The 134,789-nt window shown below is 40.9% G+C and overlaps 9 protein-coding genes across 14 annotated transcripts; all 9 read right to left on the bottom strand.

Annotated features, from left to right (window-relative positions):
* Positions 1-28,543: 28,543 nt before the first annotated feature.
* On the bottom strand, positions 28,544-31,699 carry LOC143099197 (uncharacterized). The gene is made up of 8 exons (XM_076262269.1): positions 31,447-31,699; positions 31,179-31,304; positions 30,703-30,996; positions 30,413-30,457; positions 30,175-30,288; positions 29,692-29,796; positions 29,289-29,338; positions 28,544-28,892 (listed from the first exon to the last, which is right to left on the bottom strand). The coding sequence occupies exons 2-8, from the start codon at positions 31,213-31,215 to the stop codon at positions 28,611-28,613; spliced, it is 927 nt and encodes a 308-aa protein (XP_076118384.1). The 5' UTR covers positions 31,216-31,304; positions 31,447-31,699; the 3' UTR covers positions 28,544-28,610.
* A 3,177-nt stretch (positions 31,700-34,876) lies between these two features.
* LOC143099195 (uncharacterized) lies at positions 34,877-91,792 on the bottom strand. The gene is made up of 7 exons (XM_076262265.1): positions 91,743-91,792; positions 42,743-43,063; positions 42,313-42,636; positions 41,037-41,132; positions 37,455-37,559; positions 37,145-37,185; positions 34,877-37,015 (listed from the first exon to the last, which is right to left on the bottom strand). The coding sequence occupies exons 1-7, from the start codon at positions 91,786-91,788 to the stop codon at positions 36,698-36,700; spliced, it is 1,251 nt and encodes a 416-aa protein (XP_076118380.1). The 5' UTR covers positions 91,789-91,792; the 3' UTR covers positions 34,877-36,697.
* Positions 65,405-74,863, bottom strand: LOC143099196 (CMRF35-like molecule 5). 2 transcript variants are annotated; one of them, XM_076262266.1, is made up of 9 exons: positions 74,690-74,861; positions 70,271-70,429; positions 69,969-70,088; positions 69,339-69,653; positions 68,984-69,064; positions 68,447-68,566; positions 66,682-66,786; positions 66,334-66,383; positions 65,405-66,050 (listed from the first exon to the last, which is right to left on the bottom strand). In XM_076262266.1, the coding sequence occupies exons 3-9, from the start codon at positions 70,006-70,008 to the stop codon at positions 65,775-65,777; spliced, it is 987 nt and encodes a 328-aa protein (XP_076118381.1). In that variant the 5' UTR covers positions 70,009-70,088; positions 70,271-70,429; positions 74,690-74,861; the 3' UTR covers positions 65,405-65,774. The 2 variants fall into 2 exon arrangements, with proteins under 2 accessions (XP_076118381.1, XP_076118383.1); XM_076262268.1 differs by having other exon boundaries at positions 65,794-66,050; positions 69,343-69,653; positions 74,690-74,863.
* Positions 79,198-84,227, bottom strand: LOC143099194 (uncharacterized). 3 transcript variants are annotated; one of them, XM_076262261.1, is made up of 7 exons: positions 84,096-84,227; positions 83,138-83,467; positions 82,159-82,491; positions 81,897-81,977; positions 80,773-80,886; positions 80,119-80,171; positions 79,198-80,026 (listed from the first exon to the last, which is right to left on the bottom strand). In XM_076262261.1, exons 1-7 carry the CDS (start codon positions 84,133-84,135, stop codon positions 79,586-79,588), a joined length of 1,392 nt encoding a protein of 463 aa, XP_076118376.1. In that variant the 5' UTR covers positions 84,136-84,227; the 3' UTR covers positions 79,198-79,585. The 3 variants fall into 3 exon arrangements, with proteins under 3 accessions (XP_076118376.1, XP_076118378.1, XP_076118379.1); XM_076262263.1 differs by having other exon boundaries at positions 80,119-80,168; XM_076262264.1 differs by having other exon boundaries at positions 82,159-82,488.
* LOC143099181 (uncharacterized) lies at positions 85,413-88,035 on the bottom strand. The gene is made up of 6 exons (XM_076262250.1): positions 87,921-88,035; positions 87,389-87,475; positions 87,109-87,222; positions 86,579-86,685; positions 85,845-85,946; positions 85,413-85,709 (listed from the first exon to the last, which is right to left on the bottom strand). Exons 1-6 carry the CDS (start codon positions 87,958-87,960, stop codon positions 85,413-85,415), a joined length of 747 nt encoding a protein of 248 aa, XP_076118365.1. The 5' UTR covers positions 87,961-88,035.
* A 4,985-nt stretch (positions 91,793-96,777) lies between the features above and the next one.
* Positions 96,778-103,656, bottom strand: LOC143099164 (uncharacterized). 2 transcript variants are annotated; one of them, XM_076262236.1, is made up of 6 exons: positions 103,581-103,656; positions 102,770-103,102; positions 102,370-102,525; positions 99,350-99,436; positions 98,862-98,911; positions 96,778-97,913 (listed from the first exon to the last, which is right to left on the bottom strand). In XM_076262236.1, exons 1-6 carry the CDS (start codon positions 103,645-103,647, stop codon positions 97,707-97,709), a joined length of 900 nt encoding a protein of 299 aa, XP_076118351.1. In that variant the 5' UTR covers positions 103,648-103,656; the 3' UTR covers positions 96,778-97,706. The 2 variants fall into 2 exon arrangements, with proteins under 2 accessions (XP_076118351.1, XP_076118352.1); XM_076262237.1 differs by having other exon boundaries at positions 102,370-102,486.
* Positions 103,657-104,950: 1,294 nt separating this feature from the next.
* LOC143099193 (uncharacterized) lies at positions 104,951-110,690 on the bottom strand. 2 transcript variants are annotated; one of them, XR_012981431.1, is made up of 6 exons: positions 110,486-110,689; positions 109,482-109,814; positions 109,206-109,265; positions 107,553-107,659; positions 106,860-106,908; positions 104,951-106,530 (listed from the first exon to the last, which is right to left on the bottom strand). XR_012981431.1 is itself a non-coding variant. In XM_076262260.1 (6 exons), the coding sequence occupies exons 1-6, from the start codon at positions 110,532-110,534 to the stop codon at positions 106,479-106,481; spliced, it is 531 nt and encodes a 176-aa protein (XP_076118375.1). In that variant the 5' UTR covers positions 110,535-110,690; the 3' UTR covers positions 104,951-106,478. The 2 variants fall into 2 exon arrangements, 1 of the variants encoding a protein (XP_076118375.1); XM_076262260.1 differs by having other exon boundaries at positions 109,601-109,814; positions 110,486-110,690.
* Positions 110,691-110,984: 294 nt separating this feature from the next.
* Positions 110,985-121,726, bottom strand: LOC143099191 (uncharacterized). Its single transcript, XM_076262258.1, has 8 exons — positions 121,448-121,726; positions 120,644-120,955; positions 117,682-117,732; positions 115,660-115,731; positions 114,319-114,384; positions 113,345-113,449; positions 112,665-112,714; positions 110,985-111,960 (listed from the first exon to the last, which is right to left on the bottom strand). The coding sequence occupies exons 1-8, from the start codon at positions 121,485-121,487 to the stop codon at positions 111,691-111,693; spliced, it is 966 nt and encodes a 321-aa protein (XP_076118373.1). The 5' UTR covers positions 121,488-121,726; the 3' UTR covers positions 110,985-111,690.
* Positions 121,727-124,955: 3,229 nt separating this feature from the next.
* LOC143099192 (uncharacterized) lies at positions 124,956-132,301 on the bottom strand. The gene is made up of 7 exons (XM_076262259.1): positions 132,031-132,301; positions 131,503-131,814; positions 130,015-130,083; positions 127,518-127,613; positions 126,516-126,620; positions 125,634-125,683; positions 124,956-125,426 (listed from the first exon to the last, which is right to left on the bottom strand). The coding sequence occupies exons 1-7, from the start codon at positions 132,068-132,070 to the stop codon at positions 125,181-125,183; spliced, it is 918 nt and encodes a 305-aa protein (XP_076118374.1). The 5' UTR covers positions 132,071-132,301; the 3' UTR covers positions 124,956-125,180.
* Positions 132,302-134,789: the final 2,488 nt, after the last annotated feature.

The following is a 134,789-nucleotide window of genomic DNA, read 5'->3' as shown; positions in this document are numbered from 1 at the left end:
CCTAAGTAAGTAAGTAAGAGTCAGAGAGGGAGAGAGAAATAAAGAGATAGGGAGAAGGAGAGAGAGAAATTAAGTTGTGTGTGTGTCAGAGAGATTGTGTATGTCTCTGTATTTGGTGTGTGTGTGTGAAGCTTCTGTTAAATCAGGGGAAGTTGACCCCTCCCCCCCCCCCCCATCGATCATTATCGGAAAATAAGTCCCGGCAGGGCGAACAGCGTTCTATACATTATCCTGCTTTTTATACGCCTACTTGCCAAACGAAAAAATAAACTCCACGATATGCCTCTTTACATTTATTTGTTACCGTTTCATTGTGGCTTTTGCCGAGAAACAAATTGTTTGCAACACACACTGAACTTGAATCAAACATTCTTTAGAAAACAGCTGATCAACCATCTGCTTCAAAATCCATTGCCATTGACAGCGGTTATTATTTCAGAGGTCCTTAGACGAAAATAATGACCCGTAGAACTTTGCGTAATCCCATTCAAGTCAATGGATAGCTATATAATAATGAAAATTAATTAATTGAGCAAGTAAGCCAAAACTCACAAACTAAAGATCTTAAAATCATGTTTGATAATGAGAGAAAAAATACTTTGATATAGAAAATTAAGCAGACACACAGAAACATAAATACATAAACCACATTTACTGTCGCCACCACTAACTCTACCCATTTCAGCATTATGCTTACAATCATATTAAATAAAAGTACCCAAGAACCTGGATATCCTGTTAATTAGTCATACCGTTGATTTATTATATGATAGATTATAAACCACCAGATGAAATGAGAATGTATTTTGGTCTGAAATCAAAGTGAAGCTATAGACTAGATTTTAACAGAATACAGATAAGTAATTAACATAGAGGGCAGAATTCCTCTAAGGTGTGTTGGCATGAAATAAGCTGCTTACAGTAATACTACTGCCCCCTGTTGATGTTATGAAGAAACTGCAAGTGGAATCGAGAAGGCCAGATGTTACAGTAAACATTGAAAATGTGTGAAAACAAACAGAGACACATATCCTCAACATAGTAAAAACACAGCCTACAGACCCACATATCCTCACCATAGTGAAAAAAACAGCCTAGAGACACACATATCCTCACCATAGTGAAAACACAGCCTACAGACACACAAATCTTCACCATAGTGAAAACACAGCACAAATCTTCACCATAGTGAATACACAGCCTACAGACACATATGGGGCAGCCGTGGCCTACTGGTTAGCACTTCGGACCTGTAGACGGTTCGAACCCCGACCAGTAGGCACGGCTGAAGTGCCCTTGAGCAAGGCACCTAACCCCTCACTGCTCCCCGAGCGCCGCTGTTGATGCAGGCAGCTCACTGCGCCGGGATTAATGTGTGCTTCACCTCACTGTGTGCTGTGTGTGTTTCACTAATTCACGGATTGAGACCAAATTTCCCTCACGGGATCAAAAGAGTATATATACTTGTACTTGGCCACGATGTTGAGAATTGCCACAGATCAGGCTGAGGTAACTAGATGAGATGACTAGAATGTGACATCTGCCAGTCAAATCATTACAGCCAATCACAAAGTGGAGAGGGTGGGGCTATACAGTTTATTTTCACACAACATTTGAGTAAAAAATTTCCCAGAACCCCAACACACACACACACATACATAACATTATTTATGCATACTGAGATGATATTAAAGATGAGCATTTTTGAAAGTCAAAGTCAAAGTCAAAGAAAAATGCTCATCTTTAATATCATCTCAGTATGCATAAATAATGTTATGTATGTGTGTGTGTGTGTGTGTGTGTGTGTGTGTGTGTGTGTGTGTGTGAACTCAACAAGAGCTGATTTGTTTATGAGACAAAGAAGGCTTTTCTCAGATAAGAGATTTTCTCAGATAAAAGACTTTTTGGTACAGTGTATCAATATTCAAATGCAATTGTAGTTCATCAGGCTCTGCCGCCCAGTCTGGTAAACTGCATCAGATTGGGTGGTGTTGGGGTTCAGGCTCTGGTAAACTGCATCAGGTTGGGTGGTGTTGGGGTTCAGGCTCTGGTAAACTGCATCAGGTTGGGTGGTGTTGGGGTTCAGGCTCTGGTAAACTGCATCAGGTTGGGTGGTGTTGGGGTTCAGGCTCTGGTAAACTGCATCAGGTTGGGTGGTGTTGGGGTTCAGGCTCTGGTAAACTGCATCAGGTTGGGTGGTGTTGGGGTTCAGGCTCTTGTAGACTGCATCAGGTTGGGTGGTGTTGGGGTTCAGGCTCTGGTAGACTGCAGGTTGGATGGTTTGGATGGTTTTGGTGTCTTGTGGGTCATTTCCAGCCCCCTAACATCCACAAATGCAGCTTGTAGTTGTTATGTTTTCATTCATTTCAATAATTTGCTTATATCTAATATTGCATAATAAGACTGACAAACATTTAGGCTACATATTCCCTATCATTAACCGTTACGACAATTGATTTCCAAGGCATTGACTCACCTCTCTGGTCTGTGCATGGTGCCTTAATGAACTGCATTCTGCTGATCAAAGACACAAAAACAACAGATAAACCATTGCACTCTCAAAAACAGATAAACCATTGCACTCTCAAATTTATAGTGTGATGTGAAAAGTAGGACAGGAGGAAAAACATACTCAAACACACATTAAGTACACACACATGAGTATTTATATACATGCCCGTTCCTTAAAACTACACACTCAGGGCCAGATGTACGTAGTACATTTTGCGACCACAGCGCTATCAGTGCCATGGCCAACCCACGTATTCATCAAACCCGGACTTTTCAGCACCTTTCTCCGCCCCCAGCCGCAATTTACGAAGGTTAACAACTGAACGACATACTGTACTTCAATCACAAGTGCAGTTGAATGAAGTTAAATGATGACAAAATTAGAAGGAATCAAACATTTAGCAATCATGAAATAATACAATGCATGATGTCAACAAGCAGGAAGATAAGGAAGAGCAGTAAATTCTACTCAAACTAGGCCTACTTGTGCACGTAGGCTATGGAAGATGGCAGGCCCGGGGTGGGTAATCGGGAGAATCAAAAAAGAGGATGACATTTGTAGACTTAGAACTTTAGACACTGCATATCTTCAGTTCATTAGTTTGTATTTAAAATCATTGAAATGAGAAATGGTATCTCTCTCTCTCTCTCTCTCTCGTTTTTTATAACCCACGCATAGAAGTAGTTGAATGGAGTTAACTGATGACAACATTAAAAAGAATCAAACGTTTAGCGATCATGAAATAATACCATACATGATAAGATGTCAACAAGCAGGGAGATAATGAAGATCAGTAGTTCTACTCAAACTACTTGTGCACGTAGGCTATGGAAGATTGGTCAAATCTAGCAAGTAGGAAAGTTTAAGTTGATGACGTGAAAGTGAAAATAAAACATTTGGAAGGCCTACGAAAGTTAAGGTTTCTTTTGATATAGTAAAATGACACAAAACTGGTACTCTAAATAGTGATTCTGTTGTCTTTGAAAGGTTATCTTATAGACACATTTAACCACAAACCACATTTAACACCTGTTTTTACAAGGTGGAACTATTTAGGTGCCAAATAGACCTGCGCTTTCATGGGCAGTTTTCGTACATACATGGGAATACCTAATTAGGCACATTTTACTCTTCTCCCATCTTTTTACCAGAAACTCCCACTTTCCCCTGACCCTCCTATGAATGCATGCATGACAAGGAAAAGCGTAATTTGGCATTCTCAGCTCCCACGTCAGGCAGTCTGCGCCTTTACCTCAGTGCGGCCTGTTTGTACATACCTCGCCATTTTTTTGCATACACGTTGCGAAACAAATCCACCTGAAGTGGGTGCAAACGCATTAGTACATCTGGCCCTCAGACACATATTAAGTACACACACACACATGATTATTTATATACAACACCCTCCAGAATTATTGACACCTTTGGTAAAGTTCACGAAAAACAGGTATTAAAAAATAATACTGGAGGGTGATGTGCATGCCTGTTCCTTAAAACAACACAATGCAATTCATTGACCTTAAAATAATAGCTTCAAGCTCATGTTGATGCTACACTGACTTGCAAAAGTAGAACTTCTGGCATTTCAGATTGTGTGCCTGGACAAGCATGTTTATATCACGCAAAAACAGGGTTTTCATCCATGCTTGAAAATATATGAAAAACATGAAAATATTATATCAACCAAATAGCTTATGTGAAATAAAAATAGGCCTATCTCTGAATACATTTTAACAACCAGGTGATTCAAATAGATCCAAATAAAATTTGCCCTACCTTGGATCCTCTTAGCTCTCTTCAATTTGATGGCCAGTGTCATCAGACTGAACAAAAGCACAGCAATGGTCAAACCAACAAACAGAAGTACAAGGTGACCTGTAGGACCCACAGAAAATACAGATTATTGATAGGTGTACACACAACTGTGAGATATTGTAAGTACAAACTAGTAGTAGATCATTTCAAAATACATATTACGTTTCAAGACAGTTTTTTTTAAATATACATACATATTTTTCAATGTGTGTGTGTGTGCATTTGTGGCACATCACCTGGGATAGCTGATGTGTGATCAGGCTCAGGTGTTGGGTTCTGGATAGCCTACATTAAAGATAAATGTGATAATGACAATGTTTACTGTGACTATACTACTTAAACGGCACCGAAAATCAAAAAATCCAGTGGAAACTAGATGGCAGAAGTGTGTAGGCCAATCTGCCCAGCAGCTTTTTCTACTTTGTCACCTACAGAGTTTGACAGGTACGATCTTTCAAAACGCCATGTTATTTCCCATAGACAATCCACGCCCGGAAGTTGGATGGATACGGAAGTTAGGAGGCGGGATATATTCTGGAGAGGTCTATAGCGTGGAATTTACTAAGCTGTCACTTCATAGGCCACGTAAACATCGCTCATCACCGCCCATCCCTGCCACTATTTGCGTGCCCACAGCTGAACCACAAGTGCAGCTGAACGGAGATAACCGATTGCGACATTAAAAAGAATCAAAGTTTAGCAATCATTGGCTACATGATAATAAGATGTCAACATGCAGCGACATACAGTACATTACATTACATTACATTTGGCTGACGCTTTTTAACCAAAGCGACTAACAACATGGTAAACAGTTTAAGTTTTTAGAGCGATTCTCAACAATATTAGGACAATTTAAAAAAAACATAAGAATAAGTACAGTTAGAATAAGTGCATCAGTGAGTGCTGTTTTTAACCGTTACGTGTCCGTTTAAGACGGCTGGTGAGTGCTAGGATCAGCAAGACTTGTTGTAGTGTTGCTATGAGAGGAGATGTTCTCTAAAGAGCTGGGTCTTCAGGAGTTTTTTGAAAATGGAGAGGGATGTCCCTGCCCTTGTAGGAACTGGCAGTGTGTTCCACCAACGAGGAACAACAGATGAGAAAAGTTTGGATTGGCCTGAGCGTACCGGAGGTAGAGCTAGACGTCGTTCGTCTGAGGAGCGCAGCGGTCTGGAGGTAGCGTATGTCTGTATGAAGGCATTCAAGTAGGTGGGAGCAGAACCGGAGACTACTCCGGTTAGTAGTTCTACTCCACTTAAAAAAAAATACTATAACTATACTGCACGTAGACTAGGGCTATCCCTAGCAGATTGAGAAGTGGATGTCGTGAAAGTGAACAAACGATAGCCTATTAGAGGCAAATAAAAGTTAAAGTTGCCTACAATGTAGCCTACATTGAAGAAAACTGATGCTCTGTCAGCTGTCTCTGAAAGTTTCTATAGCTTAATTGATGCATTTAACCGGAATTTGGATTTAAAGAGGCCCTATGCAACAATTTTAGCAAAAATGACCTTAATTATGCAGGTTGAGAGTCCTTGTGATGGTTCTACAACACTTTTTGGGTCGTTTGGTGGGTGCTTCGTCTCCCCCTAGTGCTTCTCCGCGGAAAAATCGAATATGCAACTTTCTGGTCGCGGTCCGAAGACATCCTGTAACTCGGCAGAAATACTCGAAAATGTAGTCAGATTGTAGTTTCTAAGAAGACTCCGACTTGGCTTTGTTGCTGTTGAAATTGTAAGTAGCCTACCCTTGGGTGAAATTCCGTTTTTGTAATGTGATTTGATAGTCTCTTGAACAATGTTTATTCAACCGTTTTATTGTGAGCACTATATGTTTACCTTGGTTTATTGATGACTAGCTCGTTAGCTAGTGGGGTTTTAGCCCAGCAGTCACTTGCTAGCGAAGCTGCAGGGGGAGCTATGTCTGAAAAATGCGAGCCCAAATCAGGCGAAAACCCAGAAACAGCAAAGGAATAACCAGACCTGCATAGGGCTTCTTTAAGTTTTTCACCGCAAAACAGACGTGTGCTGTTTTCATATATGGTGGAGCAGAGCACCTAATCGCTATTAGCACTTCTCCTCCCCCTGTGTTTGCGTGATAGCCTACTCCCACTTTTCCCTCGCCCTCCCATAAATTCATGAATGCATATAAAATATGTTCCATGGTAGCTTGTTCAAATGTATCATGAAAATTGTTCTTTATATCTTTAGCTGGATATTGGATGTGAGAAGAAAAAAATGGATGTTCCATAACCAGACATCCCAAGTCTCCCGGAAGTTCCGGGAGTCTCCCGCATATTGATAGCGGCTCCCTGATGCCTGCAAATTAGATAAAATCTCCCGGAATCTAGAGCGACCGAGCAAAAGCGTGCATGCAAGACCGAGACTTCAAATCACGTATGCATCTGAGTTTAGCGCGCATACGACAGAAAGAGAGAGAGGTATGAAGGTATATTGGGTGCAAAAGTGGCGAGCACATTTAACTGCAGATTTTGCATGTGCACACTAAAGTCGTAAATGTGTAACAGTAAAGTTGAAGTTGTACATATTTTTTTATATCTTGTTAACACAAAATAGGGGCTACGGGTTCACAAATCCTTTTTACAGGTACACAAATCCTTTTTACAGGAACACAAATCCTATCCTGTGAGTCACAACTTTCAAGAGTCACGCACTCGACACTTTTGCTCCAATCGTTGCAGCGCAGTAGGTGCGAAACACATTTGCACATCCGTGTTTCATAATCTGAGAACATGCACAACATTCGTGCATTTGTAAACCCAAATGTGAACTAATGCATCCGAAGTTGTGCATCTGTGAAATCATTTCTCATTAATAAAATTCTACAGATCGCTTTGATTTTCTTGCATGACTACAAGTCAATTGATACAAGTGCTCGAATCTGCTTCTACGAGTGACGATACTTTTGCTCCTGGCTAGGTGATATAATAGGAGCAAAACGATTTGTATGTGTGCACGTCGAGCGAATCGATCGAGAAAACAAGGCGGCCGGATCTGGATCGCGCTCAGACTACCATTGCCTGCTCATAAGGTAAGTAACATGATAATAATATGAAGAAAGTTATCTTGTTTGTTGGTTTACATTATCATGACAGCTATGTTTAGCTTAGTTTACCTGCTTGCTAAATCCTCCAGTGCCAGATCAAGCTAGCTATCGCTAGATAAATAACTAGTTTAGAAGTACAGAAATATAACACTGCCCGTCCAAAATCGTTAGGACACACAATCTGACACAATCGTTCTGCAATTTTCGAACAGCTGACTTGTATCTTGCACGAAGACTATTGGATAGTGCAAGGCAAGTTAGCAATTGTTTGCTGTGCAGACATTATGAATAATAAGGTCGTAGAACTTAACACCGCACACCGCAAACATTTTTTCCTCGCTTTGTGCAAAGAAAAACTATAAATCGTGTGTCCTTCATTGATAAGGAAACATGCTGAGGTTACTTACTTTATGAGCAGGCAATGGTAGTCTGAGCGTGATCCAGGATCCAGATCCGGCCGCCTTGTTTTCTCGATCGATTGCTCGACGTGCACACATACAAATCTTTTTGCACCTATTATATCACCTAGCTAGGAGCAAAAGTCACTCGTCACTCGTAGAAGCAGATTCGAGCACTTGTATCAATTGACTTGTAGTCGTGCAAGAAAATCAAAGCGATCTGTAGAATTTTATTAATGAGAAATGATTTCACAGATGCACAACTTCGGATGCATTAGTTCACATTTGGGTTTACAAATGCACGAATGTTGTGCATGTTCTCAGATTATGAAACACGGATGTGCAAATGTGTTTCGCACCTACTGCGCTGCAACGATTGGAGCAAAAGTGTCGAGTGCGTGACTCTTGAAAGTTGTGACTCACAGGATAGGATTTGTGTTCCTGTAAAAAGGATTTGTGTACCTGTAAAAAGGATTTGTGAACCCGTAGCCCCTATTTTGTGTTAACAAGATATAAAAAAATATGTACAACTTCAACTTTACTGTTACACATTTACGACTTTAGTGTGCACATGCAAAATCTGCAGTTAAATGTGCTCGCCACTTTTGCACCCAATATACCTTCATAGAGAGGGAGGGGTGGTGCGCGTGTGCCTGAAGCAAGACGCATCCTGATTGGCATGTTTTGCTAAATCAACCAATCAGTTTTCAATGTTGTCGGGCTTTTATGTCTTTTATCCCGAACTAAATTAATCAGTTCAGTGTATCTAGGAACAGGAGCGTCTGGCAGAGTCAGAGTGCCCCCAAAAAATGAACATTTAAGACCCATTTCGCATCAGACTACACGAAAGTGTACAGTAGACCTACCCTTGTCTCATAAGAGTAAAAAATAATGATACTGTAGTTGCATGCTGCACTGTTTGTAACAGTGACTTGCCCATGGCAGGTTAAATGATTGCAAAAGACATGTTGAGGTGAGTTGAACAAGTGTCATTTCATGTGCATATTATACCAAAATCTATATTTTATCATCACAATTTCTATCTATAGGCTTTCCTTATTTGGTGTACTGACTAGACATTATTGAACAAACATTCATCTGTATTTCACTATCTAAGTATACCTATAGGCGAAAATAATTAATTTATATATATATATTTTTTTTTTTTGGGGGGGGGGGGTCTTATGTAATGTGAGACTTATGACATAATAAGTGACATTCTGATCATGTCTGGTGGAATGGCTCCTTCATAGGTCATGTCTGGGGGGTCGGTGCTTTCCCTTCTGGGCCATATGTGGTCTACTTCCCTTTTCCTTGGTCATATATGGCTATGGTCCTTTATCTTTCCTGTTGATTCACACCTTTAACTCCTCTGCTTTAGTCTGTTTATGACTCCCCTACGTTAACATTTAGTCTGTCTCATTCTTCGCCCCCTGTCTGACAGTACAGCTTACAATAAATGTCACACCTTTCCATACCTATTAATAAATGCAGTAGTCCTGAGACTTATAAAACGTATAGAAATAAATGTGTTATTGAAACAAGGAAAAAACACCACAAATGTAGTATATTCATAGCGATTCGTAGTGTATTGTAGCATTCATTTGACAGAATTTAGTAAACGGGCCCACAATTTTGTAAAATATTGCACAATTTAGTAAAACAATACATCATACATTATTTTTTGATATACGTCTTGCAATACACACACACACACCCAGTGACGGACTGGACGGTCTGGCATTTGGGCAGATGCCAGAAGGGCCGCGGGCCCTCGTGGGCCGGCCAATCACGGAGCGGCATGTTTGTCGGGTGTGCGCGGCCCATTTTAGAGGGAGAGCAGATAGCTAACAAACATTCAGAAAAAGTCCTGTTGGCAAATTTGAGGAAAAGTCGGTAAAGGGGCTATTTCACACAATTTGAGGGTGCTGAATTCAAATATTTTGTTTACCAAGCTCAATTTTGAGTTTTAAGCTTGCTAATTAGCATAATTAGCATAATTCACATACTTTTTGGTTTTGCCATCAGATATCATAGGAATTACAAAAAATAAGGCATTAATATACTCTTTATGTATCAGATATGTTGTAGGACAGGACAGGAATTACCCCAATGACTCAAGTAGCAAATGAAAATAAGCTAAAAATAAAATATAAATTGAAATAATAGCTAAAATTCAGTATGACGTTTAGAAGCAAAATAGATTCCTTGATAATAAATTGATAGAATAGTAGGTGACTGCTCATTTTTCTGTAGAAAGTACTTTGTCACTAACTATTATGAAGAGTTGTCAGTCTTTACAGAGGATTTACACTGTATTTTATTTTACTGTAAAGGCGACTGTGCTTGCCTAGTTAAAACATCTCACTGGTGCTCTTTCCTATCATTCAAATTCCATCTCCGTGCTATGGAGATTGCATTATTTGCAAAAAAATTAGACAAGATATCCTTTATAGTGCAACAAAAAGAAACATTCTCCAGTGCATCATTACTGCATATGATTCTGAAAGGGAAGTGGACCTAGGACAAATCCTCAGCTATGAACTGATTAATGTCCCTGTACTGTAGCTATTGCAGATAGCGATGGTTATTTGTGAAGTGGAAATAAGTCTATCCTCACTCAAGTGCTGTCTAGCAATGTGGAATGTCCAGTAGTGATCACTGCAAAAACTGCTCATTCAACACTGGTAATAGATGCTCAAGATCTAGTTATGTCTTTAGCAGGGCCGTAGTCACCATAGACATTGAGGGGGACGTGTCCCCCCCAATATTCAAATATGACCAAAATGTCCCCCCCAATATACAGACATAGAAAAATAAATAAAGAAAAAAAACTCTACAGGAAACCAACAACCACCACCATCTGAAATGTAATCAAACATAAATAACACACAAATTAGTGACCTAGTGATGGTTCCAGAGTAGCCTACACCCCTGAGTGGTTTAACCTGGTGGTTTTCTGTTTTTCTAGGGTGACCTGATTGTGTCCTCTTTTTAGTTTGTGAAAAAGAGGACATACGAGAAAACACTGCCTCAAAAGGCTATTTTGAACTTCAGTAGACAAAGGAGGGTTCTCCGCGCTTCTGTCAAACAATCCGGTGCAACCAGGCCAGGACAGATATTTCAAAGAGAAGGAGAGACGCCGGTGCAGCTCAGATGTCTTCTTAATTTTAATTTATTTGATACAAGGTGCAGAACAAGACTAACGTTTCGATGTAGTCACATCTTCATCAGAGTCCATCAGTGTTAGCTATTTTGAACTTATTTGTGAACGACAGAGAAAAACGCAATGCAATACACGTTTGAGGCTCTAGAATAACAAAATTATGGACGATTTGTAAGGTCTCAAAGAGGACATGTCCTGGAAAAAGAGCACATCTGGTCACCCTAGTATTTCGTTAGTGGCGTGCGCTATCAAAAGCTTCCATTTGCTGCACCCTACCAAAGATCCTTGATTACTGTACTAGCTCCGCTTTGACCCTCTCTGGCAGGCAACAATATCGCAAAAACTCACAATTCTCACAAAACTTGTTGGAAAGGTGTAGCACAGGCTAAGGAAATACCATACATTTTTGGAGCCGATCAGACTCAAAGGGAACTTTGAAACATTTTCCATATTGTAACCTATTCTCGCAATGATAGCGAAAGTGAAAAGTTTTATTTTAAATGATGAATTTGTGCAAGCCTGTGTCATTCATTTCTTTCACATGTTCTACAACATAAATAATGCATTCCTATGCTAGTGCTAATGCCAGGAATTACCCTGTTTATAGGCCTCTTAGAAATGGTTGTTGCATCTTGCATATTATTTAGATGCGCACTCGATCGCGCATCCATGCAGGCAAAACGTAGGAATCAAATGTGGCGACGGCACACAAGTTGGAAAAAACGTCGTAACTTGTTTGTGATTTTTAATAATATTTTTTGCATGGCCCTCAGACCCCACCACAGATTTGGTCCCCCCCAATGTTGACATCATGACTATGGCCTTGGTCTTTAGGATACCCATCTGACTACAGCACATTTAAGAAGTATGCAGGAAAGTTTGTAAGAAACATTTGCATTGTTAATTGGTATTTGTTATGTGGTAGCAAATGATGTTGACTATCAAAGAAATAGACCTAATGTAGGAATGCACACAGATATTGCAACAGATACACTCAGGCCAATCCAAACTTTTCTCATCTGTTGTTCCTCGTTGGTGGAACACACTGCCAGTTCCTACTCCTCAAGACCCAGCTCTTTAGAGAACATCTCCTTTCATAGTACCACTTACAACAAGTCTTGCTGATGCTAGCACATACCAGCCGTCTTGAACTGACACTCAACTGTTTAAAAACAGCACTCACTGATGCACTTATTGTTACTGTACTCTACCGTTTTTAAATTGTCCTAAAATTGTTGAGAGAATTGCTTTAAAACTTAACTGTTACCATGTTGTTAGTCACTTTGCTTTGGTTAAAAATGCGTCAGCCAAATGTAATGTAATGTAATGTTATAATGGTGTAGGCCTATCTGATTAAGACCCAAAGAGTGGTTGAAACATACTTATTAAATAACACTGGGAGCACAGAACTACAGAACGGACTATCTTCACTTTTTTCCCTTTGCAACTGTCAAAGAAATCCCATAAACACAGGAAGGCCTAGGGTATCCTACATCAGATGACCTAAAGATTAGGCTCTTCTGCATAGCATTAAGTGATCGGTATGCAGTAATTTGAACACTGACCTTGATCTAGCCTACTTTGGCTATTTAAAGGTAATTTATTGCCAAAATATCACACAATATAAATGAGCTATAACAAACAATAAAGGACTTAATCACACACAAACTACTATTTTACTGACTACAAAAATAATAATTATGTAGGAAGTTTAGAACTCCTCTCCTTTGGTCAACTCAGAATTGACCAAAAGTGCACCAAATTCAACACAAATGACTCAATACACTTGGAGGAGGCCTGCTTCCTTTCTTTTTCCAGATATTTTAGGATTTGGATATCGTTTCAGTATCGAGTATCAAGATATTTATGGCAGGTATTGTATCGAAGTCATAATTTTGGTATCGTGACAACACTATGACAGAGCCACTCTGTTTTCTAGATGGGTTCTGATGGGTTTCCCGTTTACCAACAAAACTACATTCGCGCAGCCGTGGGGCAGAAGACGCTTGGTGCCACAACGTTATAAACTTGACCTAAATAGTCGGCTGCTGTAAGCTACAATCGGAATTTTTATATACCCCTGGTCCCCTGTTGTCTCAATGATAATAACATCTCATTTCAGGCTATATTTCAGAGTTTGCCGTTCATTTGCATTAACATCGTATTTTGTCATTTTTGGTGAAGACATGCATTCCTTTAGGGATATTGAACATATAGAAAATTCTCTAACCATCGTGATTTCGAATTGGTGCAGTTTTCAGCACAAAAACTAATTTTGTTCTTTTCATGGAGAGCACTGCTCTATGCTGTTCTATGGTGCTTTCTGCCTCTTGCTCACGCATGTTTTCGTGACGTTGCATAGAAATCCATGTATTCTAGGCTATTCTTTTTTCATTTTCATATTTCATTCATTTTTTTGGAGTTGATATATCCATGTTCTTGGTTCAGTCTTTATGCATATTAAACCAATGGGGCTACAAACGTGTTATGTCCGTGCATGTGAAGTTATATCTGTGTGTTGCGGGCACACGCGTCCACGTGTGAGCCGCTGTTTGGTGAAAATGCCAGGGCCGTTTTTTAATCCCAGTCCGTCACTGCACACACCACATAGCTTATATCAATACCCCCCGCCCCCAGTAACTGAACTGGATGCCAGTGTACTGAAGTCTGAACCCCCCCCCCCCCCTTCTTTATTTTCATATCAGAAAGTTAGCAACCCAAACTGCAGCTGAAGTTAGACTTGAAGAAGAATCTGTCTAATCACCATTTCATTATTGATAAGTTGATTACATGTCTATATTAACATGCTCTATCAAAGAAAAGATAGAAAATAACTATTTGTGTGTGTGCTGTAAAATGGTTAGAAGAAATGAAATCGGAATCGGCTAAAATCGGTATCGGCAGGTCAAACTCTATGAGAAATCAGAAATCGGAACCGGCCCAAAAATTGCAATCGGTGCATCTCTACTTAGCCATACAACTGTTATTATTATATTCAACTATATCTCTGGACAGATAATGGATATTGAAACACTAACAAAAACACCCAAACAGAAAAATGAAAGAAAAGGAGCACATTTACTCTGAAGCAGTGTATGCTATTCACATTCATGGGGTTGATCAAGGCTATCCTGCAAAATGAATACCTTTATGTATTCCACACAGACGTCTGCATTTCCAGGCCTGCGGTGATCATTTATACAGTATAGTTTATATGTACATTACCTAATGTAGGAGTTGTCACTCCAGGAGATACAGTTTTTACTTTCTTTGGGTATTGAGCTGGAATGACAAAGAGAGAAAGAGAGAGAGGGAGAGAGACACAGAGAGAGAGCATCATTTAAGTACTTAGGAGTTACCTAATTATCGGACTGATGAAACTGTAGGATACTGCTAGTACCAATGGGTGCTGAGTTCACTCAATACATCAAACACACCCAAAAGTATTAATCATACTTAGTCTACATACACACCAACAGCGAATAGAGTGCAAAAAATCAGAATGTGGAATTCATCAATTTTCATTGAGAGCCGCCATTTTGGCCATTTTGAGCATCAAGAGCTTCAATTGAAAAGTTGTAGCTTGGTCAACTTTATGGTAATGAGCTATCACGCGGATCAGCTGCAACAACTTGCAACCAATTCAAAAGTAAGTGTACACAGTGGAAAGAGTAACGCCTATGTAAATTTCAGTTCTTACAAAACATTTGCTCTGTTTAGTGTTTGCAATAACGTGGATGAGAGGTCAAGTTAGTGTTTGTAGTAATTTAAATAGTGTGTGTAAGTAGTGTAGATACCTTCAAGTTACCGAATATTTTTAACAGTGTGAAGTGCATGTGACACCAATTTCTCAATATTAAAACTGTTGTTGCAATAGTAGCGTGTGTGGTCATAACCCAGAGTAGTAGTGTGTGTGGTCATAACCCAGAGTAGTAGTGTGTGGTCATAACCCAGAGAAGTAGTGTGCAGGGTCATAACCCAGAGTACTGTAGTAGTGTGCAGGGTCATAACCCAGAGTAGTAGCGTAGATACCTTCAAGTTACCGAATATTTTTAACAGTGATAAAGTGCACGTGACACCAATTTCTCAATATTACAACTGTTGTTGCAATAGAAAGCTACATTGCTCAAGCCTTCTATTGCAACATGTTAATATACAGTATGTTGGTCAGCAGAGAGATTGTGCAATACCTGAAGAGACTGTATAAACTGGGGTGACTTTGGGAATGGCTGTTGCTGGAGAAAAACAACAGAGAAAGTGTATTCATTATTAGTACCAAGTATAAAAGGGCAAATTGTTTTGCTCCAAAATGCATTCATTTATTACTTCATATGCAGTATTAATGCATATATTTATTCATTAACTCCATGTAACTGTAATGTCTTTTGTCCACCATATATACAAACACATAATACATATGCACATATCTGCAAAAAAAGAAAGGTCACTTAGTGCCATTAATTCATAACTTCACTAAGACTGTCCAGTCCCAAACCGCCAGACAGTGACGTTTATTATGGTCATTTACAGTTTATCTCCTGTATAATACAACTCTTCTTACTTTTACATTCCTGTGTTATTTATATATTCATGAAGCATATCTATGATGAGGTGCACTATGGTATAAAATCCCTTATCTATTCTTGTAGCATACCTACAATGAGGTGCACTACGGTATAAAAGTCTAACACATACCTAAAAATGTGGTTCACTACGATATGAAAATCTTAATTTAAGTATAAGTTTACTCTTTTGATCCCGTGAGGGAAATTTGGTCTCTGCGTTTATCCCAATACGTGAACTAGTGAAACACACTCAGCACACAGTGAGGTGAAGCACACACTAATCCCAGCGCAGTGAGGGGTTAAGTGCCTTGCTCAAGGGCACTTCAGCCATGCCTACTACTCGGGGTTCGAACCGGCAACCCTCCGGTGCTAACCAGTAGGCCACGTCTGCCCCTTTGTTCATGTAACATACCTACGATGAGGTTCACTATGGTATAAAAATCTTTTTTACCTACGATGAAGTTCACTACGATATGAAAATCTTTATTTATTCATGCAACATACCTACGATGTGGTTCACTACAGCAGGGGTCCCCAACCTTTTATGTACCATGGACCGGTTTGTTTCCTATTTTTTTTGTCACGGACCGGGGGGTGGGGGGGGGCGGGGGTTCCATGTTCCATGTTCCATATGAGTTGTGCATGCGCGTTATGTATGAACAGTGAAGGTAACAATCTCTTAAACATGTGAAAAACGTGAACTTGAAGAAGTGAAAATTTAACAATATGAACTATGAATATTGAACAACTTGAAGCTACATCTATAAGTGTGAACATGCTTAACAAAATATGGGAACAAAACATGGGAACTAAACGTGCATTACGAATATAATCAGTGGGAGCCCTGTGCTTGTTTCCCTGCAACAAGAAAGTTCCATCTGGGGGTGATGGAAGACAGTGACAGTGACACCCTCAGTGTGTTTGAAATGTCCAGTCAATTTGGTCTTTAAATTCAGCGACTTTATCTGCCAGTTTAAAGACAGTCGTCATTCTCCCCTGGAGTGACAGGTTGAGGTCATTAAGCAACCCGAATATGTCACACAGGTAAGCGAGTTTTGACACCCAGTCCTCATCACTAAAATGTGCAGCTAACGGTGACTTTTTTCTGTAAGAAATCTCTGCATCGGCTCTCGCAACTCAAACACTCTGGCCAGTGACCTGCTAAAGATGCTTGTTTTTTGTTGCTCATTCTAGCAGTTTAGCAAACTTCGTGTGAGACTACCGTTCGCTAAGAACTGATCAAGTGAAGTGAGCTGACCTGAGGCTGCGCAGCGCTGAAGGCAATATGTAAAAGTGTTGAAGGCGGGACAGACAGACGTAAGAAAATAGACCTTGCAAAATGCAAACATGCGTGCAGTCAAACAACTGCGTATAGGCCTATGTCATGTAAAAACGTGACATTATTGCGAATTAAATTTAATTTAGTTTGCATGCATTTTTTTTAAACTCATGTCGTAGGCTACGGCCCGGTTAGGAATGGCCCGGTGGTTGGGGACCGCTGCACTACGGTATAAAAATCTGTAACATACCTACGGTGAGGTTCACTACGGTATAAAAATCCCTGCGTGCCTGTATATGAGCACAGCAAGTATATATCCCCGAATCTTCTACTGTCAGGTTACGGATGGTCACAGTGAAGACATCTCTGTCCTTATAGTCCTGCAGAGACACTCTCCCTCTGTGGGTCCATTCTGCCAGGCCATCAGACCGGATCATTTCTACACCATCATCGTACTCTCCTCCAACCTCCAGAAGAACAGATGATGACGGCATTTTCTCCCTCATATCCTCTCACTGTGATCTCCTCACACCTCACACAGCTCAACACTGAGAGAGAGAGAGAGAGAGAGAGAGAGAGAGAGAGAGAGAGAGAGAGAGCAATAGATCAGTCAATGACACAGGCTCCATAATGCCTAATGTCTTCAGTCAGTCGCCTGAGAGACAAATTTTTAGTGTTATAGTTGAATCAATTCTACCTAAGACTTATTGCTCTAATGAAGATAACATACACATACACAAATAGACACGCACACACACACACACACACACACACACACAGTTGTGTCATTGTTAGTGTAGCCAAAAGATTAACCAAGACAAACTCTCCACAGCTCAAAGAGGACGGAGGGAATTCAGAGGACTCTCTGAAGGAAACGTCATTTCACCCAGATGAAACACTGGATGTAGGCTATGGTATAATGAAAGTTCATAAGGTGTAGAGAAATACAACAGTATGACTGACAGCTGTGGATACGACTAGTGAGCACTAGTCTTTATTTTTTTTTTTTATTATTTATTGTGTGTGTGTGTGTGAGAGAGAGAGAGAGAGAGTGTGTGTGAGAGAGAGAGAGAGAGAGAGAGAGAGAGAGAGTGTGAGTGTGTGTGTGTGTGTGTGTGTGTCTGGTCAGAATGATATGTAGCATGAAACTCAAAACAACCCATTTCTGGTTTTGTTGCACCAGTAAGTTAGGAAGTGGTCTAGAAATGGACTTGATGGTGGGGTGAGAGCTGTGACATTTTGGTATGAACTTGAAGGAGAGAGAAGGAAGAGGGAAAACATGGACAACACAATGTACCTGAGACCAGTTGATAGCTGGGCAGCTATTACAGACACATACTCAGTCATATAAGTCATTTCTATACAACCTCAAGGCCAACCCCAAGGCCCACCACCAGAAAGACACACACACACACACACGCACACACATACACACACACACACACGCACACACATACACACACACACACACGCACACACATACACCCACACACACAAAAAAAGAAGGTAAATGAAACGATACAATAGTCTTTCACTTTCAGCAGTATTGCCAAATTCATTACAATAGAGATCGATCCTGAAAAAAACTGATGTGTGACAGCTACAACAACCCCACACTTTAAAGTGCTTACCCATGAAGTAAATAGCGCTAAACAGGAAATAGGTCTCCATGACTGACAGCTCGTCATTGCATTGCCCTTGTTCTTGCGTCCATTTGTGTGAGGCCCACACTTGCTCTGTACTCTGGTCTAATCAGCCCCTTAGATTAAGACTAATACTCCAACTATGTGATATCACTCCTGCCACCCTCCACCGTTGAGCTCTCTCTCTCTCTCTTTCTCTCTCTCTATGTCTCTCTCTCTCTATTTCTCTTCACATTGGTCTTTCTGCAGTTTCTATTTGTCTGGTTGTTTGTCTTCCTCATTTCTGAGTTTCACACTTGGTCAGAGAGGCCTGAGGGGCTGGGTGTGAGTAGCTGAGGGTGGGGTCTGAGTAGCTGAGGGCGTATGTAGCCCCTTTCAGTAAAAGGGGTGTGAGTAGCTGAGGGGTTGGGTATGAGTAGCTGAGGGTGGGGTGGTGTTGTTGTACCTACCTGTGTAAACTCTAATGTCTAACTAAAGCTAATTATGCAAAATCTGTGTGCTAATTTACAGTAATGCCACATGGTGGCTTTAAGTTCACTTAGCTTTTTGGCTGACCTTGCACTTTGCCTGTCATTTAGATCTGTCGCCCCCTATAGGTCATGTTTTTTCAGTAAAACATTTAATAGCATTTCAATATATATATATATATATATATATATTTAAATATATATATTTAAAAAATACACCAGACTTACATATAAAACACAAAACACACCAGACTTACATATATTGGATCATCAATTGTTATCAAACAGCTTTATTTGAATGTAATATTGGTTAATATGACACAGCTAGATCAGTTAATTTTCAACTAATGTAGGTTAAAACGTAACCCAATTCAGGTTGATTGAATATGTCTGTTAGACACATACTAAGTGATCACATTGGTTAAATTGAACTCATATAATGGTTACTTTTACTAAACTGGTTTAGAGTGGTATAGCAAACATTGTTTATTTTTTTATGCCTTTGGGTTGGTTTTTGGTTTGATGTCTTTAGAAGGACGGTGGGTCTGTGGCTGGTGGAGAGGTTCTGGTTAACCGGGCCTTGCTGGATGGCTTTGGGGTTCAGGCTCTGGTGGAGAGGTCCTGGTTAGCCGGGCCTTGCTGGATGGTGTTGGGGTTCAGGCTCTGGTGGAGTGGACTTAGCTGGGTGGCATTATGGTGTCGTGGCTCATTGTCATATAAGCTTCCTATAGGTCAAATGCACACATCAATACATCAACACATCAATAACACACAACTGAAGTCCTACTACTAGGTTACTAAGTAGCATGATTTTGTATTACGATAATAACAGTATGACACGTTTTGGTGTGTGTGTGTGTGTGTGTGTGTGTGTGTGTGTGTGAAAGAGAGAGAGAGAGAGAGAATGCATAGCAAGGGAAGTGGATATTGTAGTTAAGTATAAGTATACTCTTTTGATCCCGTGAGGGAAATTTGGTCTCTGCATTTATCCCAAACCGTGAATTAGTGAAACACACTCAGCACACAGTGTACACACAGTGAGGTGAAGCACACACTAATCTCGGCGCAGTGAGCTGCCTGCATCAACTGCGGCGCTCGGGGAGCAGTGAGGGGTTAGGTGCCTTGCTCAAGGGCACTTTAGCTGTGCCTTACTGGTCGGGGTTCAAACCAGCAACCCTCCGGTTACAGGTCCGAAGTGCTAACCAGTAGGCCACGGCTGCCACAAGTTGATGACATATATTCCAATTATACAGTATGGATTGAAAAACACAAATGGCAAACATTAAATAACACAGTGCAACAGAAGCAAAACGCGCACGCACACACACACACACACATCCATAATTCTCACCTAGAGCAATTCTTCTGTGGTTTAACACCAGGATAATGAGTCCAATTGATGATGTTACCACAAACACTGATATGGTGAAAATTAGCACATTGACACATTAAACACAAAAAGAACACAATGCTTTACAAATAGTTCACTAGCTCTAATCATTATGGGGACTTTTAGCATGTACTACATAAAATTGTCAGATTACAAAATATTACAGTGAAAAAATGACTTGCTGTGGATCCCACCAGGTAGATGCTGAGAGGCTGTTGGCGGTGTAGGTGATCCACCAGGTAAGGAAAGAGAGATAGAAGGAGAGAAAGATAGAGAGAAGGAGAGAAATGGTAATTGATCCATTGTTCCTGAGCAAAACCCTCAGTTTGTGAGCAATTCCCCACAATCACAATACTACACTGAAACAATGACTTGCTATGCATACTGACATGTTGTTGGCAGTGTAGGTGACTCAGCCTCAGTCTCGTGAGGACTTGTCCTGTCGACTGTAGAGGGAGAAGGAGAGGGGAGGACCGTGGAGCCAATGGGGGAGATATCAGTGGAGACTGGAGGTTTGGGAAGTGGAATATCTCCTGGGGCTGAGAGAGAAAATAAGAGAGAGAGAGTGAGTAAGAGAGAGAAGAGAGTGAGACCAGAGAGAGAGAGAACAGAGAGATAGAGAAAAAAGAGAGTGAAAAGAGAGAGAGAACAGAGAGAGGGAGAGAGAGAGATGGTAATTGAACCATGGCTCTTCTTACACCAGTGGAATATGTGTGAAACCATCAGTTAGTGAACAATTCCCCACAATCAATCACAAATCACCATGTAGAAAATCAGTCTAGGTCCCTAGGTGTGTTTTAGACAGATGTGGTTACCAACCTACAGTGAGTTCCACTTGTCTAACATACTCAGACGCACGCCCCTCGGCTATACACTGATATTTCCCAGCATCCTCTAGGGTCAGGTCACGGATGGTCACGGTGAAGATGCCTCTGTCCTTCTTGTCCTGCAGAGATACTCTCCCTCTGTGGGTCCATTCTGCATGTCCATCGGAACGGATGACCTCCTGTGCACCTCCAAAAAGTCTTCTCACAAGTAGCTTTGAGGCAAACTGGTACTCTCTCAGAAATGGACAGTTGATGATGGTGTCACCTCCTTCATAGCCCGAGACTGTGATTAGGTCAACTTGAACACAGTTTACAACTGAGAAAAAAAAGAGAATGAGCAAGAGAGAGAGATAGAAAGAGGGAGAGAAAGAAACAGAGATATACAGAGAGAGGCAGAGGGAGACTTTTCTATTGTGCAGAAATGCTTGAAGTAGGAGCTGCAGCACCCCCTACTTGAGAGGGTTGGTACTGCAAAACAAGGTAGCTAAATGCATTTGTTTAAGATACTTTAATTACAGTGAATGAAAATGCACTGTTCTGTTATCTTCTTCTTCTTCTTCTTCCCAGCAAATGTCTGCGTCTAATTCAGCTTCAACCGTTTAACATAAAAACTTTTTTCAAACTTTGTAACATACAGTAGGTCTTGAAAAGGACACTTGAGGAATGTACTTTTCATTTCAACTTTATACTTTTTGACATATTCACCAAAAACAAGCCTATTTTTCCCCATAGACTTTGCATTGGCACTATGACATCATAAAGGGCTAATTAAACTGATTTGCACCTGTATCAACTGCCAGCTGCTCAACTAGGCTGCCTAAAAGTGTCAATTAAACTGATTGCACCTGTATCAATTGCTTTCTGCTCAACTAGGCCAACTCTCTCAATTCTACAACAATCTAAGGCACATTCCATCCAACTTTCTATCCATCCATCTTCTTCAAACCATTCACTCATCCATCCATTAAACTATCTATCAACATCCAACAATATGCCTATCAACATTCATTAAACTTTTTGTCTATCAACATCCATTACACTATCTACATTTAACTTTTAAACTATATACTCTGTCTCAGGCTTTAAGCATACGATCTGGCTCTCTAAACACTACAGATCCTGTTCAAATGTTTCCTCTGCCCAAAAATGTTTCAAAATAAAAGTCCTCACTACAATAAATCACTATTAAATATTTAACTACTCAATTATTTAACTGTTCAGCCATCCCAAATGTTGTCAATAAATATGACTACTGCCAACTGTTTCCTCTGCTTACAACTGTTTCAGTCCTCACTACAATAATTTCTATTTAATAATTGACCTATTTAAACTATCCAACTATGTAACTGTTCAGCCATTCCAACTGTCAGTTGTCATCACCTATGACTCCTGCCAACTATTTCCTCATCACAACTGTTTCAAAATAAAAATCCTCAATACAATAATTCACTATTACATAATGTAACAATTTAAACTACTCGACCATTCCAACTGTCAGTTATCATCAACTATGTCTCCAGACCACTATATTAACCACCACCTACCTAGCAACCACTGAAATAAAGCATCTATGTCAGTTCCCATAGCAACCAACATGATTACCCTAGCAACCATCATAGAAACACCTTTATTTAGCATTGCAACAACCATGTTTACCTAAGCAAAACCTTTTACACTATCTGTACATTATCTGTTTTAACACTGTATATTATCCATCATCTGTTTTGCATTTTCATGCACTGGTAATTCCTCAGAATTACATTTTCCAGTTTTCCACTGTTTTCATAGAAGCAAACAAGAAAACATAACATGCAGCAATAAACATTATATTTCTTTAGAACATTCAGTGCAATCTTATGAGTGGCTGTCACAATTATGTGTAAATTGTGATTTATTTTAAAAAGAAAACGTGTTCACTATCTCACCTGATTGGCTGAGGTGATGCTGTAGAAAATTCAGACCTATACCTATGATGGAGACTGGTATCAAATGAAACTAAACAACCAGACACATCCATTGTTGTCACTCCTAACACACATGCAAGAGAGCAAGGGGATTAAGTTATGCCCCAAATCTCACCAGAATTTAGGCCAAGGAAAATCTAGTATGACAATCTATCTATTATCACCTAGGGAATTAGACCGATTTTCTACATGGTGATTTCTGATTGATTTGTGGGGAATTAATCACTAACTGATGGTTGCACACTTATTGGAGCCATGGATCAATTACCATCTATTTCTCCCTCTCTCTCGAAGAGCGGTTGTTTGAATCGGCGTTGGCGTCAACTTTGGAGGAGTTGGACTTGTTCTTTTCTTTGAAAGTTGAGCAACACAATGCACTTAAGTCATTCCTTTCGAAGAAGGATGTATTTGCCGTTTTGCCGACCGGATATGGATATGGTCGTAGCGCTGGCCTATTGCATGCCTAGGCAGTTTGAAAGACAATTCTCTGCCCGCCCCATGGATTAAGAGAGGTGAATGGCTCGATTCCAGACTATACATTTCAATGATATAGGATATAGGCCCGCCAGGCTAATATTTGCATGGAATATTGTGAAAAAAATGATAAATGAAACTCTTTGAACTTTTGAATATTGATTTTTATGTTGATGTGACAAAACTCTGTGGAGGGTCCCCTTCGCCTCTCCTTTTTGGCTGACTATGACAAATGCCACGTATGCTTCTGCTTTTGGCCTGTCGCTGTTTCCATCCACAACCCACAATCAGGAACATAAAGGTCAACAAGAGGTCTTGTTTCCATGTCAAGATCATTCTCAGAAACTGTTCACATGTCATCTCTCATCTCAGATAGTAAAAGTAGATTTGTATATCAGACCACCAGTGGCTTGCCTGTATTCACAACAAAAGCAGTTTAATAAGGAAATATGTAATATCTGTCATCAGATACATTTGAACAACAAAGGACTGCCACCAAAATGTCTTAAACAAAGAGTGTGTAAACCTAACTAGTTTGTGTACAAGAGCGCTCACTATACACTGTAAAGTAGAAGAAAATGCACAGTGAGGATGTGGAATCCCAAGTTGAAGTGCTGGTCAGGAGGTTGTCAGAAATCAAAAATATTTACCGCACTCTCTGATCACTCTTATTATTATACAGGTTTTTCAATTCTGTACAGACTCATAATGTGTCTGTTTGTATGTGTGTGTGCAGTGTTTATTGCCGTAATAATGATGAGCTTTTTGTACTAATAGCTTCTGCATCAGGCATTTTTTGGCGGTAGGGTGACATTTGAAACCTGATTTTCTCAGTCCCCTCAACTCTTGTTGACTTTCAGCGTCCTTGCAGATGTGACCCTTACACTAAAGGATAACGTTGCCGCTTAAAAAGTGTCTTTGCCTCACAGAGATAAAGCAGCTCTTACGTACATCTATTTCTCCTAACCCCTCTTTAGAAGCAAACAAATACAAGAGAGTATTTTATGATTTTAAGTTTAACTTTAAGTAAAAAATGGACACCGAGACAAGGAGAAGTCTATTCATCAGCAGTTGAAAGTAGCAAAATACAAGAAAATGGTCCAATACCATCCCAAGAAATGTTGAACGTTCCTTTCCTCTCGGACATAACAATATTTCTGCCACACTATTGGTAGCATATCTGAATGACAAATGGACAGATGTGTTCATTTGCATAGGAACACACTGGTGTGATGTGTCAGCAATACATACATAATACATTACATAATACATAAATAACAACTTACCTGTCAACAAAATGACATGATGAAGGTTTAGAAAGCTCATGTTAATCTGCATATCTCTTACTGTTACTGTCACTTGTACTGTCACTCTGCTTGGCTTGTTTGTCTGTCTCCAGGGTCTGTGAACACGTTTTACTCATGTCGTTGATAAGACCCCTTATGGGAGTTTCGGTTTGATCATGTGATGGTTGAGGGTTGTGGGGACAAATTAAGGATATTTAGTTTTAGTTTTTGTTCCTGATCTCCATACGTTTACTTAAAATTAGGGCTGTCAAAATAACTGATTAATTTCGATTAATTAATTTGAGAAAAAATAACTGATTAAAAAAATTAGTGCAGATTAATCAATTCCGTATGACATTTGACCCCGAGCCATTCTAGTCAGTAAAAATTAGACTGCAATGAAGGAGAGAGAAGAAAACGTGCTGCCTGGATCATTGATTGGAACATTTACTTTTAAAAAACGGCCAGATGGTGTTGATAAAAAATAAAGTGTTGAAAAAAAAAGTCCTCTGCAATGAAATGCCTTGTATGTGAAAAAAAAACTTCTTCCTGAAGCACTTTTGAATTTATTTCCTCAGCATATTAGGTCATATCATAGAATATTATGGCAATTATTTGAACAGTGAAAATAATAATAAAAGAGTTTTTGAACTTTAATGTCACTAATGCTGATTATTCAATGATTCATTTGAATTTAAATATTTAAAATACTTTCACAGCAAAACTTATATATGCGATTAATTTAGATTAATTAATCACAGAGTATGTAATTAATTAGATACATTTTTTTAATCGATTGACAGCCCTACTTAAAATACATCTGTGGATTATATACTGTATATACTGTATAACAGGCAGTTAATTCATATTTACAGGCAAACATTGTTTCTGGGCAAGTAAAGGTATGCCACCGATGCCATTGTGTTGCCTGAAATCATTAACATTGAAAGAAGAAGTGTAGCTTAAATTTACAATTGTACGATTTTTTACACAAGTGTACACATTGGACATCATTTTCAGGCTCTACTAGGTGATTCAGTGTCAGTCATCCAGGGTCTGAGTGGGATGCCATGGAAAAGAGCAGAAAAAGAGGAAGACAAGGGACAACATTTGACATAATATGTAGAGCCAAAGTACCCTAGAAATCCAGAGTTCTCGCGAGAGCACAATGGAATTGTCTCTGCGAGACACTCTGGCAATGAGCAATGATGCACGTTACTTTTACCCCTTGCATCCCGGGGAACCAGCTAAACTGATGAAGACAGCGCTGCAACGTTGGAGGACAGTAAATATTGTTCGTAGTGTTATCCGATTGTGTCGAAGTCCGAAATCATTCAGAGTAAACAATGTTATCCAATTTTTAAATGCATGCTTGTTGTCTCCCCTCGAGTTGGGCCATTACATTGTTCATGGTCAGACCCTTAATCTCTCTAGATTACCAGGGTCTGGATTTTCCAGGCTAGAGCCAAAGATGATCCAAGGAAAAATACAATACTCCACCCAAACCCAAATAGAATAGCTTTATTTTGAGGAAATAACACAATATATAATGATTGTATGAGAAAAAAATATTGTAAGGCATAACTATGGCAGATTAAAGAACACAGGTAGCCAGGTGGCACTCTGCTATTGACTTGTATAACATAGAATAAAGAGATATTACGAGATAGTCACACTAAAGCTTGTTGGTTTGACTTGTATAACATAGAATACAGAGATATTACGAGACAGCCACACTGATGCTTGTTGGTTTGACTTGCATTACATAGAATAAAGACATATTACGAGATAGCTTCAGTAAAGCTTGTTGGTTTGACTTACACACTTTCGTGGATATGTGGGCAACACAGAGCTTAGACCTTGACATTATGTCAAAATGGTTGCTTCTCCACATTCTGTTATCTCTAGGTCAATTTTTACGGAGCCCTCCGGGTGACATGGGGAAAAAAAACCTGGGTTAAAAAAAAAAAAAAAAAGTAATGGGGGAAAAAAAACATGAAGAAGAAAAAAAAAACGATGAAGTTTTGCGAGATCTCGCAAAACTTTTTTTCTACTTTTGGAACTTGCTGGGCTTCCTACTTGACCCCAATAGGCCCACAAACCACTATCGCCAGATGGCAATCGTATCATGATACTATGATTGCTCTATCACTGTTGCGTGTTGTGGGTTTTCTGGACACATTACATAGGCCTATGACACGGGAGGGAGAGGGAGACACCTGCGTGCAGACACGCACACACAGCAGGCTACAATAAATTACCTAACAGACAGCAGCCTAATTTCGAGGTATCACTAATACCTATTAAATAAATGTAAAGGACACAGGACTGTAAGCTCAAATTCAAAAACGTTTGAAGTCTACCCAAACATATGCAAAGGGAATATATATAAATTGTGTTGCATATAGCCAGCTTAATTAATGTCAATTTAAAGATTATGATTAGCAGTTTCTATGCATTTTTCCATTGATAGTTACAGGAAGCCACGTTGTTGTTTAAACTATTGTTGCTTCTAGCCCACGTTACCTCCAGTTTCACTTGCTGCAGGGACGCACACATTGCATGAGCGATCATAAGCGTTCTATCTCCGATGTAGAACTCAAATGTGTCTTGACGCCGCCGTTTGTAAGATCAGATCAAATAAGACGTTCTAAATGGAACGCGATGTAATTAAGCTGTTCCTTTCCAAGCGTCTTGGAGACGTAGCCTACTGTATGTGTGCTGACTGGGCTATGTCTACATAGTTGATGACACCAAATGAATAAGTATGCTGCAAATGAGCAGACGTGTGAAGCACCGGGCATAACTTAATTTCGCGGCTACGTGGAGCAGTAGTAGCCTAGGTTAATTGTTGAGGAGGCCCATAGTTTGAGAAAAGCTGCAGATCATAGGCAGAGAAAGCATAATGCTCTGAGAACAGTAGCCAAAGGTTTTTATGCAGAAACAGGTGCCTTGGTGCACGCACCCCGCTTTCACTTTGACTCCCTGCATTGTGACAAAAACTGTCAGTCAGACAGTGAATTTTGGTTTACTAAATTAGCATAATGCGGTAACAATTATCATTTCAATTCTATCTGAAATCTGCTCACTGCAGACGTTACAATGCAGACCCAAGCAGCAGCATAGCCTTGAAAGACGTACACTTTGAATTTGATCAGAGTGGCTCTGGTTCTTCACCTAACTTGATGTGATTGGCTGAATGACCGTTCAATCAAATCAACAGACCTATTTGTTTCTCTGTGTGTGCGTTATAGATACGGTTCCAACTCTTTACGGGAGCGTTTATTTCCATATTTTACTTTCAATTTAATCTGACAAAAAGTGTGGGGGATAGAATCGTGTTCCAGCAAAACTGTGTACGTTATAACACCCACATCCCCCACGCTTGCTACGCGCCTGTGTGCGTGTCTGCACGCAGGTGTCTCCCTCTCCCTCCCGTGTCATAGGCCTATGTAATGTGTCCAGAAAACACAACACGCAACAGTGATAGAGCAATCATAGTATCATGATACGATTGCCATCTGGTGGTAGTGGTTTGTGAGCCTATTGGGGTCAAGTAGGAAGCCCAGCAAGTAGAAAAAAAGTTTTGTGGGATCTCTTCTTCATGTTTTTTTCCCCCCATTACTTTTTTTTTTTTTTTTTTTAACCCATGTTTTTTTCCCCCATGTCACCCGGAGGGCTCCGTAAATTTTAAATGTTTTACATGAATAAAAACTTCACATAACACTTTTAAAGTTATAGTTTAGAGACTTTGCACTTTAACTATCTTGGTTAATTGTTGAGTATATCACAGCTTCATCTCTTGAGGTACTTCCCTTTTTGTCTCCCCCTGCTGGTTGGTCAGTGAATCTCACAGTGGCGTACTGGAGAGACGCCTCGTCTCGGTCAAAGCAGACTGTGGAGTAGTCTACAGAGTCTGGATTCTGATTGGACGGTGGCGGGACATTGGAATAGATGGCTGAAGGGTCTGTGCCAGGTAGGGTGTGGCTGGAGGTGTGGTTACCGGGGCTGATTGTGACATCAGCATAGTCACACTGGACCTGGTCAGAGACACGAGGAGCATGATGTTATATGAGTCTGACATCAAGAGTGTCAGAAGTCATGACAAGACTCTGACAAGTACCTTGCTATTCCTCTCTCACACACACACACACACACACACTCAATGACTCAAATTCATTCAAATTCAATATTTTAATTTTCATTCTTTGCCATTGTAAAGCCCTAAGCAATTTCTGACACACAACTAGACAATATTTCTCACTTCAATACTTGTTCAGCACAGACCCTAATCTCTAAAATCCTAATCTCTAAATTCTTAATTCTGTATGCTCAGAAACCTCAACACATTTTCCACCTCAAATTATTTTTACTGTTTCCAAATACCTTCCTATCACACACACACACACACACACACAGACATACATCTGGTTCACCTGGTGGGTATTTCTGGAGCTGGGGTTAGCTTTTTGTCCAACAGGGGGAGCTGTGTGACACAAAAATTAAAGACACAAACAATTAGAGATGAGTAATGCTAAGGAGAATGATGGTGGCATGAATATGAGCAAGTGAATGAGTGAGAAAGTGAGATAGTTAATGAGTAAGTGAGTGAGATAGTGAATCAGTGAGTGAGTGAGTATGTTTATGGGTGAGTGATTCGGTGAGTGAGTGAGTGATTCAATGAGTGAGTGAGTGAATGAGTGAGTGAGTGAGAATGTTTATGGATTGGTGTTTCGGTGAGTGGGAGTGAGCAGCATTACTAAAGCAACAAGCTGTTGATGAGAATGAGTTCATGGGTATGTGGGTTATGAAGGACATTACAAAGTATTAATCTCTCACCTGATGCCTTCCTACTTCTGGTCTTTTGTATGTAGAGCATAAAGAGGCTGAGGACCAACACAAACACCACCACAGCCAGACCAGCACCAATGTACACAAGACCAGCTGCACAACACAACAACACATCATTACTACACAAACACCACCACAGCCAGACCAGCACCAATGTACACAAGACCAGCTGCACAACACAACAACACATCATTACTACACAAACACCACCACAGCCAGACCAGCACCGATGTACACAAGACCAGCTGCACAACACAACACATCATTACTATACAAACACCACCACAGACCAGCACCGATGTACTCAAGACCACCTGGACAATATCAACAACACATCATTACAACTGGTGTGCCATTTAATATGTATAAATAGTATAGTTATAGTATAGTTATATATATATATAGATGTGTGAATGACACTGCTGAATTTGTGGCGAGATTGGACTCAGATGCTGGTTCTGGTTTCTTCACCTGAAGAAACTGATGTGGGATCAGTCTGAATGTGTGTGGTGAAATCAGACTCAGATGTCAGTTCTGGTTTTCTTGATGTGTTCTCAGACGGCTGTGTTGCAACACGTGCAGACACTTAAACAAGAAGACGCATTTGATAGGAAAGATTAAAATTAAACCACACAGGTCTGAGATATGGGAAGTGAGATAAATCATTTAACTTGCCAGATGTGAAGAGAAAAACAGTTGAGCTGGGTACCTGGCATGCCGTTAGCGGTGGTTGTGCTGCCTCCGGTGTTGACTTCTGGAATGACAGATACATGTTTAGGGTTGTGACAACAGAGAGAGAGAGAGAGAGAGAGAGAGAGAGATTGAGATTTAATTTACCCACATCATGACGTTTCACATACTGCCCTTGGTACTTAATATTGTTTTTTTTATCTCCATATGAATGACATGATGAGTTACAACTACGGCCCGAAATTACATGCTGCAAATTCACCAAACCAACCAATCTTGTGACAAGTATTGCTTTTTTATGTCACATACCTACTTTGAGATACACCTTAATGTAGAAATCCCATCCCCATCTGTCAACTCCACAGAAGTAGATCCCAGCATCCTCTTGGGTCAGATTCTGGATGATCACAGTGAAGGTTTCTTTGTCCTTGACCTGCAGAGAAAGTCTGCGAGTCCATTCAGCACGTCTGTTGGACTGGATGATTTTAACACCATCTTTCAGTAGATATTTTGGGTGTGATAAGTTTTGAGACGGACAGTTGATAACAGCATTTCCTCCCTCATAACCTGTCACTGTGATGTCACACCTCACACAGCTCAACACTGACAGAGAGAGAGAGAGAGAGAGAGAGAGAGAGAGAGAGAGAACAGGAACAATATAATAAGCCGTAGAGCAGCCCCCCCCCCCCCAGTCACACACACATATATAAACCCAAGCAACACAACACAACCCTCTCTCTTAACAAAAAAGAACACAAGTTGCATAGTAGCATAAAGACTCTTACTTGTCAGCGACAGGAAGGTGAATGTTATGTCTGCCATCAGTTAATTTCAAAAAGGGCAGTCTTCTTCAGTGATTGTGTCCATAGCAGTATGAACATTTGCAATTTCTTTACTACACTTTACAAATCCTCAAAACAAGAAACAAATATAATTTCAATTAATTGAAGAAAAAACTAACATAAAATGATGTATTGACATAATAGTGTCATATTAAAGTAATCAGATAAATAAAGTAAATAAGTTTGCCAGTATTCAACAAAAGCAGCTCACCCTTAGTTTGACACACACCACAGTCTTCTTTAATCCTGATGTTTGAAGTTGAACTCAGTCGCCAGATTTCAAGATGACAAAGTTGTTGTGTGTGTCCCACAGTCTCGTCTGAACAGGGAAGGGTAAATATTGATGAAACATACTACAAATCAAACAAATGTCTCTGGTTTATTTCCTCTCTTTCTCAGTTTATCTCTGCTCGTCACCACCACTACAGCTGACAGCTGTATGTGACTTCCCACACGCACCACCACTCTCTCTCTCCCTCTCCGCCGTGTGCGCGCTAAACTCAGATGCACACGCGGTTTGAAGTGTCGGTCTCGCGTGCTCGCTCGCTCTAGATTCAGTGAGATTTTATCTAATTTGCGGGCATCAGGTAGCTGTTATCAATATGCGGAGACTTGGGATGTCTCTTTCTCCCTCTGTCTCTGGTCTCTCTCTCTCTCTCTCTCTCTATCACAACAGGTGTTATCTACCATGCCTTTCTCTGAATCTGTTAATTTGACCTCATCCCTTCATTCGGGCAGCCGTGGCCCACTAGTTAGCACTCTGGACTTGTAACCGGAGGGTTGCCGGTTCGAGCCCCCGACCAGTGGGCCACAGCTGAAGTGCCCTTGAGCACGGCACCTAACCCCTCACTGCTCCCCGAGCGTCGCTGTTGCAGGCAGCTCACTGCGCTGGGATTAGTGTGTGCTTCACTTCACTGTGTGTTCACTTTGTGCTGAGTGTGTTTCACTAATTCACGGATTGGGTTAAATGCAGAGACCAAATTTCCCTCACGGGATCAAAAGAGTATATATACTTATACTTGAACCTACTGCCCAATACTCACTCTTGGGATGTCTCTTTGTCCCTCTGTCTCTGTTCTCTCTCTCTCTCTCTCTCTCTCCCTCTCTCTCTCTTGCTCTCTCTCTCTCTCTCTCTCTCTCTATCACAACAGGTGTTATCTACTATGCCTTTCTCTGAATCTGTTCATTAGACCTCTTAACCTACTGCCCAATACTCACTCTCTCTCTCTCATGTCTTACTGGTCTCACACTAGCTACAACATATCTGTTGTCACAGAGAGGTGTCAGGTTTCAGAAGGGGATGTGGGGATGGATTTTTTCACTGGCACATGATGTCCTTTATGAAGGAAAAGGTCACTCTAGCTTGAATCTGATGTCCAAGGGCAAAGCCATAGGTGAATCACAATCTCTGAAGATATTATGTGTAAAAGGCCAATCAAATTCACCTTTAATGGGCGTAAGAGCAACAATTCACAAACCAAGCAATACAAATTGTTATGAACATTGCTGTGACATGTTGATCTTAAAGCATTTATTCAAGCTCCTCAACTGATTTATTGTATTGACCCACAGCCTACACACACAGATATGAGAGGGGTGGTAGCAGAGGACTACATATGACTGACCGTGGCTGCAGCCTGCAAGACGCTTCAGTTGAACTCAAAACCACAGGGTATTTCTGACCACGCTGCAGTATGTGTGTGTGTGTGTGTGTGTGTGTGTGTGTGCGCGTGTGCGTGTGTGTGATTGTGGCTCAGGTTTGTCAGGCTACATTTTGAGTCTGAGGGTCCTCCGAGGTGTCAGGTTTCACTCTGTGTCAGAAGGGGATGTGGGTATGGGGAGAGGGCGGCTATTTTCACTGGCCCATGATGAGGGAAACGGTCTCTCTAGCTCTCATCTGATGCTCATGTGCAAAAGCCACTGCCAAATGAAGATACTATGTGTAAAAGGCTTATCAAATTCACATTTAATGGGCGTCAACAGACAATAGCAACACTTACAAACCAAGCAATGCAACTCAATACAAATGTGATATGTTGATCTTAATGCATTTATTCAAGCTTCTCAGCTGATTCATTTTGTTGACCCACGACCTACACACACAGATAATAAGGTGAGGGGGGGGGGGGTTGGGGGGGTAGCTGAGAGGACTACATATGTCACAAATTGATGGAGTGTGTGTGTGTGTGTGTGTGTGTGTGTGTGTGTGTGTGTGTGTGTGTGTGTGTTTGTGTGTGTGTGTGTGTTTGTGTGTGTGTGTGTGTGTGTGTGGTATGAGAGGGGTGGTAGCTGAGAGGACTACATAGGACTGGCCGTGCCTGCAGCCTGCAGGAAGCTTCACTCAAAACCACAGGGTATTTCTGACCACGCTGCTGTTGCAGTAGCTCTGCTCAGTGCACAATCACACACACACACACACACACAGATGCCACAATATACGCACAAGAAGACCTGCTTGTTTTATCTTATTAACTTTGGTTATTGAGCAGGCACATTTTATCGGTCTGGGAAAGTGGTAGAGAAAACTAGAACATGATTGTAGGTCAAGTAGCATTGAGAGCTCTCTGTCCACACTGAATGTATTGAATATATTGTGTTCTAGTGCGTCATGTTTCTTTTTCAAAATAGCAGAACTATGGAAGTCACAGAATGAAAATAGAAATGTAGCGTACAACAAAAGTGCTGCTCAAAGCACTGGTGTGTTGCATCAAGTTAGGCCATTCCAATAGGAAACAATCTGCCAATCAAATCGTCACCACCAATCACAAAGGGGAGAGGGTGGACTTACTGGGTTTACAGTGTGTTCTTACTCCGTGGATTATTTTTTCGCTTTGACATTGTTGAGGACGTGCATATGTGTTACTGTATGTGTGTGGAGGGGGTGGGTGGATTGCATGTGTGTGTATATACAGTATGTGCTTACATCAAAGAGGCGTCTGCATTTGTTTTCAGCATTTTTAAGGTTGTTACAGTAAAGTTGACTGATATTTAGCAAACTATTTTATCCAAAGCGTCACAGACTTCCAACAGCGGGAAGTTAGTGCCATTACTGTTGCACTATATATTTCAACTCTGGAATAAAGACAGTAATCCTTCATGTGATTTCGTGTTTTTATCAATTTTGTGTTTGGGTAAGCATCTTAAGAGTGGCGCCCCCTGTGGCATTCTAAGGTTACAACAGGTGAAACTGAGAATTATTGGACTTTAATTCAGGAAAAAAATAGCTCATCAAATAACTTTAAAGTAAAGTTGAAACATGGGGCAAAATACATTTTTATATATTTTTTCTTGAATTAAGAAAAAGACTGACGGCTCCTACACACAGTTGCATGCGTTGCAGTGCTGGAGAAGCATCCCATTCACTTTGCATGGGCTCACGTGTCATAAACAAATCATAAATGTTTATGACATAATGCTTCTGTTATTAAGTGTCAGTCGTTTTTGTCATGACAAATTAGGGTTAGGATTATGGCTAGGGTTAGGATTAGAAATTAGGATTAGGGTTAGGGTTAATGTGTCATGACAGTGTCATGTGTTAATGACAGTCACTCACACACACACACGTTTCAAAAGACCTTTCTATCATGTTTGATAATTAGACATTAGTATATAGTGATTTAGTGATTAACATTTGTATATATAATGCACATGATCCTATTACTAAGAGAAACTTGAGAATCTTGATATTGCATTTTATTAATTAAACTGCATGCGGTGTACAGATGATATATTATAGACCACCAAATAAATAGATATGTGTTTTGGTATAAGTGAAGATGGAGAATACATTTGAACAGAATACAGGAAAGTAATACATTTGGAGGATAGACTGTGCCATTGTAATAAACATTTAACAATACCGCCCCCTGTTGATGATATGAGGTAACAGCAGGTAAAATTGGAAAGGCCATATGGACATCTTCAAAACATTGTTCCGGGGCGTCATTCAATTCTACATGTCATGATTTCCAATGACTGAGGCCCCAGAATATTTGTAACGCATGAAATGTAATGAAAGTAAAATGTATTATTTTTGTGTTGCAGTAAACTCATAATGCTGCACTAAAAAAAATAACCCTTTGGATGTATAAACATGGTTGATATTGGTTGCAAGTAAATTAAATAAGTTGAAATGAAACTCAATATCAATTAAATCATTTATCTTTCACTTTACCAAAACAGATTAATTCATGTTTTAATGACACAATTTGACCTAATTTCACTGAAATAGTTTTAAGCTTGCATGGCAATTGGCTTATCACTAACCATAGCATATTCACAACAATCTGGATTCTCATTGGCTTCATCGAGGTTGGAGTAGATGGCAGGGTCAGACTCAAGCTAATTGGCTGCTGTGGACAGATGCACCTGTGTGCAGAGATGGTGTCGGATAGGGAGTAGATGTCATCACTGCCAGTTGCATTGGCACAGCCAGATGCTGATTGCAGAGTTTCCGCTAGCCTAAAATGGTGCCGGTCAAAGTGACATATACAACAAAATAAAGTCTGTTATTTACAAATACAGTGTTATTTTATTCCATACAACAAAGTAATTGCGGAGGAGGTCAAACCTAAATGTGGCTTTATACAACATTACAGCGAACGTTAACGTTACCCAGAACACTGAACAGTATTTTTTCCTGCGCCTCCCTTTAATAACATGCAAGTTCACCATACTTCCTCCCCTTTCTCGTTCCGTGAACCTCTGGAGTCGTGAGTTAAAGCAACACCAAAGAACTTTCTCTCTGTTGCACGCACGCTATTTGTTTATCCAGCACCGGCTTTGCAAATAACGATGTGCACAGACAAGGTAGAATATTTTGCATGACTTGCCACATCAAATGCAAGTCAAATTTGTAGTTTCTTATGTCTCATTCCATCGAACTACAGATCCGCTACCCAATCTGGCAACCTTACATAGTGCGGTTATAGCCGATTGAGGGCCGCGAGGCGAATGCAGAATTGCCGTTCACCCTGTTACGAGTTGATAAACCACTGAAACGATTTTGGAAACATTATTTTAAGGTATAAAAAACTCTTGCTTTAAGACATTTTTTTAACTGTTCCTGTGGTGTTGAGCAACTACAATTCCTGTTAATCCTACAATTTTACATTATAATTTATTTAAAGTTAATACATTGTAATGAAAAATAAACATTTAAATTAAATATCTTAAAGTAAATCGTGAGTGGAAGTGCATCTGTCAATTCATTCAATGTTCAAAGTATTATGAATCTTTATTAGAAATACACATTGGTTGGCCTATTCATGAGCATAGCCTATATCAGCAATTACACATGTTTAGGGGAATAGGGCATTATTAATATACCATGTAAGGTGGTATGTGCTAGAAATGGGTAAACCACTATCAGTGAGTCTGCCCGTGAGGTGGGGGCACCGCCGCGCCAGGCAGTGTCCCACATTGTCCCTCAGAAACATACCCCTTGCCCCCCCTTGGGCTTATTAGCAGGTGGTCACCCTACTGTTTGTGGTGGGTTGAAGGAGCTGATTGGCTGTGTGCGTGTTGGAGGTGGTGGGTTGAAGGAGCTGATTGGCTGCTTGCGTGTTGGAGGTGGTGGGTTGAGGGAGCTGATTGGCTGTGTGCCTGTTGGAGGTGGTGGGTTGAGGGAGCTGATTGGCTGCTTTAGCACTGGCAGGGTGTTGATCAGGTGCTGGAGGCGTTGCCAGGTAGTAGATGGATGTCAGAGCTGGACTGCTCCATTGGTCACTCTGGTCGGGTCCATCAGTGTCATGCTGTATTTCTGAGTACACACACGAGTCCTAGTGGACATAAATTGGAAATTGGAAATTTAGTGGAAATAAATTATAATGACAATAAATCTGATGAAACACCACCAACAAACATGCAAACTGAACTCAAAAGTCCAGTTCAAAAATGGATGTACTTACTTCTGTTTGTGACATGTTTCCAGAAAGAGGTGTGGGTGACGCTAATGTAAAAAAAAAATATATTTACACAAATATATTCAGTAGATAGATAGATAGATAGATAGATAGATACTTTATTGATCCCCAAGGTATATAAATATATATATATATAAAATCAAATCATGTCATATTCTTAATTAACTCTTGATAACTCATTGATAAATGTACTGTGTGCTCTTTCAGCATGGCATATCTGTATTCAAAACATATTCATAGATCCCATTTGTCATTTGTATAGACTGTTTTGGAGTGTGTGTGTGTGTGTATGTACCTTCTCTCCCATCAGCTCTGCTCTTCATCAGTCTAAAGGCCACTACAACCACAGCAAATATCACCACAGCAGCAACCAGGCCTCCAGACAGAGGAGCAAGATGATCTAGTGAGTACAGAATGAAGGTAAAGTCCAAAACAGCACATCTGACCACAACTACTATTAGCAGGACTCTCCAGTGTAAAAGGTCTATACAATATGTTCAAATATATTCATGAGTATGATGATGATGATGATGATGATGATGATGATGATTATTATTACAGTGCATGAAAATGCACTGTACTGTTCTTCCTAGGCTTATTCTTCTTCTAACGCACTTAACTTAAGCTTCAACCGTTTAACGTAGACACTTCATTCAAACTGCGTTACGTAGGTGCGAGAGGCGCAAACGTTTAACAACTTCCGCGTTCGATTATTGCAAGGGGGAGGGGGGGAAGTCCCCCTTTATGCAGACCACAGTAAGCCCTTGCTGCTAGGGTTGCCAACTTTCTGATATGAAAATAAGGAACGGGGGGGGGGGGGGCTCGATAATACACTTCAGTACACCGGCATCCACTTCAGTTAGTGGGGGGGGGGAGTATTGAAATTATGTATGTATTATTGTACTAAATAGTGCATCATTTTACAAAATTGTGAGCCATTATTTACTAAAATGTGCACATAATATATGCACAATCTAGTAAAATGAGATCATAATTGAGTAAAATGAGTGCACAATTTGGTCAAAGGAACGCACATTCTCACAATATATTTTTAAATAATCTTGCCTACATTATAGCCTGGGAAAAACCCAGACGTACTTCCGGCAAATTCGAGATTCGCTCTGAAAGTCCGTCTGGCCAAGAACCCATTCTAGCCCATTTTCATTTTTCCTAGATTGAGGCACCAGTCAGAACCCTTGACGATGACGATAGCGCTTGTTTGAAGCTGATATCACGTTGGTTTAAGACAGGGAGTTAGAAGTTTCTTAACTGCTTCCTTATGTTGGAATATGCAACATTGTACCAACATGTATGTAAGGGATACCTATGTGATATCTGCAACAGTGGTAGGGTACTGAAGACGGTTTGATATTCTGTTCATTTATAGGACTATAGTAACTGCACACGTAGCCGACAGAAATCACATAGGCTACTTTTGAATTGGTGTGCTATGCGAGCATAACTCGAATGCTACATTTCAGTGTTTGCCTTGAAACAATTCCAGCATAATTGCTTTGAATGTTTCAGTCTCTCGTCCCCCATTCCTGCTTTATATGTCCCGGTCAGCCAGAAAGGACAAAAATGCTTGTTTGAACGTAAACGGTTTTGTTCAGAGCTGAAAATGCAATTGTGTTTGACAGAGGGCAGATGTAAATTGCTAGTGACAAAATATTAGCTTTCAGCTGTGAACGAACCTTCCCCAGACCCACTCTAAGTTATGACTGAGAAGGGTCTGGTTTTAACCGGGCTAGCCTACTAGCTTACTCATTTTTTTATCTGGTGCAAAACAAGAATCATTTCGATGCAAAAGCACTTGATAAAGAAATAACTGTTTGTAGCCTATTATACTCAAACCAAATAACTCTGAAAACTGAACTGCCGGATATGCTGTCATAGAAAAAAATATATTGAACATCACAAGCAGCTCCAGAAGCTCTGAATTTCGTGAAGCCTTATTTTTTTATTTTTTCAGTCTCTGCAGCAATTAGGCTAGCCTATTTGTTTATCTTGCACAGATGCACTGTAAAACTTATGACAAGACATGTCATCTCACGCTACGCTATCAGCGTAATATATGTGACTCACAGTGCCTCAAATGAAAAGTGCATTCTCTGTTGGGATAGTGATGACAGACAAACTGAGAGGGATAAATGACAGCAGCAAAGTGTCCCTTTATTTCATACAAATTGTGTATTTTTTGTTCATATTCTAACTTATAATACTGATCTGTCATTGAATTGCACGGGTAGATTCTCAATAATACGGAACAAAATGTGTTCTGTATCGGTTCAATACGAAACACTTCTTTTTCCTTGCAAGTACAGGACGATTCTGTATTTTACGGAACGGTTGGCAACCCTACTCGCTGCACTAATGTCAATGGGAGACTTGTGGAATTTTACCAATGAATTGGTCATTATGTCTTTCTGGATTTGTTGAGCGATTTTTGTAAACTTGTGTCATATTCTGTAAGTGGATCATTTCAAGCCTAATAGTGCAATCGTTTCGAGTTCTGATTTGTAAAAAAATAACTTAATATCAGACCATGCTGCTGTCAGTTACTGCCCGGTTGCTAACAAGCTAGCCTCCTAGCTAAGGTAACATTTTAAACGGAGAAGTGTAATTTCTTTGAAATGAAAACTAGCTGAATAACATTACTGACATTAGTGAAAGTGAATAGTTTATACCTAAGTGAACTTGCAATAGTAGGCCTATATTTTAAGTTTAAGAATAGTCCTTCAACTATAGTCACTTGTTAGTGCATAGCCGTATTGCCATAGCTACTCCCATCCACTTGTATAGCGTTTTAAGCTAGCGTTAGCTAGCTAGCTAACTCGGTTCACATGACTAATTAAATTAATTAATAATTAAATATTAATTAATTAATATTCATGTCCTAAAGAATGATTCATTAATATTGTACATGATTATGTACAATAATACTGTGAACACAATTATGTTTATCTGCTCTAATTCCTTATTACGAGAGAAAGTTTATTTAGTGACGTAAGGTGAATCAAGTCCACAACTCTGTCCACAACTGTTTCAAAATAAAAGTCCTCACCGCAATAATTCACTGTTAAACAATTTAACCATTTAAACTATCCACTTATTTAAATGTTCAGCCATTCCAACTATATTAAACCATCATCTTAGCAACCAACATAACCATCACCTCAAATACCCTAGCAACAGCCTAGCAACCACCTCAAGTACCATAGCAACAGCCTAGCAACCACTTCCTCAGTTACAACCTAGCAACCAATATAGCAACCAATGTGTTTAACCTAGCAACCAGCATAGCAACCACCACAACTAACCTAACAACAGCCTAGCAACCACCTCAAGTACCCTAGCAACCATGTCAAATACCCTAGCAACAGCCTAGCAACCACTTCCACAGTTACAACCTAGCAACCATTATAACAACCAATGACTTTAACCTAGCAACCAGCATAGCAACCACCATAACTATCCTAGCAACAGCCTAGCAACCACCTCAAGTACCCTAGCAATAGCCTAGCAACCATGTCAAATACCCTAGCAACAGCCTAGCAACACCACAATGTCAACCTAGCAACAAACAGGATTACCCAAGCAACCAGCATATCAACCTCTTAATTTGGCATGACAACCAACATATGTACTATCAACACTATTGTAACTATATTGGCATTATTTGTTTTTACTCTGTATGATATTTTACATCATATTTTTTGCATTTTCATGCACTGGTAATTCCTTGGGAATTGAATTTCTATTTATTATTATTATTATTATTATTATTCATGATGTGTGTCATCTCTTTGTGTGTGTATATTTGTGTGTGTGTTTGTGTGTGTGTGAACCCAACTAATAAAATTGATTATAGCCTCACCGCCTGATGCTGATGTGGGATCAGATTGAAAGTGTGTGGTCCTCTCAGACTCTGTGATCTTGGACAGCGGTCTGGATGTTGGGTTATGGGTGGACACTGACACAGGAAGACACATTTGAAAAGAAACTTTGCAAAATTAATGACATGGCAAAAATGCAGAACTACAGAATTAAGCATTACGTCATTAATACAAGTGATTACTTCCTAGAACTGTCTAACTCATTGGTTCCCAAACTTTTAACAGGCATGTACCCCCTGAGACATTATGATCTTCCGGAGTACCCCCAACACCACTAGGCTAATTGTTAACACGTTTTTTTAAATTGTTTTATTAATATTTATTTGTATCAATTTTGTCGAGAATAGTGAATATGATCATAAACATATGATACAAATCTCATCAATAGTCAACATATGATAGGCCTACAAATGTGCTGAATATAATGATTTTAAATAGATCTGTACCTAATCTCACACATCTCACAATCGTCTTGTTGAATGCAGTGATCTTATCTGCTAGGTGCTTGTCTTTGCCTTGTAACTGGAGATTTATTGAGCTTTCCAAATATATCGACAGGCCAGCTTCGTCAAGAAATGTTCATTAGTGAACGTGCTTGCAGATTCAAACATGCGCTCTTCCTCCAAGAAGAGGCGACTCGGAGCTCAAACAAGCGACAGTACTTTACCTCGGGAAAGCCACCTTGCCTCGCTGTGAAACAGTACAGCCCTTTGGTCAGCTCCCATCTCCTCTCAAAGTGCTGAGAATAGACATGCTTTTAAGGGCCGGGTCTTGATGAAATTCACCACTCTCACAACCTCGTTCAAAATCTCATTCAGGTCGGGACTAACTAAGCTGCCTTGACACGAGCGCTTCCCTATGAATAACACAGTGCGTCCATTGCGCATCGGGTGCTACCTGGGCCTAGGCTACAGATAAAAAAATAAAATAAAAAAACTCCTGTTTTTCACGTCAGTTCACGCCCCACCTGGCATGTCTCCGCGACCCACAGTTTGAGAAACGCTGTTTTACCCTCTCTGTCTCCACTCTCGAATATTTTGTTAATGCGGAGAAAATAAGTTTTTAATGTGCAGTGCAAATGCGGAAGTTAAGTTACCAACGTGGGATAGAGAAAACGTTTGAAAAGGCATATGACTTAGATCTTTTTTCGCGTACCTCCTGACATCATTCCACGTACCCCTGGGGGTACGCGTACCCCAGTTTGACAACCGTGGGTCTAACTAAACTAAATGTTACATATTTATCTATGTGACTTACCTACTGTGAGATTAACTCTTGTGAAGACATGGGCTCCTTGTATGTCAACCCCACACCCATATGTCCCAGCATCCTCCAGGGTCAGGTCATGTATGGTCACAGTGAAGATGTTTTCATTCTTCTTGTCCTGTAGAGATACTCTCCCACTGTGGGTCCACTCTGCTTGGCCATCTGACCGGATGACATAAACACCATCTTTAAACTCTCCTTTCAGCAGGTACTTTTTGTTTGACTCATAACCCTTCTGAGATGGACAGTTGATGACAGCATCTCCTCCCTCATTTCCTCTCACTGTGATCTCCTCACAGCTCACACAGCTCAACACTGACAGAGAGACAGAATGAGAGAGATGAAGGAGGGAGAACATGAACAACAGGTGTGTATATTAAACTCATTTCATCCACATTTCTCATGCTGTTATGTGACTTACATACTGTTAGCTTCACTCTAGTTATATAATGTGTTCCAAATGTGAGAACTCCGCACACATATATCCCTGCATCCTTTGGTGTCAGGTTACGCATGGTCACGGTGAAGACGTTTGTGTCCTTCCTGTCCTGCAGAGATAATCTCCCACTTTGTGTCCATGGCAAATGTCCACTGGATCGGATGACATCAACACCACCTTTAAACTCTCCTTTCCGTAGGTACTTTGCGGAGGACTCAGAACCCTTCTGATATGGACAATTGATGACAACATTTCCTCCATCATGTCCTGTCACTGTGATCTCCTCACAGGTCACACAGCACACTGAGAGAGAGAGAGAGAGAGAGAGAGAGAGAGAGAGAGAGAGAGAGAGAGAGAGAGAGAGAGAAGGTGCCTTAATATGTTTTAGTCAAAGGTTGTAGTAAGCTAACTAAGTTAAGCTAACTGTTTGGTTTGCTCTGACAAACAGTGTGTCAGGTCGAGTGCGATGGAGTTGAGGGGTGGGGTTATGTCGTCATAAAATTGCCGGCTTTGCCTTTTACACTGAAAAAGTTTCTTTGAAAGTTCAAATGTCAAGAAAATGGAATTTTCTGGTATCAAATCTTCAGGTGTCATTTTTTCTGAGTTGGTTGTAATACCACAAAAGAGAATTTACAAAGTAGATTTTGTGCAATTGTAAGTTGACATCTAGTGCCACTAGATCAGTCAAATGCAAGATCTTCCTTGCAGATAATATATGACTTTTTCACAATACAACAGTGGTAAGACACAAGACTCCAATACACCCAGTGCAAGTGTCTACCACACTCAAGGATTATTCTTCACAACAGTACAGAGATGTAAAACACTGAACACTGAATAGCATAGTGTTGTGCAGCTTTCAACAGATATTCAGAGAGATTACCATTGTATGCTTATGTATAACTTCTAGTGCTGTCAGTTAAACGCGTTATTAACGGCGTTAACGGACACCTATTTTAACGGCGTAAATTTTTTTATCGCGAGATTAACATTCATTTTGGTGTAACAAACCTTGTAGTTTTTTCACATGCTGTTGCAACAACTAGTAACGTTAGAACAACTACAACACCACACCGATCTAGCCAGACCAGAAACTAAACAATACGCACTGACGAATGGAATGGAACAGAACATTGTATGTGCTGCATACACGCCCCCTTTTAGGGGGAAGATGACTGATATAATGGAAATCTATGCTGCATCAAAGTGGAGAGAGAAACGTGCTTATAGTAAACTTACTAAATCTTGAAACAAACATGAATAAAAGGCACAAAATAAGGTTGGTGTAAGAGTTATCTGTGTGTTTATGGGATTAATGTGACCATGTTCCTATGTTTTGCTCTCTGCAGTTTACTAACAGGAGTGTTACGAATGTATCGATAGGCACAGTCAAACTGCCCGTGGCTGACTAATTCAGCAAGCTTAACTCTACATGCCATAACATCAACTAAACATAAGTCACACATTCATTCTATCACTTGTAATATGAACGTAGCCTATTTCCTACAACTAGGTGAGATAATTGGCTATGTTATACTGAAGTTCCACAGTTAGCTAGCTAGCAAAGTTGCCACAATATTCCGTACAGTCTGCCGCCTCTGGTTTGGCAAGCTAACCATTTTGCATGGTATATTAGGCCTATGGTAAGTGTACATGCTAAATTTGTATAATACATGGGGTATTGCAAACAAATAAGATTGGTAATGTACATCGTTTCGACATGAGTAAGTTACATAAACACAATTCTTCATAACTGCCATGTTAGTAAAATGATTAAAGGTCCTGTGAATGAATAACTAGATGTAACGTCAACGTGTGATTACTAGCTGTCTTTCAATGGTATAATGTTAATGTGTTTCTTCCGCTAAAATGGGGCGTGATGCAGATCAAATGTATCTTTATGATGATGCGCCGTTAGTAGGCTACGTAAAGGCATGCTGCACACACTTGGTTGGACTAACGAGCCGGCCAAAGAGTAGTAGCCTAGGCTGACGCATTAGTTGTGTGCAGCCAAAGATATTTTCACCGTCACTTGTTCTGTTATCAACATTCCTCTTTGGCTGCTACTATTTGCGATGCACTCTGCTTTTGACATTCATTTACATTAGATTCCATTCTTTTCAATACAACTCCGCACACCAGCATCACACTTTGCAGCCGTGTAAATCACGATTCACGCTGTGGACGCTCACCTGGTAACCTGGATTACAGATTACCTGACCGAGCGACCACAGTTCGTCAGACTGAAGAACTGTCTCTCTGACACTGTGATCTGCAGCACCGGAGCGCCACAGGGAACTGTGCCCTCTCCAGTCCTGTTCACCCTGTACACATCTGACTTCTGCTACAACACCGAGTCATGCCACATGCAGAAGTTTTCTGATGATACTGCAATTGTGGGGTGTATCAGGAACGGGCAGGAGGAGGAGTACAGGAGCCTGGTGGAGGACTTTGTGCAGTGGTGCAAACTCAATCATCTTCAACTTAACACTTCAAAGACCAAGGAGATGGTGGTGGATTTCCGCAGGTCTAAGCCCACTCTGCTACCAGTCCACATTGATGGGGTCAATGTGGAGGTGGTTAGCACCTACAAGTATCTGGGTCTCCACCTGGACAATAAACTGGACTGGTCAGCCAACACTGATGCACTCTACAAGAAAGGGCAGAGCAGGCTGTACTTCCTGAGGAGGCTGCGGTCCTTCTATGTGTGCAGTAAGCTCCTCAGGATGTTCTACCAGTCTGTTGTTGCCAGATTAAGAATAAGATTAGATTGTTAGATTAAGAATATCTAAATGATCAGCATAACAAAACAATTTGAATCTCAAAATGTAGCTTGACTGGTTCTGTTGGTTATGGGTAATGATTGTTTGGTTGGGGCTATGAGAATTGTGTGTGTGGGTGTGGCTATGGGATTGGTCATCCTGATGGACAAGACTATCATGCAAAGCTAAGATGTTTCAATTCACTTTGGATTCAAGTGGTATATACATGGCAATGTAAAGTACATCACTCACTCAAAACAACTCATACAACAAAAAGTATAGTAACTTTTTTTGAAAGTTGAACTGGTGCCTGTGTTGAAATCCATGTCTATATGTTTCATATCTTGATAACTTTTTTCCTGAGGTTTAATTGTATATTAAAATATAAAATGGCTCTTGACACTAACTAATATTTCTTATATGTGTTGAAAAAGCAAACGCATTATGGTGTGCCTTGTCTGGCCTTATATCTGAATCTGGATGGAGAAAATGGGTCACAAGTCAGAAAGTGTCTCGTAATGAGCATAACAAGAAACAGGTGAGGCACTGACAAGGCTAATTAACAGAAACAGGTGAGGGGTGGGGACAGATACACTATTAACTGAAACACATGGCTATATAACAAAACATCACATGGTACAAGTAGACAAATGTCCACAGCAACCTTGGAAAAAGACACTCACCCATAGGCATGTAAACCATTTTCGATGCCTTCATTAATATAGTTTGAGTAAAGCTACCAACTCAATATTTTGTGCATGTGCTAATTGAAACACATTTTTTTCAATGATATGGTTGTCTGTAAGGAAGACATTGTCATACATGTGAAAAATACACATAAAATTTAAATGTGAAATTATTTTTATGATTTTTAATGTGTCATAAACCATAGATTTTGATTTCTTCCGGACATATTTCTACCTGTTAATAATGCAGTACTGTCTTGTATATAAGTCTTATATATATTTGTATATAAAATTACATTATATATATATATATATATGTAAAAGATCTGATGTGGTTCGACTTGAAGATATTGTGGTCAAAAGTTGCTATTTTTTTAATTTAATGCCATATTCAACATGCCATAACTTGGCAAATATTAATCTCTGGGCCAAATAACTTTGCATTGTGCAATATTCCCTGACCATTTCAAGCATATAACTAGCCTGGGTTTTCCCATGCTGCCTTACGCGCACGATTTTATTCATGCTGCTAGGCAGCCTGGATTCTATGAACTTCGTTTTCACCTCAACGAAGGAACCAATCACAGAACGGATAGAGGGCAGCAAGACGATGACAACACACCGAAGCCGTTATGATCTACGTACAGACACATTTGATAGACATTCGTAGCGCCCAATAAACGGCTCTGGGCATTCGTAAACCATGTTTCAAATACGAGAAAATTAATGTCTAGTTCCCAGACCCCATCTCAATGAGATGAGGTCTGACGTTAGCCAGGCTAGCATATAACATGAATTGTTCAAATCTAATGACCCAAGGAACTTTAAAAATCGGCATTTTATCCAGACCCTGTTTTTTAAACCTCCATATCTTAGAAAATAAAGTAGATAGAAGCTTAAACTTTTGCACAGTAGTTGTTGGGTATTATAGCATTATTGACATAAAGTATGAGGCAAATCCAAGATGGTCAGGCGGGAGGCATCTGTTGATTTGGCACGGAATGACCCCTCAGCGCTCATGGCGCCACTGCTCCCTCTTCTATGTCAAAATTCCATGATGGAATCTTATGAGACAGGGTGCCTACTCTAGCCTATTAGTCCTTTAAAATGTTATATAACATTGAGGAAATGCAGAAATGATTTAGAAACGCACAACAACAGCTACGTATAAAATAATTTTTACCAAAACAAAAATAAAATATTTTTTTATTTTTTTACCATCACTTTGGCGCCCCATTGGTGGTGCGCCCCTATGCGCTGCATATACACACTTTTTACGCCACTGTTCACACATATCTGTGTTGCATGCAAACACTTCAGGAGGCAGCCCCCCAAAAAATACCTAATGTGCTAAAAATGAATGGATGTATTGGAAGACCTTACCTGTTATTATGATGAGAGTGAGTAGGCAGAAGCTTGTCATGTTCATCTGTTTGTCCACGTCGCTATCAGTCTGCTAGTCTGTGTGTCTTGTGGGATTTGGGAATCCCCCTTTATTTATACATCATGAGTTCCTCCAACATCCTGTCCTCCATGTGTCTGTGGGCACGTTTTCCCACACATACCTCATAGTTCTTCATAAGCCCCTCTTCCTTCTTTGTGAATTTCACCATAATTTCACTCTTGAGTAATAGATGGGGGTGGGGGGTTGATGTTCCTTATTTACACAGTAGCCTAAATCAGTAGTTGGGAATGTGTGACTATTCTCTCTCTCATGGCTGTGTGTCTCTGAGGCAAAGGGAAGACGCAGATATTCCCCTGCAGTTTGGCCTCTCATTTACAAGAAAACCCAGTTTTTATCACATGATTATTTCTAAAAACTCCGGCCAAAGTGAAGATTTCTGATAACGCCGGTTATGCAGGGATGGATTACTGCACGGCCCTACCGGGCCCAGGCCCAGGGGCCCAAGGGGTCAGGGTGCCCTGAAGCCCAAGCATTTGCATGGAATCATTGCCTCAATATCAACAAATCAGGATGTAGGCTATGAATCTGATTGAATTTAGTATTGGCCATCCCCAAAATGCACCATAATTAGGGTTGGGTACCGTTTGGGTTTTATCCGATACCGCTGCTAAATCGATACTTTTAAAACGGTGCCGGTGCCGAAACGGTTCCTGAACCGGTACTTTGTTTTTAAAATGTTTTAAATTAAAATGGTCTAAAGCATGAATTGCTTTTTTATTATTATTGATAAGACAAATTTGAACATGAAATTGAACTGTTCAATTTACTATCAATATCTCATTGCTCCAACGAATAATACATTTAAATGTTAAAACAGCTTGCCATGCATGCACATACAATGCTCTGCTTTCAAGTTTACCCCGTGTAGGCAGTTTGCCATAAGGTATGTTAAAACCGCTTGCCATAGAACTGCCAGATCATGGACAATGGCATTTGCAAGCAAGCAAGTCTAACAGGGACTCTACTTTCCAGTTAAATCAGTGTGTTCCCAAATGCTTCAATAAATTTCACGTCTTAACCCATAACACACAATAGTTTTGAACATGTTAGGCTACATGTCGGTGTTGAAGTGTTTAGATTCCCAGCGCTAGCCTAGGCATCTTAGCAGCAACTATGGCTATGCGCTAACACCAGTCATTTAACATGATCTTCATATTCATTGTGATGCTATATGGGCCTCATGCACATGAAAGATTAATATTGTAGCGTCGGCGCAAAAAGACAGTGTTAGCGTTCTCCCGCGAAAGGCATGCTGGGACACGAGAGCGAACATTTGGGGGGTTTATGTCGTTATTCTCGTAAGTTATAAGTGTAAAGTTAGTGTTTTTAGTGTAACATGTTTCCCTTTTAGTTTTCCCTCATGTGTGTTCCTTTTTGTGTGGGGGGCTGGACCTCCCCTGTTGATGTAGTGTGTGTGTCTTCTTGGCCAGCCCTTTTTGCATTGTGATCTGTGTCTGTGTCCCTGCCCTCGTTCTCAGTGAATAAAGCTTGCTCTGAACAATTCTTGGCGTCCTGAAACCTTCAAACGTTACAATATCATGCCATTATGTTGTTTAGAACACACCATGAAATAAAGTTTTCACCTTAAGACTTTGCTGATAACATTTCAAATAAATGCCAGTTAGCGCATTAGCAAGGATATTGTGTAACATATAGGCTACTTGTTGATGTTGTTTCATAGCCTTTTGCTTGTGTGTAGTTAGGCCCACTGCTAGATTTTGACAGGAGCTCCCGATATCGCTTTTGTAAGCTACTTGGGCTCACGCAAGCTGTCAAACATTGTCCACTCGCCTATGTGGTGCACCCACCCCTCTGGTTCATCCAGTGTTTATGTTACAGACCTCTCAAGTCTGACACACGCATTTCAATGACTTCACACGCTCACACGCCACACATGGCATTTCTCGAAAAATTATTAACTTGCCCGCACAGAAATTTCTAAGGGTTATATTTTACAAACGTGTCACACAACGTTGCTGTCTGTGCGCTCATTCAGTTCAGAGAGCTGCTGTTCAGTTACTAACCTATCGGCCAATCAGAAAATAGGATTTCTCAACCAATCAGGAAATAGTTTTGTTTTGATGTGGGTCCGCAACGTGGAGACTGCTGGTCCGCGAGCTACACAAAAAAGTGGTGGTAGGCTATGATCGATCATTCAATGCAGGCGTCTGCGCGAGAGAAACTGAGATAACGTTGGTATCAAAGCTCCGCTTCAACCTGTTGATAATTGTTTAACGACACTTAATAGAACAACTTTGATTTCTGGAACTTCCATAGTTCAACAGAGCAGAGACTGTACAATACACTGTATAGCACTGAGTAGGCTATTGTATAGTCAAATTTGAATAACGTGGCCAAAAGCTAGCCTTCTTTCTATCTCTGCTCGCCAAAAAGCTGGTATTGTGTTTCCTGAATCCTTACATTCAGGCATTCAAATTAAACTTCATTAAAAAACATGTATTTGTTTTCTCCATTTCCTACCTGATGCTTGCATGAGGGAAACATCCCAAAACAATAGCACCCATATAATTCTTGCTGTTTTGAGAAGTATTTATTTTCTTATGCAAGCATCATGCAACCATGCAAAAGCAATGAAACTAATTATATCTTACATTAGTAAAGCAGTCCTCTGATGTGCATGTCACAAAACATTTAAGTGAAAGTGCATGTATAACAATATAGGCATAATAATGATTGTGATAATGATAATGATAATGACAATTTGATTTGGAGGGTGAGTGGCGTTGGGTATATGTAGATGAGCCCTATGACCCCAAAGTCTGCCATGACTGGGCCTCAAGTCAAAGAAGTTTGAGAAAGGCTGGTCTACATAACCTGCATTAGATTGAGGTTTGCAGTGATGTGCCTGAAGGCACGGGTTGAGGACCCAGTCAGTTACATCACAATATGCACATTTGTTTAAATTCATACCTACGTAATCACCATGACCAAAATTTTACTTTTTTTTTACTTTGAATCTTGAAAAAAAAATATTGACCTACCTACCGACCTACCTACTGACATTGAACCACAGTGCTTTAAATGGGAGCCCCCAGTAAGTCAAGTCAAGTCAAGTCAAGTTTATTTATATTGCGCATTTCATACACAGAGGTCATTCAATGTGCTTTACATAAACAAAACCAAACAATAATAACAAATAAAAAGCATAGAAAGGCAATATAGTCAAAGAATAGTTAAAAGGTAAAGATCATAATAAAAAGAAAACATAAAACACAAGGTAAAATAATTTAAAAATAAAGGATAATTAGTAAGCAAAAAACAAAGGCAAAAGTAGTAAAAAAAAAAGTAATAAAAGATAAAGTACAGTATCAGTCATCAAGGCATCAAAATCTGCCACAGACACTTACAACACACAACATCACTCAAACACACACACACACACACACACACACACGGACAGAACCACCACTGTTCAAGAGACCATTTTGGGGCTAAATGTGCTTTTTCTCATTTGGTTGTTTTCTGTTTGTTTATAGAGCAGAATGAGCCACTGCTATTCAAATTATTATTATAATTTATGTTATTATTATTTATTATTGTTTACTATAGGGTTCTAGAATAAATAAAACAGTGTGTTTGAAATAATGGAATTTGTGCTCTCTCATGAAGCTGGGTCGATGGGACATGGGGAGGGTGGGTCTGTTGCTCGGGGGGAGGGGGCGTGGCATCACGAGTAGCTCAAGCCAGGGGGTCAAGAGCGTGCAGATTAGCTTCGGCATGTTAGCATACGCCATTTTCAAATATGGCGCTGCATGGAGCATTTGGAACCAGCTCCATGCACGAAAATCCGTGTTGGGCACGAGCTCTCATGCGCGTACATGTTGGTGGGCGGGTACCTATCCGGCGGCTACAGCCAAACGTTATTCAGTGCGTATTTCTTGAGGATCCTATGAGAAGACGTGCATATTATGGTTGTTTATCCATCATATGACAAATAAATAAATAAAGAAAATTGTATTGATCTTGTTTCGTTGTTGTTTGTCCTGAACAAACGTAGCAAGACAATAAATTACACAACAGTGGCATAAAGACCTTGTCTCATTACACCATGGGTCTCCAACACGTTGCTCTCAACCTATAGCCGCCCCCTTTGGAGCTTGCCAGAGGCTGAAGCACTAGGCTACTACATTTAAACACAATTATTGCCGCGAGGCATTCCAGCCTACGAATTTAATAAAAAGTAAACCATGCATAATTTAAAAAAAAACTCAATTTAGGCTACTTCGCTATGCGATAAGGTTTCCATTAGAGCACAGCGCACGTTCAATGAATGAAAAAGGCCTTGTCTCGCAATAAACAGCTGTAAATTCCAACACTTTTTCAACTACACGAAACTTTACAGTGATCATCAAATACCCTCTAGATTTAAATGCCCATCAGCCTCAACATTTAACTATATAATAAAAGTCAAAAAGTAAATTAAATTCCATACCAAAACCGAAAATCGTCTGCGTTTGATAGCCTGGTATGCCGCTCCAAACAAAACGCATGTCTCACAATAACGTACAATGTAAGAAATAAAGGTCTGCCTCGAATAAGCCTACCTCAAATAAATACCTGTGCTTTGCAGCCTAAGTGAATAGCAGACCCTGGACATAATTTAGGATTTACGGAAATGCAATCATACGATGTTGGACGCCTGGTGATGCTCTGGCCATCTACTGTGCCTCTGACTCCGACTCTGACTCCGCTGCCTCATTTGGATGGTAACTCCACAGGTGAGCGCGAAGATTGGATGTTGTGGATGCGTAAGTAAACTTTTTTTGCTGAGTCCGCAGACAACGTTCTTTTTAACCGTTACTTTACCATCTGCGGTGTACAACTCAAAGTAAAGACACCACATTTTAGATGAGTTGGGGACGTAATTGTCCGCTCAGGCTGACCGTTCTGTGCGTTATCTTCAATACTATCTTCAATAATATTGAATATCTTCAATATTATTTTCAAAACAGGGTGGCTATTGAGGGCTCTGGCTCCAGTCATTATTGTGGCTACTGGCTATTATTGGCTTGATTTGGTCATGGGCCAACGCTAGAATACGTTTAGAGCACCTGCTATGAGATGGCAAATAAAATAAATAAAATAAAAAACAAACTAATCATAGACTGTAAAAATGTGCTACACTTGGCACTAAAAACCGAATAGTTTATTTATAGTTCGACTACGGATATTTCACGTCATGTTCGAATGCATATTTGCAGCAGGACAGCAGGCAGACCACTCTTAGTTAGAGCCGCTGTGTTATCCAATGAAATTAAGTTGCGCTTCAGGGCGACTCCACTCGGACTCCATGCGCGTTCCCGAGCAACTTTTTCTTCTTCTTGTTATGAGGCAAGGACTTCATGTGCATTATCGCCACCCTGAGGACGACTCTCTTTTTACAGAATATCCAATAAAAATCGACGCTGGTCCATGCGTCATTTCCAGCTTTGGTACTTGGCGCATGGTCAGAGTCGACTGGCGCTGGATCCGAACCCCAGTGTTCAAGATGGCGTTGACTATGAATTGGCCGGATTTACTAGCCTAGCCTCCACCATTCATTTGTATGGAGGGCGGGACTTAGTCACTCTCTCCAGTTATATATAATACCTCCATGGTTCAAGCAGACGTAGGACTTTCATGTACTTCGATCAGGGGGGAGGGGGCGTGGCACTGTGCCAATGCCACGCCCCCTCCCCCCTGAGAAACAAAGTCTCACTCCTTGCAAACTTCAAAACTTGAGAGCCCTGTTACGTTAGCTGACTGTATCTGGATGTGTTGCTATCAGAGCAAGACGTTAGAGATGGCGCATGACATGCAGTGATGCCTCATATAAAAAAAATAAAATACAAAAAATGCTATTTAAGCACCGAAATGAGGCACCGAAATCCACGTTGTTATTCGATGCAGTTACTACCGTTTGCGTCGGCACCGGTGCCATATTAGAACCGTTTTTCAATGCCCAACCCTAACCATAATACAGGAAATCACATCAAAACAAATAAAAACAATTCTGGGGGAGGACCCCCAAACCCCCCCTCCCAAATATGCAACAATTAGTGGGGGGGGCTTAATACATCTGGGCCCAGGGGCCCAAAAGTTCATAATCCTTCCATGCAGCTATGTGTTGTCGTGTCAACTGGGAGAAACAGGGACTTAGGTTCTCAAACATCGCATTACTCATTTACGTTTGTGCAAACAATTTTGGCCTGTTTGCATTTGCAAATACAGTTCAAATGAGAATATGAAGTGATTTGTTGCTGTTGTTGCTATAGTTTCGGGATTCTGATTGGCTAACGTGAGATTGAGCTTTTCCTTACACTGCCACTGGCTCTGACAGGTTTGGCATGGGCTTGACGGCATTTTTACAGGGGGAAACTTCTCTGAAAACTGACAGTGCAATGTTATTTTTGAAAAGGCAGAGGGTGAAATGTCCATTTATGAAAATAGCCAGCCACGTGTAAATGTAGCCTAAGCCTCATTCTTCGATCTTGACAGTTCTCATTTGGAATAACAAGTAATATGGACTTACTCTGAAGAGAATGAATCCATTTTCTAAAACACCATGCACACACACATTGATATGTTTTGGGACGTGTCATTTTAAGTGTCATCATCAACAAAAAAATATGTCTCTGTCTGCTAATAGACCTCAGAAGGTCGTCTACAAAAAAGCTGCCATCTTTAAAGGAAAATTCAGTATTTAGCACTTTGAGTCCCTTTTCTGGTCTTCGCTTTAGATTGGGGTGCTGCAAAATTTACTACAAATAGGTAAGAAAGGTCTTATAAGCGTATTAGATATTATAAGTATAAGTATATATACTCTTTTGATCCCGTGAGGGAAATTTGGTCTCTGCATTTATCCCAATCCGTGAAACACAGTCAGCACACAGTGAACACACAGGTGAAGCACACACTAATCCCAGTGCAGTGAGCTGCCTGCAACAACGGCGCTCGGGGATTAGGTGCTTTGCTCAAGGGCACTTCAGCCATGCCTACTGGTCGGGGTTTGAACCGGCAACCCTCCAGTCACAAGTCCAAAGCGCTAGCCAGTAGGCCACGGCTGCCCCTAGATATCCACCTCTTTGTCTTATACACTATTAACAAGCATTAACAAGCTGCTTGTTAACACTTACAGCTTTTAACAAATATGCTTGTAAGCAACTTAAAAGGCTGCTTATTGACACTTACAAGCTGCATGTTAACAGTTAGTTACTGTTGTTAAAGGATAACAGTTAAGTAACTGTTAGCAATGAATTGCTAACTGCTTATTATGCACTAATACCTAATAAGCACGTTATTCTAAAGCGTTACCACATCTCTTAGAGCGCCTTTAATTCTGTAAAGGTACGGTAAGGTATGACATGATTGTTGGATGTTTGACATCAGAGGGTGATGCAGGACTCATGGTATGGATGCATATGTCCAGGTGCTCTCTGTTTTTCTGTCTGCACGGGTACATCTGTGTGAAAACTAAACTAAAAGGGAAGGGGCTGCACATGAACACACACATTTTCCTCACAGTTTGTTCTCAGATAAATCTCGGTGATGAACTTTCCCTTCCCCATTCATGAGTTTCGGTCTGAATGGCTGAGTTGCATGGGCACTAAAAAAAAAGACTTCTTTGGTTTTGTTTTTTGTTCCTGATCTCCCATGCTTTCTAAAAATAAAATCTGATGATCTGTGCAGCTTCATTTTATACTAGTGGCAGGGAGCAAGATGCTGCTTTCGTTGATAAATATAAATATGCAGCCTCTACTAAGATGAGTTTGTGGTAGTAATAGTTGTCGTAGTCCTAATGTTTCATACAGTCTGATACATAAAGGATTCATACTGACCAACAAGCCAACAATTACTGGTCCAATATTTCTTCCCCTGCATACCGCACACTTTACTGTGAGTTGGCCTATTAAATGGTCCATTCACAATAAATCCCCTAGGGCAGTGTTTCTTAACTGGTGTGTCGGGACCCAAAGGTGGGTTGTAGAACCATTCTGGGAGGCTCACAGAGCTTGTGGTTTAAAAAAAAGAATCATCCATTTAAAATGCTTCAAATCTATTGTTGGACCTTTAGACGGGGATCACATTAACCAGCGGCAACTGGCAGGTTTCCAGAGCCGGACAGTAACGGAGTACATTTACTTGAGTACAATTTTCAGGAATCTGTACTTTACTCGAGTATCATTTTTGGGGAGTACTCATGACTTTACTCAAGTACATTTGAGAGGCAAATATTGTACTCTTTACTCCACTACATTTATATCCATAACCGTGAGTACCCGTTACTTCTTCTAAAAAAAAAAAAATCTCGTAAACCCTCAATTTGTTGTTTCCCTCTCAAACGCGATTGGATTGTGCAGGCACCACTGATTGGGACAGCCTATCAGCAATCACCATCAGCTTTCCACCAAAGTCAACTCCATGGTCAGATTTAGATAAGAGACGAAACCATGGACGAAACAATTGAAGAAAGACGCAGCAGGTCCATCCCGGGAATGTACCAACCTGTGGCCCCACCTCGCCAGACTATTTCAATTTTCTGAACAAGTTAATGATAGTTTTCGCTTCAAGTGTTTCAATTACAAAATAGTATTTTGTATTTGAAATACGTATTTTATATACATGTATTAGAAATACTGCCCATCCCTGGCGACATGGTAAAAAGATGAAAATGACTTGATTTTATGTAAATTCCTTTTACATTCTCCAAGGTATTAACATTAACATTTTTCATAACTCCATGTAGGACGTTTCTGTACATAAATGTAAGCACTGTGGCAGTAGTAATGCAATATTTAGAAAATGTAGGCTACTCTTGTACTCTTGATACTCAAGTACTTTTAAAAACAAGTACTTCAGTACTTTTACTTAAGTAGACATCTGACTGTTGTACTTTTACTTGTACTTGAGTAAAATTTAGCAAAGGGTATCTGTACTTTTACTCAAGTAATGAAGCTGTGTACTCTGTCCGCCTCTGCAGGTTTCCTATTGTTCTTTATGGTTCGGCAGTGGGACGGTGGCAATGCTAGCGTAACGCTAGCATTGAACAAGCTGAGTGTTGAACTTGGTTCAACTTTCAAACCGCAATGCGAGCGTCAGTTAAGGCAAACCGTTTGTGTTACCATAGGAACGAGAGAGAATTTATTATGATCTGAGCGTTGCTTTACGCTTGCCGCTGTCTAATGTGATCCCCACCTTATTTTAATAGACTTAATGAGAAATGTAACAATTTATTCTTAGATAATCAGAATGGTTGCCAAGCAACATCGAGATGCAGCAACTTTTGTATCAAGTCGTGGTAGAACAGCAATATAAAACAAAATATGGTTAATATGTGGGGTTGTGCTGGATTAACAGCATCGAATGCAATTTAGCCAATCATAATTAAGGACTAGAACTATCCATTTTAGAATGGGTAACTTATATAACAGTAATCAATTACATTTCTAAAGTAACCTTCCCAACACTGAATGTACCGGTATGTGAGATTCAACACATTACCTGTGCTGTGTGATTGTGTGGAATGTTTTTGAATTGCCATGATTTTAATTCCACTTCCTGTTATTCCAATTCAAATTTCAACTCTCTGTGGGGTGAAGCCAATTTAACTCAAATTCCAATTCATGAATTGAATGGAGGCCAATTCTAAAATGTTGAATTATCCACAAGCATGATAAGAACACTAATAAGTATAAGTATATATACTCTTTTAATCCCGTGAGGGAAATTTGGTCTCTGCATTTATCCCAATCTGTGAATTAGTGAAACACACTCAGCACACAGTGAACACACAGTGAAGTGAAGCACACACTAATCCCGGTGCAGTGAGCTGCCTGCAACAACAGTGGCGCTCGGGAGCAGTGAGGGGTTAGGTGCCTTGCTCAAGGGCACTTCAGCCATGCCTACTGGTCGGGGATTCGAATCGGCACCCCTCCGGTTACAAGTCCGAAGCGCTAACCAGGTTTTACTGGAATGGGGCACCGCCATCCATTCTGACATACCCCACTTTCATATGTTTCCAAGATCTGGCTGTGCTGTCCCATCAGTGTAGAGCACAAGAAAGCACAACGCAACTGGACTGAAGTAGGCTCGTATGTATAGGGCCCAACGAGCATGTGGTAGGACGGCTACATGTCAGAAGCCTAGATACCTCAGTTTCCGAGTGTCTTTGGCGCTGTTGATTTTGTTAGAAGGCCGTCTTAGCAGCAGTGATGCAGGCTGAGAAGGAGGTTAGGAGTGTCTTGTAGTTTTTGAGGTCATCAGTTAGTTTCGATTTGTGCCATTTTCTCTCTGCGGCTCTGAGTTTGATGCACTGCGATCGTAGGGCATCATTTAGCCATGGGTGAGAGTGTTTGGATCGTGCTGGCCTTGTAGTAAGAGGGCACAGTTGGTCCAGACACAAGCTCAGTGTGGAGCAGATCGAGTCTGTGGCATCATTAACCTCCAGAGAGGAGAAGGTGCTGAGTGGAGCCTATAATTATTTGTTATTCTTATAATATTTGTCATTTCTTATACATATTTAGTTGGCTCTTCCACGTGAGAGAGAACAACTCTATATAGGTTAAGGATGTCACGCATGAAACAATGCTGCAGAAACACGAAAATACGACTTTGAGTTTAGTAGGCTATAATTTTCAGCTCCTGTTTATCTATTGCACGATGGGTAATAATTTAAAGGAATCTTGTTGCAGTCTTGTAAATAGTGACCCTGCAAGATCCCTAGTCATTGCAAAATCATAGTCTGTGACTTAAAGGGACACCTGGGGCAAGCCTGATGCTTTTTCTCTATGAAACTCCCCCTCGCTCGGTCTGAAGCTCTTTTCCTTTTCTTTGCATCTTCTGTCAAGGGTTTTCGCTGCTTCTTTGCCGGCTCTGCCATTATACACACGTTTGCAACAATCGCTAGCATTTCGTTAGCCTGCCTCTGTGCTGTGGATGCAGGATGTAAACTGATCCTGCTTCGGTTGGCGGGTACGATACACTGAAGTTGCAAGCGGGATATTCTTCCTACAGGCAGTAGGGGCGGGCGAGAGAGTCTTCATTCGCCCTGTAATGAGTCATTTAACCATAAACCGACTTACGAAGATGAGTAATTAACACGAAAACGTTGCCTGGTGTCCCTTTAAAACTCTATTACTTGTCTTTAGATGTGAGAGGGTCTGAGACTGTAGTCTTTCAAAAATCTTTTCCAAATCTTTGCAAATCTTTAAATCGTAATTATGAGATAAGGATAGGATCCGTGCTGAGGATCTAAACATCCTTTCAATAAAAGCAAGCACATATTTCCTACTGATTTCCTGCTTTGAATGACTTTAAAATTAACATGTCTTTAAGTGGCATGAAACATAAGCCTGTCAAATCGCCAACAACCCCAAAGCAAAGAGTATAGAAGCTTCTATAGGCTACTCTTTGCCCAAAGGCAATAGAGTGTTGCACGTTGACAGTCCTACCAGTAGGTGGAGGTACTACTACGCATAGGGCTACCTCCATCTACGTTTTCACACGCACGCCTATTGTTTATTTTGTGCAGCTAGGCTACTTGTTCAAGTGGCATTGATGAGTTAAACAGTCACATTTTTCCTACATGTATTATATTGAGAGAAAATAGTCAGTTGTAAACAAAGAACTCTTCTTATGTAACCCTTTCGTAAATGGACTGAAGTTGGCTCTAAATATCTATCTAAGCTAACACATTAGTTTCTATTCTGTAACTTGAAATGCTAGTCTAGGCTACATGATTGCTCTTACACAAAACATCGAAGGATATAACTGAGATGTACTCTGTTGGTCTGCTTAGTTTTACAGTGAATCCTAAGTAAAGGTTTGAAAGGAAGCTTCAGGCATTCTCTTGGGAAGCTGTGGTCTATCTTCTCTAATGTTGCTAGCTAGGCCATGTCATTGCCACACACAAGTGGGGGCAGAATTGGAAATGTGACATAAATCATAATTATCTCGTAATTACAAGATAATTATCTCGTAATTATGAGAAAATATTTCATAATTATGAGATACTATCTCGTAATTATGAGATAATTATCTCATAATTATGAGATAATTATCTCATAATTATGAGATACTATCTCTCTCGTAATTATGAGATAATTATCTCATAATTACGAGATAACCTGATTATTTTTTTTTGTGATGTGAATGCAATGCGCCACCGTAGTTAACTGGTCCTGAAACTGAAAAAGTTTGAGAAACACTATCGTAGGCCAAAGTATTAAAGGAACACGCCACCCAATGTCAGTAGTAATATATGTTCTTACCTTAACTTTCACGAGTTGAGTCATACCTCTCCCGTGTTCGTACGTGCACTCAAACGCTCTGGTGCGCGGCTGGACTGTGTTAGCATGTTGCTATGCTAGCGGGCTTTGACGGCAACTAAGCGTAGAAGTAATCAAAAACATCCACGTTTTACCGACTTAAATACAGTTGCACGAGTAGTTGATAGAAATGCTACGGCCATGCAACATGAAACGTGGCGATTTTCCAAGCGAATAAACCGGAGAACTACAATGTGTGGCGCAATAGCACTTGGGAGTACTTCGACCTAGCGTAGTAGTATTGTTAACACCTAATTGTAGATCCTATCCACCACAGAGTTTAGAATCCATGCTGGATCGACCCTCAGCCTCTCCCTCCCCTCTGAGCGAGAGAGAGGCACACACACTAGAAATGCGCTGATGGGCTATTATTTCAACCATAACTGCATAGCAAAACTTATCATCCGTCAGCCATCTATCAGCACCAAAGTTTTTTGACCAATTTTCGAAACCACACCCGCCCACCATCCGCTGGTTGTTTTAATGTAGGCTATGGGTGATGCAGCGCTGCTGACGTGAGGCTAGAAAGCCCTTGCCTGTTCTAGAAAGACTGATCTAATGCAGCAAATATATGAAAAGGCTAAAGTCGTACATTGGCTATGTTGTAGCCTATCCCCAGAATATCAGCAGCAAACTCAGTCTCTGTCTCGCAAAACAGTCTCCAAATAAAACGCACATCGGCCTGTTGCCTATTCTGCCAGCTTATGACAATATATCATCCAACATGCTTGATTGCATTGCATTCTCCACATTTTTAGCTAAATTTTCATGTACCACATCAGCATTTTTGTTCAGTGAATCTTTTGTAAATTGCTTTACAATTACCGTCGGGCCTATAGGCGTATTGCCTGGCTTGCCTCAGCTTCAGTCACGTCCTTTTACAATTTTATCATTGTAATAAAAAACGCAATTTGCCACATAATTTCAACATGCTCCTGGCCTACTAATTAATGCCTATTGTACTTTATTTTTTGCAAAAAAAAAGAAATCCTTGATAAAATAACAAGTCATTCACATTATAGGCTACTTTACACACTGTTATGTCAGGGTGACCGACAAGCCTGTTCTGAAGACTCCCATTCATTTTGACTGCACGAGCGCGTCTTTTTCAGACAGACAGCATTTTATAGCAGGCCATCGGACAAATATGACGCCTCGATATTAAAGAAACTCCGACTCCATTCATTCTGAAAGTCCACCGCACAACGTGCATGTTCACATTTTTAGTAAAAACCGCAAAACTTGCTTGCTTGCCTACACATCTAAGTTTTCCGACTATTTTTCGTACCTTCTTTTTCCGCTGGATGTTATTGAGTTTGTAGAAGTTGTAGCTCTTACGTTCTGAACATCTCGCACTGCCATCGCCCGATGTCATTTCTGAGTCATATCAGCTGCTCTCTGTCTCTCTTTTAAATGCCTATTCCCTGAATGGTAGGCTACAATTATGTGTTTTATATATAGGCTAATATCGAAACAAAATAACCCAGGCAGTCTCATCTAGGATATAACACAGGTTGAAGTCAACGTCAAGTTGGTTCTATTTAGGGAGGTGAATGTGTGTAAACATCTGTAGATGACTCAGAAATGACATCGGAAGACAAGGAGTATAGTGGCAAGAGGCAAGCCGAAGGCTGCTGACAAGGGCCCGACGCTATTGTAAAGCAATTTACAAAAGATTCACTGAACAAAAATGCTGATGTGGTACATGAAAATTTAGCTAAAAATGTGGAGAATGCAATGCAATCAAGCATTTTGGACGATATATTGTCACAAGCTGGCAGAATAGGCAACAGGCCGATGTGCGTTTTATTTGGAGACTGTTTTGCGAGACAGAGACTGAGTTTGCTGCTGATATTCTGGGGATAGGCTACAACATAGCCAATGTACGACTTTAGCCTTTTAATATATTTGCTGCATTAGATCAGTCTTTCTAGAACAGGCAAGTGCTTTCTAGCCTCACGTCAGCAGCGCTGCATCACCCATAGCCTACATTAAAACAACCAGCGGATGGTGGGCGGGTGTGGTTTCGAAAATTGGTCAAAAAACTTTGGTGCTGATAGATGGCTGACGGATGATAAGTTTTGCTATGCAGTTATGGTTGAAATAATAACCCATCAGCGCATTTCTAGTGTGTGTGCCTCTCTCTCGCTCAGAGGGGAGGGAGAGGCTGAGGGTCGATCCAGCATGGATTCTAAACTCTGTGGTGGTGAGGATCTACAATTAGGTGTTAACAATACTACTACGCTAGGTCGAAGTACTCCCAAGTGCTATTGCGCCACACATTGTAGTTCTCCGGTTTATTCGCTTGGAAAATCGCCACGTTTCATGTTGCATGGCCGTAGCATTTCTATCAACTACTCGTGCAACTGTATTTAAGTCGGTAAAACGTGGATGTTTTTTATTACTTCTACGCTTAGTTGCCGTCAAAGCCCGCTAGCATAGCAACATGCTAACACAGTCCAGCCGCGCACCAGAGCGTTTGAGTGCACATACGGACACGGGAGAGGTATGACTCAACTCGTGAAAGTTAAGGTAAGAACATATATTACTACTGACATTGGGTGGCGTGTTCCTTTAATGTTTTACTCCGCCTCGCTAAATGGCGATATGCGCCCAAACACAACACATTCCCCAAACAGACTCTCCATCTTAGCCATAGCTAACTTGTTAGCGAACTTTCCATATTAGCTTACTTGCTAGCAATCTTTGCATCATCAGTCTAACTAGTTAAATAATTGACATTACATGATGAACATTTTCGTATGGACATTCTGGGGGATGTTAATTTGCATGAGAGAAGCTTCAACTTCTGGGTATGTAGCATTGTGGCATAAAGCTTAGGTAGTTACCTTGCTAACTCTGGCAGAAATCTCCAGTGTTCTTGTTCAATGTAGTTTCATGTTGCAGCCACAGGGTTGCAGCAACAGCACGTAGACTAGCCTACAGGAAAGCTGTTGTGTATGAACTCATTCGGAATATTTTGAAAACGTAACAGCTAGATATTCTGTCTTCTCATTTTGTAGACGAAAATGAAGAAAGATTTTATCTTTGTTGTTATTTCATGCAAAACATTTTAGTCTCGTCTTTTTTCGTCAACAATAATGCATCTTAAGATAGTCTTAGTCAGTGTTTCAGGACATTACTGCCGTTTTGTCGTCTTAGTCATGAAAAAAAGGTCGTTGACGAACATATTTCCTCTCGTCTTGTCTGACGAAATTAACAGTAGTGCAGAAATGCTTGATGCAGATGCTGAGGGAGCTGTAGCAACCCCTATAGCTAGGCCTGCTACTGCAAAGCAAGGTTACTAAATGCATTTAACGACTTAAAGATATTATTATTTTCCTTATTTTTATTAATTAAGATTTTCATAATTAACATAACTTGCATATTAGCTTTAGAACATTCTGTGTAATCTTTTGGATGGTTGTCAAAATGCTGTGTAAATCATTGTGCTTTATTTGGGTAAAAAAAGGAACATGACCATTATCTCATCCTATTGTCTGAGGTAATGCTGTAGAAATCTCAGACTCTCTCTCTTTCTCTCTCTCTCTCTGTTTATCTGTCTCTCATCCTTTGTTTTCCATATTTGCATGGAATATTGTGGAAAAATCTTGATTTTTTTATATTGTTGTGGAGGGTCATTGTGACATGTCACGTATGCTTCTGCTTTTTGTTTATCGCTGTTTCCATCCACAACCCACAATCACGAACATAAAGGTCAACAAGAGGTCTTGTTTCCACATACGTAGTCTGATACATGTGAAGATCATTCTCAGAAACTGTTCACACATAATCTCTCATCCCAGATATAAAATAACATTTGTAGATCAGACCACCAGTGGCTTGCCCATATTCATAACAAAAGCAGTTTAATAAAGAAATATGTGATATCTGTCATTAGATACATTTGAACAGAAAAGGGCCAAAAAACACCAAAATGAAGAACACAGTCTTACAAAGAGTGTGTAACACTGGCGTGTGTGTACGAGAAGGAAATATGTTTTGTTTAAGTAGGCTGATGCAAAAATGCATAGTGAGGAGGTGGAAACCCAAATAGAGGTGTTGGTCAGGAGATTATCAGAAATAAAAAAAAATATGGACCTCACTCTCTGATTACTTTATTATCTATCTCTATTCATTAAAAAATTAGGGCTGTCAAAATAACTGATTCATTTCGATTAATTAATTTGAGAAAAAATAACTGATTAAAAAAATAGTGCAGATTAATCGATTCTGTATGACCTTTGACCCCCGAGCCGTTCTAGTTAGTAACCATTAGCCTGTAAAATGAAGGAAAGAGAAGAAAATGTGCTGCCTAAATCATTGATTGGAACATTTACTTTTAAAAAACGGCCCGATGGTGTTGACGAAAATAAAGTGTTGATTAAAATAAAGTCCTCTGCAATGTCTGCAGCAAGGAATATGCATACCACCGGAGTTCTTCAACTCTAAAGTCACACATCAATGCAAAGAAATAGTGTTGACATTGAGGGGAGTGTTCATTTATTTTCATTGTGTCCCCTAGGTTATATCTGTGGCCTGAAATGCCTTGTATGTGAAAAAAAAACTTCTTCCCGAAGCACTTTTGAATTTATTTCCTCAGCATATTAGGTCATATCATATATTATTAGGGCCATTATTTGAACAGTGAAAATAATAATAAAAAAGTTTTTGAACTTTAATGTCACTAATGCTGATTATTCAATGATTCATTTGAATTTAAATATTTAAAATACTTTCACAGCAAAAATGATATAAGCGATTTATTTAGATTAATTAATCACAGAGTATGTAACTAATTAGATTACGTTTTTTAATCGATTGACAGCCCTAAAAAAATACAATGAAAATGGTCCAAATCAAATTTTGAAGAAAATATAGGTAGTGTTAGAAAATAAGTAGCATATCTGAATGATAGCTGGACATATGTGTTCATTCTCTCCACATGTGTGGTGTATCAGTAATACATAAATAAGTCAAACAACTTACCTGTCAACAAAATGACATGATGAAGGTTTAGAATGTTCATATTAATCTGTACTGTACGTTCCTCTTAATGTTACTGTTACTGTTACTTTCACTCGGCTTGTGGGATTTGTCTGTCTCCAGTGTCTGTGAACATGTTTTACGTGTCGTTGATAAGACCCCCATGTAAGCCTATGTTTCGGTTTTTAACATGTGATGGTTGGGGCTTGTGGGCTCATATTAAGGACATTTAGTTTTAGTTTTTGTTTCTGATCTTCACACGTTTACTTCAAATAAATCTGTGGATCAGTCAGTGAGGTGCCAGGGAAGAAGGCAGAAGAAGAGGAAGACAAAGGACAGCATGTGACATGTGTGTTGTGGCCTACATGTAAAGCATATGTAGAAATTATATCTAAAAAAAACAAATACTACACTCCATCCAAAATATAATATCTTTATTTTGAGCCAATAACACAATATAAAATAACTGTATTAGAACAATATTGGTAGACATGTGTGTGGCAGATTAAATAACACAGGTGGCCAAGTGGCACTGTCCTATTGAATTGAATTACATAGAATAAAGAGATATAATGAGAGAGCCACACTGATGCTTGTTGGTTTGCATGCAAGCTTTAGTGGATATCTGGGCAACACAGAGCTCAGACCTTGACATTATGTCAAAATGGTTGCTTCTCCACATTATGTTATCTCTAGGTCAATTTTAAATGTTTTACATAAATAAAAACTCCACAAAGCTCTTTAAAGTCATACCCAATTTTAAAAAATGTTAATCCAAGACTTTGCACTTTAACTATCTTGGTTAATTGTGGAGTATATCACAGCATCATCTCTTGAGGTACTTCGCTGTTTGTCTCCCCCTGCTGGTGGGTCAGTGAATCTCACAGTGGCGTACTGGAGAGACTCCTCGCTTCCGTCAAAGCGAACTGTGGAGTAGTCTACAGAGTCTGGATTCTGATTGGACGGTGGCAGGACATTGGAATAGATGGCTGAAGGATCTGTGCTAAAATGGGCGTGTCTGGAGGTGTGGTTACCGGGGCTGATTGTGACCTCAGCATAGTCACACTGGAGACACAAGGAAGAAAGGACCATGATGTTATATGAGCCTGACATCAATGTGTCAGAAGTCATGACAAGACACTGTCAGGTAACTTGATATTCCTCACACACACACAGACACACACTCTCTCTCTCTCACACACACACACACACACACACACAGACATATCACCTGTTGGGTAAGAGAGGAGCATCATTTTAGAAGAGCCTGTCATAACAACATAACACTGTCACCTTCATGCACACACACGCACACACACACACACACGCACACACAGAGATATTTCACCTGTTGGGTATTTCCTGAGCTGGGGTTAGGTTTTTGTCCAACAGGGGGAGCTGTGTGACACAAAAAGACACAAACAATTAGAGATGAGTGATGGAAGGAGAATGATGGTGGCATGAATGTGAGCGAGTGAATGAATGAGTGAATGCATAAGTAAGTAAATGAGAGAGTAAATGAGTGAGTGAATAAGTATGTTTATGGGTGAGTGAATAAGTGAGTGGGTCACTGACTGAGTGGGAGTGAGCAGCAATACTAAACGGGTGAGTGAGTGAGTGTGTTACAAGCTGATGATGAGAATGAGTTCATGGGTATGTGTGTTATGAAGGACATTACAAAGTATTAATCTCTCACCTGATGCCTTCCTGCTTCTGGTCTTCTGTGTGTAGAGCATAAAGAGGCTGAGCACCAACACAAACACCACCACAGCCAGACCAGCACCGATGTACACAAGACCAGCTGGACAACACAACAACACATCATTACTACACAAACATCACCACAGCCAGACCAGCACCAATGTACACAAGACCAGCTGGACAACACAACAACACATCATTACTACATAAACACCACCACAGACCAGCACCGATGTACACAAGACCAGCTGCACAACACAACAACACATCATTACTACACAAACACCACCACAGACCAGCACCGATGTACACAAGACCAGCTGCACAACACAACAACACATCATTACTACACAAACATCACCACAGACCAGCACCGATGTACACAAGACCAGCTGCACAACACAACAACACATCATTACTACACAAACATCACCACAGCCAGACCAGCACCGATGTACACAAGACCAGCTGCACAACACAACAACACATCATTACTACACAAACATCACCACAGCCAGACCAGCACCGATGTACACAAGACCAGCTGCACAACACAACAACACATCATTACTACACAAACATCACCACAGCCAGACCAGCACCGATGTACACAAGACCAGCTGGACAACACAACAACACATCATTACTACACAAACATCACCACAGCCAGACCAGCACCGATGTACACAAGACCAGCTGCACAACACAACAACACATCATTACTACACAAACATCACCACAGCCAGACCAGCACCGATGTACACAAGACCAGCTGCACAACACAACAACACATCATTACTACACAAACATCACCACAGCCAGACCAGCACCAATGTACACAAGACCAGCTGCACAACACAACAACACATCATTACTACACAAACATCACCACAGACCAGCACCGATGTACACAAGACCACCTGGACAACACAACAACACATCATTACTACACAAACATCACCACAGACCAGCACCGATGTACACAAGACCACCTGGACACTACTATGTAAGATTTACACTTTAGAGAGACGATTACACAGCTGATACATGCATCAATACTATGACCTTGACCATGACCTGCAACACAAGATCCCCTGAACAATGAAATAAGACACTAATACTCATTACAGAGACAAAATAGGTTACAAACTGTGTACCTACTACATTACCACTGGTACAGTATGACCACAGCACAACAGTCCCAATTATGGAGATCAACTACTGCATAAATACTGGGCATCAACACTATGGCACTTGTATTAATTGGTGTGTGAATCCAAATACCAATTAATAATTCAAAGGAAAGTGAAGGATCACCGCACAATAAACCAGCAAAGAAAATCCACCAGTGTGCGGTGATCCTTCACTTTCCTTTGAATCTATTGACGACTGCACCTCACCAGCACCTGGAAGGCTGTGCACAGGAACTTTATCCTTTTTACCAATTAATAATTACTTTGTATCATAGGCCTACTATGCATCCCTATTTAGGGGTTATATGTATTTATGCAGACCATACATGTTACCAATATTGTGTATTCTGTGCTTGCGTATTGTTTATATTATGCTTTTTTTTACTGTTAGAATGCAGTATCCAAAAATGGCCACTTAACCCCGAGTTGCTCTGGGGATAGTGGCCCTTGTAATATAATCGACATGTGAGCATTGACATGTATAAAAGTGTCTGCTGAATACATGTAAATGTAAATGCACTTTTATGTACCAACTGATGACATTGATAATGATGATCGTCCCCTCACCTGATGCACCTGATGTGGGATCAGACTGAATGTTTGTGGCGTGATCAGACTCAGATGTCGATTCTGGTTCCCCTGCTGTGTTCTCAGATGGCTGTATGGAAGTTGCAACACGTGTAGCCACTGGGACAGAAATACACATTTGATATGAAAGATCAAAATTAAACCACATGTGTCTGAGAACAGGGAAGTGAAAATGACCACATACACTGCAGCTTACCCAGTCCTCACACATAGTTTCATCAGATACTGATACTACAATCTCAAAAGACATAAGCAAAGGAAATATATGCTTGCTCCGTTTGTATTATATCATAAATTAAATTAAATAGCCTAAAACATAATGGTAAGCTTTTCTGGTTATTGTTTGTAAATAATATTATGTAAGTGATTCACAACCCACACATATAAAATGTCATATCAATGGCTGATCATGAGTGAATCAAACATATTTGTATAAAGTCAGCTATAGTGCCCTCTGAGCAATTTTAAACTCAAGTCATGTCACACAAATAGAGGGAATATGTAGAGTTGGGGTACCTGGAATGCTGCTAGCATTGGCTGTGGTGCCCCTAGTGGTGACTTTGGGACCAACAGGAACAGGATCAGAAGTGTGTCGACCTATGATGTGTGCGTGTGTGTGTGTGTTTGTACGTGTGTGTGTGTGTGTATGTGTGTGAGAGAGAGAGAGAGAGAGAGATTACAGTTTAAATGATACTAGAACAACATTGAAATACAAATTTACGACAAAGGAACCAAAGAAAGGATATTCTGTATTATATCTGTGTGTGTTTGTGTGTGTGTGAACAGCATGGCGATACAAGCCCAAAAGTAAGTGTTTAAAGTTCACCAAACAGACATTCAGTGAGATGTATTGAATTTGTATATGACATACCTACTTCATGGTTTACTTTGGTATAATATAAATCTGGTCCCCACGTGTCAACTCCACACCAGTAGGTCCCAGCATCCTTTAAAGTCAGTTTATGGATGGTCACACTGAAGAAGTTGTTGTTGTTCTTGTACTTCAGAGATACTCTCCCTCTGTGGGTCCACTCTTTATTCCCATCAGACCGGATGATTTCATCATAATCCCCTTTCAGTAGATATTTTGGGGACGAGGTAAACACCCCAACTGGACAGTTGAAGACAGCATGTCCTCCCTCATAGCCTCTCACTGTGATATCTTTACATGTCACACAGCTCAACACTGACAGACAGACAGAATGAGAGAGAAATGGAGAGAGAGAAGGAGAGAGGGAAAGAGGGAGGGGTGAAGGAGGAAGAACATGAGAAACACAAAGCGGTCGGTGGCTATTATAGACACATTTGCAGTATTTGCTTCTTGTGTATACACTCACTCACTCACTCACTCTCTCTCTCACACACACACACACACACACACACACAATCACTCACTCACTCACATACACTCACTCACACACACACACACACACACACACACACACACACACACAAATAAAAAAGAAAACCATTTGCAGTAAAAAACTATAAAGACTCTTACTGGTCAGAGGGAAGAGAGTGAGTGTCACGCCAGTCTTCATTTTATTTCAAAAACAACTTCTTCAATGACTCTGTCCATAGCTGTCTGAAGGGGCATTCATAATCTCTTCACTACACTCTACTAATGCGCAAAACATGACAAAAAAAATTAATAATCTTAATTCATTGGATATAAATATGCAATGCTCCCAATTTCCTTATAGTTCCTCCTGAAAACATATTCACAAAATGGCATCACATTAAGATATCAAATTGATCAAATCAGGAAGATCAGTAAGTCAGTATTCAGTAAAAGCAGCTCACCCTTAATTTGCCTCTTCACAGTCTTTTTTAATCCTGATTTTTGAAGTTGAACATTATCTCCGGATTTCAAGATAACAGTGTTGTCTGTGTCCCTCAGTTACATCTGAGCCGGGGAGAGCACATCTTGTTGAAACTTTCTCCCTGATGGCTTCAGCTGTACTGATACAGAGTCAGATGTTCATGTCTCTGGTTCATTTTTTCTCTTTCTCAGTTTCTCTCTACTCGTCACTACGACACTACAGCTGACGTATGCGTATACGTATGTTCCTGAATCTCACTTCCCACTTCTCTCTCTCTCTCTCTCTCTCTCTCTCTCTCTCTCTCTCTGTCTGCCAGACATGTATTTTCTTTGCAACTTTTAGCATTTGACCTCTAACCTACATCTAGCCCAATAATCTCCCTCTTCCTCTCTTGTGTGCCCTCAGTGACACACTATCTATCATCTGCTATCACACTGCTTATTGAATCTGAGGGTCTAGTGACACACTATCTATCATCTGCTATCACACTGCTTATTGAGTCTGAGGGTCTAGTGACACACTATCTATCATCTGCTATCACACTGCTTATTGAGTCTGAGGGTCTAGTGACACACTATCTATCATCTGCTATCACACTGCTTATTGAGTCTGAGGGTCTAGTGACACACTATCTATCATCTGCTATCACACTGCTTATTGAGTCTGAGGGTCTAGTGACACACTATCTATCATCTGCTATCACACTGCATCTTGAGTCTGAGGGTCCTCCGAGGTGTCAGGTTTCACTCTGTGTCAGAAGGGGATGTGGGGAGAGGACGGGTGTTTTCACTGGCCCATGATGCCCTGTATGAGGGCAAAGGTTTCTCTAGCTCTCATCTGATGCTCATGGGTAAAGCCATAGCCAAATGAAGATACTATGTGTAAAAGGCTTATCAAATTCACATTTAGTGGGCGTCAACAGACAATAGCAACACTTACAAACCAAGCAATATGACTCAATACAAATTTGATGAACATTGTTGTGACATGCAAGAGGTTCAACCAGGCGCTCAGCTGAAGTCATCAAGTCGTCAAGCGGTGCACTTGAAGAAGACCATGCTCGGTCGAAACATGTTGGCTCAATATTTTTAAAATGACCTAAGTCAGATGCAATAAAGGCTTTTTAAAGAATTCTTTCTCCTCTTTTACATTTGAGTGCCTGGGACCTGCTATTGTTGTGATCTTAATGCATTTATTCAAGCTCCTCAGCTGATTTATTATATTGACCCCTGGCCTACACACACAGATATGAGAGGGGTGGTAGCAGAGAGGACTACATAGGAGTCTGCAGGAAGCTTCACTCAGAACCACAGGGTATTTCTGTGTGTGTGTGTGTGTGTGTCTGTGTGTGTGTATGTGTGTGCGTGCCTGTGGTTCAGGCTTGGCCAGGCTACATTGTTCAGATGATAGCAGGAAGCTTCAATGAAAATAAACCACATGGTACTTCAGAGGAAATTGACCACCCTGCAGCAGCTCTCTCTCACACTCACACTCACAATCAAACACACACACACACACACACACACACACACACACACACACACATATATAAAATAACCTTTGTATTGTGATGCTCAGAGGTGGAAAAAGTACAAAAATATTGTACTCAAGTAAAAGTACCAATACTTTGATAAAATATTGCTCAAGTACAAGTTAAATTACCCATCTGAAAATGTACTCAAGTAAAAGTAGTCAATTTAAAATTTAAAATGTACTTTTTGTTTGGGGGGGGGGGGGGGGGCGGAAAAATAAACAATCGGTTTTACCCAGCTCTAGTTGCTGCAGCCAGCAGCTAAGTTAGCCAGGCAGCTGCAGTGTCCACGCCCCCCAGAGTGTAGCGCTGCGGCTGCCTGGCTAACTTAGCTGCTGGTTGCTGAAATGGAGATCTAGTTGTGAATTAGAATTAGTTGTGATCATCCTTGCTCACTTTGCAGTGAACAGTAATCCACAACTTTCAGCACAACTGAAAAGCAGCTCACAGGCAGGCCCATGTTGAGTTTCAGAGAGAAACTCTATTTGTAAAGGAGTTCAGCAGATCCCAGGGACTGTGGGAAAAGTGGGACTGATTACAGGGCCCCAATGGAGAAGTCTGGAGTATATCTTATTTTACCTGAATATTTTAATTTCCAAATTAAATGTCAAAATGAATGTCAAGTTTGACAGACTACATTTTGTATACAAAAAATAGTGAAGACTGTATAAGGCAGGGGTGTCAAACAGCAGGCCCGCCAGCAGATTTCATACGCCCCCCAGATGTTTTTGGTAGGAAGGGAACATTAGAAATTCACATCCAGTTGTCTTCAACAATGTGTTATAAGCAATGTTTCTATGATATGGCAAATTGATTAAACCTAGCACTACAAACCATCCTCAGCAAGGAATAAGCAGAAAAAATAACATGGAATTGGCATTTTTTAAGAGAGAAAGAGCAGTATATGACAGCAGTACATTATTGTGTACTTGTTTGATCATAAGTGATATAATCAAACAACACTCTGATAACCATGCAGAAAAATGATAATGACCATGACAATGACAGCCCCCCCACGAGGTTTCATTCCAACAAATCCGGCCCACTACCTAATATGAGTTTCACAAGGTCTAAGGTCACTCTCACTCTCCCTTGCTAAAGCGCAAAATGGTTTGGTCCGCCTGCACAACGATTGATAAGGTTTCTCATTTTGTTTACGTAGTTGAGCATCGCTAGTAGTGGACAGCTAATTGTTGTGCTGCTGGTGCAATGTCTTTCTCCAAGAAAACCAAGTCGGATTACCAAAAAACAAAGGCAAAAACAGGAAAAAGAGAGATGAAAATGAGGGGAAACAGCTGCTAATACTGTACATGTTAAAAAAGAAACAGCGCTATGGTTGCAGTTCTCATCTCATGTCTTCACCTCATGACCCTTTAAGAATAATTTATATTGTTTATGATATTGTCGATGATCTTGATATAGGCATAAGTAAAGCGTCCCTTAAGATTTAGTGGGGAAAAATATGTTCATTATTATAACAATGTAGTAATTTGACAAACATTATTTAATTGACTACATTCAAACACATGCGATAAACGATAAACTGCATCAGCCTGGATGATGTTGGGGCTCCAGTTTAGCTCAAATTACCCCTGCTGTTTCACCACACCAACATCAAAATGTTTTCACAAACTGAAGAACTTTTCATAAAAACACCACATTCCATTAGCTACTACTGTCTAATGCATGGCTGCAGTCTCTGATAAACTGCATCAGGTTGGATGGTGTTGGGGTGCAGACTCTGATAGCCTGCATCAGATTGGATGGTGCTGGGGTTCAGACTCTCGTAATCTGCATCAGGTTGGGTGGTGTTGGGGTTCAGGCTCTGGTAAACTGCATCAGGTTGGGTGGTGTTTGGGTTCAGGCTCTGGTAAACTGCATCAGGTTGGGTGGTGTTGGGGTGAAGGCTATGGTAAACTGCATCAGGTTGGGTGGTGTTGGGGTTCAGGCTCTGGTAAACTGCATCAAGTTGGGTGGTGTTGGGGTCTTCAAAGTCAGCAGTCTCCTAATTGGAATATTTACAGTTATGTTATCTTTTAGGGAAGAGTACCAGGAATAATATTTGCAATTGACTTCATTTCCCACAATGCTATTCACTCACCTTCCTTGAGTGTCCTCCCTCTGCTCTATCTGAGGTCAGATGTCTTGGAGCTGCTTATCAAGACAGAACAAAACACTTGTTTACTTGATCAACTCAAAGTGTGAGACAGACAAAAAAGACTTGGAGTGTTTCACACATTGGCAATGGAGTATGTCACAAATTGATGGAGTTTGTGTGTGTTTGTGTGTGTGTGTGTGTGTGTGTGTGTGTGTGTGTGTGTGTGTGTGTGTGTGTGTGTTTGTGTGTGTTTGTGTGTGTGTGTGTGTGTGTGTGTGTGTGTGTGTGTGCCTACAGACACAGATAATAAGGTATGAGAGGGGTGGTAGCTGAGAGGACTACATAGGACTGGTCTTGGCTGCAGCCGGCAGGAAGCTTCACTCAAAACCACAGGGTATTTCTGACCACGCTGCTATTGCAGTAGCTCAGTACACAATCACACATACACACACAGAGATGCCACAAGAAGACCTGCTTGTTTTATCTTATTAACTTTGGATATTGAGCAGGCACATACAGTATGTTATCTGTCAGAGAAAATGGTAGAGAAAACTAGAACATGATATGTGTCATTTGTGCATGTGTGTGTGCATGTGTGTGCATGTGTGTGCGTGTGTGCGTGCGTGCATATGTGCATGTGTGTGTGTGTGTGTGTGTGTGTGTGTGTGTGTGTGTGCATGTGTGTGCGTGTGTGCGTGCGTGCATATGTGCATGTGTGTGTGTGTGTGTGTGTGTGTGTGTGTGTGTGTGTGTGTGTGTGTTTCGCTTACCCTCTGTTGGTCTCTCTCTCCTCTGTCTCCTCTGCATGTAGAGTACACCAGTGATCATAAGTATTGATACTGCAGCTGCTGCCACACTTGCACTTATAAACACCAGGACACCTGGATTCACACAACACGACACATCACTCTATGCAACACATCATTGTAAATTATGTAAATTAAATGAGAATATAAAATATAAAACATATAAATCAAATTTTACATTATGAGTTTGTTTAATTGTCATCCAACAAATCCGGCCCACTACCTAATATGAGTTTCACAAGGTCTAAGGTCACTCTCACTCTCCCTTGCTAAAGCGCAAAATGGTTTGGTCCGCCTGCACAACGATTGATAAGGTTTCTCATTTTGTTTACGTAGTTGAGCATCGCTAGTAGTGGACAGCTAATTGTTGTGCTGCTGGTGCAATGTCTTTCTCCAAGAAAACCAAGTCGGATTACCAAAAAACAAAGGCAAAAACAGGAAAAAGAGAGATGAAAATGAGGGGAAACAGCTGCTAATACTGTACATGTTAAAAAAGAAACAGCGCTATGGTTGCAGTTCTCATCTCATGTCTTCACCTCATGACCCTTTAAGAACTAGATGTACCGCAGAGCGGTACAAAATATGACCGCCGCCCAGTCCAGCACATTTTTTCCACAAAAAGAAATCACGCTGAAAGGCCTATATGATTCTAACTGTCTCACTAAATTGCATTATCCACACTCAATTCTCACTGGTATCTGCTAGACAACAAGTACCAAAACATGATTAGTTCATAGATTTCACATGTAAAATTAATTTTATACAACCCCACCTCCATCTTGCCTGTTTATAATTCTGAGAAATTCTTGATTGTTTGTGTTATGTGTGTGTGTGTGTGTGTGAGTGTGTGTGTGTGTGTGTGTGTGTGCGTGCGTGTTTGTGTTTGTGCCTGCGTATGTGCCTGTGCATGCAAGCGTACATATGTCTACTGTGTGAGTATGTGTCATACGTATGATTACTGTGAATGTATGTGTGTGTGTGTGTGTATCTGTGCACATGTGTGCACATGAAATGGGTTAACATGACCCCTGGAGGCAAACATACAGAAAAAAATGGTCATCCTAGGCCCTACAGTTCTCAAGATATTCACAGAGAACTGTGTCTGCCCTACCCTCCTTTCGGGGGGTCCAGTCCAGCGGGGGGGCTACAGATCAAAAAACGAAAAATGACGGTTCCATGCTATCCATGTGGGGGTACATGCCCACCAAGTTTTGTGTACCCCGGTCTTTCAGTGTCCCGGGAATCCTTGTTGGTGTACGTCACTAAATGTACACATAAATTGTTTTATTGTAAGGCCCCCCATGAACGAAAGTACACAAAACTTGGCATGCATTCGGAGGGTGTCATAATGATCCTACACTTTTAATTTCGTGCAGTTTTGACCTTGTCAGCCAGAGATATTGTGATGAAAACACCTAATTTTTTGCTTTTTCATTTTTAACTAGGTGGCGCTATACATGAAATAAGTGGTAATGGGATGGGTTGACATGCCCCCTTAAGACCAACATACATAAAAAAGGTGGACCTCCTAGGCCCTACGGTTATCGAGATATTCACAGAAAACTGTCTCCGGCCACCTACAGGCCAGTTGGTGTATAGTAACATAAATTAATTTATTGTGTGGCCCCCCATGAACGGAATTCCACGAAACTTGGCGTGCATACAGAGGGTGTCATAATGATCCTACACTTCCAATTTTGTACAGTTTTGACTTTGTTAGGTCACAGATACCTTCGATTACAACACCTCATTTTTACTTTTTTGTGTTTAACTAGGTGGCGCTATACATGAAATGAGTGGCTATGGAATGGGTTGACATGGCCCCTTGAGATCAACATACAAAAAAAAAATGGTCCTCCTAAACCCTACGGTTTTCGAGATATTCACAGAAAACTGTGTCTGCCCTACCCTCCTTTCGGGGGGTCCAGTCCAGCGGGGGGGCTACAGATCAAAACGAAAAACGATGGTTCCATGCTATCCATGTGGGGTTACATGCCCACCAAGTTTCGTGTACCCCGGTCTTTCAGTGTCCCGGGAATCATTGACAGAAATTTGGGCATGCGAAAAAGAAAAAAAAAAAAAAAAAAAAAAAAAAAAAAATCTGACTAAACCTATATGACCGCCGCTTCGCTGCGCGGCGGTCATAATAATTTATATTGTTTATGATATTGTCGATGATCTTGATATAGGCATAAGTAAAGCGTCCCTTAAGATTTAGTGGGGAAAAATATGTTCATTATTATAACAATGTAGTAATTTGACAAACATTATTTAATTGACTACATTCAAACACATGCGATAAACGATAAACTGCATCAGCCTGGATGATGTTGGGGCTCCAGTTTAGCTCAAATTACCCCTGCTGTTTCACCACACCAACATCAAAATGTTTGCTTATTGAGTCTGAGGGTCCTCCGAGGTGTCACGTTTCACTCTGTGTCAGAAGGGGATGTGGGTATGGATAGAGGGCGGGTATTTTCACTGGCCCATGATGACCTTTATGAAGGCAAAGGTCTCTCTAGCTCTCATCTGATGCTCATGTGCAAAAGCCACTGCCAAATAAAAATACTATGTGTAAAAGGCTTATCAAATTCACATTTAATGGGCGTCAACAGACAATAGCAACACTTACAAACCAAGCAATACAATCAAGCTTCTCAGCTGATTCATTTTGTTGACCCACAGCCTACACACACAGATAATAAGGTAGTATGAGGGGGGGTGGTAGCTGAGAGGACCTCACAGGACTGGCCGTGCCTGCAGCCTGCAGGAAGCTTCACTCAAAACCACAGGGTATTTCTGACCACGCTGCTGTTGCAGTAGCTCTGCTCAGTGCACAATCACACACACACACAGATGCCACAACATACGCACAAGAAGACCTACTTGTTTTATCTTATTACATTTGAGTAATGAGCAGGCACATAATATGTTATCTTTCAGGGAAAGTAGTAGAGAAGACTAGAGCATGATAGCAGTTAGCAATTACAGCCAAGCAGTGTGTCTGTGTGTGTGTGTGTGTGTGTGTGTGTATGTGTGTGTGTATGTGTGTGTGTGTGTGTGTGTGTGTGTGTGTGTGAGTGTGTGTGTGTGTGTGTGTGTGTGTGTGTGTGTGTGTGTGTGTGTGTATGTGTGTGTGTGAGTGTGTGTGTGTGTGTGTGTGTGTGTGTGTGCATGTGTGCGTGTCTGTGGCTTAGGCTTGGCCAGGCTACATTGTTCAGATGATAGCAGGAAGGTTCAGTGAAAATAAACCACATGGTACTTCAGAGGAAATTTACCACCCTGCAGCAGCTCACACACACACACACACACACAAAATAACCTTTGTATTGTGATGCTTCAAGCTTGTACTGTAACAAAGAAACAGCGCTATGGTCACAGTTATCTCATGTCTTTACTTCATGACCCTTTAAGAATTATATATATTGTTTATGATCACTTATGGTCGATGATCTTGATATAGGCATAAGTTAAGTGTCCCTTAAGATTTAGTGGGGAAAAATATGTTCATTTTCATAACAATGTAGTAATTTGATTATTATGACCGCTGCGAAGCGAAGCGGCGGTCATATAGGTTTAGTCAGATTTTTTTTTTTCTTTTTTTTTTCTTTTTCGCATGTCCAAATTTCCGTCAATGATTCCTGGGACACTGAAAGACCGGGGTAGACGAAACTTGGTGGGCATGTAACCCCACATGGATAGCATGGAACCATCCTTTTTCGTTTTGATCTGTAGCCCCCCCGCTGCACTGGACCCCCCGAAAGGAGGGTAGGGCAGACACAGTTTTCTGGGAATATCTTGAGATCCGTAGTCCGTATATTTGCCTTCAGGGGTCATGTTAACCCATTCCATGTGCACACATGTGCATAAACAGATACACACGCACACACATACATTCACAGTAATCATACGTATGACACATACTCACACAGTAGACATATGTATGCATGCATGCACATGCACAAACACACATACGCAGGCAAACACACAAGCACGCACACACACACACACACACACACACACACACACACACACACCCACACCCACACCCACACACATAAACATAAACGTGTACACGCACACATGCACACAATTCAAGAATTTCTCAGAATTATAAACAGACAAGATGGGGGTGGGGTTGTATAAAATGAATTTTACATGTGAAATCTATGAACTAATCATGTTTTGGTACTTGTTGTCTAGCAGATACCAGTGAGAATTGAGTGTGGATAATGCAATTTAGTGAGACAGTTCGAATCATATAGGCCTTGCAGCGTGATTTATTTTTGTGGAAAAAATGTGCTGGACTGGGCGGCAGTCATATTTTGTACCGCTCTGCGGTACATCTAGTTTCATTGACTACAGTACATGTCATAAACACATGAATATGAACAAATGGAATACAGTTATATCATGCTTGAGTATGAGACAAGAACAGAGGTCTTGTCTCCCGAGCAGCAGGATTGGGGTTAAGGTCTGATAAACAATAAACTGCATCAGCCTGGGTGATTTTGGGGTTCAGGTCTGATAAACTACAAAAGGCAAACTGCTATAAATACATTAGCTTATTTATGTGTAGTTATTTAAAAAAATTCAACACATATCATCATATTACAAGAAGACCTACTGGAGGCATTTTTGTTCATAGGGATATAATGACTTCCTTATCACTTGTATTTCCCTCTGACACCACTAACCAAAGGCTTTGGATGACCAGTTCCAGACCATGCATGTCCTTATATGGAGGCTCCTTTTTAGCTCAAATTACCCCTGCTGTTTCACCACGCCAACCTCAGAATGTTTTCACAAACTGAAGAATAACTTTTCATAAAAACACCACATTCTATTAGCTACTACTGTCTAGTGCATGACTGCAGTCTCTGATGTGTTGAAGAACAGGCTCTGGTAAACTGCATCAGGTTGGGTGGTGTTGGGGTTCAGGCTCTGGTAAACTGCATCAGGTTGGGTGGTGTTGGGGTTCAGGCTCTGATAAACTGCATCAGGTTGGGTGGTGTTGGGGTTCAGGCTCTGGTAGACTGCATCAGGTTGGATGGTGTTGGGGTTCAGGCTCTGGTAAACTGCATCAGGTTGGGTGGGGTTGTAGTTCAGGCTCTGGTAAACTGCATCAGGTTGGGTGGTGTTGGGGTTCAGGCTCTGGTAGACTGCATCAGGTTGGATGGTGTTGGGGTTCAGGCTCTGGTAAACTGCATCAGGTTGGCTGGGGTTGTGGTTCAGGCTCTGGTAATCTGCATCAGGTTGGGTGGTGTTGGGGTCTTCAAAGTCAGCAGTCTGACTCACATTCTGGCACATTTACAGTTATGTTATATTTTAGGAAAGAGTACCAGGAATAATATTTGCAATTGACTTCATTTCCCACAATGCCATTCACTCACCTTCCTTGAGTGTCCTCCCTCTGCTCTACCTGAGGCCAGATGTCTTGGAGCTGCTTATCAAGACAGAACAAAACACTTGTTTACTTGATCAACCCAAAGTGTGAGAGAGACATAAAAGACTTGGAGTGTTTCACACATTGGCAATGGAGTATGTCACAAATTGATGGAGTGTGTGTGAGTGTGTGTGTGTGTGTGTGTGAGTGTGTGTGTGTGTGTGTGTGTGTGTGTGCCTACAGACACAGATAATAAGGTAGTATGTGAGGGGTGGTAGCTGAGAGGACTACACAGGACTGGCCATGCCTGCAGCCTGCAGGAAGCTTCACTCAAAACCACAGGGTATTTCTGACCACGCTGCTTTTGCAGTAGCTCAGTACACGATCACAAATTCAGAGAAAACACACACACACACAAGAAGACCTGCTTGTTTCATTAATTATTGAGCAGGCACATACAGTATGTTATCTGTCAGGGAAAGTGGTAGAGAAAACTAGAACATGATATGTGTCATTTGTGCATGTGTGTGTGCATGTGTGTGCGTGTGTGCAATCTGTGCATGCGTGTATATGTGCATGTGTGTGCGTTTGTGTGTGCGTTTGTGAGTGTGTGTGTGTGTGTGTGTGTGTGTGTATGTGTGTTTGTGTGTGTTTCGCTTACCCTCTGTTGGCCTCTCTCTCCTCTGTCTCCTCTGCATGTAGAGTACACCAGTGACCAGTATGATCATGAGTATTGACACTGCAGCCACACTTGCACTTATAAACAACAGGACACCTGGATTCACACAACACGACACAACACTCAATGCAACACATCATTGTAAATTATGTAAATTAAATGGGAATATAAAATGCAGATGATATATAATGCAGATATAGATGAGGTTTCTAGGCCATGTATACTTGCATATACAAGGAATTTGGTCTGTGCATTTATCCCATCCGTGAATTAGTGAACACAAAGAGCACACAGTGAGGTGAAACACACACAACCCCAGAGCAGTGAGCTGCCTTGCTACAGCAGCGCTCAGGGTGCACTGAGGGGTTAGGTGCCTTGCTCAAGGGTACTTTAGCTGTGGATGTGGGCATAGGAGTGCAGTGTTCAACTACTTCCCCTGCTGACATTTTTCCTAGGGATCAGGGATCGAACCGGCAAACCTTCAGTTACAAGCCTGAAGCCCTAACCAGTAGGCCACGGCTGCCCCTCAATAATTTGCTGCCTACCTTGGAGTTAGATAAGATGTTACATACCATTGTCTGTATGTCCAATAATAGTTTGAATCCATGAACCCATCTTAGCATAATTCACTGAAAGTGGGTTGTTTCAGTTAGCTAATAGCTAGCCTGTAGCTAAAAGGCATATATAGGCTAACAGGATCAACCCACTTTCAGTGAATTATGCTAGGCTAGACAGGGTCTATTTGAAGGCCAGTCTATATCAGGGCCAAAGTCAGTCTGTTGCTATATAAGATCATTTCTGATTGATTTAACCTAAACATATAACATAAAACAGCAGACAGAGAAGGGGGCATAGATATTTGAAAGCTAGATAACGCATTGGGCTCCAGAACGTATGTAAATAGCGCTGCCATCTTGGTGGGGGCAACAATAAATGGACTCTGTCTGACTGGAAAGCAGACAGGTGTCTCTGATTGCCGGCAAGTGTTGTCATAGACAGTAAACATGTTACCCCCAGCAATATGACGGCCGCGTTTACGATGCCACCTAATAGAACTCGACGGACACTGCAGTATCTAGCTTTCTAATATCTATGGATGAGGGTACCTGATGTGTTTTTGTTGGTGGCTGTGCTGCCTCCTGTGGTGTATTCAGGAATGACAAGTGTGGGTGTAGTACCTTGGATAACTGTGAACATGAGATACAAGAGATATGAGACAAAACAACATACAACAAGACAGCCAACTAGGCTACTTTTAATTTTACCAGTTTCAGTGATGAATACCAATCGAGTCTCATTTAGTACATCCACCAATCATTCAATATACATTTTGTAAAATTGATATCATGTTTCATTCAGCTTACGTGCCTACTTCAAGGCTCACTGTTCTGTCGTACAAATCATAGTCCTTTCCTGCTACTCCGCACCAGTAGGTTCCAGTGTCCTCTGCTATCAGGTTACGGATGGTCACAGTGAAGATCTTTCTGTCCTTCATGTCCTGGATAGATATTCTCCCTCTGTGGATCCAGTTAGAAGATCCATCAGAGCGAATAACTTCAGCACCGTCTATATAGTCTCCTTTCAGTAAGTACTTTGGGATGGATTCATAACGCTCATGAAATGGACAGTTGATGACAGCATCACCACCTTCATATCCTCTCACTGCGACACTTCCATTACAATCACTTTCACAATTCACTGCTGATGGAGACGGAATGACAGAGAGAGAGAGAGAGAGAGAGAGCGTAATATAATAGATGGAGAAAACAAACAACTCAAAAGGCCTTACTGTTTTGACTTTAAAGTTGTTTTCTCCTACTTCCGTCTTGGAAATGTAAGAGACACATCTAATCTAAGCTTTGCACAGTTTGTCTGTGTAATCCCTGTTGTGTTGAACTGTGCAGTGAGGGAATGAACCAACCACCTTTTGGTCATAAGTGTGATTCCTTAACCAGTAGGCCACAGATGCCCAGGATGTCCTAATGCATTTACACAACATATGTACCGCTTAACTACATATCAGTTGGCTACCCTAACCTCAGCATAAGATTGACCACTAAGCTTTTACATTGACCAAAGATTTAACTCAAGAAAATGTGTTGACCAAATGGGTTCATAGGCTATGTAGCTATGCTCAATGCCAAAGAGACAGTAAATAAAATAATCCAATATCCATTCAACCATCCAGTGCTACAATGCATAATAAAGTGTATCATAATAAATATATACACACAATATAACACTGAATACACAATTAAAACATGTACAACAAACTACATCAAATTTGTATCTCGTTGTCCATATTAATAAGTTCCAAACAGCAATCCAGTCAGTTATGTTAACATACCTACTTCTAGAATCGACATTATGTAACACGTTTCACATGTCACGTCAACTCCACACCAATACATATTAGAATCCTCCAGGGTCAGATTACGGATAGTCACAGTAAAGATGTCTTTGTCCTTCATGTCCAGCAGAGATACCCTCCCTCGATGGGTCCATTCTGCATTACCGTCAGAGCGGATGACTTCTACAGGGTTTTCCTGTTCATTCTTCACTCTTCGCAGGTACTTTGGGGAGGACTCGTAGCCCTTCTGAGATGGACAGTCAAGGACAGCATCTCCTCCCTCATATCCTCTTACCTGGATCACTTTATGCCTAACACAGCTCAACACTGACAGAGACACAGATGGAGGTAGAAAAGAGAGCAAACACAATTGGCACAAAGGGGAGCATGCCTATGTTCCCACAGCCCTATGTTCCCTAACCATAACCCACCCACCCACACCTCAGGCCTAACCCTAACCCAACCACCCACTCAGGCCTAACCCTAACCCACCTAACCCTAACCCACCCACCCACTCAGGCCTAACCCTAACCCACCTAACCCTAACCCACCTAACCATAACCCACCCACCCACACCTCAGGCCTAACCCTAACCCACCCACCCACACCTCAGGCCTAATCCTAACCCTAACCCACCCACCCACGTCTCAGGCCTAACCCTAACCCACCCAACCACACCTCAGGCCTAACCCTAACCCTAATCCCAAACCTAACCCTAGCCCTAATCGTAGAAATGTGGGAACATAGGGCTGTGGGACCGTTGGGCTGTGGGAACATAGGGCTGACCCCGGCACTTAGAACAGTTAACTTAAATACACTTAATGAGCAAAGTGTCTCTTACATAAACTAAAACTATTGTGTAGTGTGTGAGAGCATTGATCTGAGCATTGCTCTCTCTTGGTTCTGAGACAAATTGCATAGGTACTCTACTGTTGTCATAAAAAGATGCACTTACCATGAAGGTGAAGAAGTATGAGTTTGATGGAAGTATTCATTTCAAAAAGAGTAGTGTTGTTCTTCACTGATCATATCCAGAGCTGTCAGTCACACTGTTTTAGTTCTCTACACCTAATGAACTTTGAGAACATCCATAGCCTGGTGCAAGGTGTTTTATCTGGCTGAAATTATGTTCCCTGGGTCCTTTCCTGAGTCTGTCTTCATTAAACTATATTACTCTTTCTCAACCCACTCTGGTCCAACCAAAAAACTAACTCTGACAACACTGCCTCAGACTCTCTTCCCCGCTCTCTTTTAATCTATGTATTTGTTTTCAATTTCTTTCTTTCTCTAGACCAGTGCCTCCATTTTGTAATTGTGTTTATTTTCCTCAACTTCTCTCTCTCTCTCTCTCTCTCTATCCCTCTCTCAGTCTCTCTTTTTATCTTTTGTGTCTGTCTGCTACGACTCTGTCAGATGTCCCTTGTCTCTTTGTCTTCAGCCTGAGTGTCTTTTGTGTTGTGAGTTTCAGTCTTTGTCAGATGGGGGTGTGGAGGCGAGGTCTTAAACTGGGCTCTATTTTTAACATCCCACATTGACCTGTTTCTGAGGTAAAGTGGAAGTGATGGGTAGAATGTGATGTCTGCCAGTTATATCATTGCAGCCAATCACAAGCAGGAGTGGGTCCACCTACTGGACATTGCAGCCAATCACAAGCAGGAGTGGGTCCACCTACTGGACATTGCAGCCAATCACAAGCAGGAGTGGGTCCACCTACTGGACATTGCAGCCAATCAGAAGCAGGAGTGGGTCCACCTACTGGACATTGCAGGCACATGAACATACATAGACCTCTGAAGTTCACCTACAAAAAATCTGCCCCCTTTGCCCATGTAAGTACTGTAGGTCCGGTATCTTGCTATTTTTCATGTGTGTGTGTGTGTGTGTGTGTGCTGCCTACCTATATATGAACTGTAAACACTTTGAACGATTGATACAGTAGATCACAAATAGGTATGATGAAGCATTTTTATTTAGTAGTATCCTTTGTCCAGTTAACAATGGTCATTGCATTTGAACATAATAAATAAAATCAATAACACGTTTAACCAGTAGAAGGAGGCTCCGTATTGCATGTGTGCATGGGTGTGTGTGTGCCTGTTTGTGGCTCCCCCTTTGTACACTGTACTGTACCAGCAGGTGAGAGTGAAAAGACCAGTCTTTGGGGGAACTCATGAATGGACGAGTCATATCAATGGACATGACATGATTGAGAGTCACTTATTGAACCTTTAATTAAGAACTTCTTAATGTCACTATACATAATAAATTTAACTCAATCAGGTTTGGTGATGTTGGTGTTCAGGCTCTGGCAATCTGCATCAGGTTGGGTGGTGGTGGGGTTCTGGCTCTGGTAAACTGCATCAAGTTGGATAGTTTTGGGGTTCATGTTCTGGTAAACTGCATCAGGTTGGGTGGTGTTGGGGTTCAGGCTCTGGTAGACTGCATCAGGTTGGGTGGTGTTGGGGTTCAGGCTCTGGTAATTTGCATCAGGTTGGATGGTGTTGGGGTTCAGGTTCTGGTAGAGTGGACTCAACTCGGTGGTGTTGGGGTCATCACCATTGGCAGCTTCCTAAACGTCAACCAGATGACTGTTATCCACATTTACTGACATGTAGTCTTTGACAAGAAATAAGTTAGAAACATACTAGGCTACTCACAGAGACTACCATGAAATAATACATGTCCCATCATGCCTTTCACATACCTCTTTAAAGAGTACAGTAGCTCTGGGGGTTGAAAGATTAAGTGGGTCTGAAAGACAGGCAGAAAATGTGTTATTGTATTCCTTAACTTGTTCCAATAGTGGCTTATGGAAAGAAAAGAAGAAAGGAATAATTCTTAAAAAGTATTATTACACGGCTCTTCATAGTGCTGCAGAATGCTCCATTCACTTGAATGGGCCTTCCCAACGTTCGGCGGTCTGCTAATTCTGAATAACAGACCGTTGCTAAGTATAACAGGCCGCTGTCAAGGAAAATGGGCTTTGTGCTTCTAAGTCAATTCTTTCATATCATTACGCAAGGATTGGAACTTCATTCAACAGTGAAAGCAGACGGTTGATCACCTGTGCTCTAAAGAATGATTCAAGTTCAGCGTGTGTTGTTGCGAACTATTTGTTTCTCAGCAAAAGCCATGATGAAACGGTAACAAATAGGCTATAGCCTAGGCTATGTAGGCTAAAGAGTCATATCGTAGGGAGTTTATTGTGTCGTTTTGTTAAGTAGCCGTGTAATAAGCGGGATAATGTATAGAACGCCGGTCATTGTCGGGAGATAGGTCCCTTCAGGGCAGAACAAGACCCCTCTGCTGCGCGTCGGGGTCCGGTTTGCCCTGTCGGGACCTATTTCCCGACAATGACCGGCGTTCTATACATTATCCCTTACTTGCTAAACATATATTGATAAGGACAACCACGTACACACAGACAAACAAACAAACAGACAATTTACCTTCATTCATGTTTCTTAATTCCTTACAAATGAGGGCCGCCAGTGAAAGAGCCAATACCCCCACAACCAAACCTGTCACAATGACCACCATGTTACCTGAAAGGGGACATTATAAACTTATATAGGTTAAAGGAGAAGTCCTTGATTTTATTCTATTTTTATACTATAATCTCAAACATCTCAGAATGAGCCAAATACATTGCTTCTGGAACATGGAATGCAATGGTGTGTTCAATTGTGGAGCTTAAATATCAGCAGCTGTTCACCATTGCAAAGGATTGTGCCTTTTTCCAAAGCCATGTAGACACAAAAACATAAGTCTATTGACTTTTTAATCTACTCAGTAGATAGATGCTCTGATGTTGGTTGCTTTGTTAATGAATTAGTAAAGGAGAGAGAGAGAGGGGGAGAGAAGGTAAGAGAGAGAGATTCAGATACAGGAGGAATTGATTGTTCTTTTGTACCACAATGCAGTAGCACAAACACACACACACACACACAAAATGATCATGCCTTCACCTATTGTAGCTGATGTGGAATCAGACTGAATGTTTGTGAGGGTATTGGACCTAGATGCTGTATCTGATGTTGATGCTGTGACCTCAGACAGTGGCATAGTAGTTGCTTTAATTACTGAAACACAAAACATAGTTTTTGAAATTGAACATTAAAATAATACTCATGTATAGGGGGCACTTTGGCACCTGTACCCAAATTAGGATCCACGTGCCCAGATCATTTAAAGCAGACACACAGAGAAGGGAATAGATGAGATGAGAAGGGGACGGGGCGGGGGCACCTGGAGTATTGAGACGAGTGGCTGTGTTGCCCCCAGTGGTGATGTTTGGAATGACAGGCACAGGTTTAGTGGTGTGAAGACCTGAGACTGTGTGTGTGTTAGAGACAGAGAGAGAGAGAGAGAGTGAGAGACATAGAGGAAGAGGAAATGGGTGGGTGGGGGGGAGTTGACACATTCAAGAAACAGAGCATTTAAAAGAAAGGGCATAGACACAAACAAATCAACTGTAGATTTATTCTCCATGTGAATATAATGGGCTCCTAATACAACCCAAAACGAAGTGCTACAAATTCACCAGACAAATATCCAGTGGCATTAATTACATTTTTATTTTGTTTTATGTGACATACCTACTGTGAGCCTCACTAGGTTTATATCACCACACTACAAACAAGCACGAAACAGAACACATGCACAGACATGAACTTAAAGGACCACCTAATTCATTACTAACCACAAAGTTACCAGGGTCATATACTCCAGCTCTAGTGTTGATGATGTCTCAACAGCTAAACTAAACTAAAGATCTTACCCATGAAGTAGATGCTGGTAAGCACGTTGGTGGTCCTCATTTTGGAAATCCTATTGTTCCAGCTACTGTTCTCAGTGTCTGAAATCCTCAACACTCCACTCCCAACACAATGACCCTGAACCCTTCTACCTTTACTCGCTTGGCTTCTCCTCCATGGTCACCCTTGCTTTTCCGCTTCTAATCTCCGTCTCTGTCTCTCTGTTGCTGATGTGTGTGTGTGCGTGTGTGTGTGTGTGTGTGTGTGTGTGTGTTTGGTCGCTGTCTCTATGTCTGTCTGGTCACTCGTATGCTGGTTCTTAGGAATCAGAGTTTCACTCTGAGTTAGCGGAAATTGGGCTGCAGGTGTTAAACACCACAACACAGTGTTGAGTTTAGATCCTGTTACCTGATGTAGAATTCAGACAGGCCAGCAGTTTGCACACAGCTTTGTCCAGAGAACTGAAGGCTGGGATTGTCAAGAGAACGCCTCTTCAGGTACAAGTGAAATGCATTTTTGACAATTTTTCTTGTACTTAATGTTTCTATAAAGCTTTTTAGTTTTAGTAAAACGAGCAAAAATCAATGAGGAAAAAGGAGATGAAGTGATGTCAAAATAGGACTAAAACAAACAACATTATTTCTGAGGAAAATGTTTATTATGGTCAAGATACAGCATACTGCTTGTGTTAGGTTGAAGCATGAACGATTGATCATGGTAGATCGATCCGGTCAGACTGTGGCAGGTGCAGGTGGTCTGATAAACTTCATCAGGTGGGATTTTTCTCTTGATAAACAGTGTCCTAGAAGTCAATGACACACAACTCTTTGTTTGAATTTCCATCAGATTTAAGCCATAATGTCTCAATACATGTGTATGTGTTTTCCCCAGTTTGTGTGTGTGTGTTAAACATCAAAACACTACATTTCCCATAAGGCTGTTCACTCACCTCATTAGATTTAGTCTTGTCTGGTTGATGACTAAGGTCTGGGTGGTGAGTGAGCTGGCAAATAGAAGATCAGAAAAAAGTACCTTTATGTACATATAACTACAGTCAAAAAACTGCCATTTCCCCCATGTAAGAGATAATCCATCAAGAAAGAGTTGTTGCAACTTAGATGTGGTTGCCTACCTACAGTGAGTTCCACTTGTCTAACATACTCAGACACACGCCCCTCAGCTATACACTGATATTTCCCAGCATCCTCTAGGGTCAGGTCACGGATGGCCACGGTGAAGATGCCTCTGTCCTTCTTGTCCTGCAAAGATACTCTCCCTCTGTGGGTCCATTGTGCACGTCCATCGGAACGGATGACCTCCTGTGCACCTCCGAAGCTTCCGTTCACGAGTAGCTTTGAGGTAAATCTGTAGTCTCCCCAAAATGGACAGTTGATGGTAGCTTTGCCTCCTTCATAACCTGTGACTTTAATAAGGCCACAGTGAGGAGAGTCCCCAGCTAGAGAGAGAGAGAGAGAGAGAGAGAGAGAGAGAGAGAGATTTTCATTTAGAAGTGGCCATTACAAGACAATGTAACACTATAATACCAAAGTGGTGTAAATCTTATTTCTGAATGTTAGTCACAATCAAGCATTAGTCAATGTAGGAGCGGAAATTATTATATTATTCTGTGGTCTCACTTCTTCTCTTTGTTATCATTAGTTAACCCCTTCTATAGTGTCTGGAAATGCTGGGCCATAGACATGTTTTATTTGTTGTTTGTTTGAGTTACCCCTCTCCAGTGGTTGGTCATGTGAGGCCATAGACCTCTGAAGTTCGCCTACAAAAAAGCAGCCATGTTTGACATCCGGTTTCTGGCGATTTTTCCTATGGGAAAATAACATGGGGATTTTGAATTATCGCATCTTTTAAACTCTCGCAGGGATGAAAAAGTCTAAAATGCAGACGTTTTCCTGAACACACTTTTGTCCTCTACCTTCGAGTGGATACTGTGATCTCTGTTACGTAAAGGCGGCACACTTAGATTTGTGCTACCCCAGAGCTAACTTGCAATGCAACTTGCCATAGGTAGTTAGCTTCAATTAACAACCGGATCTCCTTATATGGGCAAAGATGGCTGTTTTGGTTCTTTTTTGTAGGCGAACTTCAGAGGTCTATTGGAAGGTTTATGTTCTTTATTTTTAAGTTAACTCCCTCTAGTGACAGCAGTGGTTGAGTCACAGGAATGCTTATTTTCCCCAAGCTACCCCCCTCTAGTGGCAAGAATAGTTTTGGCATTGTTAGACAAGGACAGCTGAAGCCATAGATATTACAAAGCTAGATACTGGGCTCCAGAACATACATAAATAGTGAAGCCACCTTGGTGGGAGCAAAAATCACTGGAGGCCAATGGAGAAACAGGTGTCTCTGATTGGAAATCAGACAGGTGTCTCTGATTGGGAATCAGACAGGTGTCTCTGATTGCCAGCAAGTGTTGCCCATAGAAAGTAAAGGTGTTGCCTCCAGCAATATGGCGCCCACGTACGTTTGCCACCTAATAGAACTCAACGGACAATACGGTATATCTACCTTTCTAATATCTACGGCTGAAGCTATTCCCAACGGGTGCAGAAATGGATGATAATGTGACGTGTGTTATTGTGTGTGTGTGTGTGTGTGTGTGTGTGTGTGTTTGTGTGTGAACCGGGCCGTGTAGGTGCCATTCCGGTGGTCCAGGACCTCTCCAAACACGCTGGCCTGAGGTGCAGAAATGGATGACTAGTATCATGTGTCATTGTGTATATCTAGCTTTCTGATATCTACGGCTGAAGCTATTCCCAACGGGTGGGGTCGGAGTAGGAAGAGACCAACTCTGACCTCACCTGTTCAGATCCTGGCACCACACTCTCTGCTCTTGACAATCCTTAGTGTATCTGTGCCATCCTTACTTCATAAGTTTTGAAACTTCTGAGAGTTGCATTTATTTGTCAACTGTAATAAATATCTCTTTATTTTTTAGAAATATTTCTTCAGTAGACATTGGTATATTTTGAAGTCTGTCTTTTTTTTTGGCTCAGCATAAGGTCTACTTCCACTCAAGTCAACTCACCTCCATCTAGCAAGTAAGTAAGAATTTTATTGGGAGTTTTACTCCCGAGGTAACTACCCAGGCTTGTGAGTGGATGTCTGATCCTATAAGTCCACTGTTTGTGTGTGTGTGTGTGTGTGTGTGTGTGTGTGGAAAAGCTGCTACGTACCCACGCTGAGCTTCACTTGCTTGGACATACGGCCACCAGCCACACATTGATAGGTCCCAGCATCGTCCACTCTCAGGTTATGGATGGTCACGATGAAGCGGTTCTTTTTCTTCTGGTCCTGGAGAGATACGCGTCCCTTATGGGCCCATTTTACATGACCATCGGACCGGATGACTTCCTGCGCGTCTCCGATGACACTTCTCACGAGGGACTTTGAGGCGAGTCGGTCTTTGCTCTGAAGCGGACACTTGATTACCGCGGTGCCACCCTCACAGCCTGAGATTGTTTTTGGCTCATCACAGTGACCACAATGTAGAACTGAAATGGAGGAAGATAAAGAAAGAAAGAGTGGTCAGCATATACATTTTACTGTATAGGTCATGTGTGGTTGAAAATAAAATAAAAAAATACTTGTTTACACATATCTTTGCATGCAAACCAGGGTTGTGCAAAATTCTAGAATTTAATTGAAACTGGCTGTTAAGTTCCAATTCAATTCTTGAATTTCAATTGCATTTCAGTTGAGGTATCAAACAGGAATCAGAATTGCAATTCAAATTTTGCTCAACCCTGATGCAAACACTTCAGGAGGCAGCCCCCCAAAAATGACACGGTGTGCTAACGATGAATGGATGTATTGGAAGACCTTACCTGTTATTATGATGAGAGTGAGTAGGCAGAAGCTCGTCATGTTCATCTGTTTGTCCACGTCGCTATCAGTCTGCTAGTCTATATGCGTCTTGTGGGATTTGTGAATCCCCCTTTATTTATACATCATGAATTCCTCCAACATCCTGTCCTCCATGTGTCTGTGGTCATGTTTCCCCACACATACCTCATACAGTAGTTCTTCATAAGCCCCTCTTCCTTCTTTGTGAATTTCACCATAATTTCACTCTTGAGTAAGAGATGGGGGTGGGGGGTTGATGTTCCGTATTTACACAGTAGCCTAAATCAGTAGTTGGGAATGTGTGACTATTCTCTCTCTCATGGCTGTGTGTCTCTGAGGCTGTGTTCAAATTTTAAAGCTTGATTCTTTGATGTTGACAGTTCTCATTTGGAATTACAAATATATTCTGATGAGAGTGTGTCTATCTTCTAAAACACCATGTCTCTATCTGCTAATTGTGATTTGCTCAAGGAGGTATTACGCAGAATTGGAAAGAGTGAGGAGGTGCTGCTCCCCTTTCATTTCATTGGCCCATACTACATTGGCTTGCTACGTTAGCCAATTATTTTTTTCAGAAATGAATTAATCTTTTTCACCCATCTTTTTCAAAATGCCATTTCACAGGTTCCATTTCAGGCACTTAAGTTAGCCAATTATGTGCCATGTTACAGATGAAGATAACAGTGGCACCGGCAGGCGTAATCCTGTACGCACTGTGCATACCATTTTTTAGGCTTTATTTGTGAAATCGTTCAATATTAGCCTACAACAATAAAAAAAAAACATGCTTAGCCTATATTTATTGACTCATGTGCAATCTGAATATAATGGCATTATTCCGAATAAAACCGGAATATGGTGTGCATGGAAACCATAGACTATAAAATCTGAAAATGTAGCATTGTCATGACATGATAACGTTTGGCTGTGGCGGTTTTTGGGCGTGACTTAGTTTGGATGGGTCAATTCTGGCGCTTAAAAACACAACGTTCCATTCATTCATAGGATAATAGCCTAAATCATTCAGTCATGAAAAGAAAACAACAGCAGCAGCTTATTATTTTTCAGGCGTTAAAAATAAAAGACATACTGTTCTTAGCAGTGATGCTGACACTGACAGCAATGAGAGATTATCCTCTACGGTCTACACATGTTTAAAATGTTGAATTGTTTGCTTTCCTCTGTAGGCTTATTTTTAAAAACAAAGCACTGTTTGGAACAGGGATTCAGTTAATGTGTGCAGAGGTGCTCAACCTCTTTGGGACTAAGGCACGTCATGACGAGTCGAGTTGGTGCGGGTGTTAAAAGTCCTTGACTGCGTAGGCCTATCATCTAAAAGTTTGGAACAACTAAAACAGCAGTGCAATGTATTTAGAGTGTTGTGTGCAAATCCTTATTGTTAGTAGGTTACCATAATTGTGTTTTTCTCTATTGCAAATTGCGACATAAACTTGGTTTATTTTTTTCTTTTCTTTCCCTTTTTCGCAGGTTGGGCAGTAAAGTTATAATGCGCATAAGGTATGTTCACCTAATTTGAGCCAGAGCCGCTTGCTCTGTAAAGGTATTCCTGTCCTTCCCAAATATATATATACTGTAATTGCAAGCAACTCCTTTGAGAAAGGAGAATGTGTATACCCAAAAGACTAAATGAAATGGCTTGACTCATAAATGACCATTGTCATGAATGGGAGCCACATAAAGAAGTGAATATTTGGTATGTTCACACAGCCCTGAAAACAATAAGCAAACAAGCAAAACAAAAAACAAACAAAAAACAGATTTGAGTCACTTTAGTCTGGTATTTTTAGGTTTTAATTTTCTTCAGTTTAGGACAATAATAAACTTAATTCTACAAAGGTGTGTTAAGGTATCAATTACATGATTGTTGGATGTTGAACTAATGGTGTGGATGTGTATGTATATATATATATACCCGTGTTTTTCTGTCTGCACGGGTACATCTGTGTGAAAACTGCTCTAAAAGGGGAAGGGGCTGCACATGAACTCACTTTGTTCTCAGATAAATCACAGTGATGAACTTTCCCTTCCCAATACATGAGTTTCAGTCTGAATGGCTGAGTTGCATGGGGACTAAAAAGGCTCCTTCGGTTTTTGTTTCTGTTCCTGATCTCCCATGTTTTTTAAAAAAAAAAAACAACAATATGTGATTTTGATGATCTGTGCAACTTAATTTTATATTAGCAGCAGTAGTGGTAGGCCTAATGTTTCATACTGTCTGATACATAAAGGATTCATACTGACCAACAAGCCAGTAATTACTGGTCCAATATTTCTTCCCCTGCATACCGCACACTTCACTGTGGTGTACTAAATGGTCCATTCACAATCAGTGGTGTAGTGGGGATTTTTAAAGTGGGGGGACGCTATTTTAATGACATCATTGCAAAAACTGTCACACACCTCCACATACATCGGGGCGTAAGGCCAAGGCCAAAATTACCAGCTTTCGTGAACATGAAATCGAATTAAAAAAAACAATTAAATTATATGGATTAGCTTCAAAATGTAGCATATAATGTCTTCACCCAAACTACACTTTTCCACCAAAGTCTATGAATATGGTCTGTAGCTTTTACTTTTGTTGTATCATACAATAAACAGACAAACCATAATGTAGAGTAGCCTCAAGCCACAAGCAGGATTCACGCATTAAACACGCTGTGTGGTCAGCGTAGCTCAATTTGAGGGGGCGTCATATGAATGTCATTGCGAATGATTAAAATGCAGAGGTGCACAGTCAATAAAACAAAAAAAATAACGATAATAAAAAAATAAAGAAAGAACACTGGGCAGGCAAGTGCCAGTCATTTGAAAAGTTTTTGTTTGGATGAAGTAGCAGCACGCTGCACCAATCGTAAGTTTTTCCTAAAGTTGTTCAGGTTCACCGTTGGGTCATTACTTATGGTAAAATAGCCTTATCACTTATATTGGAGCTCCCTCGTTAAAAATCACTCGTATTACTCACACATGCTTCGTGTCATTTTGACCACTTGATTAGCCTACCTGCTTTCTGCAAAACACAAACGAAGGAATTGCAATAGTGGGCCATGAAGATGCTTGCAAGATTCGGATACAGGCAGTTGTATAATCTATGGTTTTCTAGCCACTTTCTAGCTACTTTCGGGTAACGCGGAATGACGAGCTGTGCAGTTTTTAATGTCTTTACGCATGGTGGAGTGCTACAGCATGACGGTCATTCTTGAATTTTATGACAAAGAGGCCTAATTGGAGACGTTTCCGTGATGCGCTGTTATCACTGGTAACAACAGTTATATTAATAAATGCATATTAAAATGCTCAAAACAATGCTCCAAGAAGTGGGGGGACGGCGTTCCCCCGCGTCCAACGCCCACTACACCCATGTTCACAATAAATCCCGGGGGCAGTGTTTCTTAACTGGTGGGTCGGGACCCAAAGGTGGGTCACAGAACCATTCTGGGACCCAAAAAAGAACCATCGCCTATTTAAAATGCTACCCTCACAAATCTATTGTTGGACCTTTGTTTTAAGAGAATGACAAATGTAACAATGTATTCATAGATAATCAGAAAGGTTGCCAAGCAACATCCGAGACGCAGCAACTCTAATTTTTGTATCAAGTTGTGGTAGCGCAGCAATATACTCATATTATATAATTTATCCATAAATAATGAGAATGGTTGCCATATGAAAAAAATGTGGTCAACATGGATTATGCTGGATTAACAGCATCAAATGTGATTCAGTTAATCATAATTAAGGACCATAAATATCTGTTTTAGAATGGATAACTTATAACAGTAATCAATTACATTTCTAAAGTAACCTTCCCAACACAGATTGCATGTGAGATTTAACACATTATTTCTGCTGTCTGGAATGTCTTTGAATTAGCCTAGAAATCTAGACGCACCCTAGCGGCAGCAAATTGCCCTTGCTTCCAGGGCTAGTCTAGCAACTCTCCGTTGGATTGTGAGCTCGAAAAATTAAACTTCTATCAGGCCAATCAAATTGTGTATAGAGTCGTTAGGCGGGCTTAACATAATGATTGATGACAGAGTTGCAACGGTTTGGCTTGAATTCCCTGCTACTTGAAAACAAAGAAGATGGATTTTGCTGTTGGCCAACAGTGTGACACAAGTTAAGCTTGTTTTAAGGGCAAAAGTTTGAACTAGCCACTAGCTCCACTGGTGGGAATACCATAAGACTCAGCACTGTCCTATTGCGTGCAGAGGGAATTTGAAAGACAACCGATTATCCCGCCCCTCGGACTGAGCACTGCGAACCCAGTGAGTGCCCAGACCCTACATTTTAATGTGGGTCTGGCTCGTCAGGCTATCTTTGAATTGACATGATTTTTAATTCGACTTCCTGTCTTTCAAAGTCCAGTTCAAACTTAACTTCCTGTGGGGCGGAGCCAATTAAATTCAAATTCAAATTCAATGAATTGAATGGAGGCCAATTCTAAAATTCAGAATTATTCACAAGCATAATAAGAACACTTCCAAGTTCCCGTACTCTGACACAAATGTATCATCTTTTGCTGGAACTGATTTCAAATACTGCACTCTACTGTAACTGCATTGTTTAGCTTCAGAGCCAGCTGTTCTTGGTGTGGCCACTGCACATTATGGTAAAAGCATGTGATGGGCGCTTGTTGCCCACCTCATTCCCCAGTTACCTGAGCCCCATCTGTGGAGATCCCTGCAGTGTACCTGCAAGGTCAGCTGAGCATTTGAAGACAGAGGTCCAACTTTAATATATTGAGTGTACAGCAGTTTGAGTTTTTTTGTTTTGTTTGAAGACTCATCATACGGCAACTCAATCAGCTCAGTTTGTTAACATATTATCTACCTTTAAACACTGTTCGTTGCTACCCCCTTAATTTACTGTTCACGGTCAAATTTGACCTGACAGTTTTAACTGCTTTTAAATACCAATACCATGACAAAAAGTATTATTTAATAGAACATTTATTGTAAACAGAACCTTATTAGATAATTAACATCTACAACATGTGTGTTTGTGTGTGTGTGGGTGTGTTTGTTTCTGTATGTGCGTGAATGTGTGCAAACACTCACTGGTGGTTCACATGCACAGTGACAACATGTTTGTGTGTGTGTCTGTCAGTGGGTGTACATGTGTGTGTGCTTTATGTGTGTCTGTTTATGTGGGTGTGTGTGGGTGTGTGTGCATGCATGCATGTGTGTGGGAACATTGGTGGTAAGTTGTAGGAGTGTATGTAAGGAGATGTCTTATCTCCTGGATGAAAATAAAATTATACTCTTTCCCAATTATTTCCTATGGCGGTCATTTTTGACCGTGAACAAAAAAGTGTTTCTAAGTTGAATAAATCACTCAAAATTCAAAGAAAGTATTCCTAAACAATTCTATGTGTTCAAAAGCCTTTTGTAAAGGATATCATAAGGATATCAATCTGATGAAAAATGCCATATGTATGGTAGGGAATGTATAAATCTCTCTACACTGCATGCTGTAGAAAATAATATCAAAATATCAACATTGTATGAAATATAAAACTGTAAGTTTAAGACTGTATTAGTCACATATTTATGTAAAAATATTGACTACATTCTTTATCTTGTGGTTTTCACAAACTCTAATTAACATTAACAAACTCTCTCATGATTAATATAGAATATTAAAGGTGCGCTCAGGGATTGTGCAGTCATGTTTGTTTGTATTTAAGTTTATATTTAAATGTATAGCAGACACTTTTGTGCCAAAAAAATGTCCATTACATATTAAGGTTAGGGTTAGGCAACGACGGTGGGGGCCAAAAAAAGACCAAGCCGTGACGAGATTTCTGAATGTGGCAAAACATATTTGGACTTGAAATCATGTAAAATCCTTGACTACGCCTTCATTAAAATTATTAATTTATACAGAGTGGCACATTTTCATCCTTTCTCTTGCACACTCTCTCATGGGGCCTCATCTGGAAGTGTAAGGAGGGAGTAGACAGGGATGTGTGAGTCTGTGTTTATCTGCGCCGGCCTCTGATTGGCCACGGGAGGGTAGAGGGCGGGGCTTGAATGAGATGCGGGCGGGTTGCTGATGGAGGAGGGCTGGATCAGATCAGAGCCGGACAGCGGCCGAGTGGAGGGTGTGTCTTGAGCATAAATGTTGTCCTGGGAACAGAGAGAAGAGTAGGAAACTAAGAGTGCTCTTATCTGGTCACTTGATAAACATGGTAAACATGGTCACAGTGTCTTATATGTCCACCTTGTTTCAAACATGTTATCCCTTAAAGAATATCAGTTTCTATATGCACTGTATGCACTAAGGGGCAGTGGTAGAGTAGTGGCTAAGGCAGCAGCCAGAAAAAGTTATGAGTTTAATTTCCAGCGTTCACCGTAGTACCCCTGAGCAAGGCATGGAGAAATCAGGCGATTTTTCACATGAAAAATAACACACCTTGTTTCCAACCAATATTTTCTCCTGATTTCGGTTTCTATCTTTACTGTGTATACAGGGCGGTGGTAGTGTAGTGGCTAAGGAGCTGGGCTAGAATGCAATAGCCAGAAAACGTTGTGGGTTCGTTTTCTGGCTTTTACAATCGTTCTCCTGAGCAAGACACTTAATCCTGAGTGGCTCTGTGGAGAATGGCCCTTGTAGTAAAATTGACATATGGGTGGTTTGCATGACAAGGCCTTGCAAGTCACTTTGGATAAAAGTGTCTACTAAATTAATAAATATAATTTTAAATATGTGTATTGTTAAATTATATTTAGTTCAGGTATATTGGTATTTTAGATGTTAGCTTAATATTACCTGTTTTAATTAAAATGTTAATGTAATGTGTATTGATGTCACTGTAAGTTGCTTTTGACCAAAGCATCTGCAAAATTCTGTGGTTAGGGCTCATAAGAATGCGAAAATACCATAAGAGTGGTTGTGGTTATGACTCATAAGAATGAGAAAAGGGTCAGTACTTCTCAACAAAAGTGAAAATACCAGACACTACTAAAACACAGTGGAGATTTAATCATATACTCACTTCTGAGTGGACTATTCCGATGTTCTTTTTACTACACATACTTTAGCTCTCTAAGAAGCACACAGAACATGAGCCTTACCTGCGATATAGCTCTTTCATTTGATGTCAGACTTAGAGGAGCCGGCGACCCTGCAACAGATGTGACAAATTTATGTGTGTGTCTGTATGTGTGTGTGTGTGTGTGTGTGTGTGTGCAGTGGTTAGAGTGGGAATTGGCAGGTGGGGGAACCCTAAAATCAGTGAAAAATGTCTCTCCGTTAGACAACATATTGATGAGTAATTGTGGTGTAGCAATAAGAATTGCTAGCTTCTTGGTTACCTCTGTACATGCAAAAAAATGAATCACTATTTATTTTAACAATATCATCACGCTATCGTTGGTATGAAAGAATATATTTATTGCTAATATATCTGAGGTGGCGGGACTGCATTCCTCCCCATTCCCCACCCACTTTAACCCCTGTGTGTGTGTGTGTGTGTGTGTGTGTGTGTGTGTGTGTGTGTGTGTGTGTGTGCACATAAGTGTGTCCATACGTGTGTGTATGCGATTGCACACACTTGACTTACTCTCTGTGGATCTCCTTGTCTTCCTTCTCATCCTGATGCAGACTATGACGATCCCTATCAACACCAGCACTGCAGCTGCTGCCAGAACTATACATGGTGCAATACACAATATAGGATAGTATCACAGTATTGCTGCATACAGTACAATTGACTAACGGCCTCTACACACAGCTGCGTGCGTTGCAGTACTGGAGACGCATCCCATTCACTTTACATGGGCTTACGTCATCCGTTGCCGAACTGAATTGTGGGTCCGTTGCGTCGCGCTGTTGCTGCACTGACAGACGGCACCGGCCAATCAAGCAAATCGACGGATGGCACCAACCAATCAAATTACGCTTATACTTCAAGTCATTTGCATAGCTACCATCGGGAACACCCACTGGCATGCGTTGACGGTACGCAACTGTGTGTAGAAGCCGTAACATAGCATTGCTTAGTGTAGCATTGCAGATGAAAACATCTTACTATACATGCATTCAACACACCATACTATACATACTATTACTACTACTACTAATACTACTACCACTCTATACACTATACCAGGGCTGGACTGGGACCAAAAAATGGCCCGGGCATTTTTGGCCATGGCGGCCCACCATGATTATTTACGATATGCTGAGGCACACTAACCTGACTCCGCCAGATGGATTTGCTCGGCATATCCATCTGGGAACTTTTCAATGAAGAACTTTTGGGAAGGGGCGGACATACTGGTTAGCTGATTGGATAAACCATCTGTCTATCACCACCTTTGTTGGTTATCGACGGGCCAAATCAACCAATTAGATGAACAAAGTATTCTTCTAATGCCGTTTAACATACAATTAAGTTAGGTAACGTGCGTTAAGATGTTTTAACTTACCATTTATGAACCTAATCAACGACAATTCCCATCAAGTTTTCACGGTAGGCCCTACACTTCTGAAGATAGTATATTCCTCCATTATGAACTGGAATCAGCCGTGGAGGATGTCTGTGTTGTTCATTCCTCCCAGCTGCATGGCTGAGACTCATAGCTTCACAGTTTACCCAGGAATACTTTCTAATTTGAATAAAACTTGCGCGATAGCTATATGCTCATCTCTGTGGATGCCGTCATGTTGTTCGTTGCGTCACACCTCAACCCGCCTCAAAGCCAACGCTGATTGGACGTTCGTTTGGTGAACTGCTCCAAATTTTCTTTAACGGAAAGTATCCAGACTGATCTGCGAGTGAAACCCTGAAGCTCGCGAGGTCAGGATGGTCTCACGAGGCTAGAGGCACACGACATACCAGAGGATATATGCGCACATTTATCATCCATTTCGGGAAAGCAATGTTTCACTGATATTACATGATAATAATAACTGTAAGATATAACACCTGCAAACTATAACTTTATGGCAAGCTAAAATAACACTGTAAGTTGGACACAGAGTCTACTCATAGCATTATTTGAAAACAAAGGCTATTAAAACACACACACACACACACTAGGGTGACCACCTCCAAACCAGCAAGGACGAGGTTGTGCACAAAACTCTATAGGCTACTATTATTATGCATGTTTTAAGACTGACTGAATAGAGTCCTGTAATTATTTCGTATGTTGAGCATTTACACACTTTTAGCCTACAATCTCCCCAGATACTAATAAGTGAAGATACACACATCCCAAAACATTTTCATTGTTACAGGCTATCATAATTGCTGTGTCATTCCAGTGTCTTTCTGAGTGCGTGCGTGTGTAGCCTAGGCCTACTGTACGTGTGTGTACCTGCCTGTATGCGCACAGAAATGTGATAGGTTTGCTTGTTGTACTGCGTCAAGATTGACAACAATTTCGACCAATCATGACTGACTTCAGATCTTAAAAAGTTGAGTGCGTTCTGAGGCCGACCACGCGTTGATTTGTTGTGGATAACTTATTTATTTTTCTCCTCTCCGCGTCGACGACAATCGAATAGCGCAATGTAAAATGCAGATGGCTTCTTTGCTACTGATGCATGTTGCAGAGAAACGCATGTCAATCGAAAGCGGAGGAGCAGGTGGACACCCACCCAGCACACACACAAACACTCAAAAGCCCTCCCTCCATGAAACGTCCCTCTTCATTCTGCTAACATTTACAGTAGCTATTCTGACCTCTTCCTCAATTTGTCCCTGCTGGGTAACGTCTCCTCCTCCGTAACGTCTCTGTCCATCTCCTCCGAATCCACCGGTACTTCTCCTTCCTCTGTCACTACACTGCACATCAAACGTAACGTCTCTCTCCTCCTCCTTCGAATCCACCTGTACTTCGCCTTCCTCTGTGTTAATACACTACACATCAAAGCTGTGTTCCACTCCTTCAGCCTGTGCACTCGATGTCGACGGGCGCCCTGCACCTGCTGTAACAGTCGACCTTGGGGTGAACATTTCTGTGATTTTGACACATTTTGCTGCGTCCACTTGTAGGCTTTTTAGCCTTTTGTCTCGCAGCTTCTGTGCGCCCCCTTTGCGCTTTTGTGGTTTATTAGGCCTACTATCCATTTTCACAATTTCACAGACGGAAACACTTCTCTCCGCGGTCAGACAGCTCAAATGGCAAAATTTGATAACCTTGGGAGGGGAGGGGGAGGGCTGAGAGATGTCATAGGACTAGCCCAATGTCCGTCAAGAAAATCAACCAATGGGCCGCGTTTCGTGTCTCAAATACCGTCGCGGTGAATATTTTTATTATTATTATTAAATCATGACAGCCCGGCCCAAAAATGTGCGTCGGCCCACCGGGCATTGCCCGGTACGCCCGATGGCCAGTCCATGCCTGCACTATACATCAGAGCTGACGTGTCTTAGTGGACATGTGAAATTGTACGAGGGATTTTCCACAGGAAGTGTGTTGAATGAAGCTCACCAAAACCTGGAACGGTAGAGTTTGAAGGTGTTGCTTTGTGTGTGTGTGTGTGTGTGTGTGTGTTTAACATCTAACATCTGCGTACACATTACTCGCATATGCTAATATGATTGTCATAGCAAGTGACATATCTGCTTACCAGAAGCCAAGACTTTAATGATGAATGGAGATGTTGCTGTTGTTGTTGATGTTGTTGTTGTTGTTGTTGTTCTGTTGGAAAGTGAAGTTATGCTATCATATCTCACCGTTGTCTGACCTCGAAAAGAGGAATAGAGTTGAACATCTTGCTGAGTATCTGAGTAACAGGTGAAGCATAGTCAGATGTCTCTTTTTTGGTTGTTACTGATTTACTCAGATTTTATACATTTATTTATTTATTTATTTATTTATACTGATCATAGCTGCTATAGGGATTGCTGCTAAACAAAATTTAATTGTGTCCTGTGTGCAATGACAATAACTATTATTGTATTATTAATATCTTATCTTTCATGTCAAAATCAGAATTCATTTTGAGTTCAAGTTCAGTACACAAATACCTGTTTCATTGTAGACCTCAAGTTTTGTCTCCTGTTGGTCTCTGTCTTCTCCAGCCGCCACTCCACACATGTACGTTCCAGAGTCATTGAGGGCCACGTTGAAAATGTTCACACTAAACGTGCTACTGTTTTTCTTGTCATTCAAATTGCATCGCCCATCAGTAGTCCAAGCCTTCTGTCCGTCAGATCTAACAAGTGTGACACTGACATTATGCTCTCTCTTCTTCAGGTATTTGGGGGAGTCTCTGTACACACTTTCATACGGGCAGTTAAAGATGGCCGTCTTTCCAACAAGTTTTCTTATCATCTTCCTCTCTGTCTGACACCGCACAACTGAAGAATAAAGAGCAGAAGGTGTCAGATTATCATAGTTCATGACCCAGTCAGCTGCTTGTGGTTTTATGACATTAACTGTCTAAGCAGTGTTAGGCATACATTGACTAATCTGAACTACTTATTTTTGCCACCCTCACAACTTTCAACTGTTAATGTTAGGATGTTCTTAAAGCTAAGTCAGAAATACTACCTATGTGGAACTGAAAACTTCAACTAAGACAGGGAGGAGGAAGAGAGAGAGAGAGAGAAGAGAGAGAGAGAAAAGAGAGAGAGATCTTATAGAATTGCCAGCTATCTGTGAGCATCTTCATTCCACATTTGTTAATGTCTGTACTTCATATTTAGGGCTACTGAAGAGTCTATTAAACGTCTGCCTTGTGACTAAGAGAAACAAAGAAGTCCAGACATATCTTAATACTCTGCACCAGCATCTTCATGTTATTTCATATTGATCGAGTTTAGAGACACAACATACCTGAGACCAGAGAGACGGAGATGAGAAAGACACATACGCAGTTCCAAGGCATCCTTTGATCCTTCATAGTGGCATGTAGCTGTATGTGTCTCTGTGTGTTTGTGTGTGTTTTTAACCTTCTTCAACAGTCACTTCATAGGAGTCTGTGGCCAATCTCATGCCGAGTTTCACATCTGTGGGTTTTGGTCTGTTTCAGACAAGGATGTGGTGAACTCTGTCTGACCCCACTCTAACCTACCTCACAATGGGACTGTGCAAAAGTCTTACTGCGGGGCTACAGCAGATTTGCAAGTGAAGTGTTCCGCAGAGCGTGTGATGCAACAATCAGATTCCACTGTAATCCATGGAACTGGACAACTTACGAGAGCAGCGCACACCTCGACCAGTCATCTAAAGCTGCTTCTAAGTTCAGTTGTGCTCTCGGTGTAGTCTTGTAGCTAGGGGTTTGGTTTGATCCAGTAAAGGATGTGGTTTGATAGCTGTTGTTGTGATGAACTCTGTCCGACCCCACTCTGACGTATACTGTAGTACTGGAGCAAAGGTCCTAGGCTGCCTTGCATGTTTTCCTTTCTTGGTATTGTGGGGACCATATGGGGGGGGGGGGTAGTACTGGGCAAAAGTCTTAAACTGCATGTTTTGCTTGCTTAGTGTTGTGGGGACCATGAATACAGAAAGTAAGGCCTTACCAGTGTTGAAGGTCACAGGGGTGTTAGACTAATCTATATTCTGGAAGGTCACAGGGGGTGTTAGACTAATTTATATACTGAAAGGTCACAGGGGGTGTTAGACTAAGCTATATTCTGGACAGAAAGCTGTCCTGTGCCTTGGCTTGCGATTGGCTCTCACTTGATGGCAGTTTAACCTTCCACGGCCTTAGCCTTGTAAAACTGCATGGCACACACACACGGACGCGCACGCACACACACACACACGCACGCACGCACACACACACACACACACAGACACACACACACACACACACACACACAGTCCTTCTCTGATTCTGATAGTTTAGAGATTAGGTATTGTTTAGGTATGTGTTATAATGAAAAATAAACTCATAAATACAGGAAGACCCCCCCCCCCACACACACACACACACACACACACACACACACACACACACACACACACACCCACACACCATATCATATAATAGACACGGCTACTGCCCCCTAGTGGGCAGAGTCAGTATGGCGGTGGCAATGTGGAAATGTTCAATGTGATTCACTATTTCTCTGAACCACAAGGCCAATCAGTGATCTGACTCGTGAATTGCACTTGCATGCACTCATTAATCATTTCATATCATGTCCAATTCCATATCAACTCACATATAAAAAAATATTAACAGACCCATTCACTATTCATTGCTTTTGTGACTTCTTTTTTATTGAAGCTTATTCCACAGAAATCAAGTTCTAATACAAATTCATATGATACTTCCAATCAAAAACAACAGCTTTGTCCATTTCATTTATTTCCTGAGATTCTGTTTCTCTCCTCGTCTTTGATGGTTTCACTGCATATGTGTGTGTGTGTGTGTGTGTGTGTGTTTTCTAGTGTGCCACATATCTCCTTTGGTAACATTTACATTCTGCTCATTACAATCATTCTATGGCTCTGTTTATGGCACACAAACTTACTATAGGGACCTTTTTCAGGGCATGAAAGCGGAAACAAAGTTGTCAGTTAATAACATTTTTCTATGAAAAGAAGAAAAAAACATGATTGTATGGGATTGCATAAAAATGTAAAATACTAAACAAAAGTTTAGTGCTAACCAGTGGGCAGCCGTGGCCCACTGGTTAGCACTCTGGACTTGTAACCGGAGGGTTGCCGGTACAAGCCCCGACCAGTGGGCCGCGGCTGAAGTGCCCTTGAGCAAGGCACCTAACCCTTCACTGCTCCCTGAGCACCGCTGTTGTAGCAGGCAGCTCACTGCGCCGGGATTAGTGTGTGCTTCACCTCACTGTGTGTTCACTGTGTGCTGTTTGTGTTTCACTAATTCACCGATTGGGTTAAATGCCGAGACCAAATTTCCCTCACGGGATCAAAAAAGTATACATACTTATATACTTATACTTAAAAGGTTTGTCTGACTACAAAGGCCCAATCCCTGACGTGCAATGTCCTGAATGTATTATTGCTGTTGTTTTTTTATTGATTTATTTACTTAGTTCATCAAAATATCAGTGGGGTATGCTACAATGCTGCAATGTCCTGAATGTATTATTGCTGTTGTTTTTTTTTATAGATTTATTTACTTAGTTCATCAAAATATCAGTGGGGTATGCTACAATGCTGCAATGTCCTGAATGTATTATTGCTGTTGTTTTTTTATTGATTTATTTACTTAGTTCATCAAAATATCAGTGGGGTATGCTACGTAGCACGTTAGACATATCTAGGCTATGTAGACATATCGAGGCTTAACAAAGCCTTGACTCAGGGGTATACGTTAAGTGATACTACGATAGCAGTTATGTGATATATTTGTCAAACTAGGCTTTCAGCTCAGATCTGTGCGCGTTCTCGTGTTAGGATGACGTTGGCCAATAGTGAAACATGCAGACGCACAAGACCGCCTCTATTTAAAAACAGTTACTTCCGCATTCATGAGCGATAGCTTAATCTACACTGCGGTCATTTTTTTGTGTCTAACCTATCACATCAAATAAATCAATTGTCATCAGTTGTTGTATGGTATACAGGTCCATATGGGATATTTGCACGCACAGCACTATTAAAGCGCATTCGAGAGCTTCAGCTTCTTGTAAACAATATCAGGGTGGGTTGTGTAGAGATTGGAATTCTGGTAACTTGCATATGATTGGGTGGGGTGGAGCTGTAAATTCTGGTATATTGCATCAGAGTGGGTGGTGTGGCTAGGTGAACTCATCTGCATGCTGTAGGGTTCTTGTGGATAGTCTTCATAGTCAACAGTCTCCTAATTATCATAAACAAAGCACATATCTCAGGAACATGTTCAGCTACGTAGTGTTTAAGACAAGGGGAGCAGTAGCACTTGATTATAAGGCTGACAAATGTCATTCTGCTTAGAAGTATATTGCGTACACACATACACACACACACACACACACACACACACACACACACATACATACATACATGCATACATACATACATACATACATACATACATATACACACACACACATGTCATTCTGCTAAGAAGTATATTGGAATGAATGATTGATGTCCAATAGCATACTGTAACAATAAAGGACTCATTTTCCCATAATGCCATTCCCTCACCTTTTCAGCATTTCCCCCAACTGGTCTAACTGTCTAGAGGGTCCTTGGGCTGCTCATGGAAAAGAAATACAGTCTGTTTATGTCAAAAAGAGAGTGAGAGATAAAGAAAAGGGAAGTAGTCTGTGTGTGTGTGTGTGCGTGTGTGTGCGTGTGTGTGTGTGTGTGTGTGTGTGTGTGTGTGCGTGTGTGTGCGTGTGTGTGCGTGTGTGTGTGTGTGTGTGTGTGTGTGTGTGTGTGTGTGTGTGTGTGTGTGTGTGTGCGTGTGTGTGCGTGTGTGTCTGGGGGGGGGGGGGGTTTGGGGGTGAGGGTGCTCATACATGTGTCGTGGGGCAGCTGTGGTCTACTGGTTAGGGCTTCAGGCTTGGAACTGCCCTTGGAAGGGTTGCCGGTTCGATCCCCGACCAGTAGGAAAAATGTGGGTGGGGGAAGTGGTTGAGCACTGCTCTCACCTGCCCACATCCACGGCTGAAGTGCCTTTGAGCAAGGCACCTAAGTCCGAGCGCCACTGTAGCAGGCAGCTCACTGCTCCGGGTTAGTGTGTGCTTCACCTCACTGTAAGTGCTGTCCTATTACTATACGTTCATTACGCCACAGTAAGGATTCAGCACCCATTTGCCTTCAGAGGGTGTTGAGCATGTTTTTTTTTTTTCCATTGATCTAAGTTGCATCTACTTAAAACATTACTTTGCTTACCCACTGGTGGTGTATGCCTCCTTTTCCTCATCCAGACTATGTGGCTATGGCTATGACCTGCAGCACCACAGTTGCTGCCACACCTACACTTATGAACACCAGCTGACCTGTATACAGGGGCACACAGCACAACAAGACACATCGTACCACACAACACATGTTCATGTTTTTAATGTGGGTTTAATGTTGTTGATATTACCTAGTCCTAGCACCAGTGGCAAAGCATGGAATAGAACATAATCTACTTTCTGTGACAACTTGTAGGACAACATAGCTAGTGTCTACAGACAGTGTACACAGAGAGTAAAAACACACACACACACACACACACACACACACACACAATTTAAAACACACTTGACTTGCTATCCAATCAAACAATGTCTGCACCCTTTCAATTTTTTTGACGTAAGCAAAAAGATCTGCCACAACCCAGCAGACTCAAATTTAGCCTTTTTCACAGCTTTGTGTATCACTTAGACTATACATTAGGGGAAAATATACATCCTGGTGATGAACATACTTAAACACAGGAAGCTCGCTGAAGCTCGTCACAGCCTAGAGGTTTTGAAAGTGTTGTTTGGGGGTCTATTTTTGGATGTGCACTTCTGAGACAAAATGAAACACTTCCTGTTGATTTACAAAGTATTGCCATAATAACTGTCATAGCAACTGGAATCAGATCTCCTACAGTTTCTATCCACTGTGGACCATCTCCTAGAGTTGGACTTTGTAAGGAACTAAACTAGAGTTAGACTTCGTAAGGATCAGTGTGAGTTATGCAAGAAGTCAATTCACCTAACTGGAGAATTTAAGCGAAACTCCTACAAGTCGAATAATTCACAAAGCATTTTAGCCCTAAAAGCATCTAAGTCAGCTTAAAATAAGTTGAGAGGACTACTAACTCACTAAGACCTATTCAAAAACAATCCTAATCGCTTTTTGTGGCATTTCACATCGCAAAAATGTTTTGAAATGCACACGCAGCTACAGGAGCTCTCAATTGCGAAGGAAAAATCGTGGATTGTAACTAAGGGATGAAATAACGCCACCAACAACAACCAAAACCACTCTTTGTCAACATGTAAACTAAATGTAATGTTTCATTGTAAATCAAATTAAATTGGTTCTCCTCTTTACAAACATACGCCTACGTGTCTTCATACAGATTCATTTAGAAGTTGCAAAGTTACTGCACCAATCAGTATATTTCATATTTGCTTTTTCTTACTCTTATTCATTTAGGCTATTTATTCATCATCACCGTCCCTCGCAGTAGCCTATTTGTGTAATGCACACATTCTCACCAGCAAAGACCTGTCACCTGTCACTCATCATTGTAGGGGAGGTTTTTGGCATCATTCCCAATCATCAGCCAATCAAAATGGTCACTTCAATCAAGCTTGTGCATGAGTAATGACGAAAACCATAGCAACGTAGCTTGTATCTTATCTTAGGAGTTGTCATTTTTCCTTACTAAGAGTAGGTCTGAGCGGCTTTGTGAATAGGTTTTAAGAGAAAACTCCTAGCTAAAAACTTTTAGAGTGATTTAGGAGTACTCCTAGCGGTGCGATAAAATGCTTTGTGAATACGGCCCCAGGCCTCTTTTTATCACCCCCACTTCACACACTGCCATGTTGTATTTCATCTTACCAGGAACCGAGAGTGCAGAGGGTGCTGTTTTTGATGGCGTTGGTGTTGCAGTTGTGTGACCTTTAAGAGAAACAGGAAATGTGTTCTAAATGCATCTTAGCGACAGAGTAACCCTCTAAAACCCACATTAAAAACACACATGCATGAATTAAAGCATTGTGACAATTTTGTACCAATATTTTTTCACTCGTTATTGATATGTTTAAGCATATAGTATATAGCTGGCAATATCTATTGTGACAAGTTGTGACTCTAAGTCAATTTGAATGGAAATACCTGTTTCGCTATACACTTCAAGGTGAGTTTCTTGTCTGTCTCTGACCCCCCTTGCCTCAACTCCACACAAATATGTTCCAGTGTCATTGAGGGTCAAATGCAGAATGCGCACATCAAACCTGCCGCTGTTTTTGATGTCGTTCAAGACGTATCGCCCATCTCTTGTCCAAGCCCTCCTTCCATCAGACCTAACCAGTGTGACACTGGCATCATGCTCTCTCTTCTGAAGGTATTTGGGGGAGTCTCTGTACTCTTTTTCATATGGACAGGTAAAGATGGCCGTCTTTCCAACAAGTTTTCTTATCATCTTCCTCTCTGTTTCACACCTCGCAACTGATAAAGTAAACAATGGAAAGCATGTGCTTGTTTTCATATAAGATGTTACAATATTGGGTTTGTATGATGTGACCCTACAATGTACACATAATTGAATAATATAAGGCTGAAGGACATACTTTGCTATTATGAGCAGAAAAGGGGTAATTGGAGCACACATGAATGAAGCAGTTTGTAAAAGAATGACAAGCAAAGAGAGAGCCAGAGAACGGAGGGAGAAAGAGAGAGAGAGAGCCAGAGAGACGAGAGAGAGAGAGAGAGAGAGAGAGAGAGAGAGAGAGAGAGAGAGAGAGAGCCAGAGCCAGAGAGACGAGAGAGAGAGCCAGAGACGAGAGAGAGAGAGAGAGAGAGAGCCAGAGAGATGAGAGAGAGAGAGAGAGAGAGAGAGAGAGAGAGAGAGAGAGAGCCAGAGAGACGAGAGAGAGAGAGAGAGCCAGAGAGACGAGAGAGAGAGAGAGAGAGAGAGAGAGCAGCCAAAAAGTTGTCTAAGTTGTGACATTGCCACTCTACATGTGAACGTACTAGTATAGATTTAGAGTGGTACGCCATAAGCCTTAAAATACTGTAAAGCACATCCATACCTGTTCATACTGTATGTGCAGTCTGCTGCACATTTCATTACTACCAGGACATAACAATAGAATCCCATTTGTTGAGAAAAAACTCACCTGAGACCAGGGAAACAAATGTGACAAAAACGATCCCGTTCCAAAGCATCCTTTCTGTGTCCACATGACCTGCTCTCCGGCCAGAATGTGTGTTTTGTATTTATTTTGAGCGTCTCTTTAGCTTTCCTCAGCAGCCACTTCAGAGAAACCTGCGACCTGCAACCGATCTACTGACCATCAGGCCCCTTTGTGCTCACTCTCTGAGGTGACGTTTCCTGTTTGTTCTGTGTCAGCCTAGGATGTGGTGAGGTGTACTTGTTTTGGTGCCTCTCTAGCAGGTGGGACTTTGAGACAGGTGCTAAAATTGTGTGTGTGTATTGTGTATGTGTGTGCGTTTGTGTGTGTGTGTGTGTGTGTGAGAGAGAGAGAGTGAGAGAGAGAGAGAGAGAGAGACAGACAGAGAGAGTGAGAGTTTGTCTGTGGTTTGGCATATACAAAGGCATATCTAGTGTTGTCACAACCTTAGTAGCCTGTAAGGTTCAAAAATAATTTAAAACACCTCCTACATGGTTTCTCTGTCTCTTTCACACACACACACACACACACACACACACACACACACACACTTCCCACCCCTCTGTGCAGTTCAGTTATGACCTCTAGTCTAGTTCTCAATAGTTTACCAACATGCGTTGTGCAATTAGTAAGTGCCGTCATGTGAAATGATGCAATAAGCAATTATTTTATGTCAAATAATGAACACTATTATAAACTTCCTACTGGATGATATAGCATTTATTTACTTTGACATCATAAATTACTGATACTTTAAGTGCTATATGTACATTCTGAGAGAGCATTTATATACATTGGATAAATATAAATTAATTCATCAAACTTGTGATTAACAAAAAAAACATTAAAAAACAGCACACTGCCTTAATGCTCACTTAAAGTAAATGACATATATCAAGACGGTAAATGACATATAGCTCATTAGCTTGTAAAAATGATAGTAGAAACCCCCCCCCACCACCACTACCGCCACCCCTCGACCCCTCAACCCTCAACCCCATATCTAGTTCTATTTGTCCCCCTGCTGGCAAATCAGTGAATCTCATTGTGCTGGATACAGGAGAGACACGTCAACTCCGCCACAGCAGCCCAATAATGTTAAAATTAAGGAAAAAAAATAGATATACATAAATGCCAAAAGTGGGTAAACAAAATAGCATCACAACCAAACATTCATGTTGCCTTTGTATCTACAGGTTGATGGTGGAGTAGATCACTGACCCGGGGTTACTTCGCTGTCTGTCTCCACCTGCTGGTGGGGCAGTGAATCTCACAGTGGAGTACTGGAGAGACTCCTCGTCGCGGTCAAAGCGAACTGTGGAGTAGTCTACAGAGTCTGGATTCTGATTGAACGGTGGCGGGACATTGGAATAGATGGCTGAAGGGTCTGTTTCAGGTGGGGTGTGACTGGAGGTGGGGTTACCGGGGCTGATTGTGACATCAGCATAGTCACACTGGACCTGAAGAAAGACACACACACACACACACACACACACACACACACACACACACACACACACACACACATTCAATGTCTTGCCATACAGTATATCAATGTTTCTATTTTCATTCTATTTTCATTATTCACCATTGTAAAGCCTTGAGCAATTTTTGACACACAATTAGTGCTCATAACAATATTTTTCAATTTGATAATTGTTCGGCACAGGTCCTAATCTCTAAAATCCTGTATTCTGTACAATTTGATATTTGTTTGGCACAGGTCCTAATCTCTAAAATCCTGTATTCTGTACAATTTGATAATTGTTCGGCACAGGTCCTAATCTCTAAAATCCTGTATTCTGTACAATTTGATAATTGTTCGGCACAGGTCCTAATCTCTAAAATCCTGTATTCTGTACAATTTGATATTTGTTTGGCACAGGTCCTAATCTCTAAAATCCTGTATTCTGTACAATTTGATAATTGTTCGGCACAGGTGCTATTCTCTAAAATCCTGTATTCTCTATGTTCAGAAACCTCAACAGATTGTCCACAGCAATTCCTTTTTAGTGTTTCCAAATACATTCCTATTTCTAACACTGCAACACATACAGTATTACACACATAAACACACACGCACACACACACACACGGACAAACACACACATACACACACACACACACACAAACACACACACACACACATACACACAAGGCTCACCTGGTGATTATTTCCTGAGCCAGTGTTTGATGTGTGTCCAGCAGAGGGGGCTGTGGGATATAAAACAATTAGTGAGTGAGGCATTTAGTAAGTGAGTGAGTGAGTGAGTGAGGCAGATAATGAGTGAGTGAGTGAGTGAGTGAGTGAATGAGTGCATAGGAAATTTACTTGAGTAAAACTTACTCAAATTGAGAAACATTTTACTCTGCCAGATACTATTTGGCCTCTCTCTGTAAAGAGTAAGAGTTACTCTTTTGATAGAGTTTTTGATAGTGTTTTTCCAGAATCATTTTTCCTCAGTTCAGTGTTATAATATCTTATTATAACTATTATAATATATTACTCGGTTTCTTGGTAAAACAGAGTTACACTATGTCATTCCATGCCAAATCAACAGATTTTGGAAAAAAAAAACCCACCTGACCATCTTGGATTTGCTTCAAACTTTAGGTCAATAATGTTATTATACCCAGCAACTACTGTGCAAAATATTAAGCTTGTATCTACTTTGTTGTCTGAGACATGGAAGCCTGAGATATGTGTTTGTTTTATGTTTACTAGTTTTGTGTTCGCGGTCAAAAATGACCACTGCATTATAACTTATAAATCCAAAGTAACACACGTATTATCATGTAATGTTATGATATATGTCATGTACTGTATATGAGGTAATCTCTCACCTGATGTCTTCCTGCTTCTGGTTTTCTGTGTGTAGAGCATAAAGAGGCTGAGGACCAACACAAACACCACCACAGCCAGACCAGCACCGATGTACACAAGACCACCTGGACAATATCAACAACACATTATTACTACACAAACACCACCACAGACCAGCACCGATGTACACAAGACCACCTGGACAATATCAACAACACATCATTACTACACAAACACCACCAAAGCCAGACCAGCACCGATTTACACAAGACCACCTGGACAATATCAACAACACATCATTACTACACAAACACCACCACAGCCAGACCAGCACCGATGTACACAAGACCAGCTGCACAACACAACAACACATCATTACTACACAAACACCACTACAGCTAAACCAGCACTGATGAACACAAGATCAACAACACCACACACATTACATGCAATACACATCTGATATATGATATGATACACATCTGATATATGCATCAATACACCAATGCATACAATATCATCTGAGCAGCACAATACCATACCATATCAGGGCTATTATGCTACAAAAATTGGACCCTATGACAGATAATAATTCTCGGCCTCCCCGATAATATATATGTGCTCTCTGGAGCCTCCCTGTCAGGCCCTTAGAATCGTCCTAATCCCCATTCCCTCCCACCCCCACCCCCCCACACACACACCACCACCACTAGTGGCGCCCCTGCGTATTATGTATTAAGTGCATTCAAACGGAAGGCCGTGATTAAAGGTCTGCCACTCCTCATAGTTTTTACATGTTCAAGCTCAATAGCCAATCAAATACTGATCCTATCTATGCTCAGGGCTTGCTTATTTGCAGAACTGAGTTTTCTGGGCGCACACAATGAACACTCAGCGAGTGGACATTGAGCTGCAGTTGTCTGAATTCGACCAAACGTGTATTAGATAAGAATGTTGAGAGACTGCTCCCTTCAAATAATTACGTAGAACATACTTGGTTCTCCCTCAGCTTGTTCTAGTGCGGCTCTTTCTTCTGAATCGTCTTCTTCACTGGCATCATCTGAAGTTTAAACGTGTAACACATGACAGCAGACAGGATGAGAAGCAATTATCAATATTGCAAAAAAACGGCAAAACATACCTTTTCCTGTAATGCCATTTTATGCTCAGAAAATTTGCCTGAGTAAAATGGTACTTTGTCCTTATCATAGTACTCTTTTTGGTCACACTATTCAGAGCACAAACAGTTAAAAGAAAAAGAAAAAAATCAATATTAGAACAACAATGTAGCATTTACCCATAATCCCTAGAAGCAGCTCACCAACACACCTCTATCAAAAGACTACATTTTAATCTTTTCAAAGATGGACCAAATGTTATCTGTGTCATCTTGTTTCCCCAGGAAATTGTTGCATTGTGTTTTAGTTCTAATGTCTGTATTGAAGATGGTCTCAATAAGAATCGACAGTTGGATCAGGAACAGTGATTAGATTAATATATTGGAGATGGTAAAACAATGAATAGAACACAGGCTAAGCCTCGAACAGTAAAACTTCACAGTCTAACAGTTGAGGTTGTTATTAGAAGCGAACTGCTGAGGGTCCTGGCAAAAGATGCTCCTCGATTTGCTTCCTAGATCCATCTCAACGTCAAATACTGAGACAAAGCCTGTTATACTAAAACATACGAATGCAAATCATGCCAACGTGGCAGGTACCAACCATTGCACAAAACTGGCCTTGACCAGATGAAAAAATACTGATCTTGGAACAGAACTACAAGATGATATCTCATTTGGCTCATGTTATGGCTGAGGCCTTGGAGATGTCTCTGACCAGTATAGCAGTATGACCCTTGATGGTAAATACTACGTGCTTGTAGCCTAAGTCTCCCTGACTCTTGTCCACATTTGGTCAAGCTTTTGGTCAACTCAAGGTTGTATACAATGGTATTGACCTCTCCTTGTTATATACTACACACAGGAGTAACATATGAACACATCAGAATAATACACCAGAATTCTACATTTGGCGGAATAAAATTGTACTAAATTTGAGTAAATTTTACTCAGGCAAATTTCCTGTGTAGGCACGCTTCCGGGGTCGGGGTCCTGTTCATTCTGCCTGATCTTATTTTCTGACATTGACCGCCATTATCCCTTATTGCATTATACTTATTCCGTCGTCAAACTAGCAAAACTGGACTTGCAACACAGTCTACATGCACTTAATCAATATGCTTCAGACCAGGGGTTTTTTGACGGTAATGTACATGCAGAACAGGTATTGTTAATGAGTCTCTCGTGAAGGAAACCAATGAATGGTGAAAGGCTAACCTTCTCTATCTTCCCCCTCGTGGTCCCTGCTCAACTGTCTCACAGATGTGTCGCCAGGCCATGTGGTTTGGGCTGCAAGCAAAAGAGGGAAGTGAATCATTGCATGATTTGGCAAGACACAGAGACATACAAGTTTTTAAAGAAACTTTTCATAGGTCAATTAGACTGCATGGTAGAGAAAAATAGAATTGAAGTGAACTAAACTGGCATCCTCAGAGTTAAAATGGATACAGGACAAGAGTAGCTATAGATGATGAATCCACAAAAGCTGGGATCTAAATGGTGTGGCTAATTGCATTACCATTGTGGTCATTAATAAACTCATGTTTATTTCTGACTTGTTAAAGCAATGTTAACTGTTTGCCATTTTCAGATAAAGACAGATTGTAAAGGGAGTCTAAAATAGAATATGTTGGTCAGCTCTCACCATGGCAACACTTCTGTTAACCCTTAGAACCCGATTGACGCAAAGTGCGTCAAAAAACACACCCTTTCTTCTCTGTTACATTGCTCCGGAACGGTTCATCGCAGCGAGATGAAACCTTTATTGCACGACAGAGCAGAAGTGGGGCTTTCCAACGAGACTACACACTTGTCTGTACGATCAAGTATGAAAATTAAAAAAAATCATGAAATTAAATCAAATTGCATCATATTTACAGTCTATACTTCTCTGCATTCACCTGCACACACATTACTCTAGTTTGAATTACTCGCGAACCCGTGATCGCATCGATATGGCAAGCATATCAGATGAAAGAGGGGGCACAGGGCTATCCATTGGTACCATGTTTATCGATCCTTCTGGCTTATAAAACCAGACGAAGTGACTGCAAAATAATAAGGTCATGTACACAAACCAACGCTGCACACTCATTACTCTCGTTTGAATTACTCGCGGACCCGTGATCGCATAGATATGCCACGCATGTCAGATGAAAGAGGAGACTCAGAGCTATCATTTGATACCAAGTACATCCTTCTGGGTTATAAAACAGACGAAGTGACAGCAAAATAATAACTTCATATAGCTGGACTTACCCCACGTTTTTGTCTGTTCTTGTGGCAAAGCATGTTTATAATCCAATGCTATCATGTGTTTCTCTATGGCAAAGCATGTTCATATTCCGGTTTTGAGATCTTAGCAAATTCCTGCATGGCATCCAATTCAAGGCTCACATTGCATCCCAATTTCAACAAATAAACTCCTTTTTTGCCTTTACTTTGTTCATGGCAATGCAGTAAAGAGTTGAGAATTATTATGACTGCATACACACAGGCACGCAGGCTAACACGCAACCTCGGGTCAAGTCAGGTCAGATCAGTTCGTGTCACAGATATGGAGCGCAGAAAGGTCATTTTTCATCACTAAATAAAAAATGGCATTTATTTCCGTAAATCACACAGCAAATATTTCTGTAAATTGCTCAGCCCCAGAGTATCCCTCCAACATGGCAATTATATTGCCCGATTCAGGACAGTCTGCCCTACACACACATGAAATGCATGTAGAGCTGTGAGCTTGCTGTGGTGAGATACATGTCGAAATATAAGAATTTTTATAATACACTTTTTATATTTTAATTCTTTAAAAATCAAAATAAAATCAATGCTAGTATTAATACATGAAATGATGGCAGATCTGAATAGCCTAAACTCTCCTGAAAAAAACAATATATAATATATGTGTGTGGCACTTACAATGACCAGAATAAATCCTTATGAATAAAGGTAGTGAAAATGCCCTAAAAACAGCTTAGGGTTCTAAGGGTTAATAAACCACATTATCACTTCCTGAATCCATGAATGGGAAGTGTCTCTAAATGTTCCATGACTGTACAACATATTAAAATATCTAAACTACTTTAGTGTGTGTACCTGTGTCTAATGACTGTGTGTGTGTGTGTGTGTGTGTGTGTGTGTGTGTGTGTGTGTGTGTGTGTGTGTGTGTGTGTGTGTGTGTGTGTGTGTGTGTGTGTGTGTGTGTCTGTGCGGGCGTGCGTGCATGGTGTGTGGGTGTACCTGTTGCTTTGGAGGGTCTGTTAGAAGTGTAACTTGGTATGGAGGATGGGACTGTTAAAGAGAAATATTGCTAATATTACTATAGTAAACAATAAATAGTACATCATAAATAAGTATGGCAATAATATGGATTCATCTTAATGAAAATCTCAGTCAGTTTATACAATACAAAACAATAGCTTGTGCTGTCTTCAGTTTGTCAAAGTGTGACAACATAAAACAAGAAAACAAAAAAGCAAATCTCAACCCAAATTCATGCATTAGTATAAGTATAAGTACATATACTCTTTTGATCCCGTGAGGGAAATTTGGTATCTGCATTTATCCCAATCCGTGAATTAGTGAAACACACTCAGCACATAGTGAGGTGAAGCACACACTAATCCCGGCACAGTGAGCTGCCTGCAACAACAGCGGTGCTCGGGGAGCAGTGAGGGGTTAGGTGCCTTGCTCAAAAGCACTTCAGTCGTGCTTACTGGTCAGGGCTCGAACCGGCAACCCTCCGGTTACAAGTCCGCAGTGCTAACGAGTAGGCCACGGCTGCCCAATGTAATACAAAGAAATTCAACTTGTGCCTGTTTCCAGGCGTTAATTGTTTGCAAAGACTGGCGTAACTGATGCGAGCTATTTACAAACAGGCCGCAGTTGGGTAAAACCACAGACTGCCTGTTGCAGGAGCTGAAAAGGGCAAATTGCGTTTTCCTATGTCATGCATATGCATTCAGAGGAGGGTCAGGGAAAGGAGAGTTGTGTTAAAATGTAGGAGGAGAAGCGTAAAATGCGCCTAATTAGGTATTCCCCTGTATTTACGCAAACTGCTCATGATGGCGCACGTCTGTTTTGAAATATTTCCGCATACAAACTGCATACTCTGCCTTTAACAGAGACAGGACCAATCGTCAAAATTTCGGTGTCCACCACTCTAGTTAATCCAAAACAAACCAGAAAAGGGACTCAAAGTGCTAAATACCTAGCCTAGAAATCTAGACGCACCATAGCGGCGGCAAATTAATTTGCTCAGCCTGTACGTCTAGTATCGAACCATAGGAATTTCTATTGGCTTAACACCGTGGATGTTGTCCAATCACAGCGCTCTATTTCGTTAGAGAGTCTTAAGGCGGGCTTAACAGGATAACGACATCCTGCGACGGTGAACAACAAGGAAGGTGGCTATGGCGAACGAAGAGCGGTTGTTTGAATCGGCGTTGGCGTCAACTTTGGAGGAGTTGGACTTGTGCTTTTCTTTGAAAGTAGAGCAACACAATGCACTTAAGTCATTCCTTTCGAAGAAGGATGTATTTGCCGTTTTGCCGACCGGATACGGATATGGTCGTAGCGCTGGCCTATTGCATGCCTAGGCAGTTTGAAAGACAATTCTCTGCCCGCCCCTTGGATTAAGCAGGTGAATGATTCGATTCCAGACTATACATTTCAATGATATAGGATGGCCCGCCAGGCTAGTATTCCCCTGTATTTACGCAAACTGCTCATGATAGCGCACGTCTGTTTTGAAATATTTCCGTCTGGTAGAAGCAGGTGTTACTCCAAATTATGGTTGAATGTGTCAATAAGAGGAACTTTCAAAGACAATAGCGTCACTATATTCAGAGTACCAGTTTTGCGTTGTACTTTATCCAAAGCAACCTTAACTTTCTTTGGGCTTTCGAACGTCTTACTTTCACTTTCAAGTCATCCACTTAAACTTGCCTACTTGCTATATTTAACCAATCTTCCATAGCCTACTACAAGTAGTTTGAGTAGAACAACTGCTCTTCATTATCTCCCAGCTTGTTGGCATCTTATCATGTAAAGTATTGCATTAATGTTTCTTGATCGCTAAACGTTTGATTTGTTGAAGTTGTCATCAGCGAACTTCACTCAACTGCGCTTGTGATTGAAGTATGCTGTTCAATTGTAGATGCTCGTAAATTGCGGTAGAGGGCGGAGAAAGGTTAGTTACCAGATGAACTGCTGGTTTGATAAATACTGCGCACAATGAGGAAGCACAATGTGCCCTAATACATAACTCGCATAAACAGACGCAGCGCAAACTGTGCTGTGTTAATAAATCTACCGCAGAGCGGTACAAAATATGACCGCCGCCCAGTCGAGCACATTTTTTCCACAAAAAGAAATCACGCTGAAAGGCCTATATGATTCTAACTGTCTCACTAAATTGCATTATCCACACTCAATTCTCACTGGTATCTGCTAGACAACAAGTACCAAAACATGATTAGTTCATAGATTTCACATGTAAAATTCATTTTATACAACCCCACCTCCATCTTGCCTGTTCATAATTCTGAGAAATTCTTGATTGTTTGTGTTATGTTTATGTTATGTGTGTGGGTGTGTGTGTGTGTGTGAGTGTGTGTGTGTGTGTGTGTGCGTGCTTGTGTGTGTGCCTGCGTATGTGCCTGTGCATGCAAGCGTACATATGTCTACTGTGTGAGTATGTGTCATACGTATGATTACTGTGAATGTATGTGTGTGCGTGTGTATCTGTTTATGCACATGTGTGCACATGGAATGGGTTAACATGACCCCTGGAGGCAAACATACGGAAAAAATTGGTCATCCTAGGCCCTACGGTTCTCAAGATATTCACAGAAAACTGTGTCTGCCCTATACCCTCCTTTCGGGGGGTCCAGTACAGCGGGGGGGCTACAGATCAAAACGAAAAACGACGGTTCCATGCTATCCATGTGGGGTTACATGTTTCGTGTACCCCGGTCTTTCAGTGTCCCGTTGGTGTACGGTCCTTGTTGGTGTACGGTCACTAAATCCTTGACGGAAATTTGGACATGCGAAAAACAAACAAAAAAAAAAACTGACTAAACCTATATGACCGCCGCTTCGCTGCGCGGCGGTCATAATAATAATAGTCTTTAATAATTAAAAAACAAATCATAAACCAAATAGAAGAAATACAGTAATACAAAACAAAAGTTTAACTCACCACGAACCACCTTTAAATGGACTTCTGTGGAGGTGTCTTTAATAAAGCGTTCAACTCCACAATAGTATATTCCAGAGTCTGTAGATCTCACTTTAGAGAAGGTGATGGTGAAATCCCCAGTCCCATGGTCAACAAGGGAAAATCTTGATTGATAGTAATGCTGACTTTCAGATGTGATAAGGACATCGTTATATGTACATGGATGTCTGCAGAAGTATTTAACATTGCCACGTGCAAATGTATGAGAACATTTGATGTTGGCATCTTGTCCCTCTTGCACAGTAATGACCTCAGACTCCACATCCTGCAGAACTGTTGAACAGACAGAGATAACATGATGTTCTAATAGCTGTACGCACACACAAACAGAGAGAGAGAGACAGAGAGAGAGAGACAGAGAGAGAGAGACTGAGACAGACAAACACACAAACGTTCACCCTGATATTTGAGTCTAGTTCAAATCCTGGTTGGTTCAAATCTCATATTCTCAGTGTCAGACATCACACACTCACATACACACAGTTCAGTGCCCACAGCCAATGAAGAGAAGGAACACAAAGAAAAGAACATTACAAATCACACACACACACACACACACACACACACACACACACACACACACACACACACACTCACAAACACACACACTACACACACACACACAAACACACACACTACACACATACACATACTACACACACACACACACATACACACACACACACACACACACACACACACACACACATCTACCGTGACAGAGGGGGAGAGGCAAAAAGGGAGAGGCAAAGTAAGTCAACTCACCGGAGAGGAGGCAAGATAACATGATCAGATATTGACTCATATCTAACACTCACACTCAACTAAAACAGATGATAGTCTCTCTTTCTTTCCTCTCTCTCTACAGGTTTCTGGTTCTCCGATTCCTCTCTCCTTTTCTCTCTACAGTTTTGTGGTTCTCTGATTCCTCTCTCCTCTCTATACAGGTTTTGTGGTTCTCTGATTGCTCTGTCTTTCTCTCCTCTCTATACAGGTTTTGTGGTTCTCTGATTGCTCTGTCTTTCTCTCCTCTCTCTCTACAGTTTTGTGGTTCTCTGATTGCTCTGTCTTTCTCTCCTCTCTCTACAGTTTTGTGGTTCTCTGATTGCTCTGTCTTTCTCTCCTCTCTCTACAGTTTTGTGGTTCTCTGATTGCTCTGTCTTTCTCTCCTCTCTCTCTACAGGTTTGTGGTTCTCTGATTCCTCCTTCGGGTTCTCTGTGGCTCTTCCGTTTTTTTCTCTCGCTGAAGACACACTCACTCATTTGCTATTATGAGTTTTGGACGTCACACACACACACACACACACACCCACAAACACGTCACAAACATGCACACACACAAACCCTCCCACCCACACAGACACAGACTCAAGCACACTCACATGCACACACACACACACACGCACGCACACACAAACACACACACACACACACACACACACACACACACACAAACAGACTAAAAGAAGAGGAAGGAAGTGATGAGTTGTTTCACAAGCACGCTGCCCACAGGCTTCAGAGAGGTCATGTCCTACAGCTGTAGTGACCTTCAGTCCATTTTGGCTTCCCCCTCTGTCCACACCAGAGCCTTGAGACCATTTAATATTCCTCTAATGTCTGTTTCATTTGAACTCTTCTGACACAATGAAAATGTAAGCATTGTGGAAATGTGTTCACTGACTGCATGTTGTGTGAACACGACATGAAATGTGTGACAAATGCTTGTTAGCGAGTGAAAAAAAACTGTAATTAGTTCTGACGCAACTCATTAATTAGTTGTGACGCAACTGCTGGGCTAGATGACAGCTGTGCTGGCCAGTTTAAAGCAAGGCAGTGTAGTTCTTTTACCGAGAAATAATGACATCAAAATCAGTGCAGACTTATACAGTTTGTGCCCATTGCTTACACACTAAAATGGAATGCTTAGACCGAAGCCTCAATACTTAAACTTCTTGTAGCATACTTTAAACACTGTGTAACCATAGCTTAAACACATTCTCTGCTTTGCACATTGTTTGCAATTCTGCAACACACTTATTGTGAAACATTACACATGTTTTCATACACTCATACAATATACAATTTCACATACAATTTTCAAAAGCACGTGTTGCAAAAAATGTCAGTTGATTACTGGAAAAATGATATTTTTGAGTTTCACTGTAGTAGATTTGTCCCTGTCAATAACAATGCATGCTGGGTATTACACTAAGCAACACTGTCAATACCGATGCATTCTGGGTATTACACTATGCAATGTTGTCAATACCGATGCATGGCGGGTATTACACTATGCAACGTTGTCAATACCGATGCATGCTGAGTATTACACTATGGTTCCAAACAGGCAGGCACATGGGCCTTTTTTCGTCAGTTCTCAACACGTTAAACAAACTATTGGTGCTAAGCTGGTTGTGCTGATTCATGAATATGCCTCACTTCGCCAAAGTTAAGTTAAAATGTTCTTTTATCATGTAATTTCTAGATATCATTTCACACATTCATAGATCATATGATGGAAAATTTGGGCTTTTTCATGTTATGAAGCCAACATTTATGTTTATTTGGCTGAAGAGAGATAGAGAGAGAGAGAGAGAGCGAGAGAGAGAGAGAATGTTCGTGCTCTTTGCTCCAAGTCCATGCAGGGCCATATGATCACATCACATACAGTGTAGAGAGAGAAAACATACAGTACCTAGCTTGTGTCCAACACAACTTCTCCAAACAACAAAACATGAACAATGGTGTTACAGTTTTTTACAACTGTTTACACACATTTTCAAAACTCTGTGTCTATTTTTCAAAACTCCACACACAAAACCCACAATTGCTCACACAAAATGCAAAATGCCTCAAATCTCCAGCAAAATGACACACAATATTCAAAATGCCATAAACACATCTTTAAAGCAAACATTTGCCTCACATTACACTTACTCTTTTGTCATTAAAAAACCCATAGTTCTTCTGTCTTTCATAGGCTTTATATATGTATTTCCATACAAGAGTAAAAGTTACGGTATCTACAGAGAGAAGTTGAAATACACAGTAAAAATGCAAGCAATATTGAAAGTTATTTTTCCCAAATAATTTGCTGTTGCGAATACAGTATTTTACAGCCAACAAAAACAAAGCAAAGCAAAATACAATGACCACCAGATGTACATTGAGTTCTGAAAAAGCTGATTTTGCCTAAGACTAAAATGACTAACTACTATCAAATTACTTTGCTTTTTCCAAAGAAAATTGTGTGTCTGTGTATGTGTGTGTGTGTGTGGGAGGGGGGGGGATGGGTTGTGTATGTATTCATAGGTCTATAGAGCTAATGGTAACTTAGGGAGACACAAAATAGTAAGTCCAATTACTGTAATTTTCCTTTCAAAGTATCTGCATTGGTTCTGAACATTTCAACCGGAAATCCTCTAGGGCCAGATTGAAAGGGTCCATACCTACATATAGAGTATGTGTAATGCAATACTCATCATACATGGTTTCTCTGTCTCTTTCACACACACACACACACACACACACACACACACACACACACACACACACACACACACACACACACACACACACACACATATCATTTCACACACATATCTTGAATTTCCCCTTGGGGATCAATAAAGTATCTATCTATCTATCTATCTATCTATGTATCTATACACACACACACAAACACACACACACACACATATCATTTCACACACATATCTTGAATTTCCCCTTGGGGATCAATAAAGTATCTATCTATCTATATATCTATCTATCTACACACACACACACACACACACACACACACATATCTTGAATTTCCCCTTGGGGATCAATAAAGTATCTATCTATTTATCTATCTATCTATCTATCTATCTATACACACACACACACACAATGTCCTACTGACTGATATATTATTTATTTACTTTGACATAATAAATTACTGATAATCCATAAGTGTTACAGGTACATTCTGAGAGAGTATTTTAAATATACATTGTGTAGATATAAATTAATCCATCAAACTTGTGATAAACAAAACTACATTAAAAAACAGCACACTGCTTTAATGCTCACTTGGTGGTAGGGCAGGCTAGTGAAAAATATAGCAGAAACCTATATGGAAATACTTGAATACTTGAAAATTAAAAAAAAAGAAAGATAAGAATAAAGTACAAAACCTGTCTGACTGACTGACAAGATACTTTCAATTACGCTTTTGTGAATGTACCCCTCCCCCCCCCCTCCCCAACCCCATATCTAGTTCTGTTTGTCTCCCCCTGCTGGTGGATCAGTGAATCTCATTGTGGTGGATACAGGAGAGACACGTCAACTCCGCCACAGCAGCCCAACAATGTTACAATGAAAAACAATTGGGTTGACAAAATAGCATCACAACCAGCCCAACAATGTTAAAATTAAGAACAAAATAGATATACATAAATGCCAAAAGTGGGTAAACAAAATAGCATCACAACCAAACATACATGTTTTGTATCTAGAGGTTGATGGTGGAGTAGATCACTGACCCAGGGTTACTTCGCTGTCTGTCTCCCCCTGCTGGTGGGTCAGTGAATCTCACAGTGGCGTACTGGAGAGACTCCTCGTCTCGGTCAAAGCAGACTGTGGAGTAGTCTACTGAGTCTGGATTCTGATTGGACGGTGGCGGGACTGATGGGTCTGTGCTGTGGCTGGAGGCGGGGTTACCAGGGCTGATTGTGACCTCAGCATAGTCACACTGGACCTGGACAACACAGGGAAGACATGGACATGACTTACACTTGATGTGTTCTGTATGCTCAGAAATCTTAACACATTTTCCACTGCAATTCCTGTTTAGTGTTTCCCAATAAGTTCCTATTACTATCACTGCCAAACACACTTAAACACACACACACACACACACACACACACACACACACACACACACACACACACACTTAAGGTTCACCTGGTGATTATTTCCTGAGCCAGTGTTTGGTGTGTGTCCAGCAGAGGGAGCTGTGGGATATAAAACAATTAGTGAATGAGGCAGATAATGAGTGAGTGAGTGAGTGAGTGAGTGAGTGAATGAGTGAGTGAGTGAGTGAGTACTGTATGATAACGAGTAAATGGGTAGGCCTAGGCAATAGGGTTAGTTGTGTAATTTCTACTGAAGTCCACTCTCTTCCATTCATACAGTAAGTTCTTAATTTGGAAAAAACTAACCTAGGTGCATGAAAACATGCAGGAGAAACAGGAGTGCTCTCAAATGTATTGTCACTTATTCTAAAATATAGGCTACAATTTATGATTTATATGACATTTTATTCCTAAAACATGGCAAAAATAGATTATTCTGATTTACAGGATAACAAAAGTAGATATCCATAAATCCATCTGTAATGGTTTTCCCATCTAGTATGTGAACACAATGAAATAATAATTTTGAACCTGGCTTTATCCACATAGCTCAGATTTCATCTTTTAAAATATATTAGAACATATTTAATTAGACAATGCCTAATTTGCATATGTACACATTAAATGACAGAAACCTTGTAATATATTTTTTTCTCATATTAATGTAAGTAATGAATATATGGTAGTTAAAAATGGTACCCTATTCACCTGTACTGTCATCTAATGCATTCTTGCTTTATAGATAGATTGTTCAACACTGCTTTTGGTCAGCGTTAGCCAAAGCTTTTATTAATTAACCTCCACCTGACTTTGTGCTTCTGACTCGCGCTGGCCACAGTGTGCATGCACTGTCAGCAAAATACGGTGCCAAACTCGCACCCAATGATTGAGATATAATGAGAATGAGAGTGTGTATGAGATAATCTCTCACCTGATGCCTTCCTGCTTCTGGTCTTCCGTTTGTAGAACATAAAGAGGCTGAGGACCAACACAAACACCACCACAGCCAGACCAGCACCAATGTACACAAGACCAGCTGCACAACACAACAACACATCATTACTACACAAACACCACCACAGACCAGCACCGATGTACACAAGACCAGCTGCACAACACAACAACACATCATTACTACACAAACACCACCACAGCCAGACCAGCACCAATGTACACAAGACCAGCTGCACAAAACAACAACACATCATTACTACACAAACACCACCACAGACCAGCACCGATGTACACAAGACCAGCTGCACAACACAACAACACATCATTACTACACAAACACCACCACAGCCAGACCAGCACCAATGTACACTAGACCAGCTGGACAATATCAACAACACATCATTACTACACAAACATCACCACAGCCAGACCAGCACCAATGTACACAAGACCAGCTGGACAATATCAACAACACATCATTACTACACAAACACCACCACAGCCAGACCAGCACCGATGTACACAAGACCACCTGGACAACACAACACATCATTACTACACAAACATCACCACAGACCAGCACCGATGTACACAAGACGACCTGGACAACACAACACATCATTACTACACAAACATCACCACAGACCAGCACCGATGTACACAAGACCAGCTGGACAACACAACAACACATCATTACTACACAAACACCACCACAGACCAGCACCGATGTACACAAGACCAGCTCCACAACACAACAACACATCATTACTACACAAACATCACCACAGACCAGCACCGATGTACACAAGACCACCACACACATTACAAGCATTACAATTTACACAAATACATCTGAGCAGCACAACAATACAGCACAATACAGTAAACAGTACAGATCTCTGAATTTGACCAAACGAGTGTTGGATAAGAAGGATGGGCATCACAGACTGCTCCCTTCAAATAAATAAATGGCACATACTTGGTTCTCTCTCAGCTTGTTCGGATGTGTCCTTTGGTACTGGCCCTGATTTTGTCCAAGGAGATAAGTTTAAATTGTCCTCCTCACTGGCATGATCTGAAGGTAAGATGTGCGACAGGATTACACACAATTATCAAGATAACAGTTTCCTTTAATACTGTATATAGCCTCAGACTATCAGTGTTGGGCACGTTACTTTAAAAAAGTATGCACGTATATGTGGCGAGGAGAGAAAAAGAAAATACCAAAAAAACAAAAAATTGCATTGTATGGAACAAAACACACAAGATAACCTTGAAATCCTTGAAGGTCATAGGCATATTTGCCCACCCAGTGGTGTGAAAAAATGAGGTCAGCCACATCGACACATTGCTTTTTTAATGCCACTGAAAATAATTACACTAAACATTAAACACTGACAAAGATTAAAATGGTCTAAAGTAAAAGTTGCAGTATGTCCATCAGAGGCGGACAGAGTACACAGCTTCATTACTTGAGTAAAAGTACAGATACCCTTTGCTAAATTTTACTGTACAAGTAAAAGTACAACAGTCAAATGTCTACTTAAGTAAAAGTACTGAAGTACTTGTTTTTAAAAGTACTTGAGTATCAAGAGTACAAGAGTAGCCTACATTTTCTAAATATTGCATTACTACTGCCACATTGCTTACATTTATGTACAGAAACGTCCTACATGGAGTTATGAAAATGTTAATACCTTGGAGAATGTAAAAGGAATTGAATCAAGTCATTTTCATCTTTTCACCATGTTGCCAGGGATGGGCAGTATTTCTAATACATGTATTTAAAATACGTATTTCAAATACAAAATACTATTTTGTAATGGAAACACTTGAAGTGAAAACTATCATTAACTTGTTCAGAAAATTTAAATAGTCTGGCGAGGTGGGGCCTCAGGTTCCTGGGATGGACCTGCTGTGTCTTCATCCATTGTTTCGTCTATGGCTTCGTCTCTTATCTAAATCTGACCATGGAGTTGACTTTGGCGGAAAGCTGAAGGTGATTGCTGATTGGCTGTCCCAATCAGTCGCGCCTGCACAATCAAATCACGTTTGAAAGGGAAACAACAAATTGAGGGTTTCCGAGATTTTTTTAAGTAATGGGTACTCACGGTTATGGATAGAAATGTAGTGGAGTAAAGAGTACAATATTTGCATCTCAAATGTACTTGAGTAAAGTCATGAGTACTCCCCAAAAATGATACTCGAGTAAAGTACAGATCCCTCAAAATTGTACTCAAGTACTGTACTCAAGTAAATGTACTCCGTTACTGTCCGGCTCTGATGTCCATGTTATTTTGCGATTATCATAGTCCCTTCTGCAGAGAAGTCAACGTCAATGTCAATGTCAATGTCAAATTTATTTATAAAGCGCATTTACAGACGGCTTAGCCGCACCAAAGTGCTGCACAATACAGTGCAATAAATGAAAACAGGAAGGCACAAAAACAAAACAAAAAGGGCTACAGTTAAAATAAATTAAGAAAAGCAGAAAAAGAACATTTAAAACTAAACATTGGGGCATAAAGGGAGACACTAGCCAAAAACAAGTGAAAAGAGGTGGGTCTTTAAAAGGGACTTAAAAACATTTAGAGACTGAGCTGAACGGATGTGAAGGGGGAGGCAGTTCCAGAGTCTAGGGGCTGCCACTGAAAAGGCTCTGTCCCCCCTAGTTTTCAGCCTCGCCCTGGGTTCCTCCAGCCGCAGTTGGTCTGCTGACCGTAGTGCTCTGGAAGGGGAATGGTGGTGGAGAAGATCAGACAGGTAGGTGGGGGCCAGACCATGGAGAGATTTGTATACAGTCAAGAGGAGTTTGAAATTGATGCGGTAGCGGATGGGGAGCCAGTGGAGTGAAGCCAGAACTGGGGTGATATGTTCACGTTTTTTAGTGCAGGTGAGGAGTCGGGCGGCTGAGTTCTGAACCAACTGCAGGCGGCTGAGCTGGGATTGATCAATGCCAGTATAGAGAGCATTACAGTAGTCCAGTTGTGAAGTGATGAAGGCATGATGAAGGATGACTCTCTCAAGATCGCTCTGGGGCAGGTAGGCTTTGGTCTTAGCTAGGGTTCTGAGGTGGAAAAAGCTCTTCCTAACTACTGCACTGACCTGCTGTTCAAACTTGAATTGTTTGAGAAGTGTTCCCTTGTCATCATAATACCGGTAATAAATCACCAAGGTAAAAATGCTCCAGGTTCTTAACTGATCATGTAATTTGGGTGTAACATCCAATAAACTTATGAGAGTCCCATCTTGCATTTGAACCATACGCCTGGCATCTGATAATTTATTCTAATCAAGCCAAACTAGTCAATGTCAACTTTGAACAGACAGGCTTAAACACACCTAATCAGTTGATTTTAGACTGTCAAAACATGGCCCCGTAATGTGTAAGTGCACATACTGTTGCATAACAGGTGAGCGGTATTTATCATGCATTGACTCACGTGAAGGCAACCACTGAGTAAGGGAAGACTAACCTTCTTTGTCTTCCTCATCAGAGTCCGTGCTTGGCCCTGGCTGTGTAACAGATGGCTGTGTGGTTTGGGCTGCAAACAAAGAGGGACGTGAATCATTGCATGATATGGGCGAACACAGTGATATTGCAGACATCAGTGGTGTATCAGTTAAAAAGTGAGGTCAGGCGCATTGATCACACTATTCCGACATGTTAGGCCCAGTGGTTTGGGCTGCAAGCAACAGACAACTCTTACTGATAAGTACTCTGTTTGTGTGTGTGTGTGTGTGTGTGTGTGTGTGTGTGTGTGTGTGTGTGCGTGTGTGTTTGTGTGTGTGCACGCGCCTTTTCACAGGGTCACAGTGTGAATGCCCTGACGAGTGAAACATTGCATGATATGAACTGACAGAGAGCGATATTGCAGACTTTTTTAATTTAAAGAAACCTTCCATAGGTCAATTAAACTGCATGGAAGAGAATATAAGTGAACTTAACTGGCTTCCTCAGAACTGGAGGTAGAACAATAATAGCTATAGATGATGAATCCACAAAAGCTGAAAAGATCTCTACTACAACCCCAATTTAATGTTGTGGCTAATTTCTATTACCATTAATCATTATTGAACACTTCAATTCAACATCAATTCATGTTTATTTTTGATATGTGCCTTGCTAAAACTTGTTAACTTTACACTTTGATAAAACAAAAGAGGAAGAGGGGTTGTAAAGGGCTCTCACCATGTCTCTCACCATGGCAACACTTCTGTTAATAAACCACATTACCACTTCCTGAATCCATGAATGAGAAGTTTCTCTAAAGGTGCAAATGTGTACTAGTGTGCCTCCACTTACATCTCAGTACATCGCAATACAAAACAACAGCTTGTGCTGCCTTGTGTGTCAATGTAAGACATTATAAAAGTAAACAAATATTACTATGTTTCCATGACAAACGTGACGTGAACTTAGAGAGAAAAAGAAAATAACAAAAAAAACAAAAAATTGCATTGTGTGAAACAAAACACACGGGATAACCTTGAAATCCTTGAAGGTCATAGGCATATTTGCCTAGTTGTGGTACAATTAAGACCAATTAAGATGTCGGGCCCCATCTTATGCCCAGCACATTGGTGTGTTTGTGAAAAAATGAGGTCAGCCACACTGACCAAGACTAAAATGGTCTAAAGTCAAAGGAGCAGTATTTCCCTGTTATTTTGCGTGCACATTATCATAGTCCCTTCTGCAGAGAAGTGTTTACTTGTCATGATAATAATAAATCACCAAGGTCACCAACTGATCATGTGTACCATCCAATAAACTTCTGAGAGTGCCATCTCGCATTTGAACCTGACATCTGACAATGTATTCTAATCAAGCCAAACTAGCCAACTTGAACTTGGGACCTTAAATGCTTCAGTTCATGTTACACTGTCAAAACATTTTTCCATGACAAAACAAATCACAACCAAATGCATGCAAAGTAATACAAATAAAAATAAGTTTAACTCACCAGGAATCACGTTTAAAGTGACTTTTTTAAACGTGTTTTTGATGTAGCGGTCAACTCCACAGTAGTATGTTCCGGCATCTGTAGACGTCACTTTAGAGATAGTGACATCAAACTTCCCAGTCCCATGGTCAACCAGTGAAAATCTTGGTTGAAAGTAATTCTGCTGATAAGATCTGATGAGGACATCTTCATCTCTACATGGATGTCTGCAGAAGTATTTAACATTGTCATGTGCCAGTGCATGAGAACACTTGATGTTGGCATCTTGTCCCTCTTGCACAGTGATGACCTCAGACTCCACACCCTCCAGAACTGTTGAACACACAAATTACATGATGTCCTTATGTCTGTACACACACACACACAGTTTACCATTACCTATTGGGGCTGCAGCAAGTGGTAAAATAATGCTTTACTCACACACACACACTCGCATACACACACACACACACACACACACACTCAAAAAAGACAACATGTGTGAGAGAGAGGCAAAAAGGGAGAGGCAAAGAAAGTCAGTCAACTCACCGGAGAGGAGGCACGATAATATGATCAGATATTGACTCATATCTAACACTCACACTCAACTAAAAACAGATGATCTTCCTGCACATCTCTCTTTCTCTCCTCTTTCTCAACAGTTTTGTGGTTCTACAATTCCTCTCTCTTTCTCTCTATACAGTTGATGTGGTTCTTCGATTCCTCCTTCGCGTCATCTGTGGCTCTACCGTGTTTTCGCTGAAGACACACTCACTCATTTGCTATTATGAGTTTTGGATGTCACACACACGCACATGCACTTGGGAAACACACACACACACGCTCACACCCACCCCCCCACACACACAAGCACACACACACACACACACACACACACACACACACACACACACACACACACACACACATACACCATACTAAAAGAAGAGGAAGGAAGTGATGAATTGTCGCACAAGCCCATTGCCCACAGGCCCTTGCAGCAGCACTGCAGAGAGGTCATGTCCTCCAGCTCTAGTGAGCTTCCGTCCATTTTGATACAGTAGATCAGGGGTTTAGGGTTTTAGATTTAGGGGCAGCCGTGGCCTACAGGTTAGCGTTTCGGTCTTGTAACCGGAGGGTTGCCGGTTCGAACCCTGACCAGTAGGCACGGCTGAAGTGACCTTGAGCAAGCACCTAACCCCTCACTGCTCCCCGAGCGCCGCTGTTGTTGCAGGCAGCTCACTGCGCCAGGATTAGTGTGTGCTTCACCTCACTGCAGGGCCATAGTCACCATAGACATTGAGGGGGACGTGTCCCCCCCCAATATTCAAATATGACCAAAATGTCCCCCCCAATATACGGACATAAAAAAATAAAGCGCTGTACTAGGCCTACAGGAAACCAACAGGCATCTGAAATGTAATCAAACGTAACTAATGCACAAATTAGTGACCTATGGTTCCAGAGTAGCCTACACCCCTGAGTGGTTTGTCCTGGTGATTTTCCGTTTTTTGGTTAGTGGCGTGCGCTATTAAAAGCTTCCATTTACTGCACCCTACTGCGGTGAGGTAGGGCTGTCAACAATATCGCAAAAGCTACCGGTACAATTTTCACAAAACTTATTGGAAAGGTGTAGCACAGGCTAAGGAAATCCCATACATTTTTGGAGCCGATCAGACTGAAAGGGAACATTTTCCATATTGTAGCCTATTCTCGTAATGATAGCGAAAGTGAAACGTTTTATTTTAAATGATGAATTTGTGCAAGTCTGTGTCATTTCTTTTACGTCTTTCAACATAAATAATGCATTCATATGCTAGTAGTAATGCCAGAAATTACCGTTTATAGGCCTCTTAGAAATGATTGTTGCATCTTGCATATTATTTAGATGCGCACTCAATCGTGCATCCATGCAGGCAAAACGTGATCAAATGTGGCGACGGCACACAAGTTGGAAAAAACGTTTACAATGTGATGATAGCCTACAGTTAATGTGAATCGCGGACAATAACCAAAGAAAGGAATTTGCACCTCCATTCACCAATTAAAGGCTGTAAGCCAGTCTATAATGCATACAGGGGTAACATGAGGTGAGTCAGACAGAAGAGGGGCCTGGGGCTCTTAGTAGCCTATTCCTGAATCCTGTCCCTTTCAAACTATGTTAAAATTGTGTGTAAGTAATAAGTCAAAGAACCACATGCTGTGTAATATAGAGGTTATCATAAGATACTCTAGTTTGTAAAAGTATACATTTTGAACACAAATGGAGTCACGGGTCCAGGGATGGATTACTGAATGGGCTTACTGGGCCCAAGAGCTCAGGGGGCCCTGAAGCCCAAGCCTCTGTGTGAAGTTGCTTCTTCTCCACCCTTCTCTTTTCACAAAACTCACCAGAAGTCATCTGGTGGGTCATTCTTTTAAAAATAAAAATCTTCCGTGGGAGAATGCCTCAGGACCCCTCTATCTGAAAGGGGGCGGGGGACATCTGTGCCCAGAGGTTCATAATCCATCCATGCCATGCCTATGTCCGTCAAAAGTTTGGAATACCCTAATTGACTGACTTAATTAACGACTTGTTTGTGATTTTTAATAATATTTTTGCATGGTAGGAAATGTATTGAAATTCTGTTTGGGGGTCCCTCAGACCCCACCACAGATTTGGTCCCCCCCAATGTTGACATCATGACTACGGCCTTGGTTCACTGTGTGTTCATTGTGTGCTGAGTGTGTTTCACTAATTCACGGATTGGGATAAATGCAAAGACCAAATTTCCCTCACGGGATCAAAAGAGTATATATACTTATACTTATACTTATACTTATACTTATACTTATACTTAGATAGATAGATACTTTATTCATCCTGAAGGAAATTTTAGACATTTTTAGACAAGTTTTAAATAAAGACATCAAAATCACTTACTGATGAAATGCAAACTTCTAATAGGCAGATTTGTATCTGGCATACCAATGAAACACTTCTTAAATAGCATTTTTTTAAACCAGTAATATTGTTTAAAACATCATCAAACCTCGTCAATAGCTTGCTCAAGGTCCCTATATAAAACGAAGCACCAACAACGTAGTTAACAAACCCGGAGTATATTACAGAAGACTGTTAATCTCACAGAAGACTGAGATGTCACACAGAGATGCATGTTGTGTGAACACGACATGAAATGTGTGACAAATGCTTGTTAGCGAGTGAAAAAAACTTTAATTAGTTCTGACGCAACTCATTAATTAGTTGTGATGCAACTGCTGGGCTAGATGACAGCTGTGCTGGCCAGTTTAAAGCAAGGCAGTTT

The sequence above is a fragment of the Alosa pseudoharengus genome, unplaced genomic scaffold (assembly GCF_046254945.1).
Source record: "Alosa pseudoharengus isolate Yale_2024_CS ecotype anadromous, Long Island Sound unplaced genomic scaffold, YU_APseudo_1.1 YU_APseudo_1.1_scf_25, whole genome shotgun sequence".
NCBI lineage: Eukaryota > Metazoa > Chordata > Actinopteri > Clupeiformes > Clupeidae > Alosa > Alosa pseudoharengus.
The sequence above is the reverse complement of the archived record's forward strand: the minus strand, read 5'-3'. Positions and strand labels throughout refer to the sequence as shown.

Coding starts and splice junctions, on each gene's coding strand:
- LOC143099197 (XM_076262269.1), bottom strand. CDS start 31,215: ATGGCAGACATAACATTCACCTTCCTGTCGCTGACAA. Junction 30,997..31,178: donor CACCTTCCTGTCGCTGACAA/GTAAGAGTCTTT, acceptor TCTCTCTGTCAG/TGTTGAGCTGTGTGAGGTGT. Junction 29,797..30,174: donor TCCCACATCAGTTTCTTCAG/GTGAAGAAACCA, acceptor TGTGTTGTGCAG/CTGGTCTTGTGTACATTGGT.
- LOC143099196 (XM_076262266.1), bottom strand. CDS start 70,008: ATGAAGACTGGCGTGACACTCACTCTCTTCCCTCTGACCA. Junction 69,654..69,968: donor CACTCTCTTCCCTCTGACCA/GTAAGAGTCTTT, acceptor TCTGTCTGTCAG/TGTTGAGCTGTGTGACATGT. Junction 66,787..68,446: donor TCCCACATCAGGTGCATCAG/GTGAGGGGACGA, acceptor TGTGTTGTCCAG/CTGGTCTTGTGTACATCGGT.
- LOC143099194 (XM_076262261.1), bottom strand. CDS start 84,135: ATGAATACTTCCATCAAACTCATACTTCTTCACCTTCATG. Junction 82,492..83,137: donor AATGTCGATTCTAGAAGTAG/GTATGTTAACAT, acceptor CGTCTCCATCAG/CAGTGAATTGTGAAAGTGAT. Junction 81,978..82,158: donor AACAGTGAGCCTTGAAGTAG/GCACGTAAGCTG, acceptor TCATGTTCACAG/TTATCCAAGGTACTACACCC.
- LOC143099181 (XM_076262250.1), bottom strand. CDS start 87,960: ATGAGGACCACCAACGTGCTTACCAGCATCTACTTCATGG. Junction 87,223..87,388: donor CACTCGTCTCAATACTCCAG/GTGCCCCCGCCC, acceptor TTTGTGTTTCAG/TAATTAAAGCAACTACTATG. Junction 86,686..87,108: donor TTCCACATCAGCTACAATAG/GTGAAGGCATGA, acceptor GTCCCCTTTCAG/GTAACATGGTGGTCATTGTG.
- LOC143099195 (XM_076262265.1), bottom strand. CDS start 91,788: ATGAACATGACGAGCTTCTGCCTACTCACTCTCATCATAATAACAG. Junction 43,064..91,742: donor CACTCTCATCATAATAACAG/GTAAGGTCTTCC, acceptor TCTCTCTCTCAG/TGTGCTGTGTGACCTGTGAG. Junction 37,016..37,144: donor GAAACATGTCACAAACAGAA/GTAAGTACATCC, acceptor TATGTCCACTAG/GACTCGTGTGTGTACTCAGA.
- LOC143099164 (XM_076262236.1), bottom strand. CDS start 103,647: ATGAAGGATCAAAGGATGCCTTGGAACTGCGTATGTGTCTTTCTCATC. Junction 102,526..102,769: donor TGAGGTCTACAATGAAACAG/GTATTTGTGTAC, acceptor CCTGTTACTCAG/ATACTCAGCAAGATGTTCAA. Junction 98,912..99,349: donor GACAAGGAGATCCACAGAGA/GTAAGTCAAGTG, acceptor CATCTGTTGCAG/GGTCGCCGGCTCCTCTAAGT.
- LOC143099193 (XM_076262260.1), bottom strand. CDS start 110,534: ATGCTTTGGAACGGGATCGTTTTTGTCACATTTGTTTCCCTGGTCTCA. Junction 107,660..109,205: donor CTCTGCACTCTCGGTTCCTG/GTAAGATGAAAT, acceptor CCCTGTATACAG/GTCAGCTGGTGTTCATAAGT. Junction 106,909..107,552: donor GAGGCATACACCACCAGTGG/GTAAGCAAAGTA, acceptor TTCCATGAGCAG/CCCAAGGACCCTCTAGACAG.
- LOC143099191 (XM_076262258.1), bottom strand. CDS start 121,487: ATGAGTCAATATCTGATCATGTTATCTTGCCTCCTCTCCG. Junction 113,450..114,318: donor ACAAGCTGAGGGAGAACCAA/GTATGTTCTACG, acceptor GATATTGTCCAG/GTGGTCTTGTGTACATCGGT. Junction 111,961..112,664: donor GCTCAGGAAATAATCACCAG/GTGAGCCTTGTG, acceptor GTCTTTCTTCAG/GTCCAGTGTGACTATGCTGA.
- LOC143099192 (XM_076262259.1), bottom strand. CDS start 132,070: ATGAGTCAATATCTGATCATATTATCGTGCCTCCTCTCCG. Junction 131,815..132,030: donor ATTATCGTGCCTCCTCTCCG/GTGAGTTGACTG, acceptor TGTGTTCAACAG/TTCTGGAGGGTGTGGAGTCT. Junction 127,614..130,014: donor TGATGAGGAAGACAAAGAAG/GTTAGTCTTCCC, acceptor TCTTACCTTCAG/ATCATGCCAGTGAGGAGGAC.